Raw genomic sequence first — 144,179 nt, forward strand, 5'->3', positions numbered from 1 at the left:
AGGTTTAATGCAGGATAAAATTTCCTATACTTGTGTGCAATTTTATTTTCATTTATTCATCTTTCTTTTATCAATATCATTTCATTTTCTTATTTATTTATTTTAATCCGTTGAACATAGTTTATTTATTGATTGAAACTTGACTCACATGAGCAGATCGATACATGGCATTTAAAATTCTAGAATGTAAATCTTTATATCACCCCCCCCCCCCCCATTTTAGTTACATGAAAGTCAATAAAAATTAATCTATAGGAATTTTCTTTACGTTACACTAGAGATCGGGCTCAAAATTTCCATTATTTTTGTTGACAACTTGCATTGGTCACTGCAGACGATAAGGATATGTTTAAAATCATGAGGAAATAATGAATGGATATTTCTTTCCATGCTGTATTTAATTTTAAAACTACCTCCATAAAGAAAAGAGTTCTAAAAAGTCAGACGTAAATCGGAATCGTAAGTGTTACGACTACGATAGGTTTCGTGAAACCCTCGTATACGTGCGCGTCAAATAATCTTAAACGTAATCGTACGTTTACGATCTACGATCGGTTAGTGAAACGGCCGCCTGTACTTTAGTCAGATTGAGTTTTAATATACATTCATACTGTTATACATTTTACTCTTTAGTTGTAATTAATGACTTAATGATAATGTAGAAATGCATATGATCACTCTTACTCAATTACTATCATACAAAAAACACATGTACTTTGAATTATAGATGATCATAAAAACCCAAAAGAACGTCATATTTACTTACTGTCAAATTGTACTGGGAAAATCTTCTAGAAAATACTTCTATACTCTTAGAAGACAATTCAAAATATGAACAATAGCAAAGAGAGGAAACGTAGACAACCAATGAAATTGGAGAGCTCTATATTCTATAAATATATTTACATGGTGATATTACTGACCATTATGATCATGTAATGAGTAGCCCCCAAAGCTCCAAAAACTACAGATCTGTTATGTGTTTCAATATTGTTATGATCTTTTACTGTTTGAGAGTAGATAGAAATATTAAAACAACAACCACTGAAAATAAGGGGAAGGGTGCAAAATTAGGTTCACAAGTTGAATAGCGTGTACAGTAGTATGACCGCCATTTGCTCCGATGTAGTCTTCACACCTACAAAGCATTGAACGAATCAGGTTATGCAGAGATGCATGGGGAATGCTCCGCCATATGCATAATAAAGAACGACGCAAATCGTCCAACGTAGCAAGGGGCTGGCTCTTGATGTAGACGTCGTTCTATTTCATTCCAAACATGTTCTATAGGCGATAAACCCGGTGACAGGGTAGCACATTTACATTTTGCTGCTGAAGATAGTCACTAACTGTGCGTGCGGTGTGCGTTCGTGCGTTTTCCTGCTGCAGAATGACGTTACGTTGGTTGTAGTGAATGGATGGAATGGCGTGCTGACGTACAATCTCGTCACGGTAGTGTACGCCGATTAAATGTGCCCTCCATTATCACCAAAGTTACCGGTCGCGGTAGCTCAGTGGTAGAGTGTTCGCTTCGTAACTGGGAGGGCGTGAGTTTGCGCCCCGCTCCTGCTATGGTCATGTCAAAACTAACTTAAAGACGTTAAAATAGGTAGCGATTGCTTCTTCGCCAAACGCTCGGCATTTCGAAGTGAGAGTCATAGGTCTTTCGGATATGACGTTAAAACCGGAAGTCTAGTGTTGCGACAGGCGTTGGTACGATAAAGAATCCTCACAACTACGGTCCTAGGCGTCAAGCATATGTCTAAAGCGGTACTCACCTGACGTCACAATATGAGTGAAAAATTATCGACAGGACGTAAAAATCAATCAATCACCAAAGGGGTCTTTCCATGTGTTGTAACTCCACCCCAGACCATAACGCTCTATTTGCCGAATTTGCGGCTCTGAAGTCCGAACACGATAGTCACTGATGTTGAGAGGAAATCTCGACTCTTCTGTACACAGAACTTCAGCTCAATCTTTGTTATTGAAACGACGATGCCTTCTACACCATACTAACCTCGTAACACAGTGACGATGCCTTGTATACAATACTAACCTCGTAACACAGTGACGATGCCTTCTACACAATACTAACCTCGTAACACGGTGACGATGCCTTCTACACAATACTAACCTCGTAACACGGTGACGATGCCTTCTACACAATACTAACCTCGTAACACGGTGACGATGCCTTCTACTATGGAGAGCCAAAGAGTTCAATATTCTATCTTTGTAATTATGTATTTGTTGTTACTAAATGCACCATTGGTTCAATGTAAAATAGAATGTTAATCGTTATCTTGACATTTGTAGTACATAACGGTATATTCGTTATTTGAATGGCGTGAGATGTAAAGGAATGTAATGTCTGTGTAGATGCGTAACAAGTGAATGCATTATTTATTCAATGTAAATTTGAAATTAGATCTTCGTCATCCGTATTTGAGCATTTGCAGTTACAGTAAAGAAAATTTGGTAATCCGTCCGATGATAGTTCGACATTCGAATTTGCTCATTCGTTTACTGCCTTTCAACATTTGTTCGTTGTTTTACCATTATGACGACAGAGGGCGCGCGCTACATAGAATCTTTTGGGAAACAGACTATAGAATCATATTGGAGGACCAGTTTATGTGACATTCCCTCGGAGCTATTATTTTCCCGCCCTTTCGAAGTCCGAGGTAAATTATTTTATTTTGTGCAAGGAAGATAAAAAGAAGGGGGTGATCAGATACGAAACAAGTGCTTGTGGAAATAATGTAAAATTAAATGTCAAATCTAGGCCATGGCTCAGGCTACTGGTTTTATGGCCTGGCCTAGTAAAAATTATGGAAAAATAACCCGACTGGTCTATTACATAAAAACTTTAAATATGTTACATGCAAGGTTGGCTGTCATTTAATGAAAACAACTGGTAAATGATAACTGATTCACTTTGTTTACAAATATAAAACCCATAGGCGTCGGAACCGGGGGGGGGGGGGGGGGCTAGGGAGGGGCTTAGATCCCCTCCCCCACTTTTTTTTGCAAAGATAGACATAATACCCTCCCCCCCCCCCCCAACGACGTAGAAACTTATTTGTTGGTTTAGCCCCCCCCCCCCCCCCCCCCCAACTTTCCGACGCCTATGAAACCAGAATAGTTTTTGCGTGTTTTAGAATTCTTACCCAATGTACATATTAACTATTTAATATTGTGAATTACGTATTTCAGTGACAGCAATTGCAAAAATGGTGGGGAAGGGGCGAGAAAACGAAAATCAATCCCAATCAAAGCAAATATGTACAAGAGTTTTTGGTCTCGCACAAATAAATGCAAAGTCCCCGGTGTTATATGGTTACTAAATGGCATACACTGTTTGTTTAAAGTAAACTCATGGAAAAAAATCAGTCCAGTCATCTATATTGATACTTATAACAATGTTCTACATCAAGTCTCTGATCAAACTACTTCAGCAGCACATTTTCAACGACTTTTAGCGCCAACCGGTTAATGTTGAGTGTGCTAGATAACCAAGTAGTCCCGAGTGTTATATGATTCTATAGCCTGTTTCCCAAAAGATACCATGTAGCGCGCACCCTCTGTCATCATAATGGTAGAACAATTTACAAATGTTGAATTGAGCAAATGCGAATGTCGAACTAACATCGGACGGATTACCAAAACACATTTACCACAACTCGCATAGGCTTAACAAACTACAATGTGCAAATGCTCAACTACGGATGACGAAGATCCAATTTCAGATTTACATTAAATAAATAATGCATTCACTTGTTACGCATCTACACAAACATACATTTACATCTTACGCAATTCAAATGACGAACATACCGTTATACATTACAAATGTCAAGATAACGATTAACATTTTTCTATTGACATTGAACCGATGGCGCATTTAGGACCAACAAATACATAATTACAAAGATAGAATATTGAACCCTTTGGCTTTCCATACTCTACACCATACTAACCCCGTAACACGGTGGCGATGCCTTCTACACCATACTAACCTCGTACATTTTAACACGGTGACGATGCCTCTACACCACACTAACTTCGTAAGACAGTGACGATGCCTTCTACACCATACTAACCTCGTAACATAGTGACGCCAGGGCAGAACAGGGCGGATAGCAGGACGTCGAGGACGGATGTTGGCATCTCGCAATATGTGTCTTATGGTACCAAGACTTATTCGTCGATGCCCAGGGATGCTTCTAGCGGACAAAGAAGCCAATTGGAATCAATTACGGAAATGCGAGCGTCCGTATATTGTAGTATACGTGACGTCACATGCGGGCGTCTGATCTCGGACGGTCCCAAATCTTGTCAGTTTGTTGATATCGCCTCCATAAAGCATTTACAGTGTTAATATGAACTCCAAACTGCCTTGCCACATTTCTTTGAGATATCCCAGCATACCAATAGCACTTAAACGACCATTTTTAATGATGCGAGGCATCTCTTGATCAAACTTTTATTCCAAACACCAATGTTTTTCTGTTTCAATACATTGAATACTGTCAATGAATGTAAGAAATTCTAATCGATCACTGACCGCTAATCGCTGAGATTCGAAACTCCAGAAAAGTGTGCTGTCGCCATTAAGCCGAATCGAACACGATATTTAACAGATTGAGTATTCAAACACGAATTTAGTATATCAAATTATGCCTTTAAGAATAAAGAGAGATCAAAGAATAGTTTTTATGTTTTTATTCAACTTTTAAGTTTACATATTAGTTTCTTTTCCCCCTAGTATTACGTAGTAGATATATTTCCACTTTAAATGTCTTTCATGACAATTTGGTGACCTCTAAATGACCATGACCCAAAATAAAGATCGGTTTATTTAGCTGTACTATTTAAAAACTTCAGACACGATAAAGTCCAGATAACCCCTTGTAATCGTAATATTAATAAAAATGGAAACACATGTGGTGGAATTGTTTATCAGTGTCTGGCAGCTAGAGGTTGATCTCACTTAGGCGCGTAGAATTAAAAATATTTATCTTCAAAGACAGAACTGTTACATATATCCTATGTGGTAAAATGAACTGATACCCCAGTCACGTGACAAACCCTGTTGCACTAGATAGCGAATCCCTGACCCCGAAGAACGGATCCGTCAAATTAATGTATCGCGGGAGTTTTGTCATCTGTTCGGTGCATACATGTATATGTACTGCTAAAGTTATTTCAATTGATTTCAATTGAAGTAGCATTTGGAGAAGGCTTATATAGGCTGCAAGCCTGCTGCCTGATCCATTTATGTTTCATACATAATAAGATATTGTTTAAATTAAATTTAAATTGAAGTAGCATTCTCGCGAGACTTGTTTATAGGCCTGTACAATGAGTAAGGCGGAAACAGACTATTTTGTTATAGCATCCAATGACAACAACTTGGAGCATGTACATATTATTCACATATAAACGCTTTTTATGTCAAGAAATGTCTACTGCTGATAATACTAGTTTGGAGTTACGAAAAACCTAACAGAAAACATAACCCGAGTTATCGTGAATATCATACTTATCACACAACCCGAGTTATCGTGTATACCATACCCACAACACAACCCGAGTTATCGTGTATACCATACCCACAACACAACCCGAGTTATCGTGAATACCATACCCACAACACAACCCGAGTTATCGTGAATACCATACCCACAACACAACCCGAGTTATCGTGTATACCATACCCACAACACAACCCGAGTTATCGTGAATACCATACCCAAAACACAACATGAGTTATTGTGTATATCATACCTATCACACAACCCGAGTTATCGTGTATACCATACCCACAACACAACCCGAGTTATCGTGAATACCATACCCAAAACACAACATGAGTTATTGTGTATATCATACCTATCACACAACCCGAGTTATCGTGTATAACATATCTATAACACAACCCGAGTTGTGTATACCTATCACACAAGTCCTGAATTGTGTGTCTCTAGCTGCAGATTAGTAGCTCTATAGGAAAATACTTGGACAGACCAAAGAGCTATAGATCCCCCCCCCCCCCCCCCCCCCCCGATAAACACCTTCGATTTACGGCGCAGAAAAAATGCGCACGCTTGAAGTATTACATTGTTCAGTAAAACTCTGATATAGCGAATTTCCGCGGAAACTGTATAAAAATCGCTATAAGCGTAATTCACTATACGTTTATAGCGAATTCATAATTCAAATATAAAGAATTCGTTATAAAACTGATTTGTTCTACATGTATATCAGTTGTATAAGAAAGCAGCAATCGATATATTTGCTTTTGTATAGTCTCTAAGAGAAATTAAGCCTGTATATTTTCGAGAAATATTTTATACAAGAAACTGATTTATACATGATAATTTATCTTGATGAATTATTAAGTCACGCAAGAACATATCGAAAGAAAAATTTCAACAAAATTATGTGTAATACATGCAAACAGTCTATTGCAATTGTAATTTACTTGTTGTTTTACACAAATAAAGGAGTGTACGAGGAAATAAATGCAATTAAACTTCAAATTTAATTAACGAGATTAGTAAACAATATCGTCATTTATGTGTAGGTATTGTTTTGCGTTAACAACCTCTTTTGAAAAAATACAAGGAGTTTAAAATGAAGGATAAAAAACAAAACAAATGAAAAACAAATTCGTTATAAAACGTGATTGATACGTTCATTTTTAATTCAAGGGAAATAGGAGTTTACTTCGTTATATCCGTGTTCGTTATATCCGTGTTTGTTATAGACGTAGATTTTTTTATATAGAATATACAAAGAATTTGCCGGGGAAATTGATTTCACTTCCCTATAGCCGTAATTTCGCTATATCCGTGTTCGCTATATTCGAGTTTTACTGTATTACGGCGTATTCTTGTATCATATTTCCCCAATATACCTGTGTCCAAGCATACCCTCAAACATTCATCAAAGCCCTACTATGCGACCCGCAAACCCAAAGCTTCAAATGATTTGGTTTGTTGACGTGGACGACACAGAGAAACATCTACGCACGGATTCGTTCTTCCACTTTAATACGATTGGTAGAAAAATTGTCAAGATAGGCATTTCCTCATGAATGCGTTGCGGTTGTAAACAATACAAGTATGAATATAGAACTACCTGATAAATAGAGTACGTCTAATGGCTTGGAATTCCGACACACATGAAATTACAATGTGAATGTAAGAAATTAATTTAAGTTTTGAACATTCATGAGGGTATGGCCTGCAATGCTTTGGGTTGGTATAAACAACAAAAAGTTGCAATTAATATATTTCTTGATTATTTCGAGAATTTAAACTATGTTGACAATGATGTTGTAGTTTTGCCTGAGAATGTTTGTGACTAATGAACGTACGTATTGTTGCTAAAGAGGTAATGGATGCACTTAATGAACGTACGTATTGTTGCTAAAGAGGTAATGGATGCACTTAAATCTTTGAAAAATTATAAAGTTTATCAATATGAAAATAAGATACTTACTGAATTCTTGAAGTATGGCTTTGAAAAACTTATGCCAGTATTTGCAAAGATGTTGATACTGTATTCTCAACTGGCATTATACCTAACATTTTGTCTGAAGATTAGATATATCCTTTATGTAATTCCCGTGGGGATCCGGGTTAAAATAGGTCTTCAGTATCCCTTGCTTGTCGGAAGAGGCGACTAAATGGGGCGGTCCTTGGGAAGAGATCGCAAAAAGCGAGGTCCCGTGTCAAAGTAGGTGTGGCACGATAAAGAACCTTTCCTGCTCATAGGCCATAAGCGCCGAGTATATGCCTAAATTTTGCGGCCCTTCAACGGCAATGGTGACGTCTCCATATGAGTGAAATATTCTAGAGAAGTACGTTAAACAATATACAATCAATCAATCCCATATATAAAAATAAGGGTGGCCTTATTAATCCAGGTAATGACAGGAAATGGTATAAATTGTTTATGTGTATTCCAAATAACAGAGTATTTAATTATTTAGAGAAATATGGATTACTCTGTGAATTTAGACTTTGGATTCAAAGCAATGTTGCTAATTATTTCCTGTGCTTTTCAAGATATTGCTCTGCTAATAAAATAAATATTTATTCTCAAGAAAAGGAAGGACAAACAAAAACAAGGTGAACGTTTCATTTATCAGTGACCATGTCTGTATCATATACGTGAGTCCTACATGACCGTCCGGTACTTGATGGCCTTCTTAGAGTACTGGATCCAAAATTAGTAACACCTAGATATAGAACTTATCTAGAACAGCTGAACTCACCAGCGGTAAAGGTGACGAGACGTTCTAGTAGCCTTTGATATAAAACTATGGATACATTGTAATTGCATGTGGATGGGTTGTGATTCCTTGTCATTTATTTATGAAATCTCTAGGAAAAAATACCTGCATATGAAATGACAATTCGATCTTACGTACCGTACGAGATACCCCTGAATATTATATCTAATTTCAGAGACTTTGCTTTAAAATTAATTGATTTGCGACTGAAGTATTTTAAAGTGTTGTGAATTCCAGCAATTCAGGAAGAGACTCAAATATTTTTAAATTACAGGTGAAAATTACACGGAAACTTTAATTCAGACGTTAAACCACACGTACATTGAGAAGTTTCGTATAATCAATACACGTATTTCGTTATGTAATCCAAGTAAATTTTCGGGATTGGGCAACAAGCTGAGCCTCATCTTTTAAGGTACAAGGTAATATAATACAAATAAATCTGAGGGGAAAATATGATGAATAATTTTGCACCACACTATCTAACTAAACTGTATGAAGGGCCTAGACATTTTCAAAACACATTTTTGTCCATAAATATATTTGCAAAACACTAATATGTTCATATGTATTTCTAGTTTTTAAAATCGGATATAAAATTATTGTTCCTTCGGGCTTTTCTTTTTATAATGTATTCTACAACACATAAATGATGGTTATGACTAGATGGTATCCCTCAAAAGCAGGTGACCCACGAGTTACTTGCCCCTGATCATAGATAGAAAGATAAGTCGTACGTCGAATAATTTCGTAAAGAAATGTGTTTACGATAAAGAAGGCAAAGAAAATTGTTGGGATTTTTTTTTACTAATTAAGATTACTAATTAAACCCTAATTAGCTGAACTATTAAAAATGTAAGAAATAAATAAAGCAATGAACGCAATATGGAGAGAAATACGATTTGATAGAAAGTATACAGAGTATTATTTAATTAACATAATTAATCAAACCCTAATTCTCTCAGATGTTAAAAACAGTAAGAAATTTGATATAAAAAACTGTAAGGGGCGAGATCAACAGCTTGGTTTCGGATAAAAATCTAAATTCAAATAGTTAGGGGGAGGAGGGGGGGTGTTAAAACTTCTGTAAGTTTCTCTCATCCGACATCGATTACACATTAGTCGAAAAAGGAGAAAGACAAGTGACTGTTAAAACTACATGACGATATTACATTTTAATGAACATTTGATAGTTTTAATCTACACTTTCATTTGTGAATAAACAGAAGATAGGGTATACAGAGTTATTTATACTCGTTTGTTCTTACTTGTTAATCGATTATAGTTTAAACACTCATCATATCTAGTTTAGGGGGTCGTTGTGGGGGCGGATAGGGGGGGGGGGACGTAAAAACTATGTGAATTTAGTTTTTTTGTCAGACATTGAACTTTCGATCTCGCCCCTAGGAAGTAGATAAAACAGCGAATGCAACATGGAAAAAAATAATATTTAATAAGAAGTCTTATTAAAAGCAAAACTGATGATATCTAGCGGTGGTCAAAGTAACATATCTTTAGAAATTATTTTTGAAAGTACAGAAGGGTATTTTTGATCAAAAGTTAATCATAGAAATTATTTTAATTACCCCCCCCCCCCCTCATTCAGTACACAAAATCAACTCAAAACTTTCATTCAACATTATAACTCACTAAAAAGACCATTCCTCAAAACCTGCTTTTGGATATCGAGTTAATTATTAAGACCAAACTAACTCAAGATCCAGGGCGATATAAACACCTACTTTTGAGGGATACCAGATAAGCTTTGCCACCCAGCGAGGCCTATGCTAGCCCTGCCTTTCAGGGATACCAAGTTACTTAATAAGGCTCAACTAGCCCAGGTTCCCGGAAGATCTAAACACCTACTTTTGAGGGATACCAGATAAGCTTTGCCACCCAGCGAGCCCTATGCTAGACCTGCCTTTCAGGGATACCGAGTTAATTATCAAGGCTCAACTAGCCCGGGTTCCCGGGCCCTAAAGTCACCTACTTTTGAGAGATACCAGATAAGCTTTACCACCCAGCGAGCCCTATGCTAGACCTGCCTTTCAGGGATACCGAGTTAATTATCAAGGCTCAACTAGCCCGGGTAACCGGGCGATCTACACACCTACTTTTGAGGGATACCAGATAAGCTTTACCACCCAGCGAGCCCTATGCTAGACCTGCCTTTCAGGGATACCGAGTTAATTATCAAGGCTCAACTAGCCCGGGTAACCGGACGATCTAAACACTTACTTTTGAGGGATACCAGATAAGCTTTACCACCCAGCGAGCCCTATCCCAGACCTGCCTTTCAGGGATACTAAGTTCATTAATAGGGCTCAACTAGCCCGGGTTCCCGGGCGATCTAAACACCTACTTTTGAGGGATACCAGATAAGCTTTACCACCCTGCGAGCCCTATGCTAGACCTGCCTTTCAAGGATACCAAGTTAATTATCAAGGCTCAACTAGCCCGGGTTCCTGGGCCCTAAAATCACCTACTTTTGAGGGATACCAGATAAGCTTTACCACTCTGCGAGCCCTATGCTAGACCTGCCTTTCAGGGATTCCGAGTTAATTATCAAGACTCAACTAGCCCGGGTTCCTGAGCCCTAAAATCACCTACTTTTGAGGGATACCAGATAAGCTTTACCACCCAGCGAGCCCTATGCTAGACCTGCCTTTCAGGGATACCGAGTTAATTATCAAGGCTCAACTAGCCCAGGTTCCCGGGCCCTAAAGTCACCTACTTTTGAGGGATACCAGATAAGCTTTACCACCCAGCGAGCCCTATGCTAGACCTGCCTTTCAGGGATACCGAGTTAATTATCAAGGCTCAACTAGCCCGGGTAACCAGGCCTTAAAGTCACCTACTTTTGAGGGATACCAGATAAGCTTTACCACCCAGCGAGCCCTATGCTAGACCTGCCTTTCAGGGATACCAAGTTAATTATCAAGGCTCAACTAGCCCGGGTTCCCGGGCGATCTAAACACCTACTTTTGAGGGATACCAGATAAGCTTTACCACCCAGCGAGACCTATGCTAGACCTGCCTTTCAGGGATACCAAGTTAATTATCAAGGCTCAACTAGCCCGGGTTCCTGGGCCCTAAAATCACCTACTTTTGAGGGATACCAGATAAGCTTTACCACCCAGCGAGCCCTATGCTAGACCTGCCTTTCAGGGATTCCGAGTTAATTATCAAAACTCAACTAGCCCGGATTCCTGAGCCCTAAAATCAGCTACTTTTGAGGGATACCAGATAAGCTTTACCACCCAGCGAGCCCTATGCTAGACCTGCCTTTCAGGGATACCGAGTTAATTATCAAGGCTCAACTAGCCCGGGTAACCAGGCCTTAAAGTCACCTACTTTTGAGGGATACCAGATAAGCTTTACCACCCAGCGAGCCCTATGCTAGACCTGCCTTTCAGGGATACCAAGTTAATTATCAAGGCTCAACTAGCCCGGGTTCCCGGGCGATCTAAACACCTACTTTTGAGGGATACCAGATAAGCTTTACCACCCAGCGAGACCTATGCTAGACCTGCCTTTCAGGGATACCAAGTTAATTATCAAGGCTCAACTAGCCCGGGTTCCTGGGCCCTAAAATCACCTACTTTTGAGGGATACCAGATAAGCTTTACCACCCAGCGAGCCCTATGCTAGACCTGCCTTTCAGGGATACCGAGTTAATTATCAAGGATCAACTAGCCCGGGTAACCGGTCGATCTAAACACCTACTTTTGAGGGATACCAGATAAGCTTTACCCTAATTATGGTGTTCTTAAACCTAACCCTAGTTGCCCGCCTAATTAAAATATCAAGTCTCGTGGGTAGAGTAATTAAGGTGTGGGCACGGCGTGGGTGTTAGATCCTGCGGAAATCGCCAAGTTTTAACGTGCCCCAACCCCCGGGACGCTAGGGTTTTTTTTGGACAAAGTTATGGCAAAATCCCTAAAAAGGCGAAAAATGCCTTTAAACTCTGATTTCCCATAAAGGATTAGATAAAACTAACTAGGGGTTGAATAGGGGGTCAAAATTAAGGGCTAACCCTGTGGGAAGGGATAGCCCAGCACCCCTAGAAATATGGCTCCAAGTGACCCAGGAACGAGGATGGTCTGAGGGGTATAACCAACTTACCCTATAATAATGTCTAAGTACAAAAGTACTTCATTTTTTTGGGTTAATAGTATGTTTTTCTTTTTCCTTGGATTTTTACCCTGGTCCAAGGGACAATGGTTGAAAACCTACCCTCCCAAAATTGCAGCCCGATCCCCAACTTGGGGGCTGGGGATGGACTTTGAAGTTGTTTTTTTTGAAGCCAAGACTGGCCGTAACATCTCATATCGGTGGCCAGTTCGAGCCTTTTTTCAACCCCCACCCCGGGTGCTAAGCGCCCCCTCAGAGATTTTTTCTGGGTGGGGTAATAAAGAGTGGACCCTGCCCTACGGATCTGGCAAGTTTCGCGCCTGAAATCAGCCTGGAAAGGGGATAGGATGATGTTTTACTAAGGTAGCCACTTGCCCTTAAAGTGCAGGGCTCGCTCTAAAAGGGTTTTTTCCAGGGTTGTGCCCCTTTAGAAAAGGGGGTTAGACCCCTTCTTTCAACCCCAAAGGACCCCCAACATTTCAGATCGGCTCCTAAAAGGATATTACAGAAGTCAAAGGCGACGGGTGACACTCCAGTTACTTCCCGGAGGCCTTGGGGGTGGTCTTGGCCCCTAGCCCCTATTTTCAACCATGGGGCAATAGAGTGGGGCCAGGTCATGTTTGGGTGCTAAGGGGTCTTCGGTAGCCCCAAAGACTTGGGCTCAGTGAAGAATCAAAGTCGCCGACTCGCCCCAAAAGGGTGGGGCTAGGGTGGGGGTCAGACAGATCCTTTGCCCTTGACCCAGGCACCTGATTTTTGGGTCCCGAATTGCACAATCCTTTCTATGTTGGCCCTGTAAAGGGCAACAAGATCCCTCAACGGATCTTGGAGATAGCGTCTTTCAAAAATTGCCCATTTTCACCAGTTTGGCCTTTGGGGGACTTCAGTCCTGACCCCATATCTCCGCTACCCTGTACGACGCTGTTCTTTTGGGATCGCATAGGGGAGGTTTGGGGTCCCATCTCACCTGAATGTTGATTCCCTAGCACTAAGGCTTCTAGGACTTCCGGCCCTTCAAAAAAGTAGAAAAAAGTGAAAAAATCGACTTGGGCCCCACTTGACCCCTGATTTCAAGGGGCCAAATTTCCCCCGTGGGAGTCGAGGACTGTCCCTTAAGAGGTTCCTCGCGAAAATTGGAACCCTCCAACCCCTCGACCTTAGGGCAACGACTCTTAGAAAAAAGGTCGAAAATGGAAACATGGGTCCATTGGGGAGTTGTTGTCAACAAACCTTTTGAGGATAGACAATGCCTTTCTAGGATTGGGTAAAACATAGATGGGGCTCAAACGCACTCAAAAATGACCCAAAATTCGAAGGTTACCATATGGGCCCTTCGACCCCAAGGGGCAACAGACCCCATGAGGGGCGACTACCATCCCTATTAAGGGTCCTCCGGTAATTTGAGCTCTCTAGCCCCATCAGTTCCGGACCTGCGAAAAAATGATTTTGAGGTGATGACCGGGAAGGGACAAAATTCCGACTTTTCAAAAAAAAGGGGGGCTCACTGGCCCCGGACCTGTTGGGGTCGCGTCCCCGAAGGGCCCTTCAGCTCATACTAGACCCGGAAGCCCAAACACCCCCAAAAAGTTATTCAAAAAGGAAGATCACTCGTGCGAACAATGCTTGCATGGGGCAAATTGGCCCCATGGGGTCCGAGAGGCACCCCATGGAAGGGGCCTCGAACCGATTGGGGGCCCATTGCCCCATCCGTTCCAGAGCACCAAACCTTAAAAGAAAAGGAGTACTCCCCATGGGATTCCCGATGACCGGAGGGGCCATGTCATCCCATGAGGATTTCGGATCGCCCCCTTCCGAGGGTCCCTCTGTCGAATTGGGGACCCTTTGCCTCACTTCTGTCAGGTAGCCATTTTGGCCCTAAAACACTTAGACAATTTTCCAGGACCCAGTAGCCATTTCTGCCCTCCAAGTAGCCAAGTAGCCCTATAAAAATCACCCCTCTTTCCAGCAAGCACGGTGACCATACCTCGGGACCTAGGGACCCCATTTCCGCACAGGAACTCCCAGAAAGGGGCTCTGTTGACCCCTAGAAGGGTCGAAAGTGGATTGGGGTCACCCCTTTAGAAGGGTGTGGTCATGGTGGGTATTTAGCCCTCTAGTCCCAATACGGCCCCATGGGACCACAGAGTGCGACCCCAACATTTCTCGCACAGAAAGGGGTCTGGTTTGGCCCCATCCAGTAGGTCTCAGTCCTGACTATAAAAATGTTGGCCCCATCCCTGATGGCCCCTGACCCCACTGGGGCTCTGGGACCCCACAGGGATCGAGATCGCCCCCTTCCAAGGACCCTTTTCCAAATTGGGGTATCCTAGCCTCATCGACCCCGGACCTACAGGTCTTGCACTAGAGGGTGATCACTCAGGAAAATCCTGCCCCAGGGGGCAAACTGGACCCATGGGGCATCAAGGGGGCCCCATCCAAGGTCCTTGTCCCAATTTCAGTTCCGTAGCCCCTTCCACTCCGGAGCTACAAAATTTGCAAAAAGGGTCCAAAAGAGAAAAAGGGGCTATTTCGGAGGGTTCATATCTCGGTACCCGAAGTACTTGGGGACCCTATTTTTTGCCCCCCCCCGATCCCTCGAGGGGTTCTCTTACGATCCCTGGAAAGGCAGGTCCCTAAAGGGACCCACAATAGTTTGGGGCCACCCTCTTAAAAGGGTCATGTCAGGTAACATTTATGGCCCTTAGCCCCAAATGGATCCCACGTGGGCACAGAGTTGGGCCCCACTAATCTTCAAAACAAATAGGGTTAGGTCTGACCCCATCATGAGGGGCTTGACCAGTGGTTAAAAAATTCTAGCCCCACCCATGGGGACTGATGACCCCAAGGGGACCCATTTGCCCCACAGGGACCGAGAACGGACGTCTCTTAAGCCCCATCCTAAATTGGGGCCCGCTAGCCCATCGATCCCAGCGCTACACGTCTACCAGTGAAGGGTGACCCATTTTTCAACTCCGGCCACAAGGGGCAAACTGGCCCCAGAACCCTCGAAGGTGACCCCTCTCAAGGTCTCTCCCGAACTTTGAGTTTTCTGGCCCCACAAGTTTGGCAGTGACCCCTCTTTTAAAAAGGCTGTTATTCAGGTAGCGAAAATGGCCCTAAAAGGTAGTCAAAATGGCACTTAAACAAAAACGTAAACAATCCCAGAAGTTTGAGAGTGAGCCATTTTTTCAGATTGCGGATCTTCCGGTAGCCAAAACGGTTATTAAAAAACGTTTAAAATCCCCAATTTTCGATTGGTCATATCTCAGGACCGAAAGTACCTAGGAACCCCATTTTTTGGCCCTGGATCCCTCGAAGGGTTCTTGGTTGACTCCCGGAAGAATAGATCCCTAAAGGGACCGGCAATAGTTTGGGGCCACCCTCTTCAAAGGGTCATGCCGGGATAAGGTTTTTAGCTCTTTGCCCAAACTCGACCCCATGGGGCCATACAGTTGGGCCCAATAATATTAGCCCCATAAAAAATATGGGGCTGACCCCATCAAGTGGGGCTCAGTCAGCAGTCTAAAAATTCTTAACCACCCTTTGGTGACCCCTGACCCCAAGGGGGCAAATTTGCCCCACAAGATTAGGGAACGGACCCCTCTTATCCCCCAGTCCCAAATGGGGTCCTCTAGCCCCATCGACCCCAGAGCTACAAGTCCTCGAGTAAAGGGTGTCACCCTGAAACACTTGGGTCCCAAGGGGGCAAATGAGCCCCATGGGGCTCCAAGCCGCTCTCCTTGAATGCCCCTGCCCAAATTTGGGTCCCCTAGCTCCACCCACTCTCGAGCCCCATAACTTGCAAAGAGGGTCGAAATCGGCAAAGTGGGGCTCTGTTGGAGGGTTTATATCTCGGGACAGGAAGTAGCTAGGAATCCCATTTTTTGGCCCTGAACCCCATGAAGGGGTTCTGTCGACACCCTGAAGAACAGGTCCTTTGAGGGGCCGGCAAAAGTTTGGAGTCACCCTCTTAAAAGGGTCATGTCGGGGTAGGGTTTTTAGCCCTTTGCCCCAAATCGACCTCATGGGGCAATGCAGTGGGGCCCCATGATATTAGCCACTCAAACAATTGGGGGCTGACTCCATCAAATGGGGCTCAGTCGGCAGTCTAAAAGTTCTTAACCCCCCTTTGGGGACCCCTGACCCGAAGGGGAAAAATTTGCCCCCACGGGTGCCTAGACCGAACCCCTCTTAGGCCCCATCCCAAATTAGGGTCCCCTAGCCCAATCAACTTTAGAGCTAGAAGTCCTCCAGTAAAGGGTGTCACTAAAAAACATTGGCCTTAAGGGGAAAATGAACCCCAGGGGGCTCGAAGACGTTCCCTTTGAAGGCCCCTGCCTAAATTTGTGTCCCCTAGCCCCATCCAATCTCGAGCCCCAACACTTCGAAATCGGCAAAAGGGGGCAAATTTCTAGTCTCATATCTCGGGACCGGAAGTACCTAGGGACTCAATTTTTTAGCCCTGGACCCCTCGAAGGACTTTCTGTCGACACCCGGAAGGGCAGGACCAAAAGGGGGCTTTACAATAGTTTGAGGTCACCCTCTTCAAAGGGTCATGCCGGGTTAGGGTTTTTAGCCCTTTGCCCCAAATCGACCCCAAGTGGGCACAGAGTGGGGCCCCACTAGTTCTTAAAACGAATAGGGTTAGGTCTGGCCCCATCATGAGGGGCTCGACCAGTGGTTAAAAAATTCTGGGAACTGCTGACCCCAAGGGGGCCAATTTACCCAACAGGGACCGAGAACGGACCCTTCTTACGCCCCATTCCAAATTGGGGTGCTCTAGCCCCATCGACCCCAGAGCTACACGTTTTCCAGTAAAGGGTGACCTTTCTAAAACTTCTGCCTCGTTGGGGCAAACTGGCCCCAGGGGGCTCGAGAGAGACAACACGGAAGGCCCCTCCCTAATCTTGAGTCCTCTGGCCCCACCCATTTGGCAGTGACGGGTCTTTGAAAAAAGCCATAATTCCGGTAGCCAAACCTGCCCTTAAAAGTAACCAAAATTGCCCTTAAAATGTAAAATTCTCCATTTCTCCAATGGGCCATAATTCTGTACCGGAAGTACCTAGGGATCCCATCTTCTCAAAAACTGACCCCAAATGGGGCCCTCTGATGACTCAGCGAAGGCCAGGCCTCATGAGGTGGCCAGAGTGGATTGGCATGACAACTTTAGAAAGGTAGGGTCGTGATAGGTGTTTTGCCCCTTAGGACCCCATGGGGCAACAGAGTGGGGCCAGTCCTTTTGCCACTCGGGAAAAGTCCGGTCTGGCCCCATCAACTTCGGCCCAGTCGGAATTCAAAAAATGTTGGCCCCACTTTTAAGGACCCCTGACCCCAAAAGGGCCGATTTGTCCCAAAGCGACCGAGAACGGACCACTTTTAGGCCCCATCCCAAATTGGGGTCCTCTAGCCCCATCGACCCCAGACCTACAAGTCCTCCAGTAAAGGGTGTCACCCACTTTGGCCCCACTGGGGCAAATAAGTTCCATGGGGCTCCAAGGCGCTCATCACGAAGGCCCCTCCCCAAATTTGGGTCCCCTAGCCCCACCCATTCTCGAGCCCCAAAACTTGCAAAAAGGGTCGAAATCGGCCAAGGGGGCTCTCTTTGAGGGCTCATATCTCGGTACCGGAAATACCTAGGGACCCCAGTTTTTAATCCTGGACCCCAAGAAGGGTCTTCGGACGACCCCTATAAGGGCAGGTTCTTAAATGGTCTCACAATAGTTTGGGGTCACCCTCTTAAAAGGGTCATGTCGGAGTAGGGTTTTTCTTATGTATAGCAACCATTGGTGTAGCACCAATCATCGGGGAACCAGTTTAGGTTGAGACCCAATCGGAATTCCTTGAATGTCTCGCGCACTATCATTCTCTCAACAAAGGGGGCGTTACGCAAGCTTCTCTTACCAGAGGTGGCGTTACGCAAGCGTCGCTTATACCTCTGTCAACGTTTGGAATCACGTGATAATATAATCACATGATATAAACAATTATTCTCGTTTCCTTTCCCTTTAAAAGTAGCGCACAGAACACTGGGTAGAGAATGACGCACTATGTCGAGTGCACGAGACATTCGAGGCGTTCCGATTGGGTTGGGACCTAGGTAAACTGGTACCCTGTTGATCTCGCTTCTCTCGTGTGAAGCACCAATCAGTAGGGAACCAGTTTAGGACCTAAGGTAGTCTCGTGCAACCAGACGCTCGGCTGTCTCCAGAAATCTCCGACGAGCAGAGATTTTCGTTGCAGATTTGCCGAGACAGCCGAGTGTCTGGTTGAACGAGACTAGACCTAGGTCGGGTATGACGTAACAATGGAAGCCGGGAGCGGTATGACGTAGGAATGCAAAAGCGTACAAACTCCCCGTCGAGGCCTCACTGCGTCACCTATGTATAGACATCTCCTATGTGACGCAGTACAATATACAGATTTGTATATTGTGAGTCCGCGATTATCACGCTGGCAAATAACACTAAAGAAGTAGTTCGTAGTTAAAGCTTGAAAATATTGACATTAAGAACATATATATAAAAGTATGGATTTTATTTTAAATATAAAATGATCAAAAGATCATTAAAGAGAAGGGAGACTGTTCAAATTATAGTGTAAAGTAATAAACTTGTTGTTTACGTTCTTGATTTGAACTATTTACGTTTGACATTATGGTTCTTTTTTCGTCATTCTACAGTGACGTCACACAGTATACAATCGCTATCCCATAATGCCTAACTGGAAGAATTTGGTTTGTGAGCAAACGAACTCTGGCGGAAGTTTGAAGAGCGATATGACGTTAAGTCGAGCATGACGTAACAATGGGAGTTATTAGCTTTACGTCGGGAAAATAACGTTAAAAAAATTGAAATAGCAGAGAACACAATGACGTAACAATTGCAGTAATATGTGATATAGGTGTAATGGTATTTTGTAGTATGGGTGGTGGTATGTGGAGTATGGGCAGTGTAATAGTATGTGGTGTATAGGTTGTAGTTGATAGTGTATGGGTGGTATACACCACATACCACCACCCATATCACCTCCTATACATACATGGTACCACTGGCACACTTATTATTAACACCTTTAAATACTACGCCGACTTGATCGATTTTTCCCTTGTCATTGCTACGTCATAGCGCTCTTGGCTTTCTCAATTTTTTCTGCGTTATCATTACAACATAGCGCTCCCAACTTCTATTGTTACGTCATATCCGACTTGACGTCACAGGTCTCTTGTATTTTTATATCATACCCTAAACTGGTTCCCCGCTGATTTGCAAGAGAAGCGAGGTCAACAGGGTACCATTTCATATCATACCCGACCTAGTTCATCCCAATCGTAACTACTCGGCTATTTCCGCAACCGCAAATGAACCTCATATGTGGATCGACGCCATCATAGTCTATTACCATGTGTACAGAAATGCAACTATGACGTCACAGGCGTACGTTACAATATGAAACGCGAGCTTTCAAATGCATTTAAGATATCATACATGTCTAAGGTATTCTACCACTATTATTTTTTACTTTTATGTTTATGTATTGGAGTGAATAAGACGTTAATGATACCAAAACTGAATCTCTGGTGAAAATATAAATAATACATTATACAAGGATTCGGTTTTGGCCTTTTAACCTAATCCACAGGCGCGCTTCCGGCGAAGAAATGCATCAATTTGATGCAATTCTTGCGCCGATCCACGTCCGAGTCTTTTTACCGGTTACGGAAAAAGGCGAGCGCGTGATCCGATTGAGTCTATCCTAATCCTACGTCATTGACATTTTACGTTATAGCGCTAATGGCTTATATTGTTACATCATCACTTGACCTTTGACCCACCTATCAATGCTGTTTATACTTACAAGGAATGTGATATTGCAGAAAAGAAGGATCAATTATACGCGTAACTCTCAATTAGATTTTTCACCCAAGATTTATAATAAATCATTTCTTTTTATGGTAATGTTGGTATATCAGTAACAATTCTGATTACATATACATGTAGTTGCAATGTCTCAAGCTCTCTCAATGCAATGATACATGCTTTTGCCCAAAATATGATGATATATCTTGAGTATATATTTGAATACAGATAAAAATATTATTATCTTACCTTCACTCAGTGGACTTATTGATTAAACTGCAAAATCAAAATAAATGAGGAGCCTTTCTTTTATACTGCAGTCGGAGAGAGAGGGGGAGAAAAAGAAAGGGAGAGAGAGAGGGATGAATAGAGAGATAAAGAGGTGAGAATGAGAGAGATAAAGAGGAGAGGGTAGAGAGTGAAGGGAGAGAGGGGAAGGGTGGTACAGAGAGAGGAGGAAGAAGACAGGAGACATGGAGAGAGAGGAGGAGGAAGGGTGGGGAGAGAGAGGGGCAAGAGAGAAAGGGAAAGACAGGCATGGAGGCATTGAGTAGGGAGAGATAGATTAGACCGAGAGTGAGTGAGAGGAAAGGTGGGAGGAGGTAGACAGACAAGAGAGCGAGAGAAAGAAAGACAAGAGAGCGAGAGAAAGAAAAACAGTAACAACTAACACCCAATATAATATGTACACACATTCATTTACAAACTATCATAGCTGATGAGCTTAATCAGTCTATCAAAAATTAAAATTCCGTACTAAATGTTGTTTTAATTTGATCTAGTCAATGCAACATGGTGATTATTTCATAACGTTTAAGGATGTCCATGGAGATTTTTTTTATCATTACAGTGTAGCGTCATTTCCATTACAGTACGAAGTGTTTCTCATTTACTAGTATTATACATCTTAGTTCCATAGTAATAACTATGCTAGGCGCGAAATACGTTATTGTAATAGCTTCATTTGTGCACAATAGTCCCCAAAGGCAGCTTAGCAAAACACCATAGGAATTGGCTTAGCTGTCCAAGGATTACTAACTCCGTATCTCTAAAAGGCAGATCTTATGAATCGATCTTTGTATAGGAAATCAAAAATACTATCCTTAAAAGGCAGATTAGTACCGTAGCCTACAAATCGTACTACACTCGTCGTTATGCGTTGCTGATTAACTCAGTATCCCTGAAAGGCAGGTTTGCCATAGGGCTCGCTGGGTGGCAAAGCTTATCTGGTATCCCTCAAAAGTAAGTGTTTAGATCGTCCGGTTACCCGGGCTAGTTGAGCCTTGATAATTAACTCGGTATCCCTGAAAGGCAGGTCTAGCATAGGGCTCGCAGGGTGGTAAAGCTTATCTGGTATCCCTCAAAAGTAGGTGTTTAGATCGCCCGGTTACCCGGGCTAGTTGAGCCTTGATAATTAACTCGGTATCCCTGAAAGGCAGGTCTAGCATAGGGCTCGCTGGGTGGTAAAGCTTATCTGGTATCCCTCAAAAGTAGGTGACTTTAGGGCCCGGGAACCCGGGCTAGTTGAGCCTTGATAATTAACTCGGTATCCCTGAAAGGCAGGTCTAGCATAGGGCTCGCTGGGTGGTAAAGCTTATCTGGTATCCCTCAAAAGTAGGTGATTTTAGGGCCCAGGAACCCGGGCTAGTTGAGCCTTGATAATTAACTTGGTATCCTTGAAAGGCAGGTCTAGCATAGGGCTCGCAGGGTGGTAAAGCTTATCTGGTATCCCTCAAAAGTAGGTGATTAGATCGCCCGGTTACCCGGGCTAGTTGAGCCTTGATAATTAACTTGGTATCCCTGAAAGGCAGGTCTAGCATAGGTCTCGCTGGATGGTAAAGCTTATCTGGTATCCCTCAAAAGTAGGTGACTTTAGGGCCCGTTTACCCGGGCTAGTTGAGCCTTGATAATTAACTCGGTATCCCTGAAAGGCAGGTCTAGCATAGGTCTCGCTGGGTGGTAAAGCTTATCTGGTATCCCTCAAAAGTAAGTGTTTAGATCGTCCGGTTACCCGGGCTAGTTGAGCCTTGATAATTAACTCGGTATCCCTGAAAGGCAGGTCTAGCATAGGGCTCGCTGGGTGGTAAAGCTTATCTGGTATCCCTCAAAAGTAGGTGTTTAGATCGCCCGGTTACCCGGGCTAGTTGAGCCTTGATAATTTACTTGGTATCCCTGAAAGGCAGGTCTAGCATAGGTCTCGCTGGGTGGTAAAGCTTATCTGGTATCCCTCAAAAGTAGGTGACTTTAAGGCCTGGTTACCCGGGCTAGTTGAGCCTTGATAATTAACTCGGTATCCCTGAAAGGCAGGTCTAGCATAGGGCTCGCTGGGTGGTAAAGCTTATCTGGTATCCCTCAAAAGTAGGTGACTTTAGGGCCCAGGAACACGGGCTAGTTGAGCCTTGATAATTAACTCGGTATCCCTGAAAGGCAGGTCTAGCATAGGGCTCGCTGGGTGGTAAAGCTTATCTGGTATCCCTCAAAAGTAGGTGATTTTAGGGCCCAGGAACCCGGGCTAGTTGAGCCTTGATAATTAACTTGGTATCCTTGAAAGGCAGGTCTAGCATAGGGCTCGCAGGGTGGTAAAGCTTATCTGGTATCCCTCAAAAGTAGGTGTTTAGATCGCCCGGGAACCCGGGCGAGTTGAGCCCTATTAATGAACTTAGTATCCCTGAAAGGCAGGTCTGGGATAGGGCTCGCAGGGTGGTAAAGCTTATCTGGTATCCCTCAAAAGTAGGTGTTTAGATCGCCCGGGAACCCGGGCTAGTTGAGACCTATTAATAAACTTGGTATCCCTGAAAGACAGGTCTAGCATAGGTCTCGCTGGGCGGTAAAGCTTATCTGGTATCCCTCAAAAGTAGGTGTTTAGATCGTCCGGTTACCCGGGCTAGTTGAGCCTTGATAATTAACTCGGTATCCCTGAAAGGCAGGTCTAGCATAGGGCTCGCAGGGTGGTAAAGCTTATCTGGTATCCCTCAAAAGTAGGTGATTTTAGGGCCCAGGAACCCGGGCTAGTTGAGCCTTGATAATTAACTTGGTATCCTTGAAAGGCAGGTCTAGCATAGGGCTCGCAGGGTGGTAAAGCTTATCTGGTATCCCTCAAAAGTAGGTGTTTAGATCGCCCGGTTACCCGGGCTAGTTGAGCCTTGATAATTAACTTGGTATCCCTGAAAGGCAGGTCTAGCATAGGTCTCGCTGGATGGTAAAGCTTATCTGGTATCCCTCAAAAGTAGGTGACTTTAGGGCCCGGTTACCCGGGCTAGTTGAGCCTTGATAATTAACTCGGTATCCCTGAAAGGCAGGTCTAGCATAGGTCTCGCTGGGTGGTAAAGCTTATCTGGTATCCCTCAAAAGTAAGTGTTTAGATCGTCCGGTTACCCGGGCTAGTTGAGCCTTGATAATTAACTCGGTATCCCTGAAAGGCAGGTCTAGCATAGGGCTCGCTGGGTGGTAAAGCTTATCTGGTATCCCTCAAAAGTAGGTGTTTAGATCGCCCGGTTACCCGGGCTAGTTGAGCCTTGATAATTAACTTGGTATCCCTGAAAGGCAGGTCTAGCATAGGTCTCGCAGGGTGGTAAAGCTTATCTGGTATCCCTCAAAAGTAGGTGACTTTAAGGCCTGGTTACCCGGGCTAGTTGAGCCTTGATAATTAACTCGGTATCCCTGAAAGGCAGGTCTAGCATAGGGCTCGCTGGGTGGTAAAGCTTATCTGGTATCCCTCAAAAGTAGGTGACTTTAGGGCCCAGGAACACGGGCTAGTTGAGCCTTGATAATTAACTCGGTATCCCTGAAAGGCAGGTCTAGCATAGGGCTCGCTGGGTGGTAAAGCTTATCTGGTATCCCTCAAAAGTAGGTGATTTTAGGGCCCAGGAACCCGGGCTAGTTGAGCCTTGATAATTAACTTGGTATCCTTGAAAGGCAGGTCTAGCATAGGGCTCGCAGGGTGGTAAAGCTTATCTGGTATCCCTCAAAAGTAGGTGTTTAGATCGCCCGGGAACCCGGGCGAGTTGAGCCCTATTAATGAACTTAGTATCCCTGAAAGGCAGGTCTGGGATAGGGCTCGCAGGGTGGTAAAGCTTATCTGGTATCCCTCAAAAGTAGGTGTTTAGATCGCCCGGGAACCCGGGCTAGTTGAGACCTATTAATAAACTTGGTATCCCTGAAAGACAGGTCTAGCATAGGTCTCGCTGGGTGGTAAAGCTTATCTGGTATCCCTCAAAAGTAGGTGTTTAGATCGTCCGGTTACCCGGGCTAGTTGAGCCTTGATAATTAACTCGGTATCCCTGAAAGGCAGGTCTAGCATAGGGCTCGCAGGGTGGTAAAGCTTATCTGGTATCCCTCAAAAGTAGGTGATTTTAGGGCCCAGGAACCCGGGCTAGTTGAGCCTTGATAATTAACTTGGTATCCTTGAAAGGCAGGTCTAGCATAGGGCTCGCAGGGTGGTAAAGCTTATCTGGTATCCCTCAAAAGTAGGTGTTTAGATCGCCCGGTTACCCGGGCTAGTTGAGCCTTGATAATTAACTTGGTATCCCTGAAAGGCAGGTCTAGCATAGGGCTCGCTGGATGGTAAAGCTTATCTGGTATCCCTCAAAAGTAGGTGACTTTAGGGCCCGGTTACCCGGGCTAGTTGAGCCTTGATAATTAACTCGGTATCCCTGAAAGGCAGGTCTAGCATAGGTCTCGCTGGGTGGTAAAGCTTATCTGGTATCCCTCAAAAGTAAGTGTTTAGATCGTCCGGTTACCCGGGCTAGTTGAGCCTTGATAATTAACTCGGTATCCCTGAAAGGCAGGTCTAGCATAGGGCTCGCTGGGTGGTAAAGCTTATCTGGTATCCCTCAAAAGTAGGTGTTTAGATCGCCCGGTTACCCGGGCTAGTTGAGCCTTGATAATTAACTCGGTATCCCTGAAAGGCAGGTCTAGCATAGGTCTCGCTGGGTGGTAAAGCTTATCTGGTATCCCTCAAAAGTAGGTGACTTTAAGGCCTGGTTACCCGGGCTAGTTGAGCCTTGATAATTAACTCGGTATCCCTGAAAGGCAGGTCTAGCATAGGGCTCGCTGGGTGGTAAAGCTTATCTGGTATCTCTCAAAAGTAGGTGACTTTAAGGCCCGGGAACCCGGGCTAGTTGAGTCTTGATAATTAACTCGGTATCCCTGAAAGGCAGGTCTAGCATAGGGCTCGCTGGGTGGCAAAGCTTATCTGGTATCCCTCAAAAGTAGGTGTTTAGATCTCCCGGGAACCTGGGCTAGTTGAGCCTTATTAAGTAACTTGGTATCCCTGAAAGGCAGGGCTAGCATAGGTCTCGCTGGATGGCAAAGCTTATCTGGTATCCCTCAAAAGTAGGTGTTTATATCGCCCTGGATCTTGAGTTAGTTTGGTCTTAATAATTAACTCGATATCCAAAAGCAGGTTTTGAGGAATGGTCTTTTTAGTGAGTTATAATGTTGAATGAAAGTTTTGAGTTGATTTTGTGTACTGAATGAGGGGGGGGAGGGTAATTAAAATAATTTCTATGATTAACTTTTGATCAAAAATACCCTTCTGTACTTTCAAAAATAATTTCTAAAGATATGTTACTTTGACCACCGCTAGATATCATCAGTTTTGCTTTTAATAAGACTTCTTATTAAATATTATTTTTTTCCATGTTGCATTCGCTGTTTTATCTACTTCCTAGGGGTGAGATCGAAAGTTCAATGTCTGACAAAAAAACTAAATTCACATAGTTTTTACGCCCCCCCCCCTATCCGCCCCCACAACGACCCCCTAAACTAGATATGATGAGTGTTTAAACTATAATCGATTAACAAGTAAGAACAAACGAGTATAAATAACTCTGTATACCCTATCTTCTGTTTATTCACAAATGAAAGTGTAGATTAAAACTATCAAATGTTCATTAAAATGTAATATCGTCATGTAGTTTTAACAGTCACTTGTCTTTCTCCTTTTTCGACTAATGTGTAATCGATGTCGGATGAGAGAAACTTACAGAAGTTTTAACACCCCCCCTCCTCCCCCTAACTATTTGAATTTAGATTTTTATCCGAAATCAATCTGTTGATCTCGCCCCTTACAGTTTTTTATATCAAATTTCTTACTGTTTTTAACATCTGAGAGAATTAGGGTTTGATTAATTATGTTAATTAAATAATACTCTGTATACTTTCTATCAAATCGTATTTCTCTCCATATTGCGTTCATTGCTTTATTTATTTCTTACATTTTTAATAGTTCAGCTAATTAGGGTTTAATTAGTAATCTTAATTAGTAAAAAAAATCCCAACAATTTTCTTTGCCTTCTTTATCGTAAACACATTTCTTTACGAAATTATTCGACGTACGACTTATCTTTCTATCTATGATCAGGGGCAAGTAACTCGTGGGTCACCTGCTTTTGAGGGATACCATCTAGTCATAACCCAAAATTTCAGGCCCCGGGGTAGGGGTTTTCGACGTTTGCGAACCCGATGTTTATTCACTAAGTGTGATGCATTATGATCAAAAATCGGAAGAGCGGATCTCCGTAACTAGAGCGAGTACCATCACCATTTCTTCACAATGAAAGAGTTGACCACTAATGCTTTACCCTCAAAATTTCAGGCCCCGGGGGTAGGGGGTCTTCGATGCTTCTGAACCCGATGTTTATTCACCAAAGTGTAAAGCACTGTGAATAAAAATTACAGGGGCGGATCTCCCTAAGCAGGGAGAGTACCATCACCATTTCTTCATAGTGGGAGGAGTTGACCACTATCACCTTACACTATCAATAGCATTGGTATCCAGCCATATTGATTTATGAAACATTATCATTGAAGTACATATCATAATACTACTGTCATATAAAAGATAAACAGAAATAAACTGATCAACTACGTCATATACCTGTACATATAATAATAAATATAATAATAAATAGATCAACTACGTCATATACCTGTACATATAATGATAACTAGACAAACTACGTGGAATGTTCACATTGTTTCCGACGATAAAACATTATATACTGTCTTTGCTAAAAATGGTTGGAAAGATACACCATTCAGTACGAAAACAAACTTGTCTGCGTTATTAAGAGATATAAAAGAATGCGAATTATGCAGAAAAATCTGAATATATTTATAATACAACTGCTTATATACACGAACTGTTATATTTTGTTTATCTGTTTCCATGTTTTTAACTTTCATTTCCGCCAGATAGAATGTTAAAGGGTGCCCCGTGTCAAGGGTCACAATCCTATTGGCACGCAAAAGAATTATCATGAAAGAGTTGGCTCACTGGGAGCCGTCATGAAACTCTAAAATACATTATGTATTTCAGTTAGCTAACCTCCGTTAAATGGCAAAAATAGTGCCAAAAATGGCGTAAAGTTCATGAATTTTAGAATCTTTTATGAAATTTTACGCTTTCCGGAGTCAATTAAAAGAGGAAATACAAAGAACGAATTATGCAAGCATGTATATGTATTGAACTACATTTATATCAAACATGTCGCAGAAAACAGGGGTAACCTTTAAAAACTGTCATGTGTTTCTACCTTTTAGTGCTTAATTTCAATGTTTAATTGCCCACCAGATTTACGTCTTTACCCTTGTTGGAAGACAAGGACAAATTTTGTCAAATATTGACAAAAACATTTTCCTAATCGTCATGTTATTAAGAGGTTCTTATCTTGGTCTTCTTTCCGGCAGATTGGGCGGAGATCCTCGAGTCAATTCTTACCGTCTGTCTTCAATCATTCTAAGGTGTGTTATTTTTAGATCTTAATTAACTGCTGCACATCTGATAAGGGAAACATACATAGTATATGCTGGAATGTAAGGAAGTGTCCAGAAACTGTCTACAGTGCTATAGAAAGCAGGTATTTGTGTCACCAGGAGTGAAGAAATGCGAATTTGTTCAATACTTGTAAAAGTGCAAAGAATACGTAATCAACAGAAGTGCAACAGATATATATATATATATATAAACTTTTAGAAATGAACTTTCCTCTGAAGGAAAACCAAATCATAAAGAATGACTACATTTAACACATATATGTTGATTTTGAACCCCCAGTGCCCCCATCATTTACAACTTTTTATTGTACCCGAGATGTACATTATACTTGTTTTATGTTATAAATACTTGTTTTATGACGTAACCCATTTTTAAGGATCATTGCATAATCCTCTAGGCATTGTGTCATTGTTGTTAGATACTATGATTGTCTGCTCATACTTTCCCGCTCATATTGTTGTTTGCTTTATTGACTGTCATTAATTAAATAAATAAACGATCTTACAAAGATACATCACAGGGGCTCGTCATGAAATTTTCGTCTTATCAAAATTTGACATCGTCTATTCTATATTTACACAAGGGAGGAATCCGGAATTCCAAAAATCGCTAACTCAAATTTTCATTCGTTTCCTTTTTGTATTTCAAGGACGTTAAATCTTACAATCCCGGTCTCGATCGATCGATTATTTTTGATAGATAAAACGTCGTCGATATATCTAAATGTCGAATTGAAGGCCACAGCAAGAGATATTTTCTTCTCAAATAGAAGTTTCTGAATAAATTCTGCTTCATATGAATATAAAAACAGGTCAGCTAACAACGAGAACGCGTCTTCTATTTTGGATGATTGAGGAAAAGTGGTTAAAAGCGACAGAAAAGGTATTACTTCTTCATATCTAATGACGGTATAAATAGATATTAGGTATTTTTACAGACTATGATCTCTCCTCGATCGATTGAGACCGGGGTTGCTAGATTTAACGTCCTTGAAATATAAAAAGGAGACGAAGGAAAATGCGCATGCGGTAGCGAATTTTGAGATTCCGGGTTAATTCGTGACGAGCCCCTGTGGATACACGGCTGGATCCAGTAAATGTTCTACCAAACCCCTATCTTTGCTCCTCACAAAAATATTAACAGCTGTGAAGGAAAACTTCAAACTTACTGTGCGACTACATATGTCAGATATGCTAGAGTTCCTCATTGACAATATCTTCGTGGTTTTTGGTGATCAGGTCTTCCAACTGTCCGTTTGAATTCCCATGGGCATGAATTGTGCTCCTTTGTTAGCTGACCTGTTTTTATATTCATAAGAAGCCGAATTTATTCAGAAACTTCTATTTGAGAAGAAAATATATCTTGCTGTGGCCTTCAATTCGACATTTAGATATATCGACGACGTTTTATCTATTAACAATAAAAACTTTCATTCATATGTCGATTCGATATAACCTTGCGAGCTCGAAATAAAAGACACCACAGAGTCGTCCACTTCTGCCTCATACTTAGAGATATTTTAATGAAAGTAGATATTAACGGCAAACTAACAACTCAGCTTTATCACAAACGGAATGATTTCAGCTTCTCCATCGTCAACTTCCCATATTTATATAGCAATATTCCATTATCACCTGCATATGGAGTTTATATCTCTCAACTGATTCGATACGCAAGAGCTTGTTCTGCGTATAGTCAGTTTATAAAATCGAGGCTAGCTACTGACAAACAAGTTAATGGTACAGGGGTTTCAACAGTCTCGTTTAAAGTCAGCATTTCGCAAATTCCATGGTCGTTATAACGATCTAGTTTGCCAATACAACCTATCATTGGGTCAAATGTTGTCTGACGTGTTTCATACCGATTGTTAGACCGTTCGTGACACACTGATTTTGACTACGAATAACTCCGTTTACCTGATGAAGATATACGGCTCACGGCGGGTGTGACGGGTCAACAGGGGATGTTTACTCTTCCTAGGCACCTGATTCCACTTCTGGTTTGTCCAGGGGGATCCGTGTTTGCCCAACTCTCTATTTTGTATTGCTTATGGGAGTTATGAGATTGATCACTGTTCGTTATCTTCACCTTTCATGATCATTTCTAATCCTCTACTGGGTGTTACGTGCATGATTTTATTGTAGTAATGGAATTTTATATGAGCAGTTACCCACAGAATTGCGTTACTGTCTTTAACCCCCATATAATTCTCCCATAGCTTGACCGTAATCTGAAAAAAAAATCAGAAGTTGGAATTTTCGGTGAGCGGAGATGGACTAATCTACTTTAATCATAAACGGTGAGCACATGGTTCTCCGAAGAACGGCCACCTTGAATTTTATTTAACAGACAACCATGTCCGTCTAACACATACCCCCATCACATTATCAGACGTTTTCATCGTTGTAGCTGGATGTTGTTTACCTGGTATTGAATTCATTATGGCCGGCTGAGTATGTTACAATTACTGCGATTTAACCACTAGAGGTTGAATACATTTATCAAAGTGATAAGGAGCCCGTTTTTTATTACTGTACAATTTCCCAGCATCCTAAGGGCACTACGCAGTGTTTTTAGAGTCAACCACGTCATGATTTTTGGGATATTAGCAAACAAAACAAAAAAGTGACGTCAAACGCAAAGTCGTCTATCGTATGGGGAAAAAATGACACGGCAATTTGAATGTTTTAAACAGTTTTCGCAGGGCTTAGGAACATGAAGGAAAGTGGCCTCCTCATCCCCATGAATTAGATTTCGTGTTGTACCTAGCGTATAAGCATTTTTCTCCCAACACAATTAAATCTTACATATCTGGGATATCCTAGCTACTATTCAACTCAGTCGTATTTATTCAGAAAAGCCCTGGTTGGATTGACTCCTAAAGACCCGCGCGTTGACGACAGGAAACCACTTTCAATTATCATTTTGTCAAGTATACTCCATTTGCTGCCTACAATTTGCAAATCCTCTTATGAATCTGCGCTATTCTCGGCCATATTCACAACCGCATTTTTCGGGTATTTCAGAATGAGAGAACTAGTTCAAAATTCAGTACATGACCCTGGCCATGCTAATCAAGCTAGGGATGTAATCTAGCTAGAACACACTAATACAGTCTCCATTTTCCTTAAACACTCAAAAACTGACCAGGAAGGAAAGGGCTTATCATTTAACGCTACCCTGTACACGTCAGACCAGTGCTCACCATGCGATTAATCATGCAATTAAGACACATTCTCCCAGGAGCATTTTTGGTCACCTCTCGCACAAGTGTTTGGGTTCAGGACCCCCCCCCCCCAAGCTACATGAGTTGATTTAATTAATTTTTTGTTGAAAATATTTCTCATATAGTCAACAACGTCGTGTATACCCCTAAAGTTCACAAATAATTCAAAATAAGCCCTTTTAGAAAAATGACCTCACTAGTTATTATAACAGAACAAGGTTTCTAACTCCCGCATCAAGTCGTCTGCAAAAATGTCAAACTCCCTGGGAAAACCTTGCCCATAGTCGTTCAAAATTCATTTACCTGTGTCCTGAACCCAAGCACCTGTGACCTCTCGGGCAGACCAATGACCAGGTACAAGTCACGTCAGTTTTTAATATGGCTATCAGTAGTTTAGGGTTAGGTAAACGAGTATACAAAACCCATTCCTTCCGGATCGGGACAGTTTCCTCTGTTTTGAACACGGGATCTAGTGAACAAAATATTGCTAGTAGGGGCCGATGTTTAAGTGCATTAGGAAATAAGGTTCACTATATTGTTCTGCCTCGAGCTCGGGAGGGGGAGGATAAAATAAAGATAATTAAAAAAACAAACAATATTGACAGTGTAGGACCAAAGAGAATATTTAAAGTTAGGACATTACTGAAGGTAAGATATGCACCCATATGCTGGTTATACATGGGGGTGGGGGTGGGGGTGGGCGGGCGGGCGCAACAGCATTTCAGTGGACAAAGGGGCCAAGTCAGCTGACTTGTGTCTCAGACTAAAGGGAGTGTTCCTAAATCTAACAGCATTACATGAATAATATTGATATCTCAGATACCGGTACTGTGACAGTAGTCTTCATTGGAGGAGGAATAAATCAAACTGCCATGGAAAAAAGAAAAATTCGAGTAAACAGCCATGTGGCTACTTATTTGCTTAGTTCAGGGGGAGGGGGTAATCGCCGTTGAGATTCGGCTCGGCTGAATATTTGGACTGACGCCTTCACCGAATCTTGGAGCAGTCCTTCATAATTTATGTCTGGAACTTTACTTTCAGCTTCAGCCACTTCTAGTAATTAAAGTGCACTTAGGTGACACTGCTGTTTGCTTCAAATAAGTGATTTGACTGTTAAAATAACTCTCTATCACTAGCAATGTTGTATTACTTACCATTTAGGTATAAAAATCCCAAAATGAAAACAGGCACTACATTTTCCGTTCATATGAAGATTTCCAAGGCACATTATTTTATCTCCTGGAATTGAAGAGTTCCTATAGTCTGCGATACATCGTATCTCTACATACCTACTTGCATTTCGCTAATTCAAAAAAACAAACTATATGAACTCTTCAATTTTGGGAGATAAAATATTGCGCCCTAGAAGTCTTCATTTGAACGGGAAAATTAGTAATGGTTTATTTTATGGAATTTACATATTTAGACGGTAAGTAATACAGCATTTATAGTGATAGAGAGTTAGTTTAACAGTCAAATCACTTATTTGAAGCGAACATCAGTGTCACCTAAGTGCACATTAATTGCTAGAACTGGCTGAAGCTGAAAGTAAATTTCCAGACATGAATTGTGAAGGACTGATCCGAGATTCAGTGAAGGCGTCAGTCCAAATATTCAGCCAAGCCGAATCTCAGCCGAGATTAGGGGGGGGGGGGGTACACCAGGTATCCAGATTTACATTAGGTCAACAGAGATACGGTCCACCTTTCTGACATGGACAACAACTTGTTTTTGTTTAGATTGCAACAGGCATTGCAAGTCGTTTTAAGAATAATTTTATTCAGGTGTCCCCAAGATTTGGTGACAACGGGCCATGGCTGCGCTAAGACTGATTGATTGTCTCACCTACAGGTAGTCATTTTAGTGTTATGGACTAGATCAACTTTGAACGAATACTTGAATCATATGGATATCCATTGGTGTTTGTCAAATTGATGGTGGCAGGGTGCTTAAATAAAAAAGCCACATATTGGCTAGAGAGGAATTTGCCTCACATTATTGTGTCAGTCATAATCTGATAGTTATTCATAACCTTGTGGTACAGGTTGCCTACTGGTGGCGCAGCCTGTGCTTGGGCATAGTCTCGTGGCGGCTATTTTGGCTCACCAGTAGTGCTCAACAGTTGTTTCCTATTTGACTTTAATAATTTATAATACATGTATATAGAGGGGGAACACACAATTATTTTAAAATTGCATTGTTCAGGAGTCTTTTGTAAAATTTTGAATTACGAGAAACTAGCATTTGTGGACAGGTCAATGCTATCAAAACTCTGGTATACTGGGATTCCTCAAGATCTAAATAATGCCTGTAAGTATTGACTGTTATTGTTATCAAAACACCTCTCTGGGGACCCTCTAGACCACAGTCTCTGCAGATGTGAATCCACCTGAGATCTATTGTTAAAAGTTTGATTGACAGGCGGACTACCATTGATCACAATACCGGTAAAATTTGGGGGTGTTAACTTATAATTGGGTCTTTAAATGAATGAATTTGTCTATACTAGGTGATCAAGTAAGTGAGCATCTGTGCCTAGGGCCCACCTATTCATGCTTGTATTGTTTAGGGATGCCAGAAAGGCAATAATTGATGCCTGGGTCTTTTATTGTAAATTGCAGCCGTGGTAAATATCGCCAAATAAAGTTTTCTAGGTATTATTTTACTTCTTCTTCCTGCATGAGAATACCCAAGTCTGGGCTCAATGCACCTTTTAAAAATGACATTTTCTGGGTCAATATGATATTTAGTTACCCGAGAAATACATTATTGACCAAGCCCGGATTACAAGGTGAACATTGTATATCGATAGTAGATAAAGCATTGTAGTGACCAAGAAAATGTCAATAGAATAACGTAAAACATTGTAAAGACCAAGAAAATGTCAATAGAATAACGTAAAACATTGTAGTGACCAAGAAAATGTCAATAGAATAAGGTAAAACATTGAAAGTCACTCGAAATCTGGTCAAGCATCTTGATTTAAAGCTATCGCGCTAGACCTACAGTAGTCCAAAGTGATTAGAGACGCGAGTTTTCATAGGGCTATAAAAAGATAACCAATCATATGAAGTTGGGAATACCCAATATATTTTTTGTCCGAAGATGAAAAAATAAAACGTTACGTTCACCTCCAAGACACGTAGAAGTGAATTTTACATCTCAGACAATCAGAAAACTCGGAATTAATTATGTACAAAATACAATTTACCACTAGAGAAGCAATTGCATAACAAAATCTACTTTTTTATACAATAGGTTACTGTGCTCTAAAATTTAGCAATCGTTCAAACAATTTACTGATCCCTGCTACAAATGTTTTCTATGTAAGTTTACATTAAACTAGAAGAAATTCCGCGAAAGCGCGGGAAATCACAATTAAATGATATGACATAGAGGAAGGACATTTTTAATGCGTGTTTGAATTGTTGCGCACACGAATTGGATTAACGATATCTTTAATTCAAATGAATTGAAGATTTTTTTTAAAAAATAATTACATGCATTAGTAATGTTATATTTATTGATATGCTTTCTCCTCCCGGGCACCTGATCCCACCTCTGGTGTGTCCAGGGGTCCGTGTTTGCCCAACTATCTGCTTTGTATTGCTTATAGGAGTTATGAGATTGATCACTGTTCGTTATTTTCACCTTTCATCAAATACAGTAAATATAATTTGATTATTAGGAATTATTAGGAAGTCACTTGAAGCTCCAAATTAAATGTTCCTTATGCAACACGAATAATCTCTCTCTGTATTGAAAAATTAGATAATGATTTTATGAATGCATAAATTTGTAATACGTCATGCCGAATAGTTGACCAAAGACAAAAGGTTACAACTTGAATATAGTGAAATACAAATGGTCGTTCATAATTTCAAAATTGAAACTCAGTATTGAAAATGTGTTTATAATGGTAGTTTTTGTCCAGTGCGACAATTCCTGGGCAAAATTATGAATACACGTCGTTTCTTCACATCAAACACAATAATCGAAAACATAATGCACTACACGAATGACAAAAAGAAAAACTGCTATATATTGTAAACAGTGGCCTGATTTCTTGGACAATGTCGAGTAGTGTACAACCTAATTTCGGTAAAATGTTTTAACTTTAAAGTTATAAGGCGCAAATTTCCCAGAACAGCACCGAGCCATTCGATATCTGACATACATGTATTAGACAGTTTTTGATTTATAACTCACTTTCAAGATCTGTGTCATCACAAAACATGTTGAACCAAAATAAAAACTTTTTTTGTGTTTATCCATGTGTTTGTACATATAAGTAACTGTTAATAAATTATTACAAAAAGTCGTAACAGTGACGGAAAAAATACACTGAAAATATATACAGATGAATATCGTATGTAAAAATTTATTGATGTATCAGATCGTTGGACTTGGGAGGAGTGTCCTTCATTGACGTAATATTATTATAAATCTTCATAAAATGATAAATATGGGACTAGTCAAAACTATAGGGTCAAAAGTGCTGGTTATGGTCTCGGTGAGAGTTGCTGATGCCACTAGGCATCTCTTGCTAAATACCGAGAAATGCCTACCGTCTCAAATAGGTTCTGCCAGCAAAGTAGCATGTCACACCTCGTCGTTGGTGGCCCTGGAAATACTTGTAGCTGAGTGACAGTGGCGTAAGGCGAGTCTCTGTCGCCTTCAAATATCTGGAATATGTGGCTAAGGGATGGAATAACCCCGACAGAAAACCACCAGTCCTCCAGGTCTAGGGGGCTGAGCTCAGGGCTAACAACCCAGACTTGTTAGAAAATGATTGTTACAGAAACAGCAACGAGGAACTTATCTATAACTGTGGAAGAGAGTCTTCCAAGTACCAATATGGGAACAAGTATGACTGATGGTAGTGAAAGCCACGAGGAAGCTACCAACACGACAAGGGAGGCCCTCAACACGGCCAAGACAAAAATCCGAATTGGTTTTTGGAATGTAAGAACAATATATGCTGCAGGGAAACTAGCACAGATAACAGCAGAAATGCAGCGTTACAAGCTACACATCTTAGGCATCAGTGAAAGCAGATGGACAGAATCTGGCAAGATAAGAACAACAACAGGAAAGACAGTGTTATACTCTGGGAGATAAGATGGAAAACATCATGAAGGAGTAGCCTTTATTTTGAAGAAAGGAATTGAAAAGACATTAATGGAGTGGAAACCAGTAAACAGCAGATTGATTATTGCAGGATTGAGAGGAAAACAAATCAACATGACGTTGCTCCAGTGTTATGCCCAACTAACGATAGCAGCGTAGAGTCTAAAGATGCATTTTACGAACAACTTCAGAATGAATTGGACAGAACACCACAACATGACATCAAAATTATTATGGGAGACATGAATGTTAAAGTTGGATCCAGCAACATGCATTATGATAGAGCAATGGAAAAACATGGTTGTGGCTGCATGAATGAAAATGGTAAAAGATTAGCAGAGTTCTGTACCACAAATAACTATGTCATAGGAGGTACCCTTTTCCCACATCGTGACATCCATAAACTTACCGGGTATTCTCCCAACCTTAGAGACAAGAACCAGATAGACCACATCATGATAAACGGAACCTGGAGACGTTCTCTGCTAGATGTAAGAGTTAAAAGAGGTGCTGATATAGAGAGTGACCACCATTTAGTAACTGCTCTTATCAAACTCAAACTTCGAGGGACTAAGCAAGTGAAAACAACAGTTAGACATTTCGATATTGATAGGCTCAAAGATACCAGAGTCAAGAAAGAATTATCCATCCAAGTCAAGAACAGATTTCAAGCACTTCAAAACCTACCAGAACTAGATGAAAGAGACTCCATTGATAAAAAATGGGAAAGAGTGGCCGACATATACAGAAAATGCAGGGGGAAATGTATTGGTTTTAGACAACAACAGAAAACCAAGGACTGGATAACACCTGACACATGGGCAAAAATCAGTGCAGGAAGAGATATAAAAAAGAAAATGAATGAGGCTAAATCATCTCGACTGAAAGAAAGGTTACAACTTGAATATAGTGAAATACAACGGGATGTGAAGAAAATTACCCGAACAGATAAAAGATCATACATGGATAAGTTGGCATCAAAAGCAGAGGAAGCAGCAAATAAAGGTGAACAAGACAACCTATACAAAATTACAAAGACTATCTGTGGTAAGAGCAATACATCCTCAAATGTACCTATCAAAGACAAACAAGGGAAACTATTAACACCAGAAAAAGAACAAGAGATACGCTGGACAGAACATTTTCAAGAAAACTGAATAGACCTTCTCTTCAAGAACCAGAAATCCAGGAAACTGATGAAGATCTTGATATTAGCATAGAACCATCAAATAAATCTGAAATTATAGCTGCCATCAAGAGTTTAAAGAATGGAAAAGCACCAGGCTGTGACAATCTAAATTGAGAACTTTTCAAAACAGACCCAGTACTAGCAGCAAACATCCTGCATCCCATCTTTCATGAAATCTGGAAAGAAACAATATTACCAGAAGAATGGAATAAAGGCACCATCATCAGAATTCCAAAAAGGGGCCACGAAGTGATTGCAACAACTGGCGTGGAATTACATTGCTCTCTATCCCAAGCAAGATAATGGCCAAAATAATCATTAAGCGAATATCAAATGCGACTGACAGCTTATTGCGAAACGAACGAGCAGGTGTTCGCCCAGGTAGAGGATGCACAAAGCAAACATTTACACTACGCAATATCATTGAACAATGTTATGAATGGCAAAGAAAACTCTACATCAATTTTGTTGACTTCGAGAAAGCATTTGATACCATCCACAGAGAAAGCCTATGGAGAATTGTTAGATCTTATGGAGTGCCACAACACCTTATACAGCTAATAAAGAGTTTCTACAACAACTTCAAGTGTACAGTTGGTAGCGGTGATCTACACTTCCAAGTAAAAACAGGCGTCCATCTAGGCTGTGTTATGTCCTTAACACTTTATCATCGGCATTGACTGGGTAAAGCGTCAGACAACATCAGATTCCAACAGAGGCATTAGATGGGGTATACACTCAACACTAGAAGATCTAGACTTCGACGATGACATTGCCATGCTCTCTCACACGCATCAGCACATGCAAGAGAAAACCAACAGACTACAACATTATGCAGGACAAATTGGATTGAACATCAACGTCAAGACGACAGAAATCATGACATTGAACATCAGTAGACCATCACCAGTCATGTTAGGCGAACAAGAACTGCCTAATACCAACACTTTTACATACCTTGGCAGCGTGGTAAGCACATATGGTGGTGCAGAGGCAGATATCCAACTAAGACTCTGCAAAGCAAGAACAGCCTTCAAGAAGATCTTAAGAATCTTCTGGCCACAGAAGATATCAAATGAAGACCTTCTCAACAGATGTCAACAAGAAGACATGGTCATGATCATAACAAAGATACGATGGAAATGGATAGGCCATGTTCTTCGTAAAGACAAGGATAACATCTCAAGAACAGCCCTGTTTTGGACACCTGAGGGGAAACGAAAGAGAGGAAGGCCTAAGATAACATGGAGACGAACAGTAGAAGCGACTGGTTGTAGACCTAAGCGTCTATATTGATATAATGCCTCGTTCTTGGTGCCAAGATCACGGATAGAAGAACAAAAAGGCATATTTTATTTATCAAAAGATTATCAAAACTAATTTCTTCTATAAGATCAAAATCAAGCATTAAAAAGAAAGAATTTACTTCATATCGTATTATCCTAAGTTGTCACTAAAAAGGAAAAAGAAAACTGGCTTAGATTCGCCAAAACGTGTCCGCCACTATACTCTAACTTTTGCTATTTCAGGGTAGTTTTCACATTAAATGAAGAAGGTGCTGTCCTTTAAATCAAAGTACTGATAGACGGTGGCATGGGTTTGCAAAGGTGACCTTAAAAAAGTACAGAGATTGTAACTGTCTGAATGAGCAATTATTTAATGGGAATTGAGTTTTTTTTAAATATTAATTCAATAATGGTAAAACAAGATACACGAATTCATGTATAGTTTATTAAATCCAAAAGAAGAAACACTTACATGCAAGGTGAAGATAACGAACAGTGATCAATCTCATAACTCCTACAAGCAATACAAAATAGATAGTTGGGCAAACACGGACCCCTGGACACACCAGAGGTGGGATCAGGTGCCTAGGAGGAGTAAGCATCCCCTGTTGACCGGTCACACCCGCCGTGAGCCCCATATCCCGATCAGGTAAACGGAGTTATCCGCAGTCAAAATCAGTGTGCCAAGAACGGCTTGACAATCGGTATGAAACACGTCAGACAGCATTTGACCCAATGCGAGGTTGTATTGACGAACTAGATCGTTATAACGACCATAGAATTTGCGAAATGCTGACTTCAATCGAGACTGTTGAAATCCCTGTACCATCAACTTTTTTGTCAGTAGCTTACCTCAATTTAAAAACTGACTATACACAGAACAAGCTCTTGCATATCGAATCAGTTGAGATATATAAACACCATATGCTGGTGATAATGGAATATTGCTACATAAATGTGGGAAGTTGACGATGGAGAAGCTGAAATCATCCCGTTTGTCATACAGTTGATTTGTTAGTTTGCCGTTAATGTCTACTTTCAATAAAATAACTAAGTATGAAACAGAAGTGGACGACTCTGTGGTGTCTTTTATTTCGAGCTCACAGGGATATATCAAATCGACATATGAATGAAAGCTATCATTGTTAATAGACAAAACGTCATCGATATATCTAAAAGTCGAATTGAAGGTCACAGCGAGAGATTTTTTCTTCTCACGTAGAAGTTTTTGAATAAATTCTGCTTCATATGAATATAAAAACAGGTCAGCTAACAAAGGAGCACAGTTCGTGCCCATGGGAATTCCAACAGACTGTTGGAAGACCTGATCACCAAAGACCACGAAGATATTGTCAATGAGGAACTCTAGGATATTTTTTATTATTTTTATTATATAGTTTAAAAATGCAGTTTATAAAACTGAATGATGACCATGCCTTGTAAATGAGCAGTTTCTTTATTCATGAAAGAATAAAAGGAACATGAATCTCATATCCGTGCACTGTTTTCCTCTTGAGCTTATTGGGAATATATTTCATAAAAATGATCACCTTGTAAAATGGAGAATGGTATGAAAGGCAAATATAACAAACAATAATGAATTTCATAACTCCTGTAAGCAGTACAAAATAGAGAGTTGGGCAAACACAGACCACTGGATATACCAGATAATGATAATAATAATATACAACTGCCATGGGTCAAATGCTGCCTGACGTGTTTCATACCAGTTGTTAGACCATTCTTTACACATTTATGTTTGACTACGGATTACTCCGTTTACCTGATCAAGATATAGGACTCACTGCGAGTGTGATCGGTCGACAGGGGATGCTTGCTCCTACTGGGCACCTGATCCCACCTCTTTTATATCCAGGTGTCCGTGTTTGCCCAACTCTCTCTTTTGTATTACTTATAGGAGGTATGGGATTGATCACTGTTCGTTATCTTCACCTTTTCATTAAAGTATGTTGCCTAACCGTTTTGAAATGGCCATATGATTCTAGCATGCAGTGTGATTAAAAAAAATTAAATATCAAACTCAGAAGAAACAGATGTTTTAATTTTCTTATTACAGGTTAAGATAATAAACTTTTTTATTTCATGATCGAATTACCTAATAAGTAGGATTTTATTGTGTATCGGTATGTGTAGATTGGACAAAAGAATATCACATTTATATACTGTTTCAGTTTCAAAAGATCTTTCAGATGAGTCTTGCATAGTGTGCTTCAAATATTCTCATATGGATTTTTAATCTTCAAATTGTTCTCGGTCATGTTATTCCAAAATGAATTATAATAGATTTATGAAGTTCTCGAAAGATATATCAAATATGCCTCATGTGTTTGAAATAGTTATCAATTCTTTTTACTCTCAGATAACAAAATATATCGTATATTCTAATTGCTGAAGTATTACAGTTCTCAATCATAAAATCGTATACTTGAAAAATCATTAATAAAAGTTTTCATCAAATTTCTTGATTCAGCCAGAGTGTGTTAGTCGTCTTTGTTACTGTATATTTTCTTTTTCAAATTATTTCAAATATACATGTAAGGTCAACTTGTCAATAATCTAACATTCAGTCATGTAATATCAATAAAAATTTATTAAACTCTTGAAAGTTCTCAATATTCAAATAATTCCTAGCTATTCTAATCTTTAAAATATTTCTCATTTTCATAGACCTCATATATTCAAATAGTTCTCTAATTGTTCTAATTTGTTCAGTATTTCGGAACAGTTTCAATATAAACCATGACAGAAGACATTTTGATCAAAAATACCCTTAAACAAAGGTACAAGTTGATAACAAATGAATAAGCAAAAATGTGTTTTGGTGTGCTTGTCATGGACATTTAATAGAAATAAAATACGTCAGAAATTACAAATGATGAACAGATGTATGCGCCGATGAGACATGTTTGGCAGCATAAACATTCAGCAATAGAAGTGCCATCTTGATCCAGGGATCCTGGAAAAACAGTACTCCCCTGGAGACAGCAATCTATGCAAAATTATGCTCATCGTCCATCACCGAACACGGTGACATATATTGAGCCCTAAACCTCGAAACGCTGTTTCCAAACTCTTCCACACAACAGAAGCCAAGTGGTCCAAGCCATGACGCTGAAAAGAGAAATTAACAAACCAAAAGCGACAACTGGAACTATAATTATATGATTGACGTACAATGTCTTAGTTTAAAGAAAAGACGTGGCTCGAGGGTGAAATTGAGCATTAACTGGGTCGAGGCCTCTGCTGGTGGACTGTTAGTCCCCGAGGGTCTCTACAGCCCAGTAGCTAAGTACTTCGTTACTAGCTTGAAAATACGGATGTATATTTAATTGCTGTTTAAAAATTTAGAAATTCATTTCAAAATTAAGGATTATCTCCCTCATGCATAGCTCTTATCCTTGGACGAATTTGGCTCCACTTGTTTGGCACGCTGTTTTTGGCTATATTTAGCTCTAAAACTTCATAGTTATTTCGGATTTCAAACATTTCGGTTGAGCATCACTGAAGAGACATTATTTGTCGAAATGCGCATCTGGTGCATCAAAATTGGTACCGTATAAGTTTTACATATACTAAAGTTTAGGTACTGGGAGGGAGAGTGGGAATTGAAAAATTGAGCGTCTGCTTCTGTCAAACTATGAAATGGAAAGGAACAATCTAGATGACATGCGCAAATGAAAGGAAGGCAAATTTAGTATACTGAACCCGATCTAAATTAAATAACATTAGTAAGAGTTATGGATCGTTGAATATGACCTGCACAAAATAACCAGGTTTATCCAAAATGGATAAACCCCATTATTTTAATCGCTAAAATATCTTGTCTCTAATAACAGGAACCTCAAAACTGCTAAAAAGTAAATAATCTTAAAGGTAATTGTTCAAGTTCTCAAGATATTTCGACTCAAAGTATATGGTATTCTAGTAGTGTATGGTACTGACTTCCTGTATTTTTCATCTATTTTCTCTCATTTCTAATTCATTTGTTATTCTTATATCCAAATCGGTTATGCAATCCGAAAATTGAATAAACAAGTTCTTGAAAAATATCTCAGAAATTTTCATGTGATTAAACTATTTTCATATATTGCATTATTCAATATGATTTTCTAAAGTCTTGGATTCTTAATCACTAATTCTCAAACTATTGAAATTTTGAATTATCAAAAACATGAAAAAGATAAATATATAGAGTTTACTCCACCAGTGCATAGGGAGGATGTAGAAATCAAATCGAATCTGCAAAATTAGAAAAATTTCAAACTGTGGCAAGAATGGTTACAGGATAAACTTTATTATCATCGAGAGGATCTCTTTATTTGGAAACAGGTTGGGAACCGCTTCACATAAGGCGAAAAACAAGACGAATAACAAGAGGCCGATGGGCCACATCGCTCACCTGAGTCACTTTGGCTCATATCTAAAGATTTTCCCTATATATTCGAATGTAAAACTCTAATCCATATTTTGGCCCCAACCTACTCCCGGGGGACAATGATTTTTACAAACTTGAATCTGCACTATATCAGGAAGCTTTCATGAAAATATAAAATTTTCTGGCCCAGTGACTTTTTAGAAGATTTTTAATGATTTTCCCTATACATGTATATTTGTTTGTAAAATTTTGATACCCACTTCTGTGGCCCCATGCGCATCTGGTGCATCAAAATTGGTACCGTATAAGTTTTACATTATAATTGGCCCAGTGGTTCTGGAGAAGTCGAAAATGTAAAACGTTTACAGACAGACTGACGGACAACAGGCGATCAGAAAAGCTCAGGTGAGCTAAAAGCAGTGGTTAAATTGCAATAAATTATGAATTTTTACCAGCGTACTCTAAAGTACTATATCTTACTCTGTTTAGTAGGACCGAAAAACAATGGATAAAATGAACCAGAATTTGTCCAAATTATCTTAAGACATTTTTAGGTAAAATTACAACAAATTATTAAATGTGCAAGAAACACTCTAAAATTACATTTTACCTGTATATAAACGTCGAATCTTTAAAAATCCATGTGCACTAGCTGTTTATAATGAGTGGAATTCCCTTTCTGTTGAAATTCTTTGGGGATCTTTATGAAAAGGAAGACTTCACGTGGGGTAACTGCATGTAATTTGATGCTAGCACAAAAGAATTGTCGTTGTTACATAATGTACATATGTGCATGTAACATGTATCATTGTTGACCGACTGATTCCGTTTTGATTTGAACAGTTCGGCGCCTTACATAAAATTAACATATAATTAGCGGTGCTTTATCTTTTCCTGAAGAAAACTCGTCGCTTTGTGTAATGTGTACAATAGCACATTTTCAAAAAGACGCTGAAATTCACGAGGGCTACAAAGGAATAATTGTTGTAAATTAAGCCACCCACCCTTGAGTCGAGGCGAAACCTTGTTACTGTTACTCTCACTTAAACAGACCAACAAATCACACCTCTCCTACTAAGACCAACGGCAATTAATATCAATATTAACTACTCCACCAGTTACAAAGAATTTGAAAATTGCCAAAATGAAGTTGTAACACGAAATCACCTCATTCAAACAATTTAAAATTGCCCATGGAAATAGATTTTATTGTTCAGAATGAGATAATGAATATTCTAATTGTATTTTGGAAGAAAATGTACTGTACATTATATTCAGAGAATACAATAATTTTTATTGTATACTCCGTGTGACACGGAGGGCTTTCAAAGGTCGATGTAACTGTGACTCCCGTAGAATACATGTATTGACCCGGTGTCATTTTTAAGCGGCACGTAGAAAAATGACCCACTTTTTTGTAGAAATTCTTTGGGGATTACCTTGGGGTAATTTTTCTCCGTGTGAATTGTGGAAAAATGACCCCGTAGAATAATGACCCTTTGTCGTTTTTTTTAATACAAAAACTGATTTTGGTAGGGATATTCTTGTTAGGCAAATAAATAAAAATCTTCTCGAGAACCACTGGACCCGAAAAGCTACAATTTACCTGAAAGCTTCCTGACATGTGGAGATTCACATTTGTTAAAATAGTGATCCTTGGGGGTAGCATGGGGCCACAATAGCGGATCAAAGTTTTACATGCGAACATATATAGAGAAAATCTTTAGAAATCTTCTTCTCAAGAATCACCGGGCCATAAGAGTGGAGATTCAAGTGAAAGTTTCCCGATATAGAGTGAATTAAAATTTGAACAGATTATGGCCCCCGGGGTAGGGTGGAACTACGAGAGGGAATCAAAGTTTTACATGCAGATACATGTATATGGGAAAATCTTTTCCAGAACCATTTGGCCGATTTCAATAAAATTTGATACAAATCATCCTTAGGTGAAAGGGATTCAAGTTTTGTTCAAATGAAAGATCATAACCCTCTCAAAGGGGAGATAATCACAAAAATGCAAAAGTAGGATGGGGTCATTTAAAAATCGTTTCAAGAACCACTGGGTCAGAAAAGCTGAAATTTACACGCTGATTTTGGCTATATTTAGCTCTAAAACTTCATAGTTATTTCGGATTTCAAACATTTCGGTTGATCATCACTGAAGAGACATTATTTGTCGAAATGCGCAACTGGTGCATCAAAATTGGTACCGTATAAGTTTTACATGAAAGCTTTCTGAGAAAGTGAAGATTTAAATTTGTAAAAAATCATGAGCCTTGGGGGTTAGGGTGGGGCCACAATAGGGGATCAAAGATTTACATGCGAATGTGAAAAGTCATACCCGTCTACAAGGGCATCTGATAATTAATGAATTTGTAGTAAAGTTTAATAATCAAGTTTGATAATAAATGAATTTTTGGGAGTTGAACTATGTTCAATCTCCCTGGGTCATCACGCACTTTTCTGCGCAGTAATTTGTATTGATTTGTATAGTGGTCGTCAGCGGGGGTTCTGTGTCAGCTGATTTACTCCTAGGTAAATCAACATAAACTTTTATAAACATCCGCCATTAAATAATCCATGTAACTTTTCTGAATTAATCTAATTTTGATAATTAACATGTAAGTAAATGCAGTGATATTGTATTCAAATCAATTTGAATACAAGATTTCGATCAAATTGATACTGATAGACATAGAAAAATAAAAGATAAGGTTGAAAATTGTCGTTTGTAGCGCAGCGTCACCTATAAACATTGATAGGGAAACGAACGACAACTGCACACAAGACCTATTGACACCGTGGCGCGAAATATCGAATATGGTGCGAAACCTCAGAAAATTTACAAGAAATAACTCTACAACATTGTGTATGTGTATATATTTGGTTTTTTTTTTAATGTGATATAAAAAATGCTTGATGTTACATGTATATTGAATTAAAACACGTCATTACCAGTCAACAACTTTCGATCGGGATCGGAATACGAAATAAAATTTCTTATATCCGGTGGCAAAGTGAAACTGCTTCATGCTTCAAGTTATTGAATTACGTAGTAATTGCACGTTACACATTAGAGAACTGTTCCTTTTAATAAAGAAAGTCACAAAATAGATACAAAATGAGTGTACCTTATTCATTACTGTTACCGAGCTTTCGTCGGCGAAAATCTCGAAATGGAGTGTTTCGCTGCGCTTGATGACGGTAAGGTCCACATTTTCTACGTGAGTATTTTGATATTTGTTTATGAATTTTTTGCGCATACATGGTATGTCTCGGCTAGGAATAATGGAAACTTTCTCACCTATGTATGTAAAGACATATTAATCTCTATTTTTAAAAATGTAGAACACTTTTATCAAATGACAATGTTTGAAAACTCTTAGAGCCCCGATGTCAGAATTTCCTTTTCCAAAACATCAATATGTCAAATTCATTATCCTTTTCGAATAGTATGTACCATATTTTGTACCAGTTATCCATTTTGAATCCCCTATTACAATGGGATTTTGCTGCACTCTGTAATGTTTGAGTGGATGTCATGAGTGTGTGTCAAACAGAAATTTTAAGAGCATGGGATAAGGTGCTGCCATGTATTACTTCACTATCAAAGTTTAACCCAGTTGCCACAATGTTGAATTTATGCTGCAAAAAGGATTGGAAATTGCTCTGGTCAAAACACATTGTTTATTTGTCTACAGTTTATTTGTCTACAGATGAAAGAGACATGAGGATTCTCCCTCACAAACTGAAAAAAAAAATAGTTATGGATTTTGTACATGTATAGTTTATTAATCACTATAGATTTCCAGCATCACAAGTTTGATTCCACTATATGATTTCCATACTGTCAGGTTCATTCACCCCCTGTTTGAGCCACAGTATAATATCCCAAATACCTTGGCAATAAATAACATTATTTGACTAGTGTTTCATTTTTAGCGGAGTTGCGATGAAGTCGAACTAGGCTTATGATCTGATGAAGTGCCTTTGGGCGGGCAGGCGGGCACGCATCAACGTTTCATTTCCGCACCATAGCTCTTGAGCAAATTATAGGATCTCATTCAAACTTAGATGGATTGTCACCCTCAGTAAGATGAGGAAGCCTATCGATTCTGGGGTCACTAGGTCAAAGGTCAAGGTCACAGTGGCTATAAATAGACTGAAATTTGGAGAAAATTTTGTTTTCCGCACCATAGCTCTTGAACGAATCATACGATCTCAATCAAACTTAGATGGATTGTCACCCTCAGTAAGACAAGGAAGCCTATCGATTCTGGGGTCACTAGGTCAAAGGTCAAGGTCACTGGCTATAAATAGACTGAAATTTGGAGAAAATTTTGTTTTCTGCACTATAATTTTTTAACAAATTATAGGATCTCAATTAAACTTAGATGGATTATCGCCCTTGATGAGACAAAGAAGCCTATTGATTTTGGTCAAGGGTTAAAGGTCAAGGTCACAAAGGATTTAAGTCGGCTGAAATTTATGTACGCAAAATTTTGCTCCCTGCTTGATAATTCTTGCAAACTTTTCTGCCGGTTCCCTCTATGCCCATTCCTTGCGCAACTCGGCTTGTGCATCTCCGATGCCGGACGATTTTTAATTTTTTTGCATTTCATTTATTTTGAGTTATTATACAATTATTTACCATTCCATTGATCCTCTACAGGACTGTAGTATACTCAGGTGACAGTTTAGCATATTGGACTACCTTTTCAAGTAATGAATCCTTAGAATTAGCTACAACTAGGATTAAACTTTAATGTATATATACAGGGGAAAAAACTTCTTCATAACTGCAAGGCATTGCTAACCATATTGATTTGAATGTTTGGGCCATAATATGTGGTCACATTTTTCATGAGAACATAAAGGGGTGAAATTCTAGAAAACAACAACACGACTTCAGTTACTCGAGGAGCGTTGTGGCCTATTAGCCTTCCATTATCCATGTTTGCTGTTGTAACGCTTTGAAAAACAACAACAGTTGATTTGTATCTAAAATCATGATAATATTCAGTCATTCATCCCCCTACCCTTCCAGTGCTATCTGAATTTCCACAATGTTCAACTCCCATGAGTACTTTCAGTACTTTGATTAGTCGTTACCTTTGGAAAGTTTTTCTGAACTAAGCTGCTTGTATAATGATAGTTTTGCTCAAGCTATCATATACTATCATAAATGGAGGTACATCATCTTCGCTAGCCAAGGGTTTACGATCCGCTCTGCTTCTCTACAAATCCTTAGCAGATTTAATGCGACTTTCGTAGCTTTCAGTGGCGCCCTCTAGCGGATGGAGAAAGCAACGCTGTTTGGATTATATCATGCTTATCCAATGAAAATGCGTGTTTCAGCTACTGTTTAAAAGTTGTTTAGAAATGGCTGCGCTCAGAGAGTAACGCAATGTGGTATGCAAATCATTCAAAATATTAATAATAGATTTAACTATCTCTTAATTGTATACTTGAAAAAGAAATCAGTGAGAATATTATTTAGAAAATAAACATGTGTGAACCCATGAAATATATGTAGTCGTTGAGTCTACGTCTAAAAATAACCCCACGTGTGAAAGGTAAATTCCAAATTGAGGGAAATAGTGCTGACGCAATTATTTAAATCTGGGATAGAATCGAATTACAAGGGATGTTTAATATTAAACTTATGGTACGGTACTGTAGTAAATAAAATGCACTTCTTTACGCAGATACGAGTCTGAACTGCGCACGTGGCATCATTGGTTTGGATATGTATTTGATACACGGCCGAGTGACAGTTGTAGGTATTTAAATTCCTTTGTTTTGCACGTGATCTAACGTAACACGTTCTCTGATTAAGCAATGGACTTTCCCTGCGTCCAATCATAATGCTGAAAGTTGAGGCTACGAAAATCGCACAAAATCTGCCAAGGGTTTGTAGAGAAGCGAAGTGGATCGTAAACCCTTGGCTAGCGAAGATGGAGGTAGATATGTACGATGCAAAACGTTATTTCACTTTCTTAACTTTATTTAGGCTTCATTCTAAAAGAAGTATAATTGAATACGGATAATTCCGTTTACCTGATCAAGCTCACGGCGGTGTGTGACAGGTCCACAGGGGGTGCTTACTCCTCCTAGACACCTGCTCCCACCTCTAGTATATCCAGGGGTCCGTGTTTGCTCAACTCTTTAATTTGTATTGCTTCTAGTAGTTATGAGATTAACCACTGTTCGTTATCTTCACCTTTCATAATATTTACCATCCCCCCTTTAAAGAATCTTTTGAAAGTTACCGATATGTATGTACTGTATAACAACTTCGTTTTCGAAACGTCCGTCCACGTTTAATTGTCATCGTGTGTAAATACTACGAAAAACATTATGATGCAATGTAGGACAGTATATCACATTCTCATGCTGAAGATCGACATTGAGTGTCATTTACCTATTGACCCTATTGATTGAGTGTGATTTACCTATTGACCCTATTGATTGAGTGTGATTTACCTATTGACCCTATTGATTGAGTGTGATTTACCTATTGACCCTATTGATTGAGTGTGATTTACCTATTGACCCTATTGATTGAGTGTGATTTACCTATTGACCCTACTGATTGAGTGTGATTTACCTATTGACCCTACTGATTGAGTGTGATTTACCTATTGACCCTACTGATTGAGTGTGATTTACCTATTGACCCTACTGATTGAGTGTGATTTACCTATTGACCCTACTGATTGAATTTTTGAGACAATACATCAACAGATATAGTGGTACTTATCTTCAGAACACTGTAAGGTCAAAATACTACCTTTAGCAACGTAGAGTATACATGTAAGAATATAATTTAAGAGTGTGCACTTATTAATTCAGAAAATCGTCAAATGAGTGTATTATTAATGCGTGATCTTTGCAACACTGGTATGGCTTTGTATATAATTAATTCCCCTTTCCGTGAGACACACATGTACTTGTAATGGTCACGATGAATAAAAATCGAATTAATCTTATCAGTGAAAACATCATGGGTCCAGCCTAGGTGAGCAAACACTCGGATAAGACGAATGGATTTGTTTTAAGTTTTACTTTTAAATAATTAATTTAACCCTGATATCATACTCTACGAATCAGCATAAATGCATTACGTCATGATTGGGGCTATCAGAGGAACCACTGCACTAGTATATAAAGGACTGTGCAACCGCGGAAAGATAGCACAACCATAGACCCTTAGCCTTGAATCAAAACGGGAAAAGTTTGTGTTCTTTAAAAATGAATAGAATTTTTCTCTTTGCCGTTGTATGCATTGCTGTCGTCACTTCGGAGGAACTCAAAGGAGTACGCAGGACTAGGCATATAGTGAAGCGACAAGCAGGTACGCATCTGTCTCTGGGTTTTTTTTTGGTGCTTAATATTCATATTAATGTTGATTATGAAAGTCATTATGTCTGTGTCGGTTACAGACTTGCCAATTTTATTCTTAGTAGATTGTAGTGTTTTGTGTTAGTAATAAACTATATAATTACTGGCAGATAATATAATTCTTAGTAGATTATAGTGTTTTGTGTTAGTAATAAACTATATAATTACTGGCAGATAATATAATTCTTAGTAAATTGTAGTGTTTTGTGTTAGTAATAAACTATATAATTACTGGCAGATAATATAATTCTTAGTAGATTATAGTGTTTTGTGTTAGTAATAAACTATATAATTACTGGCAGATAATATAATTCTTAGTAGATTATAGTGTTTTGTGTTAGTAATGAACTATATAATTACTGGCAGATAATATAATTCTTAGTAAATTGTAGTGTTTTGTGTTAGTAATAAACTATATAATTACTGGCAGATAATATAATTCTTAGTAGATTATAGTGTTTTGTGTTAGTAATAAACTATATAATTACTGGCAGATAATATAATTCTTAGTAGATTATAGTGTTTTGTGTTAGTAATGAACTATATAATTACTGGCAGAGGATATAATTCTTAGGAGATTATAGTGTTTTGTGTTAGTAATAAACTATATAATTACTGGCAGATAATAGAATTCTTCTGGATTATCATATGTAATTTCTTTTACTGAAAAGAGATTAACAATAGTTTTTAAAATTTGAATTGAATACGTCAACTTCATAGACAAGATCAGACTAAGATTTAATTCTTGTAATGGTCAAAAGTGACTGATAGACATCGATTTTATAAAACGAATTTCTTGTGTTAAATCTGTCTGAACCTTAAAATCCCTAAAATATATTGCAAATTGATACCACTACCAGTCAAATTTAATAGTCTTGTGTCTAATCACGATGGCATAATACGCAAAATACTTTAATCCAATGCCTTGAGAACTTGGACACATTTATCCTATATCCTTGTTCTATATGTTGATAGTATGCATCGTCAAATACAAGTCCAAGAAGAGTACGCTGCGAACTGATGTACATGTTGCTTAAATTTCGAGTCCTTCATTATTATTTTTATCTGAGAGACACAGAAAAAGATCGATTCATTAAATTAATCCGAGATTATAATTGCATATGTTAGCTGAGAAAGACTGAGCAACAACGGAAATGTCACGTGGCTGACAGTACTTTAAGATACACTTTTATCTGTATATGTAAATGAATTTAGTTAGAAAAACGTAATTGCTTTTGAAGAGAAAAAGAAAGGCATTTTCTCTCCTTTTTGTTGTTACAAATTTTAGTTCGGTTCATTATGAATGACTTTGATTAGAAACAGTCCCGAAGATAATAGTTGGGTTCAATCTCCCCTCTCGTTTAACTCCGTAATCAACATGGCGGAAACGAAGAATAAGAATGCTCCAGTTCTGTATCGTGTCGCTGTAAGGAAGTATTTTGGTTTTAAACACACAGAAAACTGTCTGTTCAGTGTTTAAATCAAATGTTTTGCACTAATAAATTATCAATAAACGCGTGGTATGTTGTGCAGCTATTTTAGTCGAATTTGACATGCAAGTGATCTTTGAATATGTCAGTTTCGCGATACGTCCGGGTTATTTCCCTTTGGAGAACTCTCCTACAAATTAAAGCGCAAAACAACTTGTTTACATGCGAGAGTCTGACAAATAAGTGAATTCTCATACACAATTTAATCACCCGAATTAGACTGATACACAAACTAGGTAAGTTATAAGTATTCAGGGAGTAATCAAATACATGTAATTCTTATTATATCACGTTATTTCGTTGCTAGTACGTATCAAACCCAGGATAGTACTTGCAAATATGACATTGTTTTTATGATTCCACTTTAGTAAAACATTTCTTTCGATAGTATTTTGTATTTTCTACATTTACATGTTTAAAGAGAAGCCGTTTTAATACATTTATCGTCTTCCTCACTGACTGTAGGTCCACTCTGTCCCACTTAGACATTTAAAGTTCCACTAAATGCACCTCCTACACAGAAGAACTCTTATCTTGAAACTGGCGTATTGAACTTGACATATCATGAATAATCTGCTATTGAAGACATGAAAACATTAAGCATCAAATATTCTTGTATTGTACCCTATCGAAAATAACCTTACCGCCATCGAGGTATCACGATACGTAATTACGTATTGTATTGTCTTGTGAGGAGGGAAAGGGAGTTATTGCTTCAGCCCATGGTTAAAGTCTTTATTGAAGAAATATAACCTTGGTCATTACGTACAGCCCAGCCGTGTAATTAATCATGAATTTATGTCTTGGACATTGGTGAATTTCCTGGCGGGCAACACACACTACAAACAACGCTACGCAAGTAGTCAAATAGGTAGTCCAATATTAATGAAACAGTGGCGGATTTAAGGGAAGGGGGGGGGAATCGTGGTATCTTGTTTGGAAAAATGTTCTCAACGATAAGAGAAGCAATAATTTCTTCCACTCCTGGAGAAATAAATGACAAAATCTTTTGATTTATTAAATTACTTTATTGGGAGAACTTCATTTTTTCCAAAAACTCTTAAAATTTGCGTCATTTTATTAATTTCACCTTATTAAAAATGATAGAAAATAGTACAAATGACTAAATAGGAGACCTATTTCAAGCCCTATAAAATCTGTAAAATCCAGGAGCTTCCTGGGGCTTCGCCCCCATGGCCCCCACAACGGCTTTGCCCTGGATCCACTGGGGGCCTCAAGGCACCCCCCCCCGCCTCATACAGTGGCGCCCCCCGTAACCACAATTCCTGAATCTGCCCCTGTGAATGACTATAAAGAATTTAAACTCGTGTGCTAAATTGGTCTAAATACTCAAAATATGCAAGACAATATATTGGTTTTTAAACGTAAATGATAACCATGCATGTATTTGTATTCATTACGATAAGTATATACGTATGTGTTTATTTTGTACATTAGAGTTTATTTTGTATAAAGTAGTGCATGTACATTCCGATGTTGTGTTTGTGAATCATTGGTTTGGAGTTGTAACTTCGTTGGTAAGGGTTACCAAAAATATATATTTAAAAAAATGTGTTCATGACATGTTCTGCTTCTATGACATTGCACGCATTATGCTCCAGAAACTTCTACTCCATTAGATGTTGAAATAAACCTGTGCACACTCTTGCAGTTCCGATATTGTTATTTCAATGTAGAATTTAACGCTATACTCTCAACTAGATCTACTTGTATCGAGGATCATCTTTTATTTTGTAAAAGAAATATCGTCTTTTGGAATACCTGGCTGAACTTCCATGCATTGACTTAATTCATCCCAGAATCCCGTGTTTCTTTGAGCATGCTCAGTTTCACTACATTTCTCAACAATTATATGTACACTTTATCTGCGTTAGTCTGACATTGTAGTGCAGTGGTAGATTGTATATTGGCCCTCCAAATTCTTGAACACAACGTGATTTAAATACCGACAGAGACATTTCTTTTTTCCCAATGCGACAATCATCTTAAGAATTATTGACGCAGTATCTGTCATAATTCCATGCAAACCATATGAAAAAAAAGTCAAATATTTAATCTGTCTCTATGTGAATGTTCTATATATAGAGCTTTATTGATTACCCTCCATTAATTACGAGCTGTACCCCACTTTACTACCCAAAACTTCAACCGTGTATATAGGTGTTCATGCCCAAAATGGTGACCAGCAATGTTTTTTAAACCAAAAAATTGGATACATAAATCTTAATCATGGTTCTAACTAAAATAATGTTTTAAACACTTAATTCGCACATTTTAGCGTATTCCAGCAGAAGAGTGTCACCAAAAGATAAGTTCCCACGTGTTTAATTTGTGAGAAAGGATTGGTGTATTGTGGGCTGTGTGTTGCGTACATGAATACCCCATGACACTAGGCCATGTAGGAAAGATAACATGTCACGAACGACGAAAGAAAACTCACCTTGTATTAAACTAAACCCCAGTCAATCCCAAACATCCAAATTTAGATACGAAGATAACCATATTATGTAATGTAAAAGGTCGGAATTTCTTTGTGATATTCATTACTTCTTCCGAGAAAGGTCGGTTTCGAGGTTGATATTGATTTGTACAATCTTTTAAAAATATGGTAGGAATTAAATGAAAGTTATGACTGGACCGTTGTGTAGACATGATCATGTACTTTTCCATTACTTACACTCTCGATTTACAACAACACCAACAATAATAATAAATAAATAAAGTTAAAAAGAAAATAAAGATGTTTCATAGTTGTCCTTTAATTTTTAGATTATGATATTTCCTTTACACTAAAATTTACCGTTCCATTGAAATTTGGTACACCTTGAAATATACCAGGAAGTCAATTATGTATTACAAATTACACTATATGCATATGATTTTAAATATACTACTCAAAATTTGATAAGGATCACTAGGTTATATGTGTGTAATTTACCACTAACATAACAAAAGACATAAATTTGACTCAGAAATGTGTTTACTCAGGTTATGAATGAAAATTCATGAACGGTATGAACTTTCATCAATACGGAATGCTTGAAATCTGATAACAACACCAAAAGGCATTTCATTACAAAAAGTTAACAGCAAACCAGAGAAAGAATTACACAGTTTTTGGGGATAGTCCATCATTACACTTAGTCGATGAAGTGTCAATACCGGGTATGGCCTCCCCTTGCATCAATGACGGCTTGACAACGTCGAGCCATGCTGTAAATAAGCACCCGGATGTTTCCAATGGGAATGTTGTTCCACTCTTCCACGAGGGCGTTTCCGAGCTCTGCCAAAGTCGTGGGTTGTGCTCTACGGCGTGAAAGGGCAACCTGCAGCATGTTCCATACATGCTCAATCGGGTTCAAGTCCGGCGAGCGCGCTGGCCAGTCCATACGGACAATTGTCTTCTGCTGAAGGTACTGCTCCATCACCCTGGCGCGATGAGGACGGGCGTTATCATCCATCAGGATGAACTCAGGGCCAACAACACCAGCGTAGGGTCTGACGTAAACATCGAGGATCTCATCCCGGTACCGCACCCCCGTCATTGTTCCTCTCTCCAGGACATGAAGATCTGTTCTTCCATCCCTGCTGATTCTACCCCAGACCATGATTGAACCAACACCATAACGGTTATGTTCACTGATGTTGGCATCATGGAAACGTTCACGTTGTCGTCGCCACACTCGGTGCCTCCTCTCTGTAAAGTCCAAACAATACCTGGACTCATCGGTGAACAGAACTTGAACCCAATCGTTCTGTGTCCAAGTGACATGATCTTCAGCCTAGTCCAATCGCTCCCACCGGTGTCGAACAGTCAGAGGGACTCGAACACATGCCCTTCTCGAGTTGAGACCTGCATTGTGAAGCCGATTCCGTATCGTCTGAGTGGACACATTCACACCCGAGGCGTCCAGGAGGTCGTTACGTAGGCTGATTGCTCTCCAGAAGGGATGGCGTCGTGCCTGAAGAGCCACAAAATGGTCTTGGCGTTGGGTTGTCGACCTCTGACAACCACCCCCATGTCGGTGTGCTGCTGTACCAAAAGTTTGCTGTCGGTTCCAGGCCCTGTTTACAACACTCTGGCTGACGTTTAGTTCATTTGCAACGTCACGTTGTGAATAGCCAGCGTCAAGCATTTCAATACATCTGCCCAGTTGTTCTGTCGTCAGGCGACGCCTTACACGTTGAGTGGGCATTGTTTTGATAAACGTAGTGTAAACACTCAAGTGAGTTTGAAATTTTAGAAAGAATCAGACACCGAAGCCTGAGTGAAAATCGTGCAATGGTAGCAAAAGCATAAACTGTGATGAGAAACGCATTTCCCATAGCATGAAATGCACGTGCAAGTTTGTTGAAGACGTTTTGGATTTCACTTGGACACAATATTGCCAGTTATGCAGTTATTAATTTTTTAAATTTAATTTAAACAGAAAAGTATCTATGATCCTTATCAAATTTTGAGTAGTATATATACACTATATCAAATCGGTTAATCCTCAACATCCAACAATGGCAAAGCTGTACCGTCTACCTGTATGTTAACAAACCTGTACCGTCTACCTGTATTTTAGTAAAGCTGTACCGTGTACCTGTATTTTAGTAAAGCTGTACCGTGTACCTGTATTTTAGTAAAGCTGTACCGTGTACCTGTATTTTAGTAAAGATGTACCGTCTACCTGTATTTTAGTAAAGATATACCGTCTACCTGTATTTTAGTAAAGATGTACCGTCTACCTGTATTTTAGTAGAGATATACCGTCTACCTGTATTTTAGTAGAGCTGTACCGTGTACCTGTATTTTAGTAAAGCTGTACCGTGTACCTGTATTTTAGTAAAGATGTACTGTGTACCTGTATTTTAGTAAAGCTGTACCGTCTATCTGTATTTTAGTAAAGATGTATCGTGTAACTGTATTTTAACAAATTTGTACGTCTACCTGTATTTCAGGTGGAGGATGTCTGTATGAGGGGACAGTTCACCCAGAGGGCACAACATGGGATGTGCCCTGTAAATACCACTGCACGTGTAAAGACGGAACAAGTGGATACTACAGCTGTACAGAAGTGTATGTTGAGAACCAATACTTGTCATTACATTGAAGAATATCTATACATGTTTCTAAATGAGTCTTTATCATAAGGTATCAATACCTCGTACATCAGCTTATTATCTGGCGTCTGATGATTGCATGTTGTCGATAGAGTATTGATATGATGACCTTTGATATATTGCAGTTGCCCACATTATGACACTCTCCCTGACGGATGTTACATGCAAAAAGATCCAAACTCCCAATGCTGTTCCGTACCCAAATGTAACTTCCAGCCCTCTGGTGGCAGCAGTGGCGGCGCCGGCCAAGTAGTATCAGGAACATCCGGTAGGTCACGTGACTCACACTAACAGTTACATAAAGTCGATAACAGAGTTATTGAGTTAATCGAGTATATTTATGTCATATTTTAAGTAATTTATTTTAAAATACATGTATATGTTAATATGACGAAGTTTCAACACTTATCTAATTTATACATGATTATCTTTAGTCTTGCTTTTTTTCATTATAAATTTTGTGTTTCTATTATCATTACAAATGAAGAACAAGTTCATTAATTTGAAAGCGATTGGATTTTACAGCTCCTGTTATAAACATGGGCGGTGGTTCTCAGCATTCGGGGTCTTTCATGAGTGGTAAGAATCTGCAAGATTTTAAACTTTGGCAAAAAAAAAAAAAAAAAAAAGAAGAACCCCCCCCCCCCCCCAAAAAAACCGCTTTCAATATTGAGACATGATTTTCAATGTTAATTATATTCTGATGGAAAGCTTAAGAACATAGTTATCGCTGAACTGTTGAATGTATATAAACAAAGATGTTGTTCTTTGTCATGTTTGGCGAATAATACACTGTAGTCTAAGGGCAAACATTCTGACACGTGCGTTGCACAAACACGTAATATAGTTTTACAAAGTTGGGAGGGGCGCCGCCGTAGATGTTACCATATCTGAATTTCTTGACAAACAAAAGAAAACATATGACGACAGATGAAACCTCTTCGAATTACAGAAAGTGTTCCTACTACTCGTAATATGGAAATTTTAATTCATACTCGGTATTTTTCGATATGTTTCCGTGTAATAAAAATATGTATTTACAGGCTATTCCAACAATAGCAAATTGTTGTTTCTCAATTTCTCAATTATTGTCTTTCAAAATATCCCTCAATATTGAGACAAAATATTTTTCAAAATACTTCTCAATTAGATTGTCTTTCTAGACAACAACTATGTCCCTTGGCACGCATAACTCCTCGGGTAATGCAATACAGTTTATATAAACTGAGTAAGTATAGGTAGATATATTTACCAGTATAATATTGTTTTTAAAAAAAAAAAATATATCCGTAGGGGGTACTTGCCATGATGCAATGGACAACTGTGCTAACTATGGACAGGGCGTGTGTAGTGACCCCACGTACACACAGTGGGTGAAACAAAATTGCGCCAAATACTGTAATGTCTGCGGAGGTAAGTATCTCATATTTTGTAGAAGAAAAAAACAACCCAGCTATGAATAATACACGATTTCAATAGGTTAGATTAACAGTCTATTTTATTTGCATTTGGAAGGGCTTTTTGTGAAATGCGCACCTCGTTTATGTATACTTTATATACACTTTGGTCAAATATTTCTGTAAACGTGAATTATAACCTGGGCTATTTTGACAGGTTCTTCTGGATCAATGAGCAGTGGCCATGGTGAGTTGAAGTTTTCACTTTCCACCATTTTGTTAACCGCATGTTTCACGTTGCATGATTTGAGATTTGAATACTTCAATAAGTTCTCTTGATCATAACCATGCCGTATGTGTATTTATATTAGTGGGATTATTTTGGCGCATTTGGCGGTGAAGCAACAGCGTTTATTTCGATATAGAAGATGGGTTACATGGTTATTACATCAGTTGCCATCACGATAAACTTTAAATACGCTAATATAAGTTATCATTTCGTGCAACTAAAGAATACTTCATAATCCTTAAGATGAGATTATCAGATTCCAAATTATTCTCACACATAAAGTTTGGAGGGTAGGGAGAAATTTGTATAACCAATTCTAATGTAATTCTAAAACACTTGCGATCTATCTCCATCCCTTTGATTATACATTGCTAAGGAAAACCAATCCTATTTGCACTGAGAAGCGTCGCCGTTCATCCCTACAAGTATTTTCAAAACTGAAATTTATCTTTAATATTTACATTATTCTTTCATTTTTGTCGGAATTCCCAGCCGTTGAATTAGAAGTACTACATCTACTAAGATTCACAAACATACTGTTCACATTCATAAGGAAATTAATATCATTAAAATTAAAAATATCAAGGCAAAAACATAGGCAATGTCAATGCAAGGTGAAGAAATGTAAATATAAAACAACAACGTTATATTCGGTTTGTATGCTTTACATTGCTTTGTTTAATACATTCTGATACATTTTTAAATATGCAAGCTTAGCTAAATATATGAACCGTTTGTGTTTAATTTCTGAAACAGGATCGACAGGCGGTGGTGGTAAGTATATCTTATTTGATATTCTGATCATTTTGGATTAGCAGGGTATGGTGGCATATTTCTGTCATCACTTGTCAGAGGATTTGGACTTGTCAGATAATTATGTCTACTTGTCAGATCGTAAAAAACCTTTCATGTCCCAAAATGTGACATCCACTCGACAACATAATGATCTGATAAGTCTACATAATGCTCTAATAAGTCAACATAATGCTCTAATAAGTCTACATAATGCTCTAATAAGTCAACATAATGATCTGACAAGTCTACATAATGCTCTAATAAGTCAACACAATGATCTGACAAGTCTACATAATGCTCCAATAAGTCAACACAATGATCTGACAAGTCAATCTTATGATCTGACAAGTCAACATAATGCTCTAATAAGTCAACACAATGATCTGACAAGTCTACATAATGCTCTAATAAGTCAACACAAAGTCTACATAATGCTCTAATAAGTCAACACAATGATCTGACAAGTCTACATAATGCTCTAATAAGTCAACACAATGATCTGACAAGTCAATCTAATGATCTGACAAGCCTAACTCTAACGTTAACCAAGATAATTATTTCTGCTTGTCAGAAGATTTCGTTGACTCCTCAGATAACAAAACTGAAAGTAGATGTCAGCAACTGGCAGAATTAAAAGATAAAGAGAGAATATAAACGAGGATTTCAATTCATAATCATCTGACAAGTCGATATAATCATCTGACAAGTCGATATAATCATCTGCCAAGTCGATATAATCATCTGACAAGTCGATATAATCATCTGCCAAGTGATGACAGAAATATACCACCATAGCAGGGTGTTCTTGCTTATTAAAATCTTAACGATTGCAGTCCTCTAGAAATTATACAACGCTAATGGATTACACGGTCAAATCTAAGCTTCTGTCTGGACATAGCATGTCCTAGTTATCAGATGTTTGCAAACTAAACCGTTTACTACTTAAAAGATACATACATGATGCTTAATTGTCCAAAACTGACTTTACTGCTGGTGGTAAAGGGTGTGTAAGCATACCAGTCTACGATTATTTTAATGAAATTTCAAGAGCTTTCTGACTCAGTTTTGCTTTTGAAATAAAGGGTAGTGCCGTATTTATATTCCTTTCTTTAGGAAAATAAAATATGCACATAAAGAATTATGTTGCAATATGCACTACTAAAATCCATGTTTTTCAATCCTTAATTGTTTTCAAAAATTAAAACAGGATCAACGGGCGGTGGTGGTAAGTTATAAGTATACCAGTTAGTGTGGTTTATAGAGGAGCTTACAATTATAAATTGCAATTCTCTTTATATTAATGCAATAAGTCTTTTGATACCCCCAATAACCCATTAAATTGCTATTTGTTTCCATAATCCTCTCATCACTAAAACACCAGCCTTATCCTCCTTCAATGAATAATAAGTCTGTAAAACAGTTTGTCGTGTGTTGCCACCTTTGTGACGTTTAATAATTTATTCTAAATTATCAAAAGTATTATTAACAATGTCTTATAATTTTACCAGACACAAAATATGAATATGAGAAATAAATAAATTTTGTAAAGGGAGATAATCCAAATTTCCAGTAAACACGAAAATGGGTCTGAAAATGCCACTGACCTGCACTTCTCTTAATTGAAATGAAATAACAAAAACACATCTGATCTAGTTTGCCAATACAACCTATCATTGGGTCAAATGCTGCCTGACGTGTTTGATATCGATTGTTAGGCCGTTCTTGGCACACTGATTTTGACTACGGATAACTCCTGATCAGGATATAGGGCTCACGGCGGGTGTGACCGGTCGACCGGGGATGCTTACTCCTCCTAGGCACCTGATCCCACCTCTGGTGTGTCCAGGGGTCCATGTTTGCCCAACAGTCTATTTTGTATTGCTTATAGGAGTTATGAGATTGATCATTGTTCGTTATCTTCACCTTTCATCTGTCAGTTCTAAGTTTCTGTAAGGTGTTCTGGTTATCACAAAGTCTTTTTGTTTCATCAAAATCTACTCTCCAAATAGACTCAATAAGTCTTGATAAATTCCCATAAACATATATCAAGTTTACTGAGATTTTAAGAAATTTCCATAGCTTTCTCCAATATTTGCTTATATCTGAAACACAGCTGCTTTGGAATTCCTTCATGATTCAAATAAAGAATCTAGAAGCAAATATGGGGTTGCGAATTACCGGATTACCAAACCAATCGCATTCCAATATAGCAACCATGACTATCTTACCGTATACCGTTTGAATTTTGTCTGAAATTCCACATGCGTTTAATGACACTTTCAAACAGTGATTTTAATTAATTCGTTTTCCAGGCTCTAGTGGTGGAGATGGTGGATTCAGCCTTCACTTTGGTGAGCGCATACTTTAAGTACAAAAACTGTATCATTAAGAGGATTACCTATTGAGAACAACAACAAAACAACAACAACAAATACCCACCAGAAAACACGTTTGGGAGTGAGGTGTATCTTTTGATGGTGGGAGGATTTAGTGTTTGAAGTGGGCATTATTATATACATATGAATAGTGGCCGAGTCAAGCTCTGATGAATAAATACAAGTTAGAATATGAACATGTATGTATTCATCACAGAGGTAGTTTTTTTGAGAATTTTGAATAATTAAGAGAGAGAGAGAGAGAGAGAGAGAGAGAGAGAGAGAGAGAGAGAGAGAGAAGATCTGATTTTGCATGACACTTCAAAATCCTAAATCGTAATATGGGGGAGGGGGTTGACAATTTAATAGATAGAAAATGTACCCCTCACTTGGCAATTCAATACAAATGCATTCATACTGTATTTTCAGGTACATCAGCTCCATCTGGAGGCGGCTCTGTAATTTCAGGTATACATTATAATAACGTTTATTACATACATTCTTATAAAAGTAAAATATTTTCCAATTCGTATGTGTTTAATGAAAATTGGGATATCTTGAAACATGATACCGACTTCAGACTGCACATGAACTTTGTAGGTATGGTATGCAATTATTGATGAAATAATGAATTTGCCCTTCAAAAACAAATTGAATGTTTAGTATTTTTGATTGTATTCATTTTGGAGACGCGATCTTAACATAATTCAAAACAAATCGTCTCAAGTGAAACAATGACAATATTCTTAATACTTCAGAGAAGGAGGTGCGGTATCACTGTGTATCAGCCCTGAAAACTAAGATATCTGTTTAGGGTGTTAGATAAGTTAAGGCATATGTTTGACATGTAAAAAGGTGTGTGTACTTACTAAGCAATATTCATTATACTCCTGACGAAATAGAAACCAGTGGCGTGTACTATATCTGCTCTGTGATATTCTTATCATTCTACTACTAGTGCAGATTTTCTATGTTTATTTCTGGAATATATATATATATATATATATATATATATAGAGAGAGAGAGAGAGAGAGAGAGAGAGAGAGAGAGGGGGTAGAGATAGAGAGAGGTCCGGTGGGCCTGTGTTTGAATCTACAGTGAACCATTATTATCAAATGCTATACATAACACACGTCGCTATAATAAATCATTTATTGATTTACTTACAGGTGGAGGAAGTATGACATCAGGTAAACTTCAATTATATATGTTTAAAAACAAAAAAAGTGTGTGTACTTTCCTGCTTCTTGGGTACTCTCATGTAAAATAACACCACTTCTTCCTTTCAATAAATGTTTTGAAAATACTGTTAAAAACAATTCAATTTAAAGAGTGAAATTGTACTTTTTTTCTGTCACCGTGTGCATTTATAACTAAGTAATATTCATTATACTCCTGACGAAATAGAAACCAGTGGAGTGTACTATATCTGCTTTGTGATATTCTTATCATTCTACTACTAGTGCAGATTTTCTATGTTTATTTCTGGAATATATATATATATATATATATATATATATATATATAGAGAGAGAGAGAGAGAGAGAGAGAGAGAGAGGTCCGTGGGCCTGTGTTTGAATCTACACTGTACCATTATTATCAAATGCTATACATAACACACGTCGCTATAATAAATCATTTATTGATTTACTTACAGGTGGAGGAAGTATGACATCAGGTAAACTTCAATTACATATGTTCAAACACAAAAAAATTCAATTACATATGTTTAAAAACAAAAAAAGTCAATTACATATGTTCAAAAAAACAAAAACAAAAATCAATTACATATGTTCAAAAACAAAAATAATTTGAAGCTGAATTTTACGGCAGAATATGTACTGATTTCGAATTTTTACCCTCTTGTTAGGTTCCTGCGCTGACAAGATTAGCAACTGTGCTGCCTTTTCAACATCCGTCTGTACCGATCCACAGTACACACAGTGGGCCACCACAAACTGCCCTCGCTTCTGTAACAAGTGTGAGTGTGCCGAACAACGATTTCATCTGACTTTGAACACGTTTTATATCACTTAGGGGCGAGATCAAAAGATCGATGTAGGATAAAAAGCTAAATTCAAATAGTATGAGGGGGGGGGGATAAAATCTCCCGTAAGTTTCTGTCATCTGACATCGATAACACTTTAGTGGAAAAAGAAACACCACATGAGAATATTACATTTAAATGCACATTTAATAGTTTTGATGTACTCTCTATTTTTAAATAAACAGTAAAAAAAAAAAAGGGGGGGGGGTATACAGAGTGTCATTTATAATCGCATGTTTTTACAGGTTAGTCGATTAGTTTCAACATTCATCATATTTGGTTTTAAAGGGGGGGGGGGGTGTCTTGGTGAAAACTATGTAAATTTAATTTTTTTGCCAGACATTGAACTTTTGATTTCGCCCCTTAATCTAATTTTTTGAATAAACAAGAAATGTTTATATTCGATCAATGACAGACGATCTAGCTATGGTATTTAGTACATGTATTTCTAAGAATTATAATTATTACTGAATCAAAGTATATTTCTGTTGCATTCACAGGTAGAATGACAGGGAACGTCAGCCGCGCTCAATTTGAACGCGGTGGAAAAAGATTGTAATTGATTGTTAAAGAGCACATTTGAAGCTTTTGCATATTGTTTTCATACCCCCCCCCCCCCCCACTTTTTTCGCTTCGTTTGTTAGATGCACATGTATTTTGAAATAGCATATGAACTCGTTTCAATGATAATTTTTTAAAAAAAAACCCAGTACAAAAAGGCATTTCTTTTCATTAAAGAAACAAGAGAGATTCAAATATTTAATCAAATTCATAAGGTGTATTAATTGTCAGGTGGAACTATGACTGGAACAGGTAAAAACCGACAACAAATGATTATACTATCAAGAGAGAGAGAATACAAATTAAAACCGTTAGCCTCATTAGATATGAATAGTTGAATAAAATATCAAGTTGTTTTTCTTTTTCATTGATTGCCTCTGTTTAGTTGTATCATATGTGTACAAGGCTTGTCATCCTTTTTTTTTTCCTTGTTGATTCGTGTTCTTTGAATTTTAACTTTATTATTTATCTTCTTCTTAAGGTGGGACTATGACCGGAACAGGTGGAACTATGACCGGAACAGGAGGGACTATGACCGGAACAGGAGGGACTATGACCGGAACAGGTGGGACTATGACCGGAACAGGTATACTTTATGATTTTCATATTATCATATGAGTGGTAACAAGGTTAGCTTACAATTTGGCCGTACATCTGACTGTATATATGGTGATTGAAACATTTATATAACTTCATTGTAAAGTAGTGGAGAAATGCAAAATTGAACACTGGATAAAGGTAGTTCCATGATATGAATGTGTAGGTGTGGCAGTTCCATGATTTGAATGAGTAGGTGTGGTAGTTCCATTATTTGAATGAGTAGGTGTGGCAGTTCCATGATTTGAATGAGTAGGTGTGGATGTGCAGATGGGCTCTAGATTTAAGATTCTCTGCAATGTATTAGTTATAATTTCTATCTGAAAAATGATGCAGGTAAGATTATGTCTAGAACAGGTATACACGGTCTTTGTTTTATAAGAATTTTTTTAAATTGCGACACTTGAATTGCATATTAAAGGTTTGTTCGTGACAGGCCTGGTCGTAGGTGTACTTATATAATAAAAATAATGATGATGTCACTGATGATGATCATGACGACGATATGTTGCCGGTAATTTAGGTGTAATCTAGTTTTGAAAAGCTTCAGTGACAGGATCTATAGATATGTTTATAACAGTCCTGTTCATTAATTCCTTCGTTGTACTTATAAATGCAGATTTCCTTACTTATACATACTCTACAGTGACAATGCTTTGATGTTTGCTATACATGTACGGGTTTTTGATGACTTTCGTCGTCCTGGAAATAAATGTATACGTATATATGAAAGTGGTATATTCCAAAGAAATAAAACGTCATTCGGAAGTACATAGTCGATACATTGAAATTGCCAACATTTCATTACTTTGTGAACATGAAATCTTATAGCGTTTGCAGATGATTGTTTGTGTTGATAGTTTATTTGTGAAGTTGAGATGCTTTTCGCTGCAGAATAAGTGGTTGCTTTGCTTGCTTTGAATTCCGCAACAGGTTCATGCGCTGACAAAACAAATTGTGCTTCATTTGGAACGGCTATCTGTACCAATTCTGCCTATGCTGCTTTTGCACGTGATCAGTGTGCAAAATATTGCAACCTGTGCTCATCAGGTAAGGGGACTTATCCGAGGTATCATAATGTTTATTGATCTGGGAGTTCTGAAAAACCAGTTTAAAATGTCATTTGAACTATACCTGTGTGTATACTTATTTGATTTTCTACCCTAACCTGCTAAAACCCCATTTTGTATTAGAAGATAGTGATTGCATGACAGAAATAAGTATTGGTCTTTGGTATTATCCACAAAATTATGTCGCCTACATGGAAATGAATATTTAGAGATTTTAGCTTTGATGCCCATTATTTTCAATGAAGCATATGTGTATAAAACTCGTGTTGATGCTTAATTCTTGTTTCGCTTACGATTTGCTTTGCTTAAAGGCACACATTACACGGTCTATTACACGCATTATACTGTTTTGTCTTATCCTTCAAATCAAGTCTCTTTCTTCATTCATAGATTGAACGACTGTAACTCATAATAATCACGTAGCATTGCTTCAATTGACTAAATCACCAGAAGTCTCTTTCAAAGTTTGCTTTTAACAAAGTTTTGCCAGCGTTGACTTGATATCAAATTGAAATTTGAAATACATTGACGACTTGATTTTAATTTTAGGAGGGACAATGCCTCGAACAGGCATATGTTAATTTTAGAAAGAAAAAAACCCCATAAGATTGAAAACACTCTCCTTTTAAAATGAAAACGATACATGTATCTGCATGAAATCATAGCTCAATCACATACAAACCACGAACAATGCTCGTTTTATTTTTTATTTCTGTCAAAAGATTCGTCATTGATGACATGGTCATGTTTACTGTTTACAAAGACATTTGTTTAGTAATGCAAACTGATATTCAAAAATATGAATACGCCAGTCCCAAATTTCTTCCATTTTAATTTTTATGACTATGGCTGTTTGAAAGTATTTATGATTAAATGATGTAACAATTAATCTCTAAATTTTGATTTCGAAGTAAAACTAACTTTTTTTTCTTCTTCAGAGAAATTCGAGGTTTAGTAATTAACAGGCCCAAATAGTTCTTTATAAATATCACAAATAATTAAATTATATACGAAATGGAAAACACTGTTTTAAATGAATACGCAAGTTCCGAATTACCCAAAAGTTATTTCCCTTTGTCGAACTCTTTCGCATTTTATGACGTATGGTGGGTACACAATGTATACATTATATCGTAGACTGGCATTGTACATAACGATTACGTACGATTAATGTAATAAAAGCGTAACTTTTGTTTATATCAATCACTGGTATGCATATTCTGGCCATATCAAGAAAATTTGTTTGAATAAGATCATCAAATTGGCTATTGAATCATTATTCGTTTCCTCTTATATCTTTTATCAAAGAAAGATGGCAATTAACAATATTTGTTTGAGCCATTTTGTTATCCAATACTCATAAACTCACTAAAGTTGTCTTTTCCCTGAGATAGGATGGTCTCAGAAACTCTGGATATCATCTTATAAGAAATAATACAACGATAGTAATTAGCAAATGTACCCACTGTCCTCATATTTTACGTCATAATTTACGGAAGAGTTCGACAAAGGGAAATAACTCTTGGGAAACTCGGAACTTCCGTATTGGAAAGCTCCATTGGGGAAGTTCACTACATTTTTGTACAATTTGGTTAAGATTACAGTATGAAACGATGTGTCAGTGGTGTAGTAGTTCAATGTAGTACTTCGACCACACTTTCCAATATGGAGATCCTGGTTCGAATCTTACTTCGCGTTTTTCTAAAATAAAAAAGAAAAGAAAGAAAAAAAAGTGAATAAGATATGCATGTAGACCTCCTTTGATAGAAAGTTTGTTTTAACGTTACTGTGTAAGTAGTGGAACTATCCTGTCGGAATAACCGTCTTGTCAGAATAAGCTTATAACTAAATGTATAAAAGAACTGTCTGTATTATCCCCTTAAGATCCGGTTACAAGAAATCCCCTTGCTGCTATTCGACATGTTATTGTTTTATAAAATTCATTCTTCATTTGTTTCAATTTTTAAAGTGGAACTATGACCGGAACAATAAATTTATGCATTACAGAAGAAATCGAAATATAGCAATGAAGTCCAAATGTTTTGTGTTTGTATTATACGTGAATTATCTTAGAATGAAAACGTAAGGTTCCAATGCTTTCTTGTTGTCTTTTTGTATACAAGAACAAACTGTGGATTTTGATGTTCCAAAAACATGTTTGTACTAATTGGATTTATCTTTCAGGTGGAACTATGACTGGAACAGGTAAATATAAAATTCATATATCATGAATAATGAAATTCCGAAGATGGAGAGTTAAACCAGAGTTTGTTTTTAAGGGCTAGTATTTGAGTAAGATCATTTGTGGATGGTATATGATGGAATGATTTCTTCAATATTTAATCATGTACCGATAGTTACTAGTGGATAATTCGTAGATGTCAAAACGAAACGTATCTACAGGAAAAGGCATGTTCCATGAATATAGCATTATTTAAGGATATGTGCCATAACCACACTAAAAATAAACTGTCTGAGGTTTTATCTAACCATCTCCATTAAAAATTATTCAGGTTCTGGTGGAACAGGTATGTCAAAAATCATTGAATGTGGCTTGAAGTATTGGCGTATGCTTTATTTAAAAAATCCTTAAATCATAAAACTTTGAATTTTAGACCACGAGGAATATATGCGCATTAATCTAAAAAAAAATGTATTTAAAAAGAAAAAAAAATTAAATCTAGACGTTGAAAATAAGATATCTAATTTCAGGAATTCCCGTTATTGGGTCAGGTAAAATATCTCATTTTTCCATATTAAGCTTAATACGGTAAAAGGAAACTAATCAAGATTTTTTTTTTTACATACAATCAACACAAACGCAGGTTTTTGTCACAGGATTAAGTGATGTTATCACCACATGCCCTTTGATGTGCACCAGCTGCATTGAATGCTTTTGCAGAAGTGATATGAATGATAAACCAAACAGATGAAGTTCTCTTAACAGCAATATGAAAACTAAATTGATAAAAGCAAATTGTTAGATTTAGAGCAAGGGAGCAGATGGAAAAAGGATATTGATTGCACTTTTCTCAAATACTCTGAAGTCACTTAATTTCGAAGACAACAAACTTTTGTGGTGTCTTGTTGCTTATCGTGGAAACAAGTAAAGTGTGAGCCACGAAAATATTGATTTTACAGTAATCTGAAAAATAACACAAATACCTGTAATTTTCAGGGGGAATCATAACAGGAACAGGTAGACAAAAATAAATTAGATTTTGTTTTAGATAAAATCTTTGTATTTAAGGTAAACAATATCAACTGCAAATCTTTGTCTAGAAGAGTCAAGCTGATTTTAATCCAGATTCAACTTCAATGAAATGCTACACGAACTGAAACTCCAGAAAATGGATTATCGATTATTGAATTCAATTGTTTTTGGTATTAAATTCCTTGTAGGCGGAAGTGGAATGACAGGTAAAATTGATCAGAAGTAAAGTTCTCGTAAATTTAGTAAACGAATTGAATTGATTTTTATTCTCAACAAACATAATAAGATCAGATGGATATTGTAGTGAATATACGTGAAAGACTAACCGAAAGAAAATGGCTACATTCTGCGATTTGGCTTCGTAAAACGCCGTTAAACACCTGACAAACTTAGTTATTATTTTCAAGCTATCAGTTTAAAATAATCAAAATATATGAAATTCGTAAAGATGTTTAATAAGGAGCAATTAATAAGGTTATTTCAACATCAAATACGCAGACATCGTGTTCTAGACATAATCGTATCAATTTCATTGACAATGTAGGTTCTAGCGGAACAGGTATGTAGGAAGTCGTGAATTGTCACTCCAAGTATATTCAGAATAAGAAAAAAAAAATGAAATTTTTGAATACATGGGATATATACCGCGTGTGATGCTAAAAAAAAGATTAAATTAACACGCGATATTGATGAGAAAGAAATGGAGAAGACCGTTGTTAGTTCAAAGTAATATAATATCCGTGATTTCAGGAATCCCCTTTCCTCTATCAGGTAAATCATTTACTTTTGAGCAACTGTTTGGCGATGAACTTTTCATTCCACACGTATCGCGAATACTTATAGGAAAGCATGTACTGCTTTTTTCAATACATTTTGCCAAGGTGAAAGTAACATAAACGGTAATTGGTTAAAGACTATATCGATCAACAGCTGAGGGCGGCTTGCTTGTTACTGTTTTTTTTTAAATAAAAATACTAAAGTCAAAAGATCTTTTGCATTGCTACAACAAGACGTTTGTTTTTATGTTTGAAATAAGCTTGCAAGTATAAAGAACCGTGTTTGTTATGTTTCATTGAATATGTTTGATATTGGCTTCTTTGATAGTAAGAAATATAGTCTTTATACAGGTATATATGAATATTTGAGAAACAATGTCATTTGCAATTCATTTTGTCAAATTGTACAGTCTAGTCGATTTAATTCAACCGACCTACAAAACTAGATCATATGTAATGAATTCCTTTTAGGTGGGAGTGGGATGACAGGTAAAAATGAGGAAGAATAAGTTTTTCGGAAATCTTTCCGAACGAAATAATTTTATCATAAACTCAGTAAGAACAGATAGATAATAACGTGATAATGAACTAAATCTACTTCATTTCGAAGTAACAGGACAGGTAAATAAGAAAGCTACCTTTTATGATTTTCTGTTTTGAATCCTTGTTGGGGCATTTACAAACTGGATTTTAAGGAAGTTAGCTCGTGAGCTTTTGAGCACAACAGCGCATGATGCTACAACTAAGTATTTACTGGTTCGATACTGATCCCATTGGTGCAAACATATCACACATCTATTACTGAACCCTATCCAGTTAAACATTTTGTGTTAATTCAAATTTTGAAAGGGTTTGACAGGGATTATATTTTGTGGCGGGAGGATTGTTAAGCCGTTCTTGGCACACTTATTTTGACTGCGGATAACTCCGTTTACCTGATCTGGATATAGGGCTCACGGCGGGTGTGACCAGTCAACAGGGGATGCTTACTCCTCCTAGGCACCTGATCCCACCCCTGGTGTGTCCAGGGGTCCGTGTTTGCCCAACTATCTATTTTGTATTGCTTATAGGAGTTATGAGATTGATCACTGTTCTTTATCTTCACCTTGCATTAATCAACAAGGTTTAAATCTGCATATTACAGTTTCTGTTTCATCCAATATATCTTCTATTTCTATACTCCAATACGCGTATTTCAGTTCTATAATTTATGATACAAGTAGTTGAGACTTGGAACTAGTTCAAATATTGTAATTTATTATTTGGTTGATATATCTTTCCAAACAGAACAGCGATTCTTGAAAGACTTTAAATTAATTTACTCGAAATTTTGTATAAAAATTCAGTATTTTCGCCAATAATTAAAAATTTTGATCTCTAACCTCCACTTTTTAAAGTTCCATTACAAGACCTTGAAATTTATGTGAAATTTTACAAATTGTAAATTTCCATTGTATTAAACTTTTTTTTATTTGTATTGTTAGAAGACATGATTATGCAACTATTTTATGTATGATTGATTTGTGTTGCTTATGTTGTGTTGACACTAACAGACAAATCAAGTTTAAATTGAAAAATCTGTAAGTGCAAAAAGGTCATATTTAGAACACTGTAGCTCAATAACAAGCATTACGACCCCCACTTTTTCTTTTTAATTTCCTAATTCTCTTTCAAAATAGAAATCAAAAATACACTTCCCCAAAAATTGATATTACTCCAAATATTAGGTGCGAACCTCTTTAAGGACGACGAGCCCAAACCCCATCTTTCTCATTTACCACAACAACCGCAATCTTAATACATACGTAGGTTTCTTCGCATTGCTTAAAATTCAAGAATTTCATTCTCCCTATGAACTTTTAATGATGATTATATAATGATATTATTAGATATAGTGTATAATTGTATTTACACACACTGTCAATGCTAATAACAATAATTTCTAGGAGGATCAGGCATGCTAACTGGAACAGGAGGTACAGGTATAATAACTCATTGTTTGATACTCATAACAATAAACAGCTTGTGTAAACTAAACCTTTACAAATGAATGGAAAAGAAGTAAATTTAGGGTTATTCATCCCACGTTTCTAATGGAAACTTTGATAAAAAAGCATTTCATTCTCCCTATGAACTTTAAATAATAATATGTAATGATATTGTTATTAGATATAGTGTATAATTGTATTTACACACACTGTCAATGTCAATAACAATCATTTCTAGGAGGATCAGGCATGCTAACTGGAACAGGAGGTACAGGTATAATAACTCATTGTTTGATACTCATAGCAATAAACAGCTTGTGTAAACTAAACCTTTACTGATTACGTGGGAAAATAAAACTTCAATCTGTAAAGTTTTACAGGTAGATCATGTACATGGTTGTATGACCGGAGTACTTATATAATAACATTGATCGGTAAAATCTTGGTGATAGTGTATCGTTATAGACTATATATGAATTCTTCGGTAAATAAAATATAATTTGCTCGATCTACCAACGTCTCTTTCTTACCATAAGTCTGAAAAATAAATGTATTGATTAAAATGAAATAAATAAATCAATAAAGGAGGATTTAAAGAAATCACAGTTGTTGCCAAATTGCAAAGAAAAATGAACCAATACTATTGATTCTTGTTTCTTGTGCGGTTTTAAAGTGAATAAAATGCTATTCATTTGCGATGGTTTCGAATAAGGACACATATATCTTCCTCTTCGTTAGAAAAGGAGAGCTTGCTTTGAAACAAAAAGCTCTCTAGGTTATGAATACTGCAAGCAAAATTGGTTAATATGTCTGAAAAATGATTTATGAACAGCATTGGTATGCAGGCTTTTAAAAATAATCCTATATTATGATTATGCTGTAGCCTTCAAATGCAGACTAAAACAACTATAAGGTTTAGTTCACATGACCCTCAGTACTAGAGTGGGTTTGCAATACAGGTTGTAAGTTTTATATGTTTAACGCCTAGGTATAAAAACGTTTGTTCTGCACCAAGGTTATCTTCATCATACAAACTTAAAGTAAAATCCATGGTCCTGTTGGCTTGGGGGTAGTTACAGAAATAGCGATCGTTATGATTCTGTATTATGGTAATATACCACTCAGATGCGTATTGTAATTTAAAACACCATTGACTGATAAATTGATTTTCTTCTTACGAAAAACCTACAGACAGACCAACCAGCCCCAGTGGATTCCTTAAAACTTTCCATGGGTAAAATAATCATGAGCTATTGCATATCATGATTGTTTCCTTAATAGTATTCAACCCTATAGAATTTTGGCATTTCACGTAACATGGATATAGCTCCTAGATATGTAACGACTTTGGAAATATGTCTAATGTCATGATTTTAACATTCCTAAAAATAAAAACGAAATGGAACTCTTCGTGTTAGGAGTTACAGCCTAAAGTGAAAGGAATATTCCGGAAAAGAAGTAAATTCCGGGGTTATTCATTCCACTTTTCCCATGCAAACTTTTGAAAAAAGCATTTTATTCTCCCTATGAACTCTTATTCTAAAGATGATATTGTTATTAGATATAGTGTTTATTTGTATTTACACACACTGTCAATGTCAATAACAATCATTTCTAGGAGGATCAGGCATGCTAACTGGAACAGGAGGTACAGGTATAATAACTCATTGTTTGATACTCATAGCAATAAACAGCTTGTGTAAACTAAACCTTTACTGATTACGTGGGAAAATAAAACTTCAATCTGTAAAGTTTTACAGGTAGATCATGTACATGGTTGTATGACCGGAGTACTTATATAATAACATTGATCGGTAAAATCTTGGTGATAGTGTATCGTTATAGACTATATATGAATTCTTCGGTAAATAAAATATAATTTGCTCGATCTACCAACGTCTCTTTCTTACCATAAGTCTGAAAAATAAATGTATTGATTAAAATGAAATAAATAAATCAATAAAGGAGGATTTAAAGAAATCACAGTTGTTGCCAAATTGCAAAGAAAAATGAACCAATACTATTGATTCTTGTTTCTTGTGCGGTTTTAAAGTGAATAAAATGCTATTCATTTGCGATGGTTTCGAATAAGGACACATATATCTTCCTCTTCGTTAGAAAAGGAGAGCTTGCTTTGAAACAAAAAGCTCTCTAGGTTATGAATACTGCAAGCAAAATTGGTTAATATGTCTGAAAAATGATTTATGAACAGCATTGGTATGCAGGCTTTTAAAAATAATCCTATATTATGATTATGCTGTAGCCTTCAAATGCAGACTAAAACAACTATAAGGTTTAGTTCACATGACCCTCAGTACTAGAGTGGGTTTGCAATACAGGTTGTAAGTTTTATATGTTTAACGCCTAGGTATAAAAACGTTTGTTCTGCACCAAGGTTATCTTCATCATACAAACTTAAAGTAAAATCCATGGTCCTGTTGGCTTGGGGGTAGTTACAGAAATAGCGATCGTTATGATTCTGTATTATGGTAATATACCACTCAGATGCGTATTGTAATTTAAAACACCATTGACTGATAAATTGATTTTCTTCTTACGAAAAACCTACAGACAGACCAACCAGCCCCAGTGGATTCCTTAAAACTTTCCATGGGTAAAATAATCATGAGCTATTGCATATCATGATTGTTTCCTTAATAGTATTCAACCCTATAGAATTTTGGCATTTCACGTAACATGGATATAGCTCCTAGATATGTAACGACTTTGGAAATATGTCTAATGTCATGATTTTAACATTCCTAAAAATAAAAACGAAATGGAACTCTTCGTGTTAGGAGTTACAGCCTAAAGTGAAAGGAATATTCCGGAAAAGAAGTAAATTCCGGGGTTATTCATTCCACTTTTCCCATGCAAACTTTTGAAAAAAGCATTTTATTCTCCCTATGAACTCTTATTCTAAAGATGATATTGTTATTAGATATAGTGTTTATTTGTATTTACACACACTGTCAATGTCAATAACAATCATTTCTAGGAGGATCAGGCATGCTAACTGGAACAGGAGGTACAGGTATAATAACTCATTGTTTGATACTCATAACAATAAACAGCTTGTGTAAACTAAACCTTTACTGATTACGTGGGAAAATAAAACTTCAATCTGTAAAGTTTTACAGGTAGATCATGTACATGGTTGTATGACCGGAGTACTTATATAATAACATTGATCGGTAAAATCTTGGTGATAGTGTATCGTTATAGACTATATATGAATTCTTCGGTAAATAAAATATAATTTGCTCGATCTACCAACGTCTCTTTCTTACCATAAGTCTGAAAAATAAATGTATTGATTAAAATGAAATAAATAAATCAATAAAGGAGGATTTAAAGAAATCACAGTTGTTGCCAAATTGCAAAGAAAAATGAACCAATACTATTGATTCTTGTTTCTTGTGCGGTTTTAAAGTGAATAAAATGCTATTCATTTGCGATGGTTTCGAATAAGGACACATATATCTTCCTCTTCGTTAGAAAAGGAGAGCTTGCTTTGAAACAAAAAGCTCTCTAGGTTATGAATACTGCAAGCAAAATTGGTTAATATGTCTGAAAAATGATTTATGAACAGCATTGGTATGCAGGCTTTTAAAAATAATCCTATATTATGATTATGCTGTAGCCTTCAAATGCAGACTAAAACAACTATAAGGTTTAGTTCACATGACCCTCAGTACTAGAGTGGGTTTGCAATACAGGTTGTAAGTTTTATATGTTTAACGCCTAGGTATAAAAACGTTTGTTCTGCACCAAGGTTATCTTCATCATACAAACTTAAAGTAAAATCCATGGTCCTGTTGGCTTGGGGGTAGTTACAGAAATAGCGATCGTTATGATTCTGTATTATGGTAATATACCACTCAGATGCGTATTGTAATTTAAAACACCATTGACTGATAAATTGATTTTCTTCTTACGAAAAACCTACAGACAGACCAACCAGCCCCAGTGGATTCCTTAAAACTTTCCATGGGTAAAATAATCATGAGCTATTGCATATCATGATTGTTTCCTTAATAGTATTCAACCCTATAGAATTTTGGCATTTCACGTAACATGGATATAGCTCCTAGATATGTAACGACTTTGGAAATATGTCTAATGTCATGATTTTAACATTCCTAAAAATAAAAACGAAATGGAACTCTTCGTGTTAGGAGTTACAGCCTAAAGTGAAAGGAATATTCCGGAAAAGAAGTAAATTCCGGGGTTATTCATTCCACTTTTCCCATGCAAACTTTTGAAAAAAGCATTTTATTCTCCCTATGAACTCTTATTCTAAAGATGATATTGTTATTAGATATAGTGTTTATTTGTATTTACACACACTGTCAATGTCAATAACAATCATTTCTAGGAGGATCAGGCATGCTAACTGGAACAGGAGGTACAGGTATAATAACTCATTGTTTGATACTCATAGCAATAAACAGCTTGTGTAAACTAAATCTTTACTGATTACGTGGGAAAATAAATCTTCAATCTGTAAAGTTTTACAGGTAGATCATGTATATGGTTGTATGACCGGAGTACTTATATAATAACATTGATCGGTAAAAACTTGGCGATAGTTTATCATTATAGACTATAAATGAATTCTTCGGTAAATAAAATATAATTTGCTCGATCTACCAACGTCTCTTTCTTACCATAAGTCTGAAAAATAAATGTATTGATTAAAATGAAATAAATAAATCAATAAAGGAGGATTTAAAGAAATCACAGTTGTTGCCAAATTGCAAAGAAAAATGAACCAATACTATTGATTCTTGTTGCTTGTGCGGTTTTAAAGTGAATAAAATGCTATTCATTTGCGATGGTTTCGAATAAGGACACATATATCTTCCTCTTCGTAAGAAAAGGAAAGCTTGCTTTGAAAAAAAAAAAAGCTCTCTAGGTTATGAATACTGCAAGCAAAATTGGTTAATATGTCTGAAAAATGATTTATGAACAGCATTGGTATGCAGGCTTTTAAAAATAATCCTATATTATGATTATGCTGTAGCCTGCAAATGCAGACTAAAACAACTGTAAGGTTTAGTTCACATGACCCTCAGTACTAGAGTGGGTTTGCAATACAGGTTGTAAGTTTTATATGTTTAACGCCTAGGTATAAAAACGTTTGTTCTGCACCAAGGTTATCTTCATCATACAAACTTAAAGTAAAATCCATGGTCCTGTTGGCTTGGGGGTAGTTACAGAAATAGCGATCGTTATGATTCTGTATTATGGTAATATACCACTCAGATGCGTATTGTAATTTAAAACACCATTGACTGATAAATTGATTTTCTTCTTACGAAAAACCTACAGACAGACCAACCAGCCCCAGTGGATTCCTTAAAACTTTCCATGGGTAAAATAATCATGAGCTATTGCATATCATGATTGTTTCCTTAATAGTATTCAACCCTATAGAATTTTGGCATTTCACGTAACATGGATATAGCTCCTAGATATGTAACGACTTTGGAAATATGTCTAATGTCATGATTTTAACATTCCTAAAAATAAAAACGAAATGGAACTCTTCGTGTTAGGAGTTACAGCCTAAAGTGAAAGGAATATTCCGGAAAAGAAGTAAATTCCGGGGTTATTCATTCCACTTTTCCCATGCAAACTTTTGAAAAAAGCATTTTATTCTCCCTATGAACTCTTATTCTAAAGATGATATTGTTATTAGATATAGTGTTTATTTGTATTTACACACACTGTCAATGTCAATAACAATCATTTCTAGGAGTACCAGGCGTGATAACTGGAACAGGAGGTACAGGTATAATAACTTGTTGCTTGATACGCATAGCAATAAACAGCATGTGTTTAACCAAACCTTTTAAATAACGTGAGAAAATAAAAATTCAACTGCAAAGTTATGTAGTTGGATCACATATGACAGGAGTACTTATATAATTACATAAATTGCTTGGAAAGGCTTTCTGATATTTTAAATGAATTCTTCGGTAATAAAACATGCTCGGTCAATCAACGTTTCTTTCTTATCATAAGCCTGAAAGTAAATGGATTCAATAAAATGAAATGAATAAATCATAATGGAAGAGGAAATCATGGTTGTCGCCAAATTACAATGAAAAATGAAACTACCTTTGATTCTTGTTGCATACATGGTCTTAAATATTGGACTTGTTTACAATGTTTTCGATATCGCCCTCTTCGTTAGAAGTTTGCTTTGAGGAGTATATCTCTTTAGGTTATGGTCATTGTAACAAAATTGCTTAATATGTCGGAAGAGTTATGTTTGAACAGGATTGGTATACAAGCTTCTTAAAATCATTATAATCATTCTAGTATTGTTCTGTGGCCCGCGAATGTAGGCTAATTTGTTCACACCATGACCATCCGGTACAAGAGCTGGTTCACAATAGAAGTTGGAAAATTTGTTTAACGCCTAGATCTGAATAGGCATGTTCTGCACCAGGCTATAATTAATGCTGCTCTTCATCATACAAACTTTAAGTAAAATCCATTGTTCTGTTTGCTTGGGGAAGGTGGGGAAATAGCGATCCCCATGAATCAAATCAATTTAATGTGTATACGAGTTGTACATTTTGTGCTTAAATATCATTTTTATTTATTTCAGGAGGAACCATTACAGGAACAGGTAAGACTACTGTTCAAACTTCTACACTATCTTATCAATGTTCTAGATCAAGGTTCATGGTTTGTGCCCATCATTTTTATTTTCTGCAGTTATTCTCGTGTAATGTGTCTTTTTCATCACACTCCGTTTAAGTCTAAGTATATTTAACGATAGAATCGATACAGCCTAAAGTGAAAGGAATACACAATTCCGGAAAAGAAGTAAATTCCGGGTATATCCATCCCACTTTTATATGGAAACTTTAATTAAAAACTAAAGCATTTCATTCTCCCTATGAACTTTAAATAATAATATGTAATGATATTATTAGATATAGTGTATATTTGTGTTTACACACACTGTCAATGTTAATAACAATCATTTATAGGAGGATCAGGCGGGGTAATTGGAACAGGAGGTACAGGTATGATAACGCATTGCTTGATATTCATAGAAATAAACAGCTTGTGTAAACCAAACCTTTACTAATAAACGTGAGAAAATAATAAATAAAAATAAAATAAAAGATGACCTCCTGCAAGGCTATTAATTTTAGTAAAAGTTCGGGTCCGGTGACATTAACAGTAGAATACGACTAATAAAACTGAGGGCATGTGATTTGGATGAAAGACACAAGTAGAGCTACATTAGCCTGATGAGATATTCGCAGAAATTTCTTCGGTAAACTTGTTTATACCCCGTGAATCGATCTCGAATTGCGTAGCCCCTGTTTGCTTAGAAGAACTTGTTGCGAACCTTTACATATATTTTTAGCATTTAAAAGTTGTTTAATATCTCAAAAGCTTACAGAAAGTAGAAACTGACTATTCAGAACGACTTATGAATTATTTATCCTTTATGTATTATTTTCTATTGGATTGGTGGGTATATGTACATGCAGATTTTGAGGTCCCCGGGTCGAGTAACGGGACAAGAATCCTCAACATTAGGTAATCGGAACATGTATCCATTCGTCTGTTTACACAATATATATGTTCATACATCTCTTGGGTGGATCAAGAAAAGTTAGGAAGGGGATGTGCAACCCAAGTTTGTATTTATGTTGACATTTTCAACCAAAGGTGGTACAACCCCTGTAACCCCCCCCCCCCCTAGATCCCCCCCCTTAGATCCCCTACTGCACATGCTCCAGTGACGTTTGACATAAAAAATGTGATACAATGTTTTTATGGCGAGCAATAGATATTAGTGTATTAAACACTGTTAAATGTTCGATTCCTTCAAAATCAATAATCTTTTTACAGTTATTTTGAAGGAAAAAAGTAATTTTCCTTTGCTCAAAAACAAAATTACAGTTCATGAGATTTTGCCAGGTGACCTACCGTTTTCTTTAGATACACATTTCGTCAATCAATTATTTCATACATCTTTTGACATAGAGCTTTCTTGACAATTTGTCTTTTGTTTCTTGTTGTATGCTAAGGCATGTATTGTGTATTGCCCGTAGGATTAAATTTTAAATCAAGAAAGCAACGTTTTTAAAATGCAGGATTTTTTCTCGGATCTTTTTCGTTTGTTGATTCCCTTTAAAGAAAATCTAGGAGCTTTAATTTTTAATTTTCTTTTCACGAAAACTTTTGGGGGATAATGACATGTTCTGTGTACCTGAAGTTAACTACATGACGCCATCTTGAACACGGTTTCATCTGTACATTATGTGGATGTATCAGATAGGACTACATTAAATGTGTTGCTTTGAAAAGGCTTGATGACCATTTATTACTAGATTGTTTACCTATTCTTTAATACAACAAATAAAAATATACTTGATCGACATATACTCTAGTATAATGTTAAATGGTGAAAAATTACGGTGGTATTTTAAGGACATATTTTAAAATCTTTTGCACTCGATATATCTTGTGAGCATGACATATAAAAAAAATGGAGAACCAGCCACCCCCTTTTTGGTGAAATAGCGTATTTGCCTTCATGTAAATTAGCATAATTGCGGTCAATTAGCACGAGACCATAAACACCGACTTATGGCACGCTGAAAAGATGAGAAAAATAAGATTTTAAAAAAACAATTATTCTATTTTGATATTTTGCTTTTTTTAAAAATTTCAATGTCAGAAATGGCTGCTACCGCACCTTTAGTCCTTTAGGTACACATAAATATACTTCCTTTGAACGGCACTTGAATTGTCTTCAGTTCTGGGATCATGCGCGTGAAGCACCAATACCAATTTTTATCTGGTGCATATATGATTAAGAAAGCAGTAGAATGGAACATATTTTCAATTCGTATCAAAAGAGGTCCCGAAAACGTCTTTTTAGTCAGAGGGGAGCTTGCTTCGAGAAGTGTTTCTCTCTAGGTTATGGGAACTGCAAGCAGAATAGTTCATATATCAGAAGTGATTTTGAACTACATTGTTATACAGGTTTTTTAAAACCTGTCTTTGCAAGGACATTACTTTGTGCTCTGGCTTGGTTTGTAAATGCAAGCTAACGATGGGTAATGCAGATTTTCACGCTCAAGAATGAACAAGCGTCATCAAAGATTTAAGAAAAATTTACATCTAAAATAATCTCATGGCTAAAGTACCACTAGTGCTGCTTTTGGTGGTACAAACTTTATTTAGTGGTTATGAAATAACAAAAAGAAACTATGTTTTGTGCTTCACTGTCATTTTGTCCATTTTAGGAGGAACCATGACAGGAACAGGTAAAGATTAGTCTCCCAGATAATTTCGTTGTAGAGCATGGAATGGATCTCTTCTTTTTCAAATTAAATCTTAATCGATAATTTTATTTAGAAATATCACTTTACTCTAAACTGATTTTGTTCATTGCTTTGCTTGAAATGCTTTTTCAGCTCACATGGCTTTTAATTTGCTGTGGGGTTTTGAATTGCAAATTGCATTATTGCTGCTTTGCTTGTAAGTGATTCTTATTCAGGATCTTGCATGGATAAAGTGAATTGTGCTCAGTATGGAAGAAGGTTTTGCACAAATATTGCTTACACAGCATTTGCGCACAACAGCTGTAGCAAACACTGCAATTTATGTGCCGGTGATGGTACAAATGGTACGATATTCTATTAAAAAAATATTTTTTCTGCTTTTGGGCAGAACGTCTGCATATATTTCATTAAACGTACAAAGAATAATATCTACATATATTGCTCTTAATGAAGGTGCGTGCTCTGATAAACTTTCCAATTGTGCTAACTATGGCAAGGGTGTCTGCTCCGACCCAACATATACCAGCTGGGTGACGCAGAACTGCCCAGCTTACTGTGGACAGTGTGGAGGCAGTGGAACAATGACTGGCGGCACCGGAAGTGGGGGCACCGGAGTGTACTACCCAGGAGGTACAGGAAGTGGTGGTACCGGAACGATGACTGGGGGCACCGGAAGTGGAGGCACCGGAGTGTACTACCCAGGAGGTACAGGAAGTGGTGGCACCGGGACGATGACTGGGGGCACCGGGAGTGGTGGTACCGGAGTATATTATCCAGGAGGTACCGGAACTGGGGGGACCGGAACGATGACTGGAGGCACCGGAGGTAGTGGAGGAACACATACATCCACAGGTATATTAAAGTATTGCAGTGCGATGCACATGTGGTTGTTAACAATAAGGAAAAATGAATTTGATATTCATGATATCTAAACATTTATAGGTTGCTGACATTATGTTATACATTTTGCAGGTTGTGTATACAAGAATCAGGTTTATCAACAGGGGCAGACATGGAAGGATGGATGCACATACCAATGTACATGTGTAGATGCCACAAGCGGACAATATTCATGCAAAGGACTGTGAGTTTGTTACTTGATTGATTGATTGCATATTGTTTTACGTCCCTCTCGAGAGTATTTCACTCATATGGAGGAGTCACCACTGCCGGCGAAGGGCTGCAAAATTTAGACCTATGCTAGGCGCTTATGGCCATTGAGCAGGGAGGGATCTTTATAGTGCCACACCTGCAGTGACACGGGACCTCGGTTTTTGCGATTTCATCCGAAGGACCGCCCCATTTAGTCGCTTCTTACGACAAGCAAGGGGGTACTGAGGACCAATTCTAACACGGATCCCCGGGGGTGGGGTACTGAGGACCTATTCTAACCCGGATTCCCACGGGATATAGTACAACAATTCTGCACTTTGTTAGGTAAATTCGTGCATTTTGTTGATATCCATGTCCGTCCATCTGTCACACGTTTTTATCATCTGAGCTCCTCTTACATTCTAAGAGGTGGCAATACGACTTATTTTTTCATATGATTTGGGCATATCTTTTAGATGTGCACACTGATTTGACTGCGGATAACTCCGTTTACCTGGTCAGGATATGGGGCTCTTGGCGGGTGTGACCGGTCAACAGGGGATGCTTACTCCTCCTAGGCACCTGATCCCACCTCTGGTGTGTCCAGGGGTCCGTGTTTGCCGAACTATCTATTTGTATTGCTTGTAGGAGTTATGAGATTGATCACTGTTCGTTATCTTCACTTTGCATGTGCAGTAAGCATTTTGGAATATTTGTTTTCGAGAGGTGCAAACAGTCGACCAAAAGTGCTTGTCATTGGAACTTCCTAGATTTCTAATGGTGTAATAGAGACGGCTGGTAATGCCTGGTCTTTTGATATGTAATAATGTTTTAGGTAATGCAGTCCTTTTGTTTTCCCAAATACATGTATATGTATGCTGTAGAATAAGTATAAATGATCATACCTGCCACCCATACTGCAGTCAACCAGTAATTTCCAGATAATTTTTGGGAGATTTGAATATGAAAGTTTCAGTATCTGTATTAATTGCTAAGCTGTTCTTTACAAACTCAATTTGACTAAGGATTATTCCGTTTACCTGATCAAGATAAAGGGCGATATCCCGTATTGATCCTTTGACTTTCCATCTGTGCTAGGATTAGCGGCTTTGTGAATCGAGTGCTAGTGAAGCGTACATATATTATACATGTACATATCTTTGTACGCATGTGTAAAAGTTCGCATGTTAAACGTGCAGTGTTTCTCTTCTTGATTATCGACAACTGTTATTACAAATTCTACATTGTCCTTTCTCATTCTAGATCATCCGTTTTGATGCTAGATAATCTGTTTTGATAATTTCAAGTTAAACTTATCTATAACTCACAAATATGTCCAGAGAGCGATTAGCTTTCATTTATCGTGAAGTGTTAATTTGATTGGTCAAATAAAATCATAACCTGGGTTCACCAGAATATGACCCTCAGACTGATAGGATCAAAATGTAAAATTTTTATTACGATAATTAATCAGCGATGTAGTACTCTGCTTGCTATTAAAAGACAATTCACGACTATTTGAGATCAATTAGGTACATGTGTATATTAAGGCTTGACAAAGCTCTAGTCTATTGATGATAATATTATTTTGCGTAATTTTCTAATTTCATCACTTCATTTTATACCTTTACTTGTAGGTGTGTACAATGGAACCTCCCATCTAGTTGTAGACTGAATCCTCCAGCCGCTGGTAAATGTTGCCAAACACCCAACTGTCCAGCCAACGTGAAATTAAATTATCCTGCAGGCTACGTTGAATTGTAAACTTGCATTAACGTAGAACAATAACAAAAAAGCCTCAATAACATTTTCGTTATTGAATTTCATATCACGAAAAAGATATGTGACTGATATGGGTTACAGAATATTTTTATAAATAAAAAGATTAAACTTTACAATTTTTGTTCATTGTACTTTGATAACTGATATTTTATAATTTGATTTGAAAGATACTGTATATTCAATGTCAAGGACACACATGGTGGGTGTGAAGGGAAAACCAAAATGAAAAATAAAAGTATTAAATAACATATTATATTATAATAGGATATGCGTAAACAATGGATAGAAAAATCTGCATGATCGGCAAAAATGCGGAGAACCACAATCCTCCATTGTTTATAAATAGCATTATTTATATCTATTTCTTAATATAAACAAGCATTCATAGAGTACTGCATGGCAATACATAGTCCCCTAACGGTTGCAAAAATTATTGTACCAGAACAATATTCAGGGTCATTATATAGGTTATGGTAAAAGGGAAAATAGGGGAACCAGGATAGGAATGGTTGGAAATCAACGAGTAGACCAGGAAAAGAGACAAGTTTATAATTAGGTTTAGGTCTTTAACCAAGTCAATAAACTGTGACATGTAGGTGATCATGAATAATTAAAGCTATATTATTGTATTACTATGCTAGAAGTTTTAATGAGTGTAGTACTCTTATCTACAGAGATAAGAAAGTTGGATGTAAACTACATGTAACAATTCATACTATATTTTTTAAGTCCAAGGGCCATAACTAAATGAAAAATCAACGGACCGGGACCAAATTCACACCTGATTTATAACTTGATATGGCAAAGCAACGTATCAAATATCAAATAAATGTCTGCAAGAACAGAGAAAAATGTGTGGAAAACTAGACTTACGAACAGACTGACGGAGCGCAAACCTGAAGTCCCTTTCCACTTCATGGGTAGGGGACTAATAAAGTAGACTTTTACTCCCTATGTTTATATTTGAGAAATAAGTATAACCTATGAGAGTAGGATCCCCAGGGGGAAAGATCGACCAGATTTCCAGGGGAACGGCGATTATGGAGGAAAACCACAAATGACACCATGACTTTAACCAGCACTTTGCAAAGGAACAGTCACTATAAGGAAGAGAGGACCGTTTCATTTCCCATAGAACTCAATACAAACCTTTAGCAATCTTATTATATTATAATAATGGGGCTTAGAAGTAAGATAACGTTCTAGTGTACCGATTAAAAGTGAGGCATCGTTCTAGTGTAGCGGTTAGAGGGGAGGTATCGTTCTAGTGTAGCGTTTAGAAGTAAGGTACCGTTCTAGTGTAGCGGTTAAAAGTGAGGCATCGTTCTAGTGTAGCGGTTAGAGGGGCGGTATCCTTCTAGTTTAGCAGTTAGAAGTGAGGTATCGTTCTAGTGTAGCGGTTACAGGGGAGGTATCGTTCTAGTGTAGCGGTTACAGGGGAGGTATCGTTCTAGTGTAGCGGTTAGAAGGGAGGTATCGTTCTAGTGTAGCAGTAGATGTGAGGTATCGTTCTAGTGTAGCGGTTATAAGTGAGGCATCGTTCTAGTGTAGCGGTTAGAGGGGAGATATCGTTCTAGTGTAGCTGTTAGAGGGGAGGAATCGTTTTAGAGTAGCGGTTAGAAGTAAGGTATCGTTCTAGTATAGCGGTTTGAGGGGAGGTATCGTTCTAGTGTAGCGGTTAGAAGAGAGGTATCGTTCTAGTGTAGCGGTTAGAGGGAAGGTATCGTTCTATTGTAGCGGTTAGAAGAGAGGTATCGTTCTAGTGTAGCGGTTAAAATGGAGACACCGTTCTAGTGTAGCGGTTAGAAGGGAGGTATCGTTCTAGGGTAGCGGTTAGAATGGAGGCATCATTCTAGTGTAGCGGTTAGAAGGGAGGTATCGTTCTAGTGTAGCGGTTAGAGGGAAGGTATCGTTCTAGTTTAGCGGTTAGAAGTGAAGCATCGTTCTAGCGTAACGGTAGAAATGAGGTATCGTTCTAGTATAGCGGTCAGAAGTGAAGCATCGTTCTAGTGTAGCGGTTAGAGGGAAGGTATCGTTCTAGTGTAGCGGTTAGAAGAGAGGTATCGTTCTAGGGTAGCGGTTAAAATGGAGGCATCATTCTAGTGTAGCGGTTAGAAGAGAGGTATCGTTCTAGTGTAGCGGTTAAAATGGAGGCATCATTCTAGTGTAGCGGTTAGAAGGGAGGTATCGTTCTAGTGTAGCGGTTAGAAGTTAGGCATCGTTCTAGTGTAGCGGTTAGAAGTGAAGCATCGTTCTAGCGTAACGGTAGAAATGAGGTATCGTTCTAGTATAGCGGTCAGAAGTGAAGCATCGTTCTAGCGTAACGGTAGAAATGAGGTATCGTTCTAGCGTAGCGGTTAGAAGGGAGGCATCGTTCTAGTGTAGCGGCACTTCGTGTCCCGGTGTTGTATAGTAGGCTTTCCACCTAGTCATCTTTCCCCCGGAAAATTTGCTATATACTATCCCCCCCCCCCTGGGAATGGCTATATAGTAGATTTTCCCCCTTCTTTCCATTCCGGTTACGTTTACGGCGGACCATTCCCATACATATTCTTTTCATTCTGAAATGAATCCTTTTCTGGCTATTCATTTCTTTTATATGCTGAATGGATAGTTAATTTCCGATTGGGATTTTTGGAAATATATATTAATTCAACAAACATCGTTTTATTCAGTCGAATGCTAGGTAAAACAATCATATACGTATTTTGAATGTAAAATCAGACTAGTTCATGCTTTTAAAACAGCACCTATTTAAGCAACTCAGAATTTGTAAATTAAACGGATACGTATTTATCGTTCGAAGAATCAAAACTGTCTCTCTCCAATTGATAAACACAAAAACTTTTCATACAGATAGTGGAGTAAACTTAAATTGTACAATTCTGTTGGTTGCCTGCCCCTGATTCCAAATTCCTGCTACTAAGGAATCAACTTGCTCTCTCGCTAGACATGATTCTTTACACCTCATCAGGGGGAAGTAGGAATTTTCAATTGAATTATGTTTTTGAGAGAAAAATTTCCCCCCAACTGTTCTCGGGTCATTGGTGGATTAATAGATGTGAATATGTTATCGACATAATGTATTCAGCGTTGTTTTGGTCTTATTTGTAGCATGTACCACTTTCGGTCAATAAAATAAACTGTATATGTATAAATGGCTGAGGCGTTACAAAGACCATAACTACCTTGGAACGGGTTATTTTTGCGTATCACAAATTTTGCAAAAATACCCCCCAAAACACTGTTATATTTTATTTGCGGAGGTCTTTGTTTGCGATTCTCCAAGTTACAAATTAATTGACACTTGTAAATCTGTTCCGACAGTCTGTTGGAATTCCCATGGGCACGAATTATGCTCGTTTATTAGCTGACCTGTTTCTATACTGATATGAAGGTGAATTTATTCAAAAACTTCTACGTGAGAAGAAAAAATATCTTGCTGTGGCCTTCAATTCGATATTTAGATATATCGACGACGTTTTGTCTATCAAAAATAATAACTTTCATTGATATGTCGATTCGATATATGCCTGTGAGCTCGAAATTAATGACACCACAGAGTCGTCCACTTCTGCTTCATACTTAGATATTTTATTGAAAGCAGACCTTAACGGCAAATTGACAATTCAACTGTGTGGCAAACGGGAATGGTGTTTAACAAAGTGATTTTGGATGACTGATCACTAGATATGAATATTAGTGTTTTTCATTTTTGTTGTAGAAGCAACTTTCTATGCTGTCAAACAGTCTAGTCTTTAATTCATCGTGAGGGATGGTCATGTAAAGTGTTGAAAAGTCATACATTTTGATGTTGTTGATTTGAGAGAAGTTTTGCGGTTTCAAGTTTACTATAAGTTTTTAAAGATTTTTTTAGAATCCACATTTAATTTACACCACTTCTGGCATATGTAGTCGCACAGTACGCTTGATGTTTCTACTTCACAGCTGTTAATATTTTCGCGAGGAGCAAATATAGGGGCTTGGTAGAGCAATTACTGGATCCAGCAATATATCTTTGTTTGTAAAGGTTTTTATGTAGTTTAGGAATCCAGTATAGGTACGGTAACTCATATTCGTTATCTTCACCTTTCATTCATTCTACCTATTGACTGGGATATTAAATGTGTCTAAAACTGAAGCATAGCTTTAACGAAGTTTCTCTTTTGAAAGGGCAGTTAGAGTATAAGTACGATTACCAAAAGTGGTATTAATGCCTAGTTCATTAAAAATACAGTAATAATAATGAGCCTTACAAAGACAATGTTGTTACAAGCTGGAACCAAAACATAGTCCTCGTGTAACCTATGAAAGGTGAAGATAACGAACAGTGATCAATCTCATAACTCCTACAAGCAATACAAAATAGATAGTTGGGCAAACACGGACCCCCTGGACACCAGAGGTGGGATCAGGTGTCTAGGAGGAGTAAGCATCCCCTGTCGACCTATCTAATTCTTTTATCACTTCTGGTTTACTAAACACAGACGGATAGATGGTACGAAATTTTGTTTTGAAATGTCTAATGCGGGATTTCGATATTCCTCTTATACTTTTAATCTATTCTGACAATGTATCAAATTCTTTCGTTTTCATATTTAGCCCATCGTCGGGCATAATCGTCGACAAAATTCATAATAGGGATAATGTTCTATCGCCAATTGAAAGACCGAGGTTCTCTGTAATTAGGACCTTTAGAATAAGTGATTTGATGTCCTCATTTTCAGCTATATCAGCATCACCAGTATTGACATGCTCAGCTGGACTATAGTTGAAAGAAGATGAAGTATAAGAACACGTAGGTGGATTAAGTTCGTAGGTACTGCAAAGTTTGTTTATAATTAAAAAGTTTGGTTGCAATAGTAGAAGTATATTTGTAAGAAATACTGGGTGTAGACTTGAACTTGAAATAAGTTGGAATACACGACTGAACTCTTTTATGACGAAGAATTTTGCTTATGTTGACGGCATCTATTCCTTTGTTTGTTTGTAAATATGAGCTTAAGGAACTGGCGGCATGATTTGGAAATAATATCAACCATGACCTGTGGTGGTTTAAAGAGCCTGTGATTAACAACATTCATAATCATAGAGTTCAGTCTATATTCAGGTGTTGAAAAACCCAAGTATAGACTAGCTGTGGCTCCTTGAAATAACGTTTGTAAAATTCTCAATAGTATAGAGTAAAGTTTTGTACGAATATGACGTGGGCGTAATTGTCTGTTGACATAAGGTAAAAGTGAATCAAACGTGACATCATTTATACTCAGTAATTTAATGAACGATGTCTGTTTGTAAACGTCTCAAAATATTTTGAAATATTAGAAAACAATTAATAACCCGTTATTGTCAGACATTTTCCTTATGGAAAGTATGTCTTTAACGATAACAATGCCCCCGTTCATAGATAACGACTATACAATGTTTATTTGGAAGAAAATCATTCAAACACTACACCAGGGCCAGCTCAGTCCCCCGATATCAAAATCGTTTAAAATATATGGTTACGACTTAAGAGACACTTGCAGTCCATCAAAAAGTTCCATTAACTCACAAAAAATTCCATTAACTCACAAACCCGTAAATCATATCCGTCAGTTATGCGTTGCAATTCCAAAACGGTTACACGAATGAAAGGTAATCTCACTAAATGTGATTGATTGATGTTTTCCGCCACACTCAATAATTTTTCAGTCATCTGGTGGCGCCCAGTTTTTATTGGTGGAAGATACAATGTACCTGGGAAGAGACCACCGACACTAGATATGAAGGTAGGACAAACAATAATAATTTCACATCAGAAGAGTGGTTTTTATTGAGTAGTTGATGTAAACAAACTGCTGCCATTTTGACGTCAGCGATAAATGATAAAAGTTTGCATGTCTGTCCCAAATGACATAATTGATCTGACTGTTCTAAAACCCTCACCTAGAACCCTGTCTAAAAATTCCCTTTTAAGATTTGATTGAGTCTTAAACTAATAGAACTTGGGCGTCAACAATCATTTAGTTAAACAGCATGTTATAAGAGTGATCACTGTTCGTTATCTTCACCTCTTCATAAACCAGGTATGATACCTGTAGCTGAGGAGTGAATATTCCAAGGAAGGAAAATTATGAGTAGTGAATTCACAATGTACATGTATTCTTTTCTTATGATAAAGTAAACTTCATATTTATTATTAAACACCTTTCTTTGACCTATTTACTGTATTGGTATAAAATTACAAATGTAGTGGGCCTATAGCACAAGTACATTTCTTAGGTCACCCGAATCACTCAGGTGATTTATTGCAATTGGTCTGCATTGTCTGTCGTGCGTTAGCAATCAGGATATGGGGCTCACGGCGGGTGTGACCGGTCAACAGGGGATGCTTACTCCTCCTAGGCACCTGATCCCACCTCTGGTGTGTCCAGGGGTCCGTGTTTGCCCAACTATCTATTTTGTATTGCTTGTAGGAGTTATGAGATTGATCACTGTTCGTTATCTTCACCTTGCACTTATTTTTCAACTTCTTGATAACTACCATTCAATTATTTTTAAAAAAAAATTGGTATGAAGTATCTTTGGGACAAGGGAGACATAATTTTAAATTTCAGGACTCTTGCATACTCGGGGCCTTTAAGACATGCATAACAATTTCCTAAAAATCCCTTTTCTCTACAACCGCACATCTATAATGTAAAACTTATACGGTACCAATTTTGATGAACCAGATGCGCATTTCGACAAATAATGTCTCTTCAGTGATGCTCAACCGAAATGTTTGAAATCCGAAATAACAATGAAGTTTTAGAGCTATTATAGCCAAAAACAGCGTGCCAAAAAAGTGGAGTCAAATTCGTCTAAGGATAAGAAAACCTCAATGCATATTGCAGTAGTCATGTAGAATAGGAAAGTCTCTACTGAAATAATAAATTCTATGATCCCCTATATAAAGGTTCTGACTCCAGGTCAGGGCCAAGATTGGTATATAGTGATCATGTGTAAAATATTCAAACAACATTTTCTTTAATGCTCTTGATAATAGTTTGACACTGTATGGATATTTATAAAGAAGCAGGAAGCCCTTTACAAAAATTGTAAATTTTATGATCCCAAGGATAGGGGTTTTCGTACCACGGTGGGGCCAAAATGGTCTTAGTGATTATTGTTTTTGTCTTTGTAAGACTTCTTTCTTAATTTTGCATGTCTTTATCATTGAAAGACTTCTTTAGGTTTGCTGATTCTGTATAAAACCTACATATATATTTACGAAATAGATGTCCAAAGTTCTGACTCTAGGGCGAGTACAACATAGACATATAGATTCAAAATAACATATACTATTATGTGAAACCTTTTATCAGTATGGGCACTTTCAAGGGTATTTGTGTTTTAAGAACACGCATTGTTTTATACTGCTGATGAAGACTAGAATTTACCTTAGATATGCAAAACAGGAAAATCATTATAGATTTCATAGCCCTTGTCGCTATTGAAACTTTTATCTAACACTCAGATGACCGATAAGGCCTGTTGACATTTTGTTGTATTAATTAGGAAAATAACATATTCAATCTTCCCTGTATTTCTCACTTAGCCAGTATGAGGAGTATTCTAACAGTGAATCAACCTTGAATTCAAGTTCTTTGAAAATATAAAACTTTGATTTTAAAGTTTCAGTCCATTTTTTGTTGTTGAGGATTTGAAAGTGTTCATGATTGTAAAAACACTGGTAACTTCGTCCTTACAGTACAACACACGATGAGAAGTGCTGGCGACGAACAATTTTGATTCGTTAAATGCGTAATTAGTCATATCCAATAAGTTCATCATCTGTTTTAAAAATTTAGAGTAATAAACATCACTTCACTATTAGCGTAAATTCATTATAAACATGTTCGCTGTAATCATGTTTTATTGTACTAAGTTAGGAGAATTGTTTCGGCAGTTCCTGGCTAGTGAAACAATTAGTACTTAATATTTTGTTCAGCACACAAGACACGAATCAGCTGATAAGATGTGAAAATAGTAGTTTTACCATTTCTTTATTTTTTAATTCTGATCTCTGAAGAGTATGTCTTGAAGTATTGGTATTACATACTGCCAAGAGCACTATTTCCCGAAGTACACAGGTCCTTTTCGTGTTCCTCCGTTGCAGGATTTCCATGGCCAAACGTTTTCATAGTCGCAGTAAAATGTCATAAATATTTCCCCACCGTAACTTGAGGGGCAATTTTTATCGCCGAAGTTCCATCTACTTCTGACTGCCTCTCCATAAGTTCGCCCATACATACGTGGCAAGCGATTAGAAAGATTGATAACACCCGAGCATGGTTGGTAACTAGGGGGACTCGAACCAGGGATCAAGCATCTAGGCTGACAGACTCGTCCACAGGAATCAAAAGCAGTTAGGTATGCCTTTGCAGCCCCAAGGTCAGGATTTTTCACAGCGACATAAGCAATGGCTTCTGAGACCGGTTGTCTCTCATCTACGACTGCATATTCCAAATATTTTCCACAATATGAGAATCCCGTTGATTGTACATAAACTTTAGACGAGCCTCCAAGGCTTTTATAACAATTAGGGTAGGTAGCAGGAGCCACTTTTGGTGAAATATCGTTGAACTCGGAATACATCTGGGGGGAGTACATGTCAACGTTTTGCATAATCCGGGAATTGCGGACGGTTCTTGATCCAAAGAAATACCCAGGAGGCCTCATATAAATGATACGAATTGGCATAAACACCCAAAGACGAGTGTCAGATACACGGTTTATTGTAAAAGTATTTTGTATTGGAAGATCCGTAACGTGTGTCAGTCGACGAATATCGTCAAGACTCAAAGGGCTATTGTGTTCTGGAGAATATTGTATTAAATTTGTTCTTTGGGAGCCGACATGACCAATTCTTGGATCCCATAGATGTCTAACTGGATTGATAGGGGAGGGAGGAAATCTCTGTAAGGGGTTTCCAGATTGTCCCCTAATTCCCAGTCTTCCTAGGAGTCCTGATTGTGCCGCTGAGGCATGCTGAATTACACCTCCCGCTCCGGACAAACCTTGAAATCCAACATTCCTACCACCCATAACACCAAAACCAGGAGCAGCAGAGTTTCTAAAGTTTGCCACTGGAGAACCACTATTAAAGCGGCCATTGTTAACACCTCTATGAAAACCCAGCATACCTTGCAAGGATCCTGCAGGAGCCCCTCTGGGCGGAATAGCGCCATTTCGTATATTACCCACTCTTGGATCAATCATTGACGATTGGAACGGTGAAAATCCAGCTGGTCCTCTACCATTCGGAGCTGCACCATTCATTCTATTTCCATTAGCATTTTGCGTTCTGGGATCAATCATCGATGTCTGGAAGGGTGAATTGATCACTCTTTGCTCATCAGCCCCTCCTCCAATGAAAGCTGTTCTACCCATAATTTGCGCTGACGACTCCTCTCCTATATCGCTTGCAGAAGCTGCAATACACACTCCACCTTCACACCTTAAGAATCTTGAATTTCCACAAGGACAGGAAGGCATATCTTCGTATTGATAAAACTCCTGAGTAAATATATCGCTGTAGCCATCAATATTCGTAAAGTTCTCATAGTTGTCCATGGGCCTTCTAGGATCATGCAATTGATTGCGGTCACCAAATGAGAAAGTCATTGGCCATGGATAATCGGTAGTAGGATCTGTGCCTTGTTGTCTGACTTTTTGTCTAAATCGCTCCCAGATATAATCAATGAAGGTGTGGTGTAGAAAAAAGACTGGATCATAGGCAGTTGTGGAGCCATCAGCCATATCACCACCCACCCAGTTGTGGACATTATTGTGCTGGCCCTCCAAAGTATTTAACAAATTTTGTCCAAACCCTACAACAATTTGTCGATGGCTTGTTGCAGCAGTGCCCTCTAAAAATCGGCTTATTGCAGTTTTGGTCATTAAAGAAGCTCCTGAACCTATATTTCTGTTAAGAACCGTATTATCAGATGCCAGCCAGCCTGCAAAGGGGCCATCACGGACCTCTCCGATACCATTTCCCAGCAATTGTGAGGTAAACAATGCTGTTTCACGTGGGTTAACCATATCATTGTCCATGGTGGAGTCCCAATAGGACAGCGAGACAGAGCTATCAACTCTCTGGATTGCAAACTCAAGGCTGTAAATGAAGATAACATCAATATTATATTTTCATCGTGCAGATTGTTTCTGTAGAATGTGAATTAAGAAACTACCTTAAGTATTGGATTCATGCAATCAAAATGCGGGCCCAAAGTGTACGGAACTTTTGCCAGATATGGTCAAATTTTAGAATTCTACAAAGGAGTGAGACCTTATGACATGTACTTCCAGCTCCCCTTGCAGTACTTTATTAAAGTCAATTGATCATATAATAACTACATGTCTTTCAGCTTTAGGTTTAGTACTACCTACATGGTCTGTGTTTGCCCAACTCTCTATTTCGTAAATGCTTATAGGAATTGTGAGACTCATCACTTTCATAGTTTTCAGTGAAATTACAGATTATCGTATTGATATAGAAATAAAAATGAGTTCATAAAACAGCTACAACTTTAACCTTTAAGATGGAGAATAACACTAGCAGTTATCTTTCTTTTGTGCAGATTACTCTCACATGATAGGAATGATATGGTTTCAATATACTATATACATGTACTACATAAATCTAACATAGATTACATCGGTTGACAAAGAAGTTCTAATACAGATATATATATATATATATATATATATATATATATATATATATATATATATATATATGATACGAATTGGCATAAACACCCAAAGACGAGTGTCAGATACACGGTTTATTGTAATTTATTTATTGTATGGTTTCTTGTATGGGTTTTCATATATATATATATATATATATATATATATATATATATATATATATATTTCAAACATTTCGGTTGAGCATCACTGAAGAGACATTATTTGTCGAAATGCGCATCTGGTGCATCAAAATTGGTACCGTATAAGTTTTACATATATATATATATATATATATATATATATATATATATATATATATAAAAGCACTGAAAAGGCCACGACACTGTTGGTTATTTAAAACTCGAATTTTCGACGCAACCCGCGTCTTTATCAAGAGACATATATTACATAAACAAATAACACGCAAAAACGACAAGTATCGATAAACTACATTGGTGACAAGAGTGATACACTGTTGTACTGAGTGATAAAAATGGTGGTGGTTTCGTTGTAAAGCGTGTTTACTGACTATGGTTTAGAGAGTTTGTACCATGGTCGGGTCGGGATGAAAATAGAATTATTCTTGAAAATTACAGAAATAAAAAAAATTTAGAGGGAAAACTTACAAAACAATGTGATTATGGAATAAAATGGTGGGAAGATAATGATATGGACTGATTAAGTTCAAAACAATATTAGGTAGGCCGTACCATTAATGATTCGGATATGGTGAACAGCGAAAAATAATGATTGCCAGAAGAACACGATCAAACAACAAACAAGGTCAATCAAACGACACAGATCTAGCATTAAAATCAAAATCAACAATCGAATAGGTGAATGGGAGAGAAGTCTAAGGAAAAAGATACAGTATTATTTTTCAAGGTATAGTCAGTTTTTAAATCGAGGTAAGCTACTGACAAACAAGTTGATGGTACGGGGATTTCAACAGTCTCGATTGAAGTCAGCATTTCGCAAATTCTATGGTCGTTATAACGATCTAGTTCGTCAATACAACCTCGCATTGGGTCAAATGCTGTCTGACGTGTTTCATACCGATTGTTAAGCCGTTCTTGGCACATTGATTTTGACTGCGGATAACTCCGTTTATCTGATCAGGATATGGGGCTCACGGCGGGTGTGACCGGTCAACAGGGGATGCTTAGTCCTCCTAGGCACCTGATCCCACCTCTGGTGTGTCCAGGGGTCCGTGTTTGCCCAACTATCTATTTTGTATTGCTTGTAGGAGTTATGAGATTGATCACTGTTCGTTATCTTCACCTTGCATTTTTCAACCCATTTTTCTGCTCTGGCTGAGAAACTTTATAAGTCGCTGCTTCCGGGCATTTCTCAAACGTCTCATTATCCACGTCCTTCTAAACAGGTGAATCCTGCTGATCTGGTTAATACTCTAGTTCCCTTGCACCAAACCCTTTCAGATCTTGCACTGCAATATTCAATGGGAATTCGAATCTGTCTGGGACACATGACTCATCCATGGAGAAGGCTTCAAACTTGTCGTCATCCCACCCAATTATTTAGTATCCAGATTTCTCCTCCTCCTCTGGTTCCTCCAGGAACCGGACTCGGATCCTGTTTTTCTTTAATCGACGCAAACAATTGAATGCATGGTTGTCCCTTTTTTCCGATGACTCGTGCAATGAGTTTTTGTTTTGTTTTGCCAGTGTCAGATACCGATATCATGGGTCTTTGCGGAGAGCGCTCCGGTGTCAGCATCCATACATCCCCGTGGATATACCTCTCTCTATTAGCCAACGGTGGATGGATCGTCACTCCCTGCCCCTGAGGCTAAAGTGTCCCTTGATCGGCCTCGGAATTCTCCCTAGGCTTCACCGTTGCCTCTTGCCTTCTTGGTGCATCCTTCCAGTTGAGCTACAGACAGCCCTTCTATAGACAGCAGCCACACATTTGAAGCACCCGAGGGTTTCTGTTCATGTTCTGCTGTGATGAATGGTACATCTGGGGAAGGATTTTGCCCCGCAGTTCCTTCTCAAATTCTTCATTTCTAAGACATGTCCCTTAAATCCTTCAATGACGTTGTTCCCACCGGTTGCTGGACATCCTCATTTCCTTCATGGACTTAAATTGACATGCATGGTTTATCGGGAATGCTGATAGTACTGCATCCTGTCCATGCATGTAGCTTCCTTTACAGTCTTAGGTCTATCATCCAGGGCGTACAAACCTGTATCTCGATCCTCGACTATAAAACAGCCGAGCAATGAAATGTGAATCCCTTCAGGCACATATGGAAAAACATGTATTACCAAGACGAGGACCCGGTCCGCCCACTGGTTCAGCGATGCTCCCACACTGAGAAACTAACTGGAAATTCATCTGGTGTATGCACTGACGATTTGAAGCGCTTCTCGAAGCGTCTCAAGATCTCAGCCAGTGAGAGGTTATCGTCCATCTCCAACAACAAGGTGTAATAGTCGCTCGAAGTGTCATTTAAGGAGAAGTAGAATTGGTTGTGATGCTCCATCTCTTTCAATTGTTGATTGCAAGCTAGCCGAACAATCTTGTGGAAGAAAGATTTCCAAAAAGATTTCCCATCATACCACAGATCCGTGTACCTAGGCGAGTTTCTACACGTGCCAATCACGTGTTCCCTGCATAAGAGTACCGGGGACCTGGAAGGGGTTATGAGGCACTTGGGCTAGCTAGAAAATGGCGTATGTGTTTCTGATTCACCTAAATGTAACTGGGGAGGAACGATGGCTACTCTACCCCTCTCCCCCTACAAACAGTGGTACCAAGCTGTGCCTGAAAATGAGCAGATGACCCCTGCTAATGATATAGGACGGTCATGGCAACGATGTGGTGCATATATGTGCCCGCATATCCACAAACCACGGGGGATACCAAGGATTAGGCGTACTGGGCACTCTCCCAGACCTAGAGTCAAGGAAATGGAATGCGTAGCGTTTGCGATGTTGTACTGCATGATAAAGGGCCAGAGGATCCTGTGAGATCAGGACAGTGAAGGGACTTCAGGATCTGGTGAGTTCCAAGAATAACCCCGCCTCCAACAATAGGGCAACTAGAGGATACGGCCTTGGTGTAGGGATATGGTGACAATGACAAGAACTCCTGATACAAACCGTGACCGTACTGGCCTGGGGTCTGGTCATCAACCTGTCGGTGAGGGTATTGGACTGGTTTCTCCAACACTGGAATGAAGGGATGCCGTGACTGGGGTATGATATTCTGGGAGATTCCCAGAACTGGGTATGTAACCCCCAATTGTATAGTCGTATTAGGCCTCACTGGGATATTGGGCATAACTGACCCCCTCCCCCATGGGAGACGAGTAGTCGTCAGCCAACCTATCTAAGTCCCTAAAACTTCGAATATAATGACTATAATTTTTCTTAGGTGAAACGAAACTAATCAAGTTCACCTACACTATGGACCCCCATCTAAAATCTCCTGAAAAATGAACTGTGGACCAGTAAACCTCATCCCTACAATTGCCTTCCCTGAACCCTCCACCCCCTCCCTCAAACAAAAAGGCAATGACGGAGTGAAATAATTACCACCCAGTTTCCTGAGAAAACAACTCTAACTTACGGCCTATCATACCGACATGGGCACTTCCACTCCGTGGGTTGTCTAAACTAAAGCCTGCATTGCCTCCCAACCTACTCATGTGTAAGTACGGGGATATGGGGTTATGTCGCGCTACTGCTGGGGTATCCGAGGAGGGGCCACAAAGAAGATACCTCATCCATAGACAAATGCATCACCCTCATACACAAAAATATACAAAGCTACTAAATTGTTATTAGAAAATGGCTAAATAGTTGATTCTATCTATCTAAAACAATTACTAAACCTCAATTTAAATTGAATACCATAAACTAAATTGAAAGACCCCAACAAAATGGCGGCAAACAAGTGTACTGCAGAGAAACAATACAAATGTAATCACCCATGGACATAACTCCGTGGCCTGAGATAGGCGCCGGTAAAGTACCCCATAATTAATCATTAAAGAGATTTGAAAAATAGACCGAGACTCGGAAGGCCCAAGGTGGGACCCCAGCAGTACCAAACTGAGGGAGGAATCCTAAGGTTTCCCCTTCTTACCTCCATACTCTTTTTGTTGACACCTCAAAGATTAAGTTGTTATTAGTCCTCCTTATATTTGATCTTACATGATGAAAAATTATGAACTTTCAGATGAGCTCAATTACCCTTAATGGCCTATTTGACCCCTTTGAAGGGTTCTATATGTTTGAATTTGTTGCCCTATATCCTTATATCAAAATTGTTTTCTTTCATCACACAATATTCAAAGATAAGAAAAGTCTGAAATGCTGTTCCACCGTTGGGATCGAGGCCTAAGGTTGTACGCCTACAGTCCAAACCTGAGGGCGGAAAATGATAGTCCGAAGGATCCCCTTCCTTGCCTGCATACTGCTTTTGCGTACTCTTAAAAATTATATCTGTTATTACATATACCGAGGTAGACTTCATTATGACCCTACATGATGTAAAATCAAGAACTTTCAGGTAAGCTCAATTGTCCTTAAAGATCTATGTGACCTTTTAACGGTTGTATATGTTGTTCTCTATCCGTCTATCAGCTTTGTTTTCTTTCATCACCAAATATTCAATTATTAGAGAGGTCTGAAAAGTGGCCACCCTTGTGAGGTCCCAAGTGGAACCCCTACAGCCCTAAATTGAGGGCGAAAAATGATAGCCCCTGGGTTCCCTTCCCTTGCCTGCATGCCCCTTTTGTGAACTCTTCAAAGATTAAAAAGTTGTGATTAGCCATTATTATGACCCTACATGAAATTATCATCCTATATGTAAATTCAAGACTTTTCAGGTGAACTCAATATTGCCCTTAAAGCCCGATGTGACCCCTTTTAAAGGTTCTATATGCTTGATTTCATTGTTTTCTTGTCCTTTATCAGTTTTGTTTTATTTCAATACCCTATAGACATTTATAAGAGGTCTGAAAGGACCCCATTCTTGGAAGGCCCCAGGTGGCACCCCTAAGGCATCAAACTGAGGGCGGTAAATAATAGAACTAGGCTCCGGGTAGGCGTCTTCAATGATTCCGAACCCAATGCTTATTCAAGTACATTGCATTATGAATAAGAATAGGAGGGCGGATCTATGTAACTATCAAGAGTATCTTCAACAAATCTTCACAATGTTGGGAGTGGAAAACTAATACCCTATTCTCAAAATTTCAAGCCCCAGGTAGCAGTCATAGATTATTCCAATACCGATATTTATTCACTAAGTGTAATGCGTTATGCAGATCTCCGTAACTAGAGAGAGTACCATCACTATCTCTTTACAGTGATGGGAGAGGACCACCAATACCCTACCCCCGAAATTTCAGTCCCAGGAGATGGGTATTCGATTATTCCGAGCCCGATGTTTATCCACTAAGTGCAATGCGTTAGACATAAAAATTGGAGGGGCGGATCTCCACAACTAGAGAGAGTACCATCACAATCTCGTCACAGTGGTGGGAGTGGATCACTAATACCCTACCCCCAAAATTTCAGTCTCTGGGGTAGGATTCTTCTATGATTCCGAGCCCGAGGTTTATTCACTAAATGTAAGACGTTATGCATAAAAATTGGAGAGACGCATCTCCTTAACTGGTGACAGATCATTTCTTCACAGTGGTGGGAGTGGATCACTAATATCCTACACCCAAAATTTCAGTCACCAAGCTAGGGGTCTTAAATGATTCCCAGCCCGATGTTTATTCACTAAGTTTAAGATGTTATGCATAAAAATTGGAAGGGTGGATCTCCTTAACTAGAGAGAGTACCATCACAATCTCGTCACAGTGGTGGGGTTGGATCACTAATACCCTACCCCCGAAATTTCCGTCCCCAAGCTAGGGGTCTTCGATGATTCCCAGCCCGATGTTTATTCACTAAGTTTAAGACGTTATGCATAAAAATTGGAGGGGCGGATCTCCGTAACTAGAGAGAGTATCATCACAATCTCGTCACAGTGGTGGGAGTGGATCACTAATACCCTACCCCCAAAATTTCAGTCTCTGAGGTAGGATTCTTCTATGATTCCGAGCCCGAGGTTTATTCACTAAATGTAAGACGTTATGCATAAAAATTGGAGGGACGCATCTCCTTAACTGGTGACAGATCATTTCTTCACAGTGGTGGGAGTGGATCACTAATACCCTACCCCCGAAATTTCCGTCCCCAAGCTAGGGGTCTTCGATGATTCCAAGCCCGATGTTTATTCACTAAGTTTAAGACGTTATGCATAAAAATTGGAGGGGCGGATCTCCGTAACTAGAGAGAGTATCATCACAATCTCCTCACAGTGATGGGAGTGGGTCACTGATACCCTACCCCCAAAATTTCAGTCCCTGGGGTAGGGGTCTTCGATGATTCCGAGCCCGACGTTTCTTCACTAAGTGTAAGACGTTATGCATAAAAATTGGAGAGGCGCATCTCCTTAACTGGAGAGAGAACCATTACCAATTCTTCACAGTGTGGGAGTGGATCACTGATTCCCTACCCCAAAAATTTCAGTTCCCAAGCTAGGTTTCTTCGATTATTCTAAACACGATGTTTATTCACTAAGTGTAATGCCTTATGAATGCAAATTGGAGGGGCGGATCTCCGTAACTAGAGAGAGTACCATCACCATATCTTCACAGTGGTGGGAGTGGATGCCTAATACCCTAACCCCAAAATGTCAGTCCCTTAGGTAGGGGTCTTCGATGATTCCCAGCCCGATGTTTATTCACTAAGTGTAAGACGTTATGCATAAAAATTGGAAGGGCGGATCTCCATAACTAGAGAGAGTACCATCACAATCTCTTCACAGTGGTTGGAGTGGATCACTAATACCTAATCCCCAGAATTTCAGTCCCTGATCTAGGGGTCTTCGATGATTCCGACCCCGATGTTTATTCACTAAAATAAGACATTATAAATAAAAAATTGGTGGGGAGGATCTCCGTAACTAGAAAGAGTAGCATCACCATTTCGTAAAGTGGTGGGAGTGGATCACTAATACCCTATCCTCAAAATTTCAGTCCCAAAGCTAGGGATCTTCGATGATTCCGAGCCCGATGTTTATTCACTAAGTGTAAGACGTTGTGCATAAAAATTCGAGGGGTGGATCTCCGTAACTAGAGAGAGTACCATCACGATCTGTTCACAGTGGTAGTAGTGAATCACTAATACCTCACCCCCAAAATGTTAGTCCCCAAGGTCGGGGTCTTCAATGATTTTGAGCCCAATGTTTATTCACTAAATGCAAGACGTTATGCATAAAAATTGGAGGGGCGGATCTCCGTAACTACCGGTAGAGAGAGTACTATCCCCATCTCTTCACAATTTTTAGGGTTGGTAACTGGCACCCCATCCTTAAAATTCCAGTCTGGTGTTCTTTTTATGCATATAGAAATTTGAATTGCGAACTGCGTTCTAGAATGCAGTTCACTATTGAATTGCGAATAGTGAACTGCGAACTGTGTTTCAAAATCTAATTCCCATTAGACAGCAATGATACAGAAAGGGTGTATTAACATAAAACTACGATGCTGTTGAAATTAGAGGTAACGAACTAAAAATTCTTCTGATAAGTAAAGTACTTTTAAAAAACGCAAAAGAAACTTACAAAGTTAGGTACACTCTGTGAAATCCCAGAAAGTTAGGACCACTGTGTGCTGATCGAATTACTATCCCAGTGTGGATGCTGGCCCATGCGTCATACGACTGCAATCAAAACGAATAAACTATTTTTCAAATGTTTTCTCAGCAACCTCAACAGCAGCATTCATATTTCGGACTATTTAGCCTTTTGTTTATCAAAAGATATAGACATACAGAGATCTGAGTCGCTGCTCAAAATACATGTACTTATAGATTTCCTTATTGAGATATTATATTGCCTTGTATAAAGATAGATTGTTTACCCCTTCTGCTTTCATTTCATTAAGAGCGTCAAAAAATCTTTGCCTCTGCTCATCACTCAGGACTCGTATTTCTCGTCGAATGGCGCGCTGCGCCTGTCTTTTATGTCGCCTGCTGTTGTGGATTCTTTGCTGATATTCTCGGTAAACAGATCGAACATAATTGACTTGATGTTGTGTCAAGTTTAGTTGATATCGAAGACCAGGATTTTCCCAGATGTAGGAGCCCAGACAATGGCTCATCACAGCATGGCTTGGAATATCCGCAACCGTGAGATCTATAGTCAGTTGTTTATAACAATCCTCGAGAAGACTTGGCATTTCCGCCTCCCAAACGACTGCATCAGTTTGAATACAGGAGAGGAAAAGTCCAAGTACTACACCAAGGACATGGATTTTCCGCATCTAAGTGTTTACAATGTGACAAGGTGATTAGTTTCTTGTATATTGTACATTAATTAGATTTTGATGGTTTATAAGTGATATGCATAAATTCAAATTTTAACGTTTCACCGTGTGAACATTATGTCATATGATCTAAGATCTGTCCATTTTTAATAATTGAAAAAGGCATGCTTTCTTTATTAGATAAAATGAATGAGAAAACGGTCAAAAGAATATAAATCATCTGTCTCATGATTTCGAGGAAGGCTAATTCTGTAATATGCATGTTGTTAAGAATAAGATTGCCGATAGAATATTAATTAAGAAACTCCTTCAAATGAAATACAAAAATGAATTTTAATTATTTGAATCATGTACAGGCATTATCTGTCCCATTTTGCCACGTAATACCTTTATAAGTGGGGGGAAATGTTTCAATTTCGGAAATACATATACTTTGCGAAGATAAGTTTTTAGAAGTTTGTTAACTGTTGTCTTTTTAAAAAAAATATTTTCTTTGTAGTAAAACAACAAAAAGTAAAGAAACATTAGAAAGAAGATAAATGCCAAAAACACTGGCCTTCTACGTATGTAAATAATAAAATAATATATATCTAGTATCAGTGATACCAGCTCATTTTAGTTTAAAGAGAGGAAATAACTATCCAATAATACTATATACAAAAACAATTATCAATGATCGTAAAACTGAAATTTCTTTATATACTGTAGTTCATTCTTATTTTTAATTCATATAATTTATTGATTAATCAATCTTTACAAAAAATGATTTTATAAATATTTCACGAAAACTTGAAATAGTCTTACTTTGACGGCCTATAAACCTGCTGTGTGCAACCATCTATGAATGTCTACCTTTTTATAACTGACACCAATTTTCCATCTTCATAATTACCAGGAAATATCATTACGTCAAAATAAGTACACATAATATTATGCCATGCTTTAATTCGATGTATATACGATATTAATCAGTGTATCCTAAGTTTTCAGTTGTTTATAAACATATTCTAAATATGCATGCATCTGAGTAGATTTACCCCCATGACTGTAACACAGAGTGAATGATTATTGTCCGTGGAACAAAGTTTGCTACCTCGAGATAAAGTGCCACTTGATTGCGTTTCTGAACAGGGAATTTACAATTTGCGTTTACTTAAATGTCTGTTATATTAAGAATGAACACGCATTTAAATTAAATCATTGAAATGAATTTAAAAAAAGAAACGAATGTAGAAAAGGCGAAATAAATAAAACGCGTGTCGTGAAGAGGATTGGAATCATGACTCGGCACACTGTGACAGCGATGTAACTTACTGAGCTACACTAACTTTAAGAACCAAGTGTGTGAATATGAACGAGGTTGTCAAGAAAAAAACCCCAGGTTTCCTATTATTTGTTCTTGTGAATTTCGATCCTAGGACAAGGGTGGCTCTTAAAAATCCTATTTTTAATTGTTCTTAACATACACAAACTATCAAAATACCGTATTATTTGAGGGGGGGGGGGGGGGCAGACCTGGTCCTGAAGGACGTTAAGGCTAAAATCGATGCAAAAATGGGGAAAACACTGTTAATGTAAACTTTGAAGGTTTAGCATTGCCAATAATAAATTTTAGGTTCAAATGGTAGAATTAGGCCAATCACTGATCACCCTTAGTTGGCATACATATTCATCTTCAGTGGTTGATCTAGACCTTGCCGTGAGGAGGGGGGGGGGGTTGAGGCCCGAAGGGGAGGGCATGAGAGGGGGTAAACCCCCCATTAAGGAATTTTTTTAAAAGATTGATTCAAAATGGTACACGACTGAAATTCTTGTACCTTCTTCCTTTCATTTATAGTCACCGCATCCTTTATAGAATTTAAACAAAAAGAATAAACTTGACTTTTTGATTTAAAAATGATTAATTTTAATGCATTTCAGACTGAAAATCTGGTTACTTCTTGTTTTGATGCATAGTTCTCACTAAAAAATAAAAGGAAAAAAAAGGAAAACGGTTTTTTTTCCAAATCCCCAACCCCCAAATCCGCCTTGGGTCAACATATGGGGGTTAGTTCTATATTCAAAATGTTACCTACATGTACTTAGAATTTGTGATTATTAAACACTTCTGATATTGGTCTGTATGTGAATGAAATTTGTGATTATTAAACACTTCCCATATTGAAGTATATGTGAATGAAATTTGTGATTATTTAACAATTCACATATTGAAGTGTATGTGTATGAAATTTGTGATTATTAAACACTTCCCACATTGAAGTGTATGTGTATGAAATTTGTGATTATTAAACGCTTCCCATATTTAAGTGTATGTGAAAGAAATTTGTGATTATTAAACACTTCCCATATTGATGTGTATGAAATCTGTGATTATTAAACACTTCCCATATTGAAATGTATGTGAATGAAATTTGTGATTATTAAACACTTCCCATATTGAAGTGTATGTGTATGAAATTTGTGATTATTAAACACTTCACGGGATGATTTCAGCTTCTCCATCGTCAATTTCCCATATTTGTGTAGCAATATTCCATTATCACCTGCATATGGTGTTTATATATCCCAATTGATTCGATCTGCAAGAGCTTGTTCTGGGTATAGTCAGTTTTTAAATCGAGGTAAGCTACTGACAAACACGTTTTCAACAGTCTCGATTGAAGTCAGCATTTTGCAAATTCTATGGTCATTATAACGATCTAGTTCGTCAATACAACCTCACATTGGGTCAAATGCTGTCTGACGTGTTTCATGCCGATTGTTGGGCCGTTCTTGGCACACTGATTTTGACTGCGGATAACTCCGTTTACCTGATCAGGATGTGGGGCTCACGGTGGGTGTGACCGGTCGACAGGGGATGCTTACTCCTCCTAGGCACCTGATCCCACCTCTGGTGTGTCCAGGGGTCCGTGTTTGCCCAACTATCTATTTTGTATTGCTTGTAGGAGTTATGAGATTGATCACTGTTCGTTATCTTCACCTTGCATATTCGTGTGTATGTGAATGAAATTTGTGTTTATTAAATAATTCACATATTGGAGTGTATGTGTATGAAATTTGTGAGTATTGAACACTTCCCATATTGAAGTGTATAGGTATGAAATTTGTGATTATTAAACACTTCCCATATTGAAGTGTATGTGAATGAAATTTATGATTATTAAACAATTCACATATTGAAGTGTATGTGTATGAAATTTGTAATTATTAAACACTTCTCATATTGAAGTGTATGTGTATGAAATTTGTGAGTATTAAACACTTCACGGGATGATTTCAGCTTCTCCATCGTCAACTTCCCATATTTGTGTAGCAATATTCCATTATCACCTGCATATTGTGTTTATATATCTCAATTGATTCAATATGCAAGAGCTTGTTCTGGGTATAGTCAGTTTTTAAATCGAGGTAAGCTACTGACAAACAAGTTTTCAACAGTCTCGATTGAAGTCAGCATTTCGCAAATTCTATGATCGTTATAACGATCTAGTTCGTCAATACAACCTCACATTGGGTCAAATGCAGTCTGACGTGTTTCATGCCGATTGTTGGGCCGTTCTTGGCAAACTGATTTTGACTGCAGATAACTCCGTTTACCTGATCAGGATGTGGGGCTCACGGCGGGTGTGACCGGTCGACAGGGGATGCTTACTCCTCCTAGGCACCTGATCCCACCTCTGGTGTGTCCAGGGGTCCGTGTTTGCCCAACTATCTATTTTGTATTGCTTGTAGGAGTTATGAGATTGATCACTGTTCGTTATCTTCACCTTGCATATTCGTGTGTATGTGTATGAAATTTGTGTTTATTAAATAATTCACATATTGGAGTGTATGTGTATGAAATTTGTGAGTATTAAACACTTCCCATATTGAAGTGTATGTGTATGAAATTTGTGTTTATTAAACAATTCACATATTGGAGTGTATGTGTATGAAATTTGTGATTATTAAACACTTCACATATTGAAGTGTATGTGAATGAAATTTGTGATTATTAAACACTTCACATATTGAAGTGTATGTGAATGAAATTTGTGATTATTAAACACTTCCCATATTGAAATGTATGTGAATGAAATTTGTGATTATTAAAGGCTTCCCATATTGAAGTGAATGTGTATGAAACTTGTGATTATTAAAGGCTTCCCATATTGAAGTGTATGTGAATGAAATTTATGATTATTAAACAATTCACATATTGAAGTGTATGTGTATGAAATTTGTGATTATTAAACACTTCTCATATTGAAGTGTATGTGTATGAAATTTGTGAGTATTAAACACTTCACATATTCGTGTGTATGTGTATGAAATTTGTGATTATTAAACAATTCATATATTGCATGGTATGTGTATCAAATTTGTGATTATATTAAAAACACTTCTCATAATGGAAAGTATGTGTATGAAATTTGTGATTATTAAATACTTCTATTAAATTTCTTCCTGCGGTCTTCAATGCAACATTTAGATTCAATGTATATAGACGACGTTTTATCTATTTAAAACAATAAAAATCATTCATATGACGATTTGATATATCCTTATGAACTCGAAATAAAAGACACCACAGAGTCGTCCACTTCTGCTTGATATCTAGATATGTTATTGAAAATAGAAATTAACGGCAAACTAACAACTCGGCTTTATGATAAACGGAATGACTTCAGCTTCTCCATCTTCAACAACAACTTCCCATATTTGTGTAGCAATATTCCATTATCATCTGCATATGGTGTTTATATATCTCAACTGATTCGATACGCAAGAGCTCGTTCTGCGTGTGGTCAGTTTTTAAATCGAAAAAGGCTACCAACAAACAAGTTGATGGTACAGGGGTTTCAACAGTCTCGATTAAAGTCAGCATTTTTTATCATTATTATTTATTAATTTATAAAGCGCACAATTACATATAGTTTCTATTCTCAAATTATATGGTCGTTATAACGATCTAGTTTGCCAATACAATCTATCATTGGGTCAAATGCTGTATGACGTGTTTCATACAGCGGGTATGACCGGTCGACAGGGGATGCTTACTCCTCCTAGGCACCTGATCCCACCTCTGGTGTATCCAGGGGTCCGTGTTTACCCAACTCTCTATTTTATATTGCTTACACGAGTTATGAGATTGACCACTGTTCGTTATCTTCACCTTTCTCATATTGAAGTGTATGTGTATGATATTTGTGATTATTAAACAATTCACATATTGATGTGTATGACATTTGCGATTATCAAACATTGGAGTGTAAGTGTGTGAAATTTGATTCCTGTGACCATAATGTATAGGATAGTGCGATCCTTTTAGCAAGTGCACCATCTGCAAATAGTGCCGTTATTTTGAGACCTGATATAATATCGATATATCTGACTGTTAAGATACGTAGAATGAAAATTGCACTTAATTACAAAAGTGCTCATGAAAGGCCACGATAACGAATAACGATAAATACCGATAACAACGATAATCTCATAACTCCTATAAGCAATACAAAATACATAGTCGAGCAAACACGGACTCGTGGACACAGCAGAGGTGGGAGCAGGTGCCCAGGAGGAGCTAGCATCCCCCGCCGAACGGTCACACCCGCCGTGAGCCCTATATCCTGATCAGGTAAACGGAGTTTGACACCAAAAAAGAGGGGCCATATTCAGGGGCCAGAAAACTTTCAAAACTTTTTTGACTTTACTTTAAAAGACAATAAATTTGTAATGCATTATCTAAGTTGCTTATTGCGAGGATAGCAATCTCACAATACATACACCAATCCCTTATCTTCCGTAATCAGGGATTTTAAGGGGCTAAAATCTGCATTTTCAATTCACAATACCTAAGCTTGTTATCGAAAACATGGGGAAGCTTAAGTGAAGTGAAGCTGTCCAATTTTATTCAAAATCACACAGGTGTATTATGATATTACAAACTCAATCGCAATTTGGGATGATTTGATGGCCACGCTGTTATTTCCCTTTGTTGAACTCTTATGCACAGTGAGACGCTAAACATATTTTCGTCGATACGCGATGGGTACAAATGCTGATATCTGCCTTCTAAAGGATGATTAACAGACGTAATGCAATCGCCCGAACTGCAGTGACACACAATTTTAGTATGTTTATGAGTATTTGATAATAGAAAAGCTTGAACAAAAATTTATTGATTGATTGTATATTGTTTAACGTCCCGCTCGAGAATTTTTCACCCATATGAAGACTTACGTCACCATTGCCAGTGAGGGACTGTAAACTTTAGGCCTATGCTCGATGCTTACGGCCTTTGAGCAGGAAGAGATCTTTATCTATATCTTGATTTTGTGGTCTCATCCGAAGGACCGCCCATTTAGTCGCCTCTTACGACAAGCATGGGGTACTGAGGACCTATTCTAACCCGGATCCCCACGGGAACGAAAATCAATGATCACCATCTTTCTTTGATGAAAGTATCACTCGTGCAGAGGAGGAAATAAATAATGATTTTATATTTAATCTAGTGGCCTAATTCAAACAAATTATTCTTTATATGGTCAGTTTAATGTATACTAACGGCTGATATAAACAAAATTTACGCTTTCATAACTTGTACCCATCCAAGTGTTCAACAGAATACTGAACGTATCTCCACCACAGAAGAGCTGATATCTCGGAAATTGCTTATTGAAGAGAAAACAGATGTCCAATATTATTCAGATTTGTCATATAGGTCTATTATGCCATTCCAAAGTCAATTTTGATTTGTTGTAATTTGTTATCCACGGTGGCCTCTGATTTGTCAAGAAATGAAATTGTCCGAGTTTATTAAAAATCGAACCAGATCGTGTTAGGACATTACAAGCTCAACCATATTTAATCTGTTGCAATTCATTATCTATTTTATATTTGGTATAAAAAAAAAAACTCAGATTATTTTCATGTTACCTAAGAAAAAAATGAATAGCAAGGCATCGATTAGTTTATATACATGTATATGCACAAAATCATAGTTTTTGTTACTTCTTCGCGAAAAATCGAAGGTGAAAAACGATCTTTTCACCGCAATATTCCGTATTATAGAAAATATTGTGGCGATTGTTATTAACTTTTACGGTTGTAAATGTATCCGTTAATGTAATTCCTGTTAAAATGCAATGTTGATGCTACACCAGCTAATGTAATCTCAATTTAAAAAACAACTTCCTGGTGCACCATCTAATGTAATTTGCTTTACAAATAATTATGAGCATGCACCACATGATGTATTACCGGTAACTAAAGCTGCTACGTTTCCACCAGTCTATGTAATCAGTATATGCTCCTGCTAATGCATCCCTATTGAAAAACAGTGTTACGAAAACACCAGGTAATGTTATTCCACTTAGGTCGAACGCTTTCTGACGTGTCTCGTACTGATTGTTAGGCCATTCTTGGCAAACTGATATTGACTACGGATTACTCCATTTAACAGATCAATATATAAGGCTCACGACCGGTGTGACCGGTGGAGAGTGGATTGGTACTACCCTAGGCAACTGATTCCACCTCTGGTATATCCAGGGGGCCATGTTTGCCCGACATTCGCCTTTGTATTCCTTACAGGAGTTATGAGATTGATCACTGTTCGTTATCTTCACCTTTCTCACTCCATGGCAGGACCAAGATTGGTACATAGTGTTTATGTGTAACATATTTAGATAACATTTTCTTTAATGCTACTGATACTAAATTGAAACTACAATTTGTATATGGATATATAAGAGGAGCGGGTTGCCCTTTACCAAAATTTTAAGTTTCATTCTACCAGGGATTGAAGCTTTTTGGTATCACAGTGGGGCCAAAATGGTCATAGTAATTATTGTTTTTATCTTTGAAAGACCTCTTCCTTAATTTTGCTGATACTGTATAAAAACTAAATGCATATTCAAAGAGAGCAGATATAGATGTCCCAAAATTGTGAATTTTGCAACTCAAGAGTTCTGACTCTAGGGCGAGTACAACATAGTCAGATAGATTCAAAATAACATATACTATTATGTGAAACTTTTCAACAGTATGGGCACTTTCGATGGTATTTGTGTTTTAAGAACACGTATTGTTTCATACTGCTGATGAAGACTAGAATTTAGCTTACATATGCAATACAGGAAAATTATTGTAGATTTCATAGCCCTTGTCGCTATTAAAACTTTTATCTAACACTTAGATCACCAATAAGGACTGTTGATATTTTGTTGTATTAATTAGGAAAATAACATATTCAATCTTCCCTGTATTTCCCACTTAGCCAGTATGAGGAGTATTATAACAGTGAATCAACCTTGAATTAAAGATATCTGAAAATATCGAACTTTAATTTTGATATCTCAGTCCGTTTTATTTGAGGATTTTACTTTCTTAACGATTGTTCCTAAAATACTGAAAACTTCGTCCTAACAGTAAAACAAGGAATAGCTGGAGACGAACAATTTTGATTCGTTATAAACATACATGTAATTCGTTATATCCAATAAGTTCATGATATGTTTTAGAAAGGTGAAGATAACGAAGAGTGATCAATCTCATAACTCCTACAAGCAATACAAAACAGAGAGCTTGGGAAACATGGACCCGGGATATACCAGAGGTGGAATCAGGTACCAAGGAAAAGTAAGCATCCCCTGTTGACTGGTCACACCCGCCGTGAGCCCTATATCTTGATCAGACAGTATTCGCCCCAATGATAGGTTGTATTTGCAAACTAGATCGTTGTTACCAACCAAAGAATTTGCGATATGCTGACTTTAAATGGGACTATTAACACTGCACCATCAACTTGATTGCCCGTAGCCTGCCTCGATTTCAAGCTGATCATACACAGAACAAGCTCTTGTGTATCGAATCAGTTGAGAGATATAAACATCATATGCAAGTGATAATGGAATATCGAAATTGACGATAGAGAATCTGAAATCATCCCGTTTATCATAAAGTTGAGTTGTTAATTTGCCGTTAATATCACTTTTCAATAAAAATCCTCTATGAAGCAGATGTGGAGGACTCTGTGGTGTCGTTTATCTAGAGTTCACTAGGATATTTCGAATCGAAATATGAATAAAAATGATTATTGTTAATAAATAAAGCGTCATCGATTTATCTAAATGCCAAATTGAAGGCCACTGGAAGAGGTTTTTTTCTCACGTAGAAGGTTTTGAATAAATAAGAAATAAGTACTATTTCGCTATAAGTGTAAATTCAGTATAAACATGTTTTCTTTAAATAACTGTGCTTTACTGTACTAAAAAGAATTTTTGTTGCAGTTCTTTGCTAGTTAAACAATTAGTAATCAACATTTTATCAAACATAAGGGCCACTAAACAGCCGATAAGATAATAGTAGTAATACCATTTAATATTATTCTTAATTTCCAGTCTCTGAAGAGTATGTATTAAAGTATTAGTATTCAATTCTGTCAAGAGCACTATTTCCTGAAGTACACAGGTCCTTTTTGTGTTCCTCCATTCCAGGTTTTCCATGGCCAAACGTTTTCATAGTCGCAGTAAAACGTCATAAATATTTCCCCATTGTAACTTGAGGGACAATTTTTATCGCTAAAGTTCCATCTACTTCTGACTACCTCTCCATAAGTTCGCCCATACATACGTGGCAAGCGATTAGAAAGATTGATAACACCCGAGCATGGTTGGTAATTAGGAGGACTCGAACCAGGGATCAAGCATCTAGGTTGACAGACTCGTCCACAGGAATCGAAGGCAGTTATGTATGCCTTTGTAGCTCCATCGTCGGGATTTTTCACAGCGACATAAGCAATGGCTTCTGAGACCGGTTGTCTCTCATCTACGACTGCATATTCCAAATATTTTCCACAATATGAGACTCCCGTTGATTGTACATAAACTTTAGACGAGCCTCCAAGGCTTTTATAACAATTAGGGTAGGTAGCAGGAGCCACTTTTGGTGAAATATCGTTGAACTCGGAATACATCTGGGGGGAGTACATGTCAACGTTTTGCAAAATCCGGGAATTGCGGACGATTCTTGATCCAAAGAAATACCCAGGAGGCCTCATATAAATGATACGAATTGGCATAAACACCCAAAGACGAGTGTCAGATACACGGTTTATTGAAAAAGTATTTTGTATTGGAAGATCCGTAACGTGTATCAGTCGACGAATATCGTCAAGACTCAAAGCGCTATTGTGTCCTGGAAAATATTGTATTACACTTGTTCTGTGGGAGCCGACATGACCAATTCTTGGATCCCAGAGGTGTCGGATTGGATTTATAGGAGAGGGAGGAAATATTGGGAGTTGTGATTGTGCCGCTGAAACATGCTGAATTGCACCTCCTGTTCCGGACAAACCTTGAAATCCATTGGTACCGCCGATACCACCAAACCCAGGAGCAGCAGAGCCTCTAAAGTTTGCCAGTGGAGAACCACCCTTAAAGTGACCATTGTTAACACCCATATTAAAGCCCACCATACCTTGCAAGGATCTAGCAGCAGCCCCTATGGGCGGCATAGCGCCATTTCGTATATTACCCACTCTTCGATCAATCATTGAGGATTGTAACGGTGAGAATCTAGCTGGCCCTCTTCCATTCAGAGGTGCACTGTTCATTTTATATTTATTAACATTTACCGTTTTAGGGTCAACCATCGATGTTTGGGAAGGTGAATACATTACTGGTTGCTCATCAGCCCCTCCTCCAAAGAAAGCTGTTCTGCCCATTATTTGAGCTGACGACTCCTCTCCTATATCGCTTGCAGAAGCTGCAACACACACTCCACATTGACACTTTAAAAATCTTGAATTACCACAAGGACAGGATGGCATATCTTCGAATTGATAAAACTCCTGAGTAAATATATCGCTGTAGCCATCAATATTCGTAAAGTTCTCAAACACGTCCATGGGCCTTCTAGGATCATGCAATCGATTTCGGTCACCAGTTGAGCAAGTCAATGGCCATGGGTAATCGGTAGTGGGATCCGTTCCTTGTTGTCTGATTTTTTGTCTAAATCGCTCCCAGATATAATCAATAAAGTTGTGATGCAGAAAAAAGACTGGATCGTGAGCAGCTGTATCAGGAGGAAGCATATGACCACCCACCCACTCGTGGACGATATTGTGCTGGCCCTCCAAAGTATTGAGCAAATTATGTCCAAATCCTACAGTAATTTTCCGATGGCTTGTTGCGGCAGTGCCCTCTAAAAATCGGGTTATTGCAGTTTTAGCTATCAAAGAAGCTTCTGAACCTATATTTCTAGTGAGAAGCATATTATCGGACGCCCGCCAGCCTACAAAGGGACCATTACGGACCTGTCCGATACCATTTCCTAGCAATTGTGAAGTAAACAATGCCGTTTCACGTGGGTTAACCATATCATAGTCCATTGTGGAGTCCCAGTAGGGCAGAGAGACAGAGCTATCAACTCTTTGGAGTGACAACTCGAGGCTGTAAATTAATGAATATAATATCAAGATTAAATTTTCATTGTGCAGATTGTTTCTGCAGAAACTACTATAGACCCTATGTACCCCCAGCTCCCCCGTGCAGCAGATATTTTATTAAAGTCGATTAATCATATAATAACTACACTGCATGTGCTTCTTTCGCCTTTACACTGAGTGTTACGTACATAGTTAAAGTGAAATTCCTGATTGTCGCATTGATATAGAAATAAAACTGACTATATAAATCAGCTGCAACTGTAACCTTCAAGATAAAGAATAATACTAGTACTAGCAATCGCTTTCTTCAGTTATTCCTCGTTTGTGCAGATTACCTTCAGATGTAATGGTGAAGATAACGAACAGTGATCAATCTTACAACTCCCACAAGGAATACAAAATTAAGAATTGGGTAAACATGAACCCCCTTGGTAATATCAGAGGTGAAGGCAGGTGCCTAGGAGGAGTAAGCATCCCCTATCGACCCGACGTGAGCTCTATATTGGGATCAGATAAACGGAGTTGTCCGTCGTCAAAATCAGTGAAATTCCTGGATTCTACTGTGTAAAATAATGGATCCCCCTCTCGCTCTATTTCTTGTAGTTTGTGTTCTCTAACTTTTTTTTTTTTTTTTTTTTTTTTTTTTTTTTTTTGCTATAAAGTCCAACATTACTTTTTGTAACATTTTCCTCAATATGTTTTATTTCTTTAACATTTCGTATGTTTATGTTCAGAGCATTCCTTATAAATACGTTTAGTAGCAGACAATCAAAGCTACAAACAACCAGATTACATGTATAAAAGGTGAAGATAACAAACAGTGATCAATCTCATAACTCCTATAAGCAATACAAAATATAGAGTTTGGCAAAGACGGACCCCTGGATATACCAGAGGTGGGATCAGGTGCCTTGGAGGAGTAAGCATCCCCTGTCGACCGGTCACACCTGCCGTGAACCCTATACCTTGATCAGGTAAACGGAGTTATCTGTATACATTATGTATGTATTTTTCATTTTCATATCTGCTATTCTTTTAATTCTTTATCCAAGAATGTTTTGCCGTGATGGCTACAAATGGTTCAGTTGTTTTGTAGATGTAGTGGAAAGTGGAAAATAAGCAGACGTTCACACAAACAGCTAGATCAGAAAAATTCACCTGAACCTTTGGCTTAGGTGAGCTACATCAAATTCATAGGATACGTAACATACATTAAACCGCAATAATACGGAAAGGAGGTATTGACATAAAACTACGATGCTGTTAAAATTAGATGTAACGAACTTAAATTCCTCTCAAAAGTAAAGTACTTTTAAAAAGCACAATAGAAACTTACAAAGTCAGGTACACCCTGTGAAATCCCAGAAAGTTTGGACCACTGTGTGCTGATTGAATTACCAACCCACTGTGGATGCTGGCCCATGCGTCATAACACTACAATCATATCATATAAGGGACACCTGAAAACTATTCTTCAAATGTTTCCTCAGAGCAACATAATAAGCAGCGTTCATAATTTGAACTGTTTAGCCTTTTGCTTATCAAAACATATAGACATACAGAGATCTGAGTCGCTGCTCAAAATACTTATAGATTTTCTTTAGATATTCTACTGCTTTGTTTAAAGATAAATCATATTTAATCAAATGTTGTTTGTATTTATTTACCCCTTCCGCTTTCATTACATTAAGAGCGTAAAAAAATCTTTGCCTCTGCTCATCACTCAGGACTCGTATTTCTCGTCGAATGGCGCGCTTCGCTGGTCTTTTATGTCGTCTGCTGTTGTGGATTCTTTGCTGATATTCTCGGTAAACAGATCGAACATAACTGACTTGATGTTGGGTCAAGTTTAGTTGATATCGATGATCAGGATTTTGCCAGATGTAGGAGCCCAGACAATGGCTCATCACAGCATGGCTTGGAATATCCGCAACCGTGAGATTTATAGTCAATTGTTTATAACAATCCTCGAGAAGGCTTGGCATTTCCGCCTCCCAAACGACTGCATCACTTTGAATACAGGAAAGAAAAAGCCCAAGTACTACACTCAGGACATGGATTTCCCGCATCTGATAAAAAAATGTTTACAATATGAAAAGGTGCTTACCAACGTACACAGTAATTAATTTTGATTGTTTATAATTCATATGCATAAATTTAAATTATCATGTTTCACGTCTGAACATTATGTCATATCTAAACTATGTCCACCTAATAATTAAATTAGAAATATGTCCATAAGACATGGATGCCCCGCCCAATGTGACATTTGTAATGCAATATGAAAAAAGATCCCCAGCGATTTATCGATATCTTCTCATGACCCGATATTCTGCCCCCCATTCACAATGGAAAATGGGTTGAAGTTTTTATTTAGTGGAAGAATTTTAAAATACTGATCCCTTTTTTTAAATAGAAAAGTATGCAGGTTAAAAATGACCATAGGGGCGATTGATGGGAAATATCTCCTTCATGTAAAGAACTTTATAGCTTTTTCAATGGAGAGAGAAAGTTGCTGCACACTTTTTCATTCACCTTATCAATGAATAAGAAGAGAAATGCAGCACTTTCTCAATAGGGAATTCACTTTGTTATTTTAGTACCAGGGTTTAAACCTTTAGTGAACTTAGTCTGGTGTGGGATTAGTTTTTTTTATACAGGTAAATCTGAGTTGTGTTTAATCTATACAAAATAAGTAGAACCTTTGAAACACTCTTCTCTATTGTTATATTGTATTTATTCTAACGCTTTAATACAGTTAAATCTCAGTTGTTTACAAGTCATATACACATAAACGAAAACTTTCCAAACACTCTCCCTTATCAATCTAATGCATCATTTCTATGGCAAAGTGAAGTGTTCTAGGTAAAAAAAAAAAGTCACCTTTTTGAAATTGGTTTTTTTTATGTTTAAACATTTTGACCCAAGTATCACTCATTCATTTAACTCTGAATATTATTCAAACTTACCACAATTCTAAGAAAATTGATATAAAGATAAATAGCAATTTTGCATTGACTAAATGTTGCTTAGCTATAAATATAAAGGTTATCATTCAAAAGTACTTCTAACAAAAACTCAGTTTATACTCACATGAAATGTGGACCCTCATTTATAGAAATGGATATCACAAACGGACAAACTCTATATGCCCCGGCCATTTTTAGAATGGGGTAAATAATTGCTTTGAAACTGAGCTAACCACCAAATAAGGAATATCAATTTTAAGGTTGCAGGGAAGGTCAAGGTCAAACAACAATGTCAAAGTTGAATAGTTACTACTAATGAGTATCTGTGTAAGAATGTTCGTAAAAATATTGTCAATGGTTGCTTTGAAACTGAAGTAAACAGAGAAGTCAAGGTCATAGGAAATGTCAAGGTAAAAAAAAGTATTGATGCAGTTAAATAGATGTCACCAATATGTATCGGCACATCAGGTTTGATAAAAATATCTTGAACAGTTTATTCAAAATTGAGCTAAACGCACAGTGTGAGGAAGGATGGAAGACGGGTATGACAAACACTATATGCCCCGGTCATTTTCATGGCGGGGCATAAAAAGGCATGTTATCAATAACATCAATATCATATTAAATAAAACGAAAGAGAAATAAATCATTTGTCTAATGATTTCCAGGAAGCCTAATGCTGTATCGTACATGGTGTGCCGACAGAATGTTAAATAAGAAATATCTTCAAATGAAATACAAAAATAAAATTGTAATTATTCAAATTATGTACAGCGCATTTTCTGTCTCATTTTGCCACGTAATACTATCATAAGTGGAGAAATAATTTGTTTCAGTTTTGGAAATACTTTGCGATGACAAGTTTCTAGATGTTTGTTAACTGTTGTCTTCTTGGCACCGGGGGTGGCCCGTCCTACTGATTGTTCTCTTCATTACCACCCTCATACGCAACTGAATATAGTTTGACTGGCATTGACATTGCCGCGCATATAGAATTCTTGATAATGTCAATGGAACACACGCATTGTTAGCGAAAGAATGTGAAAATATTCTGAAATCCTACATCGATAGCAAGTCTGCAACTGATTACAGTTGGGAGAAGATGAAACTATGTGGATATGAAAACAGACACTGCATGTCTTTCGTTGGGTTAAAGATAAATGATGTATTCAAATTTTAGCAACAGTAATGATGAAAGACTTATGAAGTCTATCGAAATGGTATTTTTAATTGCGCATGAATATGAGGAGGGGGAGGGTTAGGAGAATAAGGACTTCGCATTACTTGATATATTGCATTTCACGGGAACAAGTCATGTAAACAAGTCGGCCGAAGCGGCAATCAAGATATTTGAAGACTTCAAGACAATAAATTGTATCGATACTTGTTACAAATTGTGTCCGGGCTGTTACTTTTATGTCTTTTGCGGTAGGGTTTTGATATTTGACATGTACCGATAAGTGATCATCTCATGCAGATGTGTTGGGTACCATGGAGAGTGACCTTTGATCTTGAACTTTGCGTTCACACAACTTTTGAGGCTTTTATGGGTAAATTCCTCAAGCCGATGTGGCGTGTTCCTAGTTTGTGACCTTGAACTTCCACAGATAATACTTTAGGCATGTACACTTTGTTTTACCAACTTTAAAGAATCAGAAGCTCATAAGATGGTGCTGTATATACCCTCCTTTGTTGGAAATCGTGGTCGAGTTGACTCTGAGGCCCTTAAAGCCTTTGATATGTTATTTTCTTCATAGTAAAACAATAACAAACAAACAGGTAAACAAACATTAGAAACAAAATGAACGCCCAAAACACTGGCCTACTACTCTATAAATATCAGAAAAATATACATGTATATCTAACATTAATTAGTAATAGCAGCCCATTTTAATTTAAAGACAAAAATAACTACCCAATAATACTATACAAATACAATCATCAATGACCGTAAAATTGAAATTTCTTTCTATACTGTAGTTCATTTTTATTTTCAATTCATACAATCTATTGATAAATGAATTTAAAAAAGAAATAATTTTATATATATTTCTCAAAAACATGAAATAGTCTTACTTTGACGGCCCAGAAATCTGCTGTGTGCAACCACCTATAAATGTCTACCTTTTTATAACTGACGCCAATTTTCCATCGTCATGTTATTCAATAAATTTGCCCCATGGCTTCTTTTTTTTCATCCTTGAATTTACATACATTTAAAAATTCATTTTAACTATATGAAGAATTGATAAATTAATTTTTAGAGGGCTATTTTTTATATGCAGTTTTTGTTAGCACTACATAATGTATTCCTGTTGCTGTAAAATAATTCTGAAGTTGCTAAATTGTTTAGAAGCATTCAGTTCAAGGGCACATGGTTATTTCCTGTGACCTCAGCATATGATCGCTCGGAAAACATCATGAGGCCCTACATATAAGCAAAAGTTCAGGTATACGCAGATTACCAGCTGAACTCTTCATGATATACTCAAAAAGATATGTAAATATTTAAATGAAAGATTTGGGAGTAAATGTGTACTCAAACTAAACATGCTATAATTTAACAACATTTTGACAGTCATCAGCGAACTACCGGGATCATACTTGTTTATCAACTTATCAACTTGTTTATCAGTAGCTTGCCTCGATTTAAAACCTGACCGTACGCAGAACAAGCTCTTGCGTATCGAATCAGTTGAGAGATATAAACACCATATGCAGGTGATAATGGAATATGGGAAGTTGACGATGGAGAAGCTTAACTCATCCCGTTTGTCACACAGGTGAGTTGTCAGTTTGCCGTTAATGTCTACTTTCAATAAAATATCTAAGTATGAAGCAGAAGTGGACGACTCTGTGGTGTCTTTTATTTCGAGTTCACAGGGATATATCGTATTGACATATGAATGAAAGTTATTATTGTTAATAGACAAAACGTCGTCGATATATATATATATATATATATAGAATTGAAGGCCACAGCAAGAGATTTTTTCATGTCACGTAGAAGTTTTTGAATAAATTCTGCTTCATATGTATATAGAAACAGGTCAGCTATCAAAGGAGCACAATTCGTGCCCATGGGAATTCCAACAGATTGTTGGAAGACCTGATCACCAAAGACCACGAAGATATTGTCAATGAGGAACTCTAGCATATTTTTCATTTCAAATTCAAAGTACTTGTGCGTGGAATCAAAGTGGTGTTTAACAAAGTAATTTTTTGGATGACTGATCACTAGATATGAATATATCCGTTTACTGTTTATAATGTCAAAAGGCCTACCCGGTAGTCTTTAATTTATCGTGAGAAATGGTCGTGTAAAGTGTTGAAAAGTCATAGGTTTTGATGTTATTGATTTGGGAAAAGTTTTGCGATTTCAAGTTTACTAAAAGTTCTTTAGATTTTTTTTTTAGAATCCACATTTCATTAACACCTCTTCTGTAGTGTAGTCGCTCAGTAATTTTGAAGTTTCTACTTCACAACTGTTAATATTTTCGTGAGGAGCAAAGATAGGGGCTTGGTAGAGCACTTACTGTATCCAGCAATGTATCTTTGTCTGTAAGGGTTTTTATGTAGTTTAGGAATCCAGTATAGGTACGGTAATTCATATCCATTCGACCCATTGACCGGTATATTAAATGTGTGTAAAACTGAAGCATGTTTTTGAAGAATTTCATCTTTTGAAAGGACAGAAGGAGTATAAGTACGATTACCAATTAATGCCAAGTTCGTTTAAAATACAGTTGTAATAATAAGCCTTACAAACAAATAAAATGATGTTGCAAGCTTTGTCAGCTGGAACCAAAACATATTCCACATGTAACCCATCTAATTCTTTTATCACTTCTTGTTTACTAAACACAAAAGGATAGATGGTACGTACTTTTGTTTTAATATGTCTAATGCGAGATTTTAATATTCCTTTCATGCTTTTAACCCATTCTGACAATGTATCAAGTTCTTTTTCATATTTAGCCAATCGTCTGGCATAATCTTCGACAGAATTCATAATAGAGATGAAGTTCTGTCGCCAATTGAAAGATCGAGGTTCTCTGTACTTGGGACCTTTTAGAATAAGTGATTGGAGGTCCTCATTTTCAACTATATCAACATCACCAGTAATGACATGTCCAGCTGGACTATAGTTGAAAGAATATCATTTTAATACGAAAGTGAAGTTGTTCCCCACACTTTTCAAACATGTAAATATATGCAGAATATATATGAAAAATGAAGATAACGAACAGTGATCAATCTCATAACTCCTATAAGCAATACAAAATAGATAGTTGGGCAAACACCGACCCCTGGACACATGAGAGGTGGGATCAGGTGCCTAGGAGGAGTAAGCATCCCCTGTCGACCAGTCACACTCGCCGTGAGCCCTATATCAGATAAACGAAGTTAACTGTAGTCAAAAGCAGTGTGCCAGAACGGCCTACATGTATATCCAAAAACTTGTATTACTTTCTATAGCAGATGTCCTTGAACTTTCGCGCTGTTTACATACAAAGAATTTATTTATGCAAATGGGTCCATTATAAAACGCACTATACATGAAGATTAGGGACGATTTCAAGATCATATTACCTTTGTGCATGTTTTATATCGAAAATTTGAGACTGATACATTTACGACGAGAAATAATATAGTCACATCATATGACTATACTTCTAGTATACCGGTCCCCAAAATATGGCGCTAAAATAAATGCCACCGAAGGTGGTTTATTATATACATGTATATACGATCGGTAAAATCGTTAAATGGGCAAAATTAAGCCCAAAATTAAATTCCTTGTGTAAAATGTAGTTTGAAAACTGGTTTTTAAACACAGTTTTTTAAAATTCGAAATAAAAACAGAATGCAAAAAGACGTGCAGTTTATGTTCCAAAATCGATAGAATACATTATTGTACGTTGTTTAGGAATATTGTTACGTGTGCGTTATCTTGCGTAATTCTCCTGAATATTATCGTCACTGAAGTTATTGATGGGATTGAAAAAGGATATTGATTCTTCCTATTTTACGAAAAATATTTCAGTATGTACAACATTGGGGGAAAAAACTTTTTAAAACGTTATAATCGACATTTTAGCCCACGAAACTTCCGAAATGGGGGCTGCCCCCAACATCCTTGCTTAATATATTTCTTTTAAAATCTATATAATAGACTCACATAATCACCTTGACTTATCGGGGGTTGCCGCCCCTAAGCCCCGCTTAATTACGCTCAATCGCCGCTGGGCTTTCTAATCAATTTTATTCCACGAAATATTGGCGAGTTTCAGGTCAGCATCCGAGACGAAAATGCAAACGGTGGTGCATGTGTTTACAGTCCGCTTAGCAACAGTAAGGGGAATAACTGTTCATGTACAGTCGCGTGTTATTGGGGACCGGTATAGCCTACTAAAAAATTCCCGGAAATTGTATATGTATACAGGCTACCACTTGATAGCCATGGTAAACAAAGACAAAATGACATTTTCCCACGATATGACTATTTATCGTATACATGTGGTGTATATTGAAAGTGAGATAAAGATAAACACGCCCGTTTGATAAAGCACTTCCGGTCCGAACTACTTTTGATACTGTCCCCGCTTGGATGACATATTTTCTGTGTTTATGCATATCGACGCATGAAATAAAGCGTATAACTTGTTATTCTGTATTTCTTTAGAATTTCTTTTATAACAAAATTAAAATGATGTTGCCCCCATGGACATATAATGGAAGTTACCGGCCATAAAAATGCCAACTCGATCAATAGCTACTCAAAAATTACGATAAGAAAACAAAAATATGTCCAGACTATTATCATCGACAATGAATCAACCGTCGCGGTGGCCGAGAGGTTAGAGCGTTTGCCCTGCATGCGGAAGGCGCGGGGTTCGAATTCCGGTCGCGACAAACCTAAAACAGGTAGTGACAGTTCCATCGCCATAAGGTATGAATGTCACGGGTCCTCGGAGATGACCTTAAAAACGGATGTCCCAAAAACGGATGTCCCGTCCGTGTCACAGTAAGTGCGGCACGTTTAAGAACCATCACTGCTCAATGGCCGTAAGCATAGGCCTTAATTTGAAGCCCTTCACCGGTCTTGGTGACGTCCATATGAGTGAAAACTTCGGTTTTTGCGGTCTCATCCTAAGGACCGCTCCATTTAGTCGCTTTCTACGACAAGCAAGGGGTACTGAGGACCTATTCTAACCCGGATCCCCACGGGATGAATGTAATAAATATCAACAGCTTTACTTACTAGGCCTAAAGTGTACTTACTAGGCCTAAAATAACTCGGGATTTCCTCTTGCCCTCAGATTCAAAGAAACCACATGGATAAAATCCAAATGCACAAACACTTCTACTTTTCATTGTAAACTGTTAAACATTCTAATAACGCTGCATTAAAATATTACTTTCATTGATCGTTGTTACACATGTTTATTTCAAAAAGACGACATCAAACTTTTATCAAAAGGTCAGACCTACGTCAAAAAATAAATACTCGGTCAACAGTTGTTACTTTGTTAGAATGACAAAACCATTACTAATTATAATAAAACAATTTTCATCCATGGTTTCTTTTATAAAAATACCCCTTTGTATTGTATATGAATGGATTATAAGCGCACTATTTTTTCCCGCGTAAGGAAGACTGATGAGCACGACGTCTGAGCCACGGATTCCAAACAAATTCAATCAGCTGTTTCCATCATACTGGGGATCACCTCAAAATTAAGCGAAATGAAGACGTATGAGATAAATAAAACATCTATATATATATATATATATATATATATATATATATATATATATATATATAATTGCGTATTTTGATTTATCCAACTCGGCAAGCCTCGCGATTAAATACACCATATCAACCCGTTGGATAAACCAAATATCAAAACACGCAATATAGGTATTCTCTCTCTCTCTCTCTCTCTCTCTCTCTCTCTCTCTCTCTCTCTCTCTCTCTCTATATATATATATATATATATATAGACCTGTGCTCCGTGACGTACTTGTTCATTGTGACGTCATATGTTGTAAAGTGCACTGAGGTACATTAATGTATAGTACTGCAGTTTTATAAATAAAAACACATGTGATTCACCTATGAATTAATTTCTGGAATAGCTGTTTTGACGAAAATCACTTGGCGTGATTTACACGGCGCTATGAAACTTACCTTAGTGATCCTATGTAGGAAGTATGAAATTCTTGCTATGAATTGTAAACAGTCATTAATTTGATATACATAAAGGAAAGAACTATGCAAGTTTCAGAACTTGGCTCTTTGTCAATAAAATATCTTCAATTTAATTTAATGTTTATACATATTTATGTTTGTAAATAATAGTGCTATAAATGAGTTTATGTCGTGTTTTTTTTAAAACTATATGATTAATTGAAAGCAATAACTTCTGTACATTATTTTCATAAAATTATTTAGGGTCAATTTCAGGTAACTTCTATACCACCAACAACACCTGCAGTTTCCATTCCCATTGTCTTGATTTTTTCTTGAAAGCCATAAAAATACATATGGTATGTCTGTAAAATAACACCACACTTTGACAAGGTTTTCGTTCCACTTTTACAATGGATTGTATAATGAAAAGGAGTGCTAAAAGTTGATAAGAAAGTTTCAGTAGTTATATTTCTGCAAATTGTTTATTCAAAGTTTTGTAAACCGTGAATGGGATTTGTGTCCAGATGGTTTGTATTATATGCTTCAGATTTAATAATGATTAGATTAAAAATGAATTAAGAATCATTTCTTAAAAGTATCTTTATTAGATAAAATTTATAGAATAAAACTCAAAATTAAGTTGATTCATATATAGCACTACACTGTATATATACAAGACAATGGCACTGTGTACTGTAGGGTGCACACCTAGTATCATAAAATGGACCCAACTTGAACATTTCCAAACGGTGTACATTGTGTTGGTGCTCAGTGTTAAAACGTGTTCCAGGGGTGTTCAGGTACTTTGGTACTTTCAACTGGCTTTTTGCTTACACAGCGCAGTGGCGGATTCAGAGCCCCCCCCCCCCCCCCCCCACCCTCCCCCTTAGCGTGAGTAAATTCCAGAGTGGCACCCAAAATGGCCGAGTAGTTTAGCAAATATTTGCCTTTCACATTGTGCCCCATCCACCTTTTACGGAAATCCTGGATCCGCCACTGCAATGACATCATAACAGAAACAAAATAAAAACAAAAAACACGCACCAGAATATTTAAGCGGAGTTCATTTTGTAAACTTACAAAAATTTTATCAATTGATCAAAAATAAAAATTAAAAATACCGTTTCATTTTGAATACCATATGCAAGTAGACCTAAAACTGCAACTTCTACAATTATGGCGAATTCACACGGTATGATACGATAACTTTGATATTGGAAGCGAAGACAAGGAGGACGCAGAGTTCAAGGCCAATTTATTTTATGGTGAATTCAATTTATTGTTTCCGGACAACAGGCATTACAGCCATGAGCGAGGCTGGTTTCGAGACTTGAAAAATTATGTCCACGTCAGGGCACCGCTACGAGTCCATTAAAATCCTATAACAGAAATCTCTGAAGTGAACAAAAACTCATATACACCCCGGAGAAAAAGAAAAGCGACGTACTTGTACTTCGTCTAAATTTATCCTACAACCATGAGCCATAACGATGAACATGCCGTTGTTGAAGGTTGTTTCCTTTGAAAACTTGCAAACATAACGTTAATTTGACCCATCAATCCTTCGTCAATTCTCTCAGATCCTTTGAAATTCTGTCGAAATCTGTGTTCAGCAATTGCGTTTTCAACTTTTAGTACCGGTAGGTCAACGTTACGCTTTAGCCATCGCTGATGGACCAAATCACATCACGGGTGTAGTTTACTCCGCTCTTTTCGTGTTCAATTAAGTTAACTTGAGACTCTAAATCACCTTTATTTTACAACTGTTTTGTCTGTTTTATTCCTTCTAATAAATTTAATATTTATATCTTATATTCTCTTAAATATTGTTCTTAATTATCTATTCGATATAAATCTATCGACCTATATCTTGTGTTGTACGATTGTCTGGTCATCTGCTACAGAAGTATGGAAGCCCCTCGGCGTTATATGATTTGGATCATATGACCAACTTCATGTCATATCCCAATGGTACTAAATCATGATGACTTATTTCCTAAATATATGTTCCTTTGCATTGCCAATATAGGGAGTTTTTGATTTTTTGAAATGGTGATTACAGTTTAGGATATAGAGGGGTGTTAAGGGGGTTGAACCATCCCCCAATACGAAGTTCCGAGTTACACCAAAATTATTTCCCTTTGTCGAACTCTTTCGCATTTCATGACGTATGGTGGGTACACAATGTATACATTATATCGTAGACTGGCATTGTACATAACGATTACGTACGATTAATGTAATAAAAGCGTAACTTTTGTTTATATCAATCACTGGTATGTATATTCTGGCCATATCAAGCCTAATCTGTTTGAATAAGATCATCAAATTAGCTATTAAATCATTATTCGTTTCCTCTTCTACATGAGTGACGCTTTTATCAAAGAAAGATGGCAATTAACAGTATTTGTTTGAGCCATTTTGTTATCCAATACTCATAAACTCACTAAAGTTGCCTTTCCCCTGAGATAGGATGGTCTCAGAAACTCTGGATATCATCTTTTAAGAAATAATACAACGATAGTAATTAGCAAATGTACCCCCTGTCCTCATATTTTACGTCATAATTTACGGAGGAGTTCGACAAAGGGAAATAACTCTTGGGGAACTCGGAACTTCCGTATTTAACAAAATTGGCAATATAGGTTAAAGTTTCCAATCATTTTTAGGCCATTGGTCCCCATTTTCCACGAAAATTACTAGCTAAGGAGGTATTCCGGCTCACCTTTGAACATTTTCTGGATCTGCCCTTGCGTTGTCTCCACGCTTAAACCCAGAAGGCCTCGGAAACCAGACTACGAGCTCTAAGGAATAAAGTGCGCGAAAAATTCCCACCTGGAGCTACACATTCAATCGAAATTCCCGAAAACCTCTCATAGAAAATGTTGGAGATTTCGCAAAGTCACATCTTGATCATCAAAGATCACAGACTTGCATAGATTCTAGTCTCCTATACACAATGCGATGCGCCACATTAGGCCCAACGTATAACGCAATACAAATTTACCATAGCCAGGGTAATACCATAGACACGTGACGGTCTACATCTATAGCCAGGGTAAGACCATAGACACGTGACGGTCTACATCTATAGCCAGGGTAAGACCATAGACACGTGACAGTCTACATGTATATGCTATTGCAGCAGTGGTGGATCTTAATTAGGAGTTTGTTTAGTGCATCAAAACTACAGCCTCCAGATGTTTTCCAAATCTGAAAAAACCCGCTTACATCTAGTAATCAGTTTTAATTCCTTAGTATACCCGGTAATGCAAAATACAGTGACACTCCCCCGTCCCCTCATTGATTTAAACATGTACATTATATGTGGGCACAATATGAAAATCAACCATGTCACTTACTATGACAGAAAAAAATCATCATTGTACTAATGTAGCTACAAGATGACATCAAATGATATTAGTTTTGTGTGTCCCTACGATAACAGATATTCTATGTGGGAAAACTGAAATAATCTAATCGTCGTGTCTAAATCACAGACTGAACTTTTTAAAAGCAAAAATTTAATTCTAAAGAGCATGTATGAGGCTGTCCTAAAAGTTCAAGGATACATGCTATTTTCTCTTTATCATAACGACTGTGGCAATTGTTTGACATGATATTTTAGTATAGACCACGATAATGTAAATACAAAAAAAAAAAAAAAAAAAAAAAAATCCGAACAATGCACAATACTAAAAGTACATTATCAGCTCAGATATTTTGTATACACAAGCCACACGACCCGACGTAAATCCAGCTTGACATTCTGTAATGTTACGATTGTTAGTATCCTTCACTGTTTGATGTAGTCACCAGCACACCGCACACACTTCCTACATCTCTTTTTACCCGAGTCAGATTCACTAAATCCGTTTATTGTCCTCAGTGAGGATACTGAAAACTGAAGATACACAGCTTCTCTCCCTGGAAGGCGTCTGTTTCATAATAATGCCATGTAACTGACGTCAAATTAATTGAAAAATAAAAGAACAAATATTTAACATATTAGTGATTGAATATATATAAATTCATAGAATCAGAGTGAATCTGAAGCATTAAACCCGTCAAATCAGCAGAAAATGTCGATTTATGAATCATTGTCATCCTGTCAGTAATTCCTGCTAGTAATCTCCGATGTCCATTGACCTCGGAGGTCACCAGTTCGAAAAAAAAAAAAAAGCGAAAGAGAGGCACTGAGTACGTGTTAGATTTGTAAACAATTTAACATGCCAATTTTATAGAAAACTCGCTCAAAATTTTATTTGAGTGGCATATTTGCGTAATTATTACTTTCTTACACTTATAGTACTTCTTGTGATTCATGAAACGATGTAATATTTTAAAACAAAGGACACGTGTAGTTATTCGCGTCAGTTTCCGTCTTTTTATATGACCTCGGTCTCAGCAACTCGATTATGTTCGGCAATCATCGTTCGCATGTCCTTGTATATGACGCAATGACAGTTTATACGAAACGCTCATTGTAGGTGTGCTCTCAAACAATATTCCTTTGTTTGTTTTGCTGAATTTTCTTCAGGTCTTGGGGATTATATTAGTTATGCCGATAGGTGTGATTTGGTGCATAATTGGATAGTTGGGGGAAAAAATACCGCCAGTTACAACTTGCATTGCTTAAAAGAGATTAGGACTCCATACAATACCGGGCATTATATCTTCTAATTTCCTCTTTAAAAATGGAGATCCTTATGTACATTTTCAGAATATCAAGCGATTATTTTAAAGACTTTCATCATTTAAGTGCTATTTTAATTACACTACAGAATTTCCGTTTCCCTTTAGATTAAATATCTTAAATCCATTGATATAGGCTACAGTGTGTATGTCAGGTGCACATATAAAGAGGTTCATGGACCAGGGGTCCAAACCCATCGCCTCCTGAGCTTGGTAGAAAATGAATATACACCGTATGTGTTTATTTTTATAGACTCCCACCTGTAAAATAGTAAATTAGATTCGATTGGACACCTAAAAGTCTAAAACATTGCATAGGATGGAAACCAGTTTCCTGGGGGAAAATTTCTGGATATATCTGTACGCATACGTTTGTAGCTGTGCTCGCGGTACATAGATAACGCCAATAACAGGTAGTCTGCGCCCTCGGCCGTTCCATCTATCTTTAGTTTATGTAGAGTACCAAAACATTGTGGTCAAACGTTATTTGGATACACCCATTCATATGCAGGATACAATCATGTTATTTAACGCACAACCAACCCTTACGGCAATTTACTATTACTATTTAGGGTGTAGATGTCCATGAGGAGGGGTTAGAAAGTGGTCCATATTTTTCCTTATACAGATAATTCTTAAGAATTATATAGACTATCAGATGATGCCATGAATTCTGGTGTGAATTATATATAGCATTTAGTCAGATCTAAAACACTTCAACACAGTTGGAAAATTTCATATAGATTGCAAAGGCACTTGGGTCAAGGATATTGCACTATAACCCATATATCAACAATGAAGAAAATTCGAACCAATAATAAATATTTCTCTCCGATTTATGGTGTCTTTTTACATTTTTTATGTTACAGGGAGAATAACTACATGTGTCATTACCACAGAACATAAATGTATCCAGGTTTAAAAATATGTCTTATCCCACTGATTCATAATATTGTAACGTGTAGCGGTCACCCAGCCAAGTGCTGATCACGCTCGCCGATGCTTCAATTGCTTGATCAAGAGATATCACTAGAAAAGCTAGCTCACTAGCGAGATAGTATATCAGTTCCCTCTTATACTGCCCGCTACAATATATAACGAGGCTTGCAACTCGATATACCCCTTTCCGTACCCCATTGGGAATATTTGTCGATTAAAAGTCATTTACACTGCTTACTAGCTGGTTTCAGAGCCTCCTTCCCTCTCGGTAATTCTTCTTTAATAATCAAAATCCTCTGATGACACCTGTCTAACCGTTGTATAAATTTAATAACTTTTTCAGTCGAGAGTCATCGCGCATTCAAATCTCTAATTACGGAAGTGCGTAAACATTACAAAACTCGAAACGGAATGAGGGCTATTCGAATTAATCTCTAGTTCCGAAAGATGCAAGGGCTATGTAAAGAACACTGTGCAAGTAAAACGATTACTAATGATAATTAAAATATAACGCTGTATACAACCATTCCATGGAAGTATAACGTACGATACAATCATTTCTAACATACTGACAATTTGCAACGATGCATGATTTTAATGTGTTTTATGGTGCCACCTGGCGTTTTCGTTATGTTTTCAAAATTTGAATATTAAATTTCATTATTTATTACAAGATATACGACGTAAATTATAACTGTTCCAAAAGGGAGAAAAAATTCAAGAGGTTTTTAGTGCTGCATTTCATGTCACCATTTTCAATATCGTGTAAACCACAGAGGTTAAGCTATTCGTGTTATTACCACAAAAATGAATTAATTATTCTATCTGTGGAAATTTCCAGCGAGCATAGTATATGTATGTAAAGCATAATTTAAATATTCACTAAGGTTAATAATGTCACTTGGCAAAGGTAGTTTATATCAAGTTATAGAGGTCAGTCAAATCAGCAAGACATTCCCGCAAAATGCGAAAATCCTAGACAAAGTCAGAGAAGGCAGCGTTGTTGAATTAGGAACTACATGTACAAATAATCTCCCAACTTCTCAGCTGAAAACTGCTATAAAGACGTCAGTACGGTGTCTGAAATCACAATCGGTTAATATTTTGAAGTGTAGGAAGATGCCAGAGGACATATTATGTGTTGCTTATGCTCAAGCAATTTTTCCCGACAAACTACGTATTTAGCATATCCGACAAAGTAAAGATTGATGGCTATGAAGAAAAACGTCAACGATGGTCTCCCGTGCTTGAGTCAAAGAAACAATCAAATTCGTGCCTTACAGAGGGCACCGATTGTTTACACAATTTTACTTTATCAGTTTTAATTATTACTAAGGTTGATGTCATTTGGCAAATTCAAAGTGTTTTGTGTGATTTCATGTTCAATAGAAGGGTTGATTAACCTGGTAATCCGGATAACGATATCATTTATTTTGAGATGACCAGAAAAAGTCGGTTCCGAGCGCTAAGGGATGTTTTTTTTTTATATGTACGTACATCTACATGTATATACATGTACCTGTATGTAGAATTGTGTCGTCTATAAAGTACTGTCCATTTAGTTACCATCTCATTCCTTATATATACTGTAACGTGTTACTGGGTTCTTTACAAGAGATGGGGTCATATATTTACAGTTTTCCTCTTACTCTACTTGAGCTATTGATTTATCATTAAAACAATTTTTCTCTATTTCTCTGTCCGAGCTTTGATTGGTACCGAGATACTTATCTCGGGTTTTTAATCATACACAGAGGTTAGTTTGCTGGCTGGGCTACTTGCACTGTGTTCCTGAGCCAAGTTCCTATTGCTTAGTGAAAGTGCAGGATGCCTCACCCTTATTCAGGATAATTGCACCCAGTACCTCAATGCAATTCCTTAAGCTCTTTTCACTAATGCTTATTCCTTTTCTCCCTAGCCTATTTCTATTTTTAGTCTACATATTGCTTTGTCTCCCTTCTTGAGCTGTTCACATCAGACTGACTGATTTCTCGGCCGCAGACTGTTATATACTACAGGACCGTGTCTATCCAAAAAGGGTGATCAGGTCCTTGGACTATTCTAAATTATAAATCACTTCTGCGTTTGGAAGACATGGACCTAATACACTATAACTATTAATCATCACAATACGTTGTACATGTATATAGATATATAAAATAAATGGATTAACAGCTAGTAAGTGTTGAATTCCTTGTAAAAGATACATGCATTAATGTTAAAGTTGTGGAAATAGCGTGTTTATTAAATAAATCCAGCCATATTTGAGTCAAAACGTCCATCGAAGCGTAAACCGTCACCAGTTCCGGCATTTACATGTTTTCCAGAATCAAAACGTCAAGGTTCGCGAAGAGAAGTGGATGTAGGCTACGAGAATATATGTCCATGTAGCTTACGAAGTCTATAAAACAAGCGCCCGTGGTAAAGACAACATCAAAGTTGATCTTGCACAGCGAAGTAAACACCCAGCCTACATAACCTACACAAATGTAACCTACGCATATCTTGTTATCAAATTTTGCTACAAACTCCACTATACGTTTTCAAATTTGATAAATAAAGTATATGCTCCGATATATGCGAAGAACCAAAATGACTTCCTCCACGGTCGATACTTATTGCTTAAGTGTATCAATTTCTATTCACTGTTACGAAATAAAAAAAAAAATTCTTGTGCATCTTTCAGTGTTTAGTTTAAATTAAATAATAAGGAGTGAATTTAATTTTTTCTTTCTTATTTTACACGATACAAATTGGTTTGGGACAGTTTACTCTTTTTATAAACCACTTTGCGGTTTATAAATGTAAACTGCCCCAAACCAATTTATATCTTATGAAATAAAAAGATCAAGTTCAATATAGAGTTCAATATTCAAATTTTAGAAAGATAACGAAAACGCTAGATGGCATCACAAAGACATTAAAAACATGCATCGTTGCAAATTGTCAATGTATTAAGAATGGTTGTTTCCTACGTTATACTTTCAGAGAGTGGTTGTATCCAGCGTTATTTTTAATCATCAATATAATCGTCTTACATACAAAGCTAGTTTTCTTCATGACGTTTATGGTATGCATGGATGTTGCCTTTAAATTAATGCAAGTGAACTTTAGGTGGAATTTTCTGTTTTCTAAAAATAATGAAGAAAACGAACGAATGCTCTATATCAGTCAAACCAGAATTCATTGCGTCACCTATTGTGGACAAAAGTATTCGCACGATCGCGTCATTTTTCAAACGTGTTTATCGAGTATCATACATTGCGGGTTATCTCTCTTTGCACAGACATGAGTTATCCTTTCATTGATGATGTATCTTAAAAGTTGAAGGTAAATAATGTGACGTAATGGTGTTTGTTGTCGTCTGCAACTCTGTTTATACATGCAAGGTAGTGATTAGAACACGGGCTCTGTTACGGCACGTTTGGTCGTCTTGGCATGTTCGGTCGCCCGGCGACGATACGTGCGGCACATTTGGTCGCCGACGACCATTCGTGCTGCAAGTTTCGTCGCAAGCGACCAAACATGCCGCACATATCATCGCCCGGCGACCGAATGTGCCGTGAGGGTGAGCACGAATGGTCGTTAATTTTAGGCCATACCCGAACACAAATTGTCGCCACCCAAGCCCCCTGTGCCAAACCTCAACTTTGCTTTGGTTTTTCAAAAACCGTGTGTGTTCATGTGTGTGTGTTCGTTCGTGTGCATTTGAGTGAAGTGTGCGCGCGTGTATGTGTTTATGCATGTATGTGTGCATGTGTGTATATATGTGCGTGTGTATGTGTAATAAAGTTTGTTTTGCAATACACACACACATACGTGCACACATTTGTAACACAAGCCAAGTACGATACAAAGCCAACAAACAAAAAACTTGGGCATTTCTGGATGGAATTTGATGTGAATTTATTCTGCAAACACACGAGTCGCAACATTTTAGCAACACAATTTTTTTTTACATACCATCCTTATGTCACGTAGTTTTTACATTTATTCCTCTTCAAAGATATCTCATAAGACATCTTATAAAAATATCCCAATATGTTGTTTGTTTTACACGAGATATCTTATATACATGTAATATACAATATATCTCATAAACTTTATAAAATGTCTTATCAACGTTTTTGATTAAGATATCTCATCGACTCTTGTAAGATATTTTATAAGGTATCTTATAAAAGAAATTTTATAATATATGTCATATATTTTATAAGATATCTTGTGGAACATATAAGATATGTTATATGTTTTATACGATAATTCTTAAACTTTATAAGATATCTCATAAATGAATTTTTACAAGATATTTTATAAACCATATAAGGCATCATATTGTTGTGTAATACTTGCACTTGAGTGACACCTGTAACCTAGATTGTTTTAGAGTCGGATGTTTATCACGTAGTAGAAAGATGACGAAATGTGTCTTTCAAGAATGTACCAGAACATTTTTCTAATCAGTGGCGGATTTAAGGGGGGGGGCGCAGCCGGCGCGCGACCCCCCCCCCCCTAACATTTTCAAATTTAAGGTAAATCGTGGTATCTTGTTTAGGAAAATGTACTAACCGATCACAGAAGCAATAATTTCATCCACTCCCGGAGAAATAAATATCAAAATCTTTTGTTTTCTTGAAATACTGTATTGGGAGAACTTAATTTTTTCCAAAAACCCTTAAAATTTGCGTCATTTTATTAATTTCACCTTATAAAAAATGATAGAAAATAGTACAAATGACTAAATACGAGATATATTTCAAGCTCTATAAAACCTGTAAAATCCAGGAGCTTCCGGGGGCTTCGCCCCCCTGGGCCCTCACCAGGGCTTCGCCCAGGAACCACTGGGGGCCTCAAGGCGGCCCCCAGACCCCCTGCCTCATAAAGTGGCGCCCCCCGTAACCACAATCCCTGGATCCGCCCCTGTTAATTATGAATACAATGTGAATTTAGCCGATGTTAAGTTCTGGTTAGACAAGCGCTTTAGGCATTTTTGATTTTTCTATAACTGGAACTAGGATTTAGGAATTTCGTTGGAAATTAACAGCCGATTTGGTATTTGTTTGTATATAGACTCAGCTCGTCACGGACATTGTTTATTGTTCACCTATTGTAAGTTAGTACTTTGTAATTATTAAAATTTTCTTTCAAGAATTGCAAATAAATGTTATTACTTGTTTGACTTCCGTTGTTAGTAAATTCTGCTGCTGGGTAATTGTGACCCATAATAACATGTATAAGATATGTTATAACACATTTGATATCCCGTATGTTTTATAAGATATCTCATAATATTGATGAGATATCTTATAAAAATACATTTCTGAGATATCTTCTTATAAAATATATGATATATGTTATATGTTTTTAAAGATATCTTACAAAACTAAATTTATAAGATATCTTCTATCTTTTATAAGATATCTCATAAACTTTATAAGATATATTGTTTAATATACAAGATATCTTATAAAGTTTATGAGATATCTTATATTGTTTAAAAATATCTCATATATTTTATGAGATATATTATCAGCTGTAAATTATGTGAGACATCTTATGAAATTTATTAGATATCTGATTTAGAATAGAAGATATCTCATAGATTACATTAGATACCTTTATAAAGGAGTAAATATAAATATGGCGTGACATACATCCTGATAAGTAAGAGTGCGCAAATACGCATACAAATATACATGAGCACACAGAGTGAAATACAAGCAAGTACTATAGTACTACCATTTGTCATGGTTTGATAAGAAAATGAAATCTTTGAATTCGTCATAAACAACACTGCATGCATAGTTTTGATTTTAGTGAACATAATATTCATGAACAGCACTTTGCCACTTGCCATGTTAAGTATCAACCAGTACTATCATGATGAACAAAAGAAAAAAAAAGGGGGGGGGGGATTTAGGTCAACTACTGTACTAGCGATAAGCATGAAAGTAAAATGTACGAAATAGCTACAAATTGGCACTTTTACGAAGTACGCATCAAATTGAACAGGTGGAGTATGTAAATCTATAAATTTGCCACTTCATAGATATGAAGCACTTTTCATACATGAAATTGGCTCTTTTAAAATAGAGCCATTATTTTTTTTAAAGTATTTAGCACAAACGCAGTTGTCTTTCTCTCTGTTATTGAATTTTGCGTGGGAGAGAGAGAGACGGGGAGACAGTGTATGTGGTTGCGTGAGAGAGAGAGAAGGATTACATGGGGGTGGTTGGAGGGCAACGCGGAGATAGCTCTGACTTGTTGAAGAGTAGGCATCAATGGAGGAATACTACAGTTTTGTGGGTATATTCATGTCATGTTTTGTGCACTTTCTCCTCTTGTAGGCCTACCCTTTTACGCCACATTTATGAAATGCAAGATTAGGTCTATTCTCTGTACACTTAAAACATGTCGAAGGTGTGATGTGTTGTGATTTTTATAAGGGCGTCCATTAGCATATGATTGTTAATTGAAGGCTACTAGAAAGCGCCATATCTCCCTTAGCTATTACCCGCCAATTCAAAAGATTCGTTCGGTTTGATCAAACCGGTAGAAATTGAAGAAGAATTTGGAGAAGAAGGAGGAGGAGGACGATTAGAAGGGAGAAAGAGAAAGAAGGGGAGTAGGTGCTGGAGGAGGAGAAGTAGAAAAGGAAAGCTGGGGTTTGGGGGGTGAGCTTGGGTTGCGACCATTCGTGCTCGTGTATAACCTAAAATTGACGACCAATCGTGTCCACCCTCGTGGCACGTCCGGTCGCCCGGCAACGATACGTGTGGCACAATTGGTCGCCGGCGTGCGGCACGAATGGTCGTCGGCGACCAAACGTGCCGAAACGACCAAACGTGCCGTAACAGGGCTCGGTTGTCAGATATTGAAGTTTTGTATTATTTGTTCCCGAATAATAAATTGTAGTTTTGCAAGATTTGTGCTTTTTTTAATGTACACATATGATACACCTTTTTTAAAACCTCGAAAAAAGCCGAATTTGGTGGTGGATTTTATTTATATAATCTATTATTCGGACACAAGTCATGCAAAACTACAATTTATTATTCGGGAACAAATAATACAAAACTTCAATATCTGACAACCGAGCCCCTGTGGATTAGAAAATATGGGTTGTAAAGATCGGAACTCGGTATAGGCTGCTCAGAAAACATCGTAGCATTAGTTCTGGGCTGTAAAAGTTCCGGGGAAGTTGGAAAATTATTAAGAATTCCTATATCAACTGTGTATAGTACAGTCTACTCCGGATATAATGAAATCCAGAGGACCTACCTGAATTGGTCATTATATCCAAAGTTCAATATAACCAATGCTGAACTACACAAATATTGCTACTGGGGGATTTATTTTAACTTCAATATAACAGATATTTCAATATAACCGACTTCAATATAAGTGGAGTGGACTGTACTTGGAATAAGTTTCGAGAGCGAGGTACAACAGAAAATTAACATAGAAGTGAACGAAAGAAATTAGTGATTGCACATGCAGAACCGAGACTTGTTAGATAGACACGGTTGGATAGAAAAAGACCACTGTCGGACGTTACAAAAAAATATAATGAAAATAACAATGCATATATTTCAAAGAAAACTATTTGGCGATGTTTAAGACAGAAATGGATACTAAATACACATGTATGTGTTTGTATCAAGAAAATACGGTCCGAGTGTAAAACGTGTGCAATGGTGTGCGGGTAAAATAAACTGGACCGTGGAAAATGATAATTTCTTCTGACAAGTGCCAGATTGTCTTTGAGAGAGAGAGGCATGTTTTAAGTAAATAGTAAGTTCTATCTGTTCCATTGAGTATCAATTTTTTTTCTTTTCACCATACTTATATGCGATATATTTGTGTGTTTCATAAAATAATCTCATTTGTGATATTGCAGCGGGCAAGTTTAAAGGTTTCTTAGTGCATCTTGCAGTATAGACATAATACTTCAGAAATAAAATGATAGTATTTTGTATATCACTATTATTTTCAATACAAGCTAAAATAAAGGATTTCTTTGTAATTGTAATTTGTCGCTCAGTCTTATCTTCTAAAAATTGTTTGAATTCTACAAGAAATAGTTGTAAACAATGACATTCCCATAAAATATGTTCTATTGTTTCCTCCTCAGAGTGACAAAAGTTGCAATATTTAGAATATATTCTTTTTATTTTGAACAATAATGGATTTGTTGCTAAAATTTTGTTTATAATTCTATACTGAAACCATATCAAAATCATAAAAAAGCCAGAAAAACGTCAGATATTTCGGACTAGATTGTATGCATAGGAGTGGTTGTATCCAAATGACGTTTGGTCACGGTGATCTGCAGAAGATTGCCGAATGAAACAACTTAGATTGTACTGTGACGTCATTGTATTCGTCATTAATGCGACGTCATCTACATCCATTTCAAATACATGGCGTGTTTTCATGCATCTTCACATTTTTCTGATTGACGGCACATTATTTTGTATATAGGTAAGCTTATGATGCTTGAATGCTATAATGTAGCTTATTTTGTGTAGTAACCGTCTTTGGTAATTAACGAGATATTTTCGTTCACAGGCATGGCTGACCACATTTTTGAGGTTGTGGAGATGTCAGAATTTCTCGCCAGTCCGACAGATACTATTTGGAAGATATTTTCCTATTTGTTTCTTCATGTTCTACACTTTTTACAGGATTTTACCCAGAATATGTTACAAAGTTTAGTAAGTTGTATATCCATTTGTATTACTCTATACATGTTAAGATTGTAAATGTAATCATCTCCCAAATTTTACTACATCTCCTTGGTTCCACTGCATTAATTAAGCTCACGGATACTGGACCGTGCACCCAACAGGTAAACGCCACGGTTTCAAATAAATTTGGAAGAGGGTAAGCAAACTTGAACTCATCCTTAAATGATTCTCATCACTTTCAAGTACTGGGAATTAATGAAATATCTTAATCCGAAGAAAGAACAACAACACGTGTTCTTTTCAGATAAATTTGACATTATATAGTTACTCATTTTCTCGCCAAGGTTCGGGGATAGAAAACACACTTAAGTCATATCAAACAATGGAAGTTCAAGATCCTATATCTATTACAATATACCTCGATTACAGCTGTCTTTACGTAAGACTCCTCAACTACTCTCTATGGTAAATGGAAGATAAATCCTATGAAAAACATATGTCAAAAATACAGAAAAAAGCAGCAGGCGTGTTCATGAAGCTATCTTATGATTAAGATGTGTCCTAAGTATGTCTTAGGACACGTTTTAGTCTTAAGTCAGGTTCTCGAAGCTTTCCTAAATCAAGGTTTCGTCACAAGTTCGTCCTAACTTTAGGGCAGCACAACGATTGTCCTAAGATCATCCTAAATGTATAAACATGGCAGCAGTCATGATACTGATGCAAAGGGCTCACAGATACCATGAAAGGATATTTAGAGACATTGACAATCCGCTAGATGACTTGAATTTCCTCAGTTGAGAAATTTGGGTTCCTCTTCTTGCTCATGATGGTACACTAGTCCGCGCATCTTACAAATCAATACAGACCGATTTAACTTGTGTCGGGAAAACGATTGTTTAATACGGGATACCGGGACTAGAAAATTTTGGAACTCTTCAGAAAAAGAAGTTACGAAAATTTTGCGTCACTTGGGCAACTCTTGTACATAAAAATTCTGTAATGGCTAAAGACGACTGATTTCTGATGCAAAAAATATCCGTCTGGTTTAAAGATTATATTTCAGAATGTTGCAAGAATGCCCTAGTACCAAAACACGAGTTCTTAGACTAAATTTCTGCACACTTCTGCACACACACACACACACACACACACACACACACACCTTCTTTCTTGACATCGTGTTATTGTCACATTAAACGTTTGTTATTAGTGCAAGTAAAGATCGATTTATTAGCTGATCACTTGTTATAGTAGCGGTGAATGATAGAGGAAATGCAAGGTTGAGTCAATGAATTGAACTCGTACATGTACTGAAGGATACCCCCACCCCTTACGATTTTGGGGGTTGGACAGAACTGCTTTTCTTGCTAACCAAGATTTTTCATTTTAATACAACGACACCTTTTTTTCTCCGTTTGCTTCCCACTCCTCATTTTTCAAAAACGACGCTTAACTGTGCCTGCACTCACTATATGTGATAGTAAGTAAGTAACGTTATATAACGTGTGCTTGCTTACTGAAAGTTGCCCAAGTTAACGCAGAAAACGTGATCTCGTTGGTCATACTAAATATAAAAACCGCAACGGAATCGGAGACGAAATAATGGTTCTGATATTCCATATTACCTTGACGCATGCATTGTCAAGGTCTATTGGTTCGATTTTTGATCTATTGTGGTTGTAGTGACTCAGTATTTTCGCATTGCATTCATTTATTTTCAAGATTAAATCAATCAATATACTAGTATATATGAATCACACATGCATGAGTTTAAGTATCATGATATCCGTTTATTTTTTAATTGTATTTAAAGTAGTAAATAATCCAATATAATTAAAATTAGATCCTATGATCCGCTCATCTACTATCGCTACACATAGGTACAGTGTATGTAGTGATAGTAGATGAGCGGATCATATGATCTAATTAAGGTCTTCCGTAACAACGGAAGACCTTCTACTGATTGTGCTGGTTAAGATTATTCTTATTATTCTTTTTTTTTTTCTTTTTCCTAGACGCTAACTTTGAAGCTTCATATCTCGCTCATTTCTGCATGGATTTTGCTCAAATTTTCAGGGTTTATAAACTTTACAGAACAATTTTAAAATAATCCCCTTTGAATGAAATTTTAGGGGCTTTGGTTTCCAGACAAAGGCTCAGAGACTGTATAAGCTTGAGCAGAAAATGCATTGAAAATGAAAAGTAGGAGCATTGTAGTTGTGCACATCGTTTTTTGTTTTTTGATTACAGCGTTCGAAATGGTGGTTGTAAGGGTTCAAAAATTAGGACGCCTAAAGGAGCAAAAAAGTACACATATTTTCCTTTGTATCTTTTAAACTAAAAATATTTTGTTAAGACGTGTAGAACAAAAGTTGCGCAAAATGTTAAGAGCTTTCTTTTGATATCCCTAAAAAGGGGCTGGCCCCTTAAATTAGGGATCTGGGGATCTTCAAAGTTTTCGCTTTATAACTAAAAAACGGTAAATATTTTGATATGGCTTTCGCTGGAAAAGTTGTTCCTTAACATCCTATTGATCTCATAAACATAATATTTTGCTCGAGTATTGTGTTATATATGAGTAAAATGCTTGACCCGCAAACAGGTAACCGTATCATTAGGTGGGTGAAGGGGTAAAAATATGTGTATAACTTACTTCGGCACGTGCCCCTGGCGTGAAATTCATACGCGACTTCTGTGCGCACTGTGTACATAATATACCTCCATGTATTTACGCAGATAGATATTAAAGTTCAATAAAATATTCAGGATTTGGGAGCAATTTATTTGACTGAAAAGTTAAATGCTGAAAGAATTTAACCCCACATACACGCGCGCCTCAAAAGACTGATTCGTGGAATGAGATCATACACGCATGTACTTGAGTAGTATAAATTCATTAAACACCTTACGATAAAAATTTATAGTACACCTTTATAGCTTCATTTCAATGATATATATTAAATTCTCAAACTATTTCATAAGTACGTACGAGAAGTCAGAATCGCCATCGTATCCAAACTACTTATATCGTTACAGTACTTACATGTATCTTCCTGTCACAGTACAGTTGATTATTTTCTTTCTAAAAACTTGACTTGTATTCGTCTTTTGTAAAATCACTGGATAAGTATTTCAAATAATTTTTCCCGGGGTGATGTTACGTATAACATATCAAGAGGGAAAGAAGGCGAAAGTTAGATCCCACACACACATACTCATGTACGGTTCCTGTATTTTCAAGTTAACTAGGCTGCATTAGGACCTGACCCAAGGACATATGGTCAAGTTTAAGGTTTTTATGTCACACAGCTCCGACGGAAGACCTCTCGTTGCTTTTCAACGAGCTTGGCTCTAGTTTTGATTAGATTGCAAATAATCTTATAATTTCTTAGTTTATAACATAATTATATTGAACATACGGTATCTATATTAAGACTATTCATATGAATTAATAATGACTTTCGTTTCTCTAGCTGTATGTGTCTAGATTTTAACTGTTTACGCAGAAACATCACGAATATCATGTGTGTAAATAAATGTAAAGGAATAAAAATGTTCCTAAGTCAGTTAGGACGCCTTAGGTAACTTAAGATGTTCCTAAGATATCGTCGAGAAACATCCTAAGACGTGTCCTAAGTTGATCTTAGGATTGTCCTAACTTTTTTCCTACGTTATATCTTTGGAAATATCTTACGGCAATCTTAGGAAAGTTTGGTGAACATGCCTGCAGAGCTTCACTTTAGTAATGGTGTACATACATTATAAATATTATAATAAGTAATAATAGCTTGTGCCATTTTTTTTTTAATTGTTGTATATAAATTGAATACTAGTCATTAAATGAGACTTTATAATTATTAACTGGAACATAGGCGCCATGGTCAAGGATATTGCACTATATAACCAAGCTCGTGTAAACAATGGAGGAAATTCGAGGATACGGAAAGGGGCAGATTGAGTTGCAAGTCTTGTTATATATCATGAATCAGTGGAATATAAGAATTTTTTTAAAACGTGGATTAATTAGTGTTCTGTGATAATTACACGTGTAGTTAATCTTCCTGAAACACGGGAAAAAATGTATAAAGAGACACCATAGATCAGAGAGAACCACGAATTTCCTCTATTGTTTACATGAAGGTTATAGTGCAATATCCTTGACCCAGGCGTCTATGAACCACAATCACCTGAAGTGTGATCTTATGTACATACCCCCCCCCCCCTTCTAGAAAGAAATTATTCTTATACAGAACCAAAAATTTATTCAATGTTATTTCTCCAACAATCACCTTCATAAGTCGTTCTGAATAGTTCTTCTGTAAGCTTTAGAGATGACCACTTATGAGAGAGTAATATATATTAGTCTCTCACAAATGGTCATCTCTAAAGCTTACAGAAGGTTGAAACTGACAATTCAGAAGGACTTATGAGGGTGATCGGTGAGGAAATAACATATTTTGGATAAATTATTGGTTCTGCATAAAAATAATTTCTTTCTAGAAGGGTAGGTGGGGGTGTATGTACATAAGATCTA

The 144,179-nt window shown here is 37.5% G+C and overlaps 4 protein-coding genes across 53 annotated transcripts; 2 read left to right on the forward strand and 2 right to left on the reverse strand.

Moving 5' to 3' along the window:
* Window positions 1–36,092: 36,092 nt before the first annotated feature.
* Window positions 36,093–37,591, forward strand: LOC125664795 (craniofacial development protein 2-like). Its single transcript, XM_048897601.2, has 2 exons — window positions 36,093–36,406; window positions 36,526–37,591. The coding sequence occupies exons 1-2, from the start codon at window positions 36,093–36,095 to the stop codon at window positions 37,589–37,591; spliced, it is 1,380 nt and encodes a 459-aa protein (XP_048753558.2).
* A 12,906-nt stretch (window positions 37,592–50,497) lies between these two features.
* On the forward strand, window positions 50,498–84,755 carry LOC125668793 (loricrin-like). Of its 50 annotated transcripts, none has more exons than XM_056141572.1 (34): window positions 50,498–50,662; window positions 57,168–57,285; window positions 57,455–57,597; window positions 57,855–57,908; window positions 58,623–58,742; window positions 58,944–58,973; window positions 59,772–59,789; window positions 61,018–61,035; window positions 62,123–62,161; window positions 62,615–62,653; window positions 63,356–63,376; window positions 63,844–63,864; window positions 64,057–64,167; window positions 65,276–65,380; window positions 68,430–68,447; window positions 68,643–68,666; window positions 68,975–68,989; window positions 69,174–69,194; window positions 69,640–69,660; window positions 69,864–69,881; window positions 70,220–70,234; window positions 70,426–70,446; window positions 72,398–72,433; window positions 72,678–72,713; window positions 74,058–74,093; window positions 75,438–75,473; window positions 76,818–76,853; window positions 78,201–78,236; window positions 79,062–79,082; window positions 79,450–79,485; window positions 81,730–81,750; window positions 82,222–82,620; window positions 82,741–82,852; window positions 84,498–84,755. In XM_056141572.1, the coding sequence occupies exons 1-34, from the start codon at window positions 50,560–50,562 to the stop codon at window positions 84,622–84,624; spliced, it is 2,025 nt and encodes a 674-aa protein (XP_055997547.1). In that variant the 5' UTR covers window positions 50,498–50,559; the 3' UTR covers window positions 84,625–84,755. The 50 variants fall into 50 exon arrangements, with proteins under 50 accessions (XP_055997547.1, XP_055997554.1, XP_055997551.1 ...); XM_056141579.1 differs by having other exon boundaries at window positions 79,450–79,479; XM_056141576.1 differs by having other exon boundaries at window positions 76,818–76,847.
* Window positions 84,756–92,653: 7,898 nt separating this feature from the next.
* Window positions 92,654–104,583, reverse strand: LOC125668782 (uncharacterized). Its single transcript, XM_048903199.2, has 4 exons — window positions 104,528–104,583; window positions 103,319–103,720; window positions 103,021–103,118; window positions 92,654–94,786 (listed from the first exon to the last, which is right to left on the reverse strand). Exons 2-4 carry the CDS (start codon window positions 103,718–103,720, stop codon window positions 92,740–92,742), a joined length of 2,547 nt encoding a protein of 848 aa, XP_048759156.2. The 5' UTR covers window positions 104,528–104,583; the 3' UTR covers window positions 92,654–92,739.
* Window positions 104,584–113,071: 8,488 nt separating this feature from the next.
* On the reverse strand, window positions 113,072–117,223 carry LOC125664792 (uncharacterized). Its single transcript, XM_048897599.2, has 3 exons — window positions 116,822–117,223; window positions 116,491–116,588; window positions 113,072–115,158 (listed from the first exon to the last, which is right to left on the reverse strand). The coding sequence occupies exons 1-3, from the start codon at window positions 117,221–117,223 to the stop codon at window positions 113,157–113,159; spliced, it is 2,502 nt and encodes an 833-aa protein (XP_048753556.2). The 3' UTR covers window positions 113,072–113,156.
* Between the last annotated feature and the right edge of the window lie 26,956 nt (window positions 117,224–144,179).

This window comes from Ostrea edulis, chromosome 1 (assembly GCF_947568905.1).
Source record: "Ostrea edulis chromosome 1, xbOstEdul1.1, whole genome shotgun sequence".
Taxonomy (NCBI): domain Eukaryota; kingdom Metazoa; phylum Mollusca; class Bivalvia; order Ostreida; family Ostreidae; genus Ostrea; species Ostrea edulis.

What these genes read in the sequence shown, in the direction of transcription:
- LOC125668782 (XM_048903199.2), bottom strand. Translation starts at nt 103,720, where the DNA reads ATGCGGAAAATCCATGTCCTTGGTGTAGTACTTGGACTTTTCCTCTCC. An exon ending in ATGAAATGAAAGCAGAAGGG is followed by an intron (nt 103,119 to 103,318) that starts GTAAACAATCTA and finishes TTTTGATTGCAG; the next exon opens with TCGTATGACGCATGGGCCAG. An exon ending in CACAGAGTGTACCTAACTTT is followed by an intron (nt 94,787 to 103,020) that starts GTAAGTTTCTTT and finishes CTTCATTTACAG; the next exon opens with CCTTGAGTTTGCAATCCAGA.
- LOC125664792 (XM_048897599.2), bottom strand. Translation starts at nt 117,223, where the DNA reads ATGCGGGAAATCCATGTCCTGAGTGTAGTACTTGGGCTTTTTCTTTCC. An exon ending in ATGTAATGAAAGCGGAAGGG is followed by an intron (nt 116,589 to 116,821) that starts GTAAATAAATAC and finishes ATATGATTGTAG; the next exon opens with TGTTATGACGCATGGGCCAG. An exon ending in CACAGGGTGTACCTGACTTT is followed by an intron (nt 115,159 to 116,490) that starts GTAAGTTTCTAT and finishes ATTAATTTACAG; the next exon opens with CCTCGAGTTGTCACTCCAAA.
- LOC125668793 (XM_056141572.1), top strand. Translation starts at nt 50,560, where the DNA reads ATGAATAGAATTTTTCTCTTTGCCGTTGTATGCATTGCTGTCGTCACT. An exon ending in TGGAGGAAGTATGACATCAG is followed by an intron (nt 63,865 to 64,056) that starts GTAAACTTCAAT and finishes CCCTCTTGTTAG; the next exon opens with GTTCCTGCGCTGACAAGATT. An exon ending in AGGAACCATTACAGGAACAG is followed by an intron (nt 79,083 to 79,449) that starts GTAAGACTACTG and finishes AATCATTTATAG; the next exon opens with GAGGATCAGGCGGGGTAATT.
- LOC125664795 (XM_048897601.2), top strand. Translation starts at nt 36,093, where the DNA reads ATGATTGTTACAGAAACAGCAACGAGGAACTTATCTATAACTGTGGAA. An exon ending in ACAACAACAGGAAAGACAGT is followed by an intron (nt 36,407 to 36,525) that starts GTTATACTCTGG and finishes TGATTATTGCAG; the next exon opens with GATTGAGAGGAAAACAAATC.